The 132,384-nt window shown below is 36.5% G+C and overlaps 2 protein-coding genes and 1 long non-coding RNA gene across 7 annotated transcripts; 1 reads left to right on the top strand and 2 right to left on the bottom strand.

Moving 5' to 3' along the window:
- Window positions 1-12,380: 12,380 nt before the first annotated feature.
- On the bottom strand, window positions 12,381-25,021 carry LOC127847127 (uncharacterized). Its single transcript, XR_008033830.1, has 3 exons — window positions 24,884-25,021; window positions 13,236-13,290; window positions 12,381-12,564 (listed from the first exon to the last, which is right to left on the bottom strand). It is a non-coding gene; the product is annotated as an uncharacterized LOC127847127 (long non-coding RNA).
- Window positions 25,022-32,682: 7,661 nt separating this feature from the next.
- On the top strand, window positions 32,683-131,971 carry LOC127847116 (activin receptor type-1-like). Of its 5 annotated transcripts, XM_052378750.1 has the most exons (13): window positions 32,683-32,805; window positions 76,697-76,825; window positions 79,562-79,801; window positions 107,512-107,651; window positions 108,961-109,153; window positions 110,885-111,087; window positions 113,238-113,337; window positions 115,199-115,358; window positions 117,378-117,538; window positions 119,288-119,434; window positions 121,961-122,113; window positions 124,025-124,155; window positions 128,031-131,971. In XM_052378750.1, exons 1-13 carry the CDS (start codon window positions 32,703-32,705, stop codon window positions 128,223-128,225), a joined length of 2,055 nt encoding a protein of 684 aa, XP_052234710.1. In that variant the 5' UTR covers window positions 32,683-32,702; the 3' UTR covers window positions 128,226-131,971. The 5 variants fall into 5 exon arrangements, with proteins under 5 accessions (XP_052234710.1, XP_052234711.1, XP_052234713.1 ...); XM_052378751.1 differs by lacking the exons at window positions 32,683-32,805; window positions 76,697-76,825; window positions 79,562-79,801 and adding an exon at window positions 83,909-84,840; XM_052378753.1 differs by lacking the exons at window positions 32,683-32,805; window positions 76,697-76,825; window positions 79,562-79,801 and adding an exon at window positions 95,963-96,090.
- Window positions 99,795-100,862, bottom strand: LOC127847120 (uncharacterized). Its single transcript, XM_052378760.1, has 2 exons — window positions 100,465-100,862; window positions 99,795-100,339 (listed from the first exon to the last, which is right to left on the bottom strand). Exons 1-2 carry the CDS (start codon window positions 100,689-100,691, stop codon window positions 100,186-100,188), a joined length of 381 nt encoding a protein of 126 aa, XP_052234720.1. The 5' UTR covers window positions 100,692-100,862; the 3' UTR covers window positions 99,795-100,185.
- Window positions 131,972-132,384: the final 413 nt, after the last annotated feature.

Raw genomic sequence — 132,384 nt, 5'->3', positions numbered from 1 at the left:
AAATTATGTGACTAGAAAAGGTTACATTCCACTAGAACCGGCCGAAAAAAAGTTGCAAAAACAGTCGATTTTGATTTGTGTCAAGTTCTTTCTTGCATTGTAGCATGGACATATCTTTTTTATTTCATAAATCGATTCCGCTTAGAATGCCTTAAGAAAGGTATGGTTATGGGGGTCTCTATGTGCAAACGTTGCATTTATTTTCGCTCAAAGTTGTCCGCTTTTACATTGAATTATATAGGGAAACTATTTGGTGTATTATGACCATATGCGTTTTATACGTGATTACCTCCCATGAAAATAAGCGCAACGACTTTAAATTTCACGGAAAATTCGTCTTTAAAAACTTAAGGGTCGGCGGGGTTCTGCTAGGTAGGGTCGAGTTGCCCGAAACACAGAATCTTTTTGGGGGGGCCATAGACATTAGACTGATCCGCGCTCTGAGAAAAACTGCGTGTTGTAATTCATGTGCGGAATATTGTCGTCCCAGACTAGCCTGTGCACTTAAGGACGACACTTTATGCTTTCATGGTATATTTCGTTTAAAATGTATCTCTTTCTATAAGCATCAAGTTAAGGCGGAAAGTGGCGTTCCAGATGAGAAACTTTTATCTCGATAATTTGGGAAATATGTATATAACTATACATATAACTAACATATCGTCATACTTATGGCTGAACACATACAGTTTTAGCACACTAGCTCTTGCTACCAGAGGTACCGAGTTTGAATCTTTTATTCATTTTTTATTGTTATTGTAAATAGTAAAGACTATTCAAACGATAATATATTTGCTTGTTTAAATATTTAATGCCTTACAAATTCGAAAATATGTGAGCAAGTCCGTATCAAATCTGATGATATATGATTAATATCCGTTTTTTATATTATTTCAAATGCATAATAATCAATATTATATGTACTGCATACGTCAAAATACATTTTCATTTCGATCTTTTTGTATGTGAATTGTCCTGTTGTATTAGTATGTTTTATTATGTAAAGTATCTTAGGCCACAACTAATTGAAGATTTGTTCTACGGATTTTAGCTCCCCCAAAATGGAGCGAGCGAGCGCAATAAAAATAATCTATTTTTAATTATACTTTAAAAAAAAATCACAGGCGAGCAAAATGCGAAAAAAACATGTATTGTCCCATGTAAAGTGTTATATTTTGCCAAATAAATGCATGATATCTGATAAATATCAGTACAAGATCATATAACTAGTAGTAATCACTGTGTTTCAGCTCTTATCCAATGTTTGTAAAATAAAAAATCTCCAATAGCTTTTCTGCTTGCTCACACCGGGTAGTGTGACTACTTTAATTTTACATGGTACACTGTAGTTTTCATTATCCAAGTTATATTAGAAGCTCAGCTTTCTGTTAATGATGGTTAAATAACAAGAAACAATAACCATCAAGCATAAGCAGTGATTTTTCTTCGCGTTATATTTTACAGCCTGTGCTTTTTCGATTGGGGGAAAAAGTGCGATAAACCATGAGATTGGGAAATTTTTAACATTCTTTTTATGATTATAAATAACAGTATACAATTGTTAATAAGTGCATGTTAAACTGAGTCCTAATTTTTGTTATTATAAAGTGCTAGGGAATTAAACTGCTGTATGATAAACTCAATAAACCAATTTAGTTTATTTAAAAAGTTGGCTTTTTTAACTTTGGCCAGATTTTTTGAAAAAAAGTTACCTTTCCATCGTGAAACATCCTTGATTACTTTTTACACTTTTGACACAATATGTAAGAGGCTGTAATTTGGGCAAAAAACACTAACACGAAATATCTTGACATTCTATTAGTTCTAAATATCATAGATTATGGTATTAAACAATACTTGAACCATTACTTTTATTAGTTTAGCACTGTCAAAATAAAAAAAAGGAGTAGTTTAAGTTTTGTAAAGTAAAAAAAAACAACATAACCTCTTAAAGGCCGAGTCTCACTATGATGTCGGTGGAGCCCCGGTGCGTGATCCGGGATTTACCGGGATGAACCGGGCCTCTACCGGGATGAAACGGGGCTCCGCCGGGGACGACCGGGATAAACCGGGGACGACCGGGAACAACCGGGGCTACACCGGGAAGTTATTAAAATGTTTAATACCTCCGGGATGAACCGGAAGTCACCGGGAAGGACCGACAAAGACCGGCGTTGGCACCGGCAACAACCGGGACGGCACCGGGAACAACAGGGAGTCCCGGTGAATGCCGGCAGAATCCCGGTATAGTTACGGTACACCGGTAAACCGGCGCTCTGTCGGGACGCCATCGGCATTCACCGGGGCTCCGCCTGGGCATTACCGGCGACGACCGGGGTTAAACCGGGGCGTTGCCGTAGCTCTGCCGGGGTTTGATGCCTGCCGGTATAGCCCCGGTAAGTGCCGGTGGAGTTACGGTATACCGGGGCTCTGCCGGGACGCTGCCGGCTTTCACCGGGGTACCATCTGAACATTACCGGCGACAACCGGGGCTCTGCCGGGGCTTCAACGGGATAAACCGCAGCTAGTCCGGGGTTGACCGGGACTCTGCCGGGTTGTTGACCGGCTTATACCGGGGCGGCACCAGGAAATAGTGTGACTGCGTTAAAAAAATTCCACGAATCATCCCGGTTCTCGCCGGTCGACTGGCGTTGACTAATTGCCCCGGGGGAAAATTAACATTTCCATTTGTGTCTTTGGCCGACACGACTAGACAGTCAAGCGCCGCCATAAACCATAAACCAATCTAATGACCCCATCATTAAATGAATAGGTGAGCAGCAAAATTGTTGCTGCGGGCGCAAAAATCAAAATAATATTTTTGTTTATTGTCCACTACCGGTTTCACCGGAGGGGACATATGGTTTGCGCTCTGTGTGTGTGTGTGTGTCTGTCTGTCTGTCTGTCTGTGTGTCTGTCTGTGTGTGTGTGTCTGTCTGTGTGTCTGTCTGTCTGTCTGTCTGTCTGTCTGTCTGTCTGTCTGTCTGTCTGTCTGTCTGTCTGTCTGTCTGTCTGTCTGTCTGTCTGTCTGTCTCTCTGTGTGTGTGTGTGTGTGTCTGTCTGTCTGTCAGTCCGTCACACTTTTTTTGGATCCTGCGATAACTTGAAAAGTTCTTCACATTTTTTCATGAAACTTGACACATGGAGATATTGCAATATGATCATTATGCACATTATTTCATTTTGTTCTTACGTCAAAAATTATGGTTGCTAGGGCAACAAATATAAAAAAATATTCTGACGTTGGTGGAGCCGGTAGGGGACTTTTATTGCTTGGCAATAGTATTGTTTCGTTTTAAGATGTATAGGTGCGACAAATTCGACGAACATTTAATTAATTTGTTGTGGCCATATCGTAATTCATTATCTTCGCGTTTCACAAGCTTGGTGCGGTGGTAGCGCACTAGCAATGGGTACCAGAGGTATCGAGTTCGAATCTTGTATTCATCTTTTATTGATATTGTCAATAGTACACACTATTCAAATGATTTTCTATGCGCTCTCTTGAGTAACATATAAAGCATTCACACCCACTATTCTTCCTTAAACCTGACAAAGATTTAATAAAAATAAAGTTTCTTATTCCTTATTCCAGCTTAACATACTTTATATAGGGTTTTAAAGAAAAATAACGCATACAATTCTTAAATAAATCAAAACAAAATAACTCTAATACATTTACTGTATGTATAATGTTACATATTCATGATGTTTTTGTTGGGGTTTGTATAGGATTTCCTGTTCAAATCGAACCGGTATTTTCTATATCGAATACCATATGTAATGAAAATCTAGTGCTTAATTCAGTTTTAATATGGAATCAGCATCCGTTCGTAACTTTTAAGTTAGAAGAGCTGAATGAGGTATATAAAACATGTTCAATATCCAGCTATCATATAGTCTCGACCAAAGGTAAGGGTCAAATAAGATTTCGAGAACTGTATAAGAGAAATAAATAACAAATATTACATTTAACCATGCCAATAATACCTATTATAAAGTTGTGCTATAAGAAAATAACCCAAATATTAGTATCCGAAATCATGGCCTCTAAGTAAGGAATTTGTGTTAAGTTCCTTATTCGGAAAACTATATCTCGGACGATCTTTTTCGGATATTTCATTTTTAGATGTTGTGTGTGTTATTTAAGCTTTATTTTGTTCTGTTACGTTTCTACTGTATTTTATTTTTCGATTAACGTTTAAAACAAGTATAATGAATACGATACTTCGAAACTGGCGATCACTGTATGATTTCTGGAATTTTTTTAATTTAGCAGCATTCTGAGATTAACAGTAAAGACACAAGTAATGACGGTTTGTTTATGCTTCAAGCAGTATCAAAGAATGGTTGTTATGCTACATGGACACTTTAAATGAACATTCTATTGTCCGAACAATTTTTCCAACAATATTATGTGGTTCCAACCATCCATCAGTTTGCCTTGCAGAAATCAGTCACTATCACCTTTTTTAAAAGAATCACTCACTATGCAATCAGAAATTTTAAATGATCGTGATATATCTAATACAAATTAATATTTGTTGATTTATTTATGTATGAATACAAATGGAACAGTTATTAACATTAATGAATTGCAGCGAATGTAATTGTATTTATCTTAAAATTGTTAACTGTGTTAAAATACGCTTAGAGAAAATAGTAGTTGTCACCACTTACGAAAAATACAAGAAACTCAAAAGATATTCGGTAAAGATTACATTTTGGAGGATTCTTTACAGTGCAATCATTTAAAAGACCTTATCACTTGCGTATTCAACTGTTGCTTATCACCCTTTCCTCATTACCCTCAAAAGCTTTAAGTACTCTACTTTGTGTTACCTGCATTGGACGATGGTGTCCCACGTTGATAGTATGTTGCATCACATTTGTGCGACCCGAACGTTGGTATAGATCCTGCAGTGGTTTACACCATTTCCAGCACATTAGCAAAAGCTTGACAGCTATCATCCGGAAATGAGGTTTCCACATTATCCTGAGCTGTAAACGATCATTGTCTTCAACTTCATCTATGTACCCTAAGGTGGAACATTTTCTTATAACAATATCTTCTCACGATGAATAAATAATCCAATATGAAAGTGTGCATCAACTTCTTACACTATTTCTAGTTAAATATGTATTTCCCACTTAAAGTCCATCGTGTATGTCAGTGTTCAACATCTTATATTTCGTAAGCTGACCATATTTTGCATTTCGAACACTATTATCTACCTTTTCTCCTGGGAACAAAGCATTCAGTTAAGGTGGTAACATAATGTACTTACTTCAAGGGACTCAAACAGCCCGCAACGGAACATTTAATACCAAAGTCTCATATTTTCGGCCATTATGCTTTAGCCCATTTTTGTGAAGATTGTTATTAAAGTGGTGCAGAAAGTCTAAACCAATTAGACCGTTCACTTGGATGGATGCTATAAATATATCCCACTGAAAACTGTTTTTTTTTCTCCAATTTCAACGGTGATTGTCGATACCCCTTCCCGTTTTAATAGTCCATTGTCTGCTACTTCCAAGCAAAGTGAAGGATCTACAACACGTAATTCAGGTTTGAGGGGCTATCGGTTTCTATTAAATAAATCTGTTGACACTATTGTAGCACAGACACCTGTATCCATTTGCAAGAAATTTCACATATCTAAGTCTTTAAATGTATTGCAGATCCAAAATATATACCTTTACACTTCAAAATGTTTCGCGGATAGTTGGATATTGCACTAGACAGGACTAACACAGGGCCGTTTGCCCCAGTCCCATCTATTTCAAATACTTTTTCTAAATGGTTTTTGATGAGCACATGATTGAAATATGACCAACTTCGCCACATTTGTACCACACAATGTCCGATTTATTTAAACTTTATCTTGGTTTGCTGCCGCTTTTAGTTGCGACGCCAAATGATCAATTTTCTTACCTAGACTCGTTTTAATGTCACGCCAAAAGACCTGCAACCGACTCATTCTATACATAGATGAAGACGTCACTACGTTATTGTCACATCTATACTAAGGCGCATCACATTCCCTGGTTTGGGGAATTGTGCTTCCGCCAAAGTAGTTCTGCGTAAGAATGAAAATGTTAATAATGAAAGAAAAATCTTTTTTTTATTGTGTGTTTAAAACGGAATGTTAAAGAAATGTTATTAAATTATGTTTAAATGTGATTTTGAATCTCTATTAAGACTGATAGCGATTATCAGAAGCACGATTACCTGACCGACTTTCGCTTTCACTTTTCACTCGCAAAAGAAGTGCTACCCACAATTACTTTCGCGTTAGTACACAGTTCAGTAAGACCAGTGTGAACACAATGGCAACCGACCCCGAGTCACTTATTCTTGAAGCGAATAGTTAGGTTTGGTTTGGTTTGGGTGTTTCGGAATCACATATTTAATTCATTTATAACCTCCTCCTTGAGGCTGTTGTATGCATAAGTATTGTTTTGGCACCATCGCTATTTTTGTGGTCTTTCATCACAACGAAAAGGGCTGCCTTCAGATCCTACAATTCTTTAATAAAATGCCTTACATTGATGGTTACCTCATCAGCAGAAGGGTAACCATTTATCACAAACCTTACGTATTCAGCTAATTTTTCCTTTGGCTGATACTTTCTATTTTAGATCTCTTCCGAGTAAGATGAACTAATCATATGTTCACTGATCGAGTTTCCAAAGCACTCTTTAGCTTTGAATATGTTTCCAGTGTATCTGCTATTGTCTGGTTGAAAGCAAAATCTGCAGCTTCGCTTTGAATGCTGCTTTGTGGGCGGAAGTGACATTCTTGGTCATTCCATCCGCAAGAACCTGCAAGAGCCTTAAATGGGTTGACAAACCTCTCCCAGGAACTTTTACCATTAAACATCTGCCTAGGCATCGGTATATCTTGGTTCTTTTTAATAGCCATTTAATCGTCAGAACTTGAAATATATCTATATAGTTCATTTGCACGGGTTGCATGTACATTCCTTAATTCGGCTTTCGCATGCAACTGGGTAATTTGTTCATCATCTCTATTTGATAAAAAGTTTCTTTCCTACACTGCCTCTCGAACATATTTTTCTCTTCCTTTCTCACTAATAAAATGTTTGCGTCTTAGTTCACTGATTTGCTTTCGTTGATTTTTTTATTGCAAGAAGCGATTCTTCCTCTTCATCCACACCAACAACTGGATGACCCTTTTGGTTGTCAATGCCGAGTTACTTTTTCGGCATTATTTCAAAAGCAATACTATAACACGTTATTTAATTGTTCCTATGTTCTTTAAATCACTGTTTGTTCTAAAAAAACATTGATAATCAAAATTTAGTTTAATCAATCAGTCAAAAAAGTACTATTTATGTTCATAGACATCCTCGAAGTTTCACGCGGTAAAGTCCGTACATCTGTAAAAACAAAATCCTTTTTATTGGCATAGAAATCCAACCGCTGTACACCCGTGTAACCGTTTTCTCCGCCAGGTCATTTAGCGCATGACCCAAAACAACATGGCTTAGTTTTGGCAATTAACAGCGGTAAATTTGCAGCCAGAAGTCCACATTGAATTTGTGAACAAGGAATTTTGTACTTAAAAAATCATAACAAATATGACAATCTTTCCGATTAATTCCCTTATGTACATGCTGCACGTTTTTTTATACTTAAATAGTGTAAGTGACTGTGTCATTTCCACTTCAGGTTCTAGCGTTGCTGGCCGCCTTGTGCATTGTCGGATATGCCAGTCATACAATTGGTATGCTAACTGTCCTATGTGCGACTTATTTTACTTATCATCTAGTTTGTTTTCTATTTCAACGCTGTTATATCTCACCCTTTTATTTTCCTGTGAAACAGATTCACTAAATTGTGTTCATTTATTTTACCCTTGATGTGATTGTTCTTGTCATAAGTTTCATTTGCATTTCCCGCCGAGCATCCTTCTTGTCATTACTTCTCACTTAAAATTCTTATTCATTTTTCCCTATATTTGTCTGTTCACGTTGAGTTATATTTGGACTTCAAAAGCTGAATAAACTTGTAATTACAATTAAATTTTAATTCATAAAAAGAATGTTCTGAATGTAATGAACATAAAATGTAGAAATATGTACACCTACTTTTTTCTTTAATTACTTTCTTTAGTTAGCTTGTGAAATAAAAAGAAGTGGATTCAGCTAGATTCAATAATACTAGTTTTCAGTTGTTTTCCTGCATTATACATACATCATTGTACAGTGACCTTCTAAAATTTATACACGTATATACACTTATCTATTGCCCATTATCATTAACTACTAGATTATGTTTATATGCTATTTGCTGTGCGCCTTCTACTTAAATTACTTCGATGATATATGTGTTTACTATGCGGATGATGTTATAAAATTCATAACAAGCTAATAATAATAAATTGTATTAATACAGACAAGCGGAATGGATGGAACCCAAAACTACCGCCATTGAAGCCAAAATTACCACCACGTTCAATGCCAATAATGTGCCCACGTACCCATCGCAATCAAAGGATAATTTGGATAAGACCTGGTCAGATATGTAATGGTATTAGGGACTGTCCTTGCGGATGGGATGAACAGTTCTGTCAAAGGTGTAATGGTACGTCAGAAATTATTAAATAATATAAATTCCAACTTAGCTTAATTGGGTTATATGCCTCGTTTTCAAACATGTACGCAACAAATTGTTAGTAATAGATTTAAAATCAGTATATATAATAAGCGGCTTCTTTTGTACAAGAATGCAAAACACTGCGAGCATTTTTAGCATTAATAATTATTATGTGTCTATGCGTTTGTCATTAAGAAGTGAAAAGAATACCCGATAACATGATTTAATGTACGTGTGAAAATGTTGTTTTTCGTTTAAACATTTTACATGGATTTATTGACAAAAGCGGGTCTTGCTGATGTTACAATTGTATTTTTATGTGCTTCGCTTTGAGGGATCACAAAGTTATTCCATGTATGCCATGTTTTGCCAAAATACTGGCGAGAATAAGCCCCATGTAGTAATCTGTATCATGTACACCATTTCTCATAATATCGACCCTTCTGATTGGTTGCTTAGATTTGTTACTATGCGCATGTTCTTTTTATATAAATAATTTTTGATAAAAAACGAAACTCTTGTTTATGTTTCTTTTAAATTATTTTTAAATTTTGTTCACATATTAGCGGCTTACCAGTAATCAACATATGATAAACCTACTAATAAACCAAAAACAAACTGACACAATTATGTGCTATCATATTATCGGCCTGGAATAAATATGACCTACTTTCAAATGAAAACCAAACATCATGAGAAAGATTGTCGTAATAGTCAATTAGTAAACAAAATAAATTTAAACTTCTAAAAATGGGGAAAAAACATTTACTGCTGTCCAGTTCTTTTTGAGGAGTTTTCGTCAAAGGAACGATACAATAAGGATGGTCGATAATATGAAAAGAAGGGATAAGACGATTTAGAAGGCAGTACAACATGCTTATTCCTCATTGTGTTGTTGTTGTGTTTTGTGTTTATTTTCAATCGTACTTATGCAAGTAAAACAAAATTAACAAAGCTTGTGAGTATGACGTCATAGTGTGATTCTCGTTCTTAATGTAAATTTTTTTTACTGATTTTCGGTTATTCTGTTTGTTAGCAATAGCTTCAATTTCAACGCTAGATATGGTCTGGTAACATAGATTTAACCAGATTCAAAATCGGTAAAATGGATATTCAACATATGTTCATGTACCATGTTAGTGTTCGTGTGTCGTATGAATAGATATTGTTTCGGGAAAAAATAATGGTATAAATTGTGCCACAAAAAATAAAAACGAGCATTTTGTGTCTCGTATGTCGCGAGTGAAAATTTAACACCGTGATAAAAATCGTTCAGCGCTGTTACGATTGGTTGATTATACAAAATGAGTAATTTCTATTTATAGCTTTATGGTAATTCCAATTATGGCAGTGTGGTATCGGGTATCGAAGGAGACTTTCCGCAATCCGACCGTGTGTAATCATATGTGAACCCCATTGATCCTGCGCCCTGAATAATATGTGTCCCGTATTCCAAACGAGCAAGTTTACGCCGTCCGACGCGTAATTATGAAAACCTAGGTTCTCTGAGAAGCTAGGTTCTCAGAGAACCTAGGTTTTCAGAGAACCTAGGTTTTCAGAGAAGCTAGGTCCTCAGAGAACCTAGGTTTTCAGAGAACCTAGGTTCTCAGAGAACCTAGGTTTTCAAAGAACCTAGGTTCTCAAGAGAACCTGGGTTCTATGAGAACCTTGGTTCTCATAATGAGAACCTAGGTTCTCATGAGAACCTAGGTTTTCTGAAAACCTAGGTTCTCAGAGAACCTAGGTTCTCAGAGAACCTATGGTTCCCAAATGAAAACCACGGATATGGCAAGCAGTTCGACGCATAATCCCAAGAAACTAGGTTTTTCATGAGAACCTAGGTTCTCATGAAAACCTAGGTTTTCAAATGAGAACCTAGGTTCTCATGAGAACCTAGGTTTTCAAATGAGAACCTAGGTTTTCATGAAAACCTAGGTTCTCATTTGAAAACTTTGGTTCTTGACGCCATGTGCAATCTTCAAGCGAAAACCTAGGTTCTCATTCTGAGAACCTAGGTTCTCATTCTGAGAACTTAGGTTCTCATGAGAAACCTAGTTTCTTGGGATTATGCGTCGAACCGCTTGCCATACAGATACACGTGTTGGTGTTAGCATCAAACTTGGCGTCTTTGATGGCGAGACAATTTTGGCCTAGAAAAATTCAATGCCATAAATATATTTTGCCATGCAATTGCTGGCTAGACCGGTTTGAGTTGGTTTTTGGATTGCCGCTGAGAAAATTCTAGATGGAGGGCACCCTATAGATGGCAGACGCCAGTTCAAGTAACTCAATAAAAACCGCCCGAAATGTATTCTAATAAACCAGATCTGCGGTTTGTAATGTTTACAGCGGTCGGATTGCGGAAAGTCTCCTTCGATACCCGATACCACACTGCCATAATTGGAATTACCATAAAGCTATAAATAGAAATTACTCATTTTGTATAATCAACCAATCGTAACAGCGCTGAACGATTTTTATCACGGTGTTAAATTTTCACTCGCGACATACGAGACACAAAATGCTCGTTTTTATTTTTTGTGGCACAATTTATACCATTATTTTTTCCCGAAACAATATCTATTCATACGACACACGAACACTAACATGGTACATGAACATATGTTGAATATCCATTTTACCGATTTTGAATCTGGTTAAATCTATGTTACCAGACCATATCTAGCGTTGAAATTGAAGCTATTGCTAACAAACAGAATAACCGAAAATCAGTAAAAAAAATTTACATTAAGAACGAGAATCACACTATGACGTCATACTCACAAGCTTTGTTAATTTTGTTTTACTTGCATAAGTACGATTGAAAATAAACACAAAACACAACAACAACACAATGAGGAATAAGCATGTTGTACTGCCTTCTAAATCGTCTTATCCCTTATTTTCATATTATCGACCATCCTTATTGTATCGTTCCTTTGACGAAAACTCCTCAAAAAGAACTGGACAGCAGTAAATGTTTTTTCCCCATTTTTAGAAGTTTAAATTTATTTTGTTTACTAATTGACTATTACGACAATCTTTCTCATGATGTTTGGTTTTCATTTAAAAGTAGGTCATATTTATTCCAGGCCGATAATATGATAGCACATAATTGTGTCAGTTTGTTTTTGGTTTATTAGTAGGTTTATCATATGTTGATTACTGGTAAGCCGCTAATATGTGAACAAAATTTAAAAATAATTTAAAAGAAACATAAACAAGAGTTTCGTTTTTTATCAAAAATTATTTATATAAAAAGAACATGCGCATAGTAACAAATCAAGCAACCAATCAGAAGGGTCGATATTATGAGAAATGGTGTACATGATACAGATTACTACATGGGGCTTATTCTCGCCAGTATTTTGGCAAAACATGGCATACATGGAATAACTTTGTGATCCCTCAAAGCGAAGCACATAAAAATACAATTGTAACATCAGCAAGACCCGCTTTTGTCAATAAATCCATGTAAAATGTTTAAACGAAAAACAACATTTTCACACGTACATTAAATCATGTTATCGGGTATTCTTTTCACTTCTTAATGACAAACGCATAGACACATAATAATTATTAATGCTAAAAATGCTCGCAGTGTTTTGCATTCTTGTACAAAAGAAGCCGCTTATTATATATACTGATTTTAAATCTATTACTAACAATTTGTTGCGTACATGTTTGAAAACGAGGCATATAACCCAATTAAGCTAAGTTGGAATTTATATTATTTAATAATTTCTGACGTACCATTACACCTTTGACAGAACTGTTCATCCCATCCGCAAGGACAGTCCCTAATACCATTACATATCTGACCAGGTCTTATCCAAATTATCCTTTGATTGCGATGGGTACGTGGGCACATTATTGGCATTGAACGTGGTGGTAATTTTGGCTTCAATGGCGGTAGTTTTGGGTTCCATCCATTCCGCTTGTCTGTATTAATACAATTTATTATTATTAGCTTGTTATGAATTTTATAACATCATCCGCATAGTAAACACATATATCATCGAAGTAATTTAAGTAGAAGGCGCACAGCAAATAGCATATAAACATAATCTAGTAGTTAATGATAATGGGCAATAGATAAGTGTATATACGTGTATAAATTTTAAAAGGTCACTGTACAATGATGTATGTATAATGCAGGAAAACAACTGAAAACTAGTATTATTGAATCTAGCTGAATCCACTTCTTTTTATTTCACAAGCTAACTAAAGAAAGTAATTAAAGAAAAAAGTAGGTGTACATATTTCTACATTTCATGTTCATTACATTCAGAACATTCTTTTTATGAATTAAAATTTAATTGTAATTACAAGTTTATTCAGCTTTTGAAGTCCAAATATAACTCAACGTGAACAGACAAATATAGGGAAAAATGAATAAGAATTTTAAGTGAGAAGTAATGACAAGAAGGATGCTCGGCGGGAAATGCAAATGAAACTTATGACAAGAACAATCACATCAAGGGTAAAATAAATGAACACAATTTAGTGAATCTGTTTCACAGGAAAATAAAAGGGTGAGATATAACAGCGTTGAAATAGAAAACAAACTAGATGATAAGTAAAATAAGTCGCACATAGGACAGTTAGCATACCAATTGTATGACTGGCATATCCGACAATGCACAAGGCGGCCAGCAACGCTAGAACCTGAAGTGGAAATGACACAGTCACTTACACTATTTCAGTATAAAAAAACGTGCAGCATGTACATAAGGGAATTAATCGGAAAGATTGTCATATTTGTTATGATTTTTTAAGTACAAAATTCCTTGTTCACAAATTCAATGTGGACTTCTGGCTGCAAATTTACCGCTGTTAATTGCCAAAACTAAGCCATGTTGTTTTGGGTCATGCGCTAAATGACCTGGCGGAGAAAACGGTTACACGGGTGTACAGCGGTTGGATTTCTATGCCAATAAAAAGGATTTTGTTTTTACAGATGTACGGACTTTACCGCGTGAAACTTCGAGGATGTCTATGAACATAAATAGTACTTTTTTGACTGATTGATTAAACTAAATTTTGATTATCAATGTTTTTTTAGAACAAACAGTGATTTAAAGAACATAGGAACAATTAAATAACGTGTTATAGTATTGCTTTTGAAATAATGCCGAAAAAGTAACTCGGCATTGACAACCAAAAGGGTCATCCAGTTGTTGGTGTGGATGAAGAGGAAGAATCGCTTCTTGCAATAAAAAAATCAACGAAAGCAAATCAGTGAACTAAGACGCAAACATTTTATTAGTGAGAAAGGAAGAGAAAAATATGTTCGAGAGGCAGTGTAGGAAAGAAACTTTTTATCAAATAGAGATGATGAACAAATTACCCAGTTGCATGCGAAAGCCGAATTAAGGAATGTACATGCAACCCGTGCAAATGAACTATATAGATATATTTCAAGTTCTGACGATTAAATGGCTATTAAAAAGAACCAAGATATACCGATGCCTAGGCAGATGTTTAATGGTAAAAGTTCCTGGGAGAGGTTTGTCAACCCATTTAAGGCTCTTGCAGGTTCTTGCGGATGGAATGACCAAGAATGTCACTTCCGCCCACAAAGCAGCATTCAAAGCGAAGCTGCAGATTTTGCTTTCAACCAGACAATAGCAGATACACTGGAAACATATTCAAAGCTAAAGAGTGCTTTGGAAACTCGATCAGTGAACATATGATTAGTTCATCTTACTCGGAAGAGATCTAAAATAGAAAGTATCAGCCAAAGGAAAAATTAGCTGAATACGTAAGGTTTGTGATAAATGGTTACCCTTCTGCTGATGAGGTAACCATCAATGTAAGGCATTTTATTAAAGAATTGTAGGATCTGAAGGCAGCCCTTTTCGTTGTGATGAAAGACCACAAAAATAGCGATGGTGCCAAAACAATACTTATGCATACAACAGCCTCAAGGAGGAGGTTATAAATGAATTAAATATGTGATTCCGAAACACCCAAACCAAACCAAACCTAACTATTCGCTTCAAGAATAAGTGACTCGGGGTCGGTTGCCATTGTGTTCACACTGGTCTTACTGAACTGTGTACTAACGCGAAAGTAATTGTGGGTAGCACTTCTTTTGCGAGTGAAAAGTGAAAGCGAAAGTCGGTCAGGTAATCGTGCTTCTGATAATCGCTATCAGTCTTAATAGAGATTCAAAATCACATTTAAACATAATTTAATAACATTTCTTTAACATTCCGTTTTAAACACACAATAAAAAAAAGATTTTTCTTTCATTATTAACATTTTCATTCTTACGCAGAACTACTTTGGCGGAAGCACAATTCCCCAAACCAGGGAATGTGATGCGCCTTAGTATAGATGTGACAATAACGTAGTGACGTCTTCATCTATGTATAGAATGAGTCGGTTGCAGGTCTTTTGGCGTGACATTAAAACGAGTCTAGGTAAGAAAATTGATCATTTGGCGTCGCAACTAAAAGCGGCAGCAAACCAAGATAAAGTTTAAATAAATCGGACATTGTGTGGTACAAATGTGGCGAAGTTGGTCATATTTCAATCATGTGCTCATCAAAAACCATTTAGAAAAAGTATTTGAAATAGATGGGACTGGGGCAAACGGCCCTGTGTTAGTCCTGTCTAGTGCAATATCCAACTATCCGCGAAACATTTTGAAGTGTAAAGGTATATATTTTGGATCTGCAATACATTTAAAGACTTAGATATGTGAAATTTCTTGCAAATGGATACAGGTGTCTGTGCTACAATAGTGTCAACAGATTTATTTAATAGAAACCGATAGCCCCTCAAACCTGAATTACGTGTTGTAGATCCTTCACTTTGCTTGGAAGTAGCAGACAATGGACTATTAAAACGGGAAGGGGTATCGACAATCACCGTTGAAATTGGAGAAAAAAAAACAGTTTTCAGTGGGATATATTTATAGCATCCATCCAAGTGAACGGTCTAATTTGTTTAGACTTTCTGCACCACTTTAATAACAATCTTCACAAAAATGGGCTAAAGCATAATGGCCGAAAATATGAGACTTTGGTATTAAATGTTCCGTTGCGGGCTGTTTGAGTCCCTTGAAGTAAGTACATTATGTTACCACCTTAACTGAATGCTTTGTTCCCAGGAGAAAAGGTAGATAATAGTGTTCGAAATGCAAAATATGGTCAGCTTACGAAATATAAGATGTTGAACACTGACATACACGATGGACTTTAAGTGGGAAATACATATTTAACTAGAAATAGTGTAAGAAGTTGATGCACACTTTCATATTGGATTATTTATTCATCGTGAGAAGATATTGTTATAAGAAAATGTTCCACCTTAGGGTACATAGATGAAGTTGAAGACAATGATCGTTTACAGCTCAGGATAATGTGGAAACCTCATTTCCGGATGATAGCTGTCAAGCTTTTGCTAATGTGCTGGAAATGGTGTAAACCACTGCAGGATCTATACCAACGTTCGGGTCGCACAAATGTGATGCAACATACTATCAACGTGGGACACCATCGTCCAATGCAGGTAACACAAAGTAGAGTACTTAAAGCTTTTGAGGGTAATGAGGAAAGGGTGATAAGCAACAGTTGAATACGCAAGTGATAAGGTCTTTTAAATGATTGCACTGTAAAGAATCCTCCAAAATGTAATCTTTACCGAATATCTTTTGAGTTTCTTGTATTTTTCGTAAGTGGTGACAACTACTATTTTCTCTAAGCGTATTTTAACACAGTTAACAATTTTAAGATAAATACAATTACATTCGCTGCAATTCATTAATGTTAATAACTGTTCCATTTGTATTCATACATAAATAAATCAACAAATATTAATTTGTATTAGATATATCACGATCATTTAAAATTTCTGATTGCATAGTGAGTGATTCTTTTAAAAAAGGTGATAGTGACTGATTTCTGCAAGGCAAACTGATGGATGGTTGGAACCACATAATATTGTTGGAAAAATTGTTCGGACAATAGAATGTTCATTTAAAGTGTCCATGTAGCATAACAACCATTCTTTGATACTGCTTGAAGCATAAACAAACCGTCATTACTTGTGTCTTTACTGTTAATCTCAGAATGCTGCTAAATTAAAAAAATTCCAGAAATCATACAGTGATCGCCAGTTTCGAAGTATCGTATTCATTATACTTGTTTTAAACGTTAATCGAAAAATAAAATACAGTAGAAACGTAACAGAACAAAATAAAGCTTAAATAACACACACAACATCTAAAAATGAAATATCCGAAAAAGATCGTCCGAGATATAGTTTTCCGAATAAGGAACTTAACACAAATTCCTTACTTAGAGGCCATGATTTCGGATACTAATATTTGGGTTATTTTCTTATAGCACAACTTTATAATAGGTATTATTGGCATGGTTAAATGTAATATTTGTTATTTATTTCTCTTATACAGTTCTCGAAATCTTATTTGACCCTTACCTTTGGTCGAGACTATATGATAGCTGGATATTGAACATGTTTTATATACCTCATTCAGCTCTTCTAACTTAAAAGTTACGAACGGATGCTGATTCCATATTAAAACTGAATTAAGCACTAGATTTTCATTACATATGGTATTCGATATAGAAAATACCGGTTCGATTTGAACAGGAAATCCTATACAAACCCCAACAAAAACATCATGAATATGTAACATTATACATACAGTAAATGTATTAGAGTTATTTTGTTTTGATTTATTTAAGAATTGTATGCGTTATTTTTCTTTAAAACCCTATATAAAGTATGTTAAGCTGGAATAAGGAATAAGAAACTTTATTTTTATTAAATCTTTGTCAGGTTTAAGGAAGAATAGTGGGTGTGAATGCTTTAGATGTTACTCAAGAGAGCGCATAGAAAATCATTTGAATAGTGTGTACTATTGACAATATCAATAAAAGATGAATACAAGATTCGAACTCGATACCTCTGGTACCCATTGCTAGTGCGCTACCACCGCACCAAGCTTGTGAAACGCGAAGATAATGAATTACGATATGGCCACAACAAATTAATTAAATGTTCGTCGAATTTGTCGCACCTATACATCTTAAAACGAAACAATACTATTGCCAAGCAATAAAAGTCCCCTACCGGCTCCACCAACGTCAGAATATTTTTTTATATTTGTTGCCCTAGCAACCATAATTTTTGACGTAAGAACAAAATGAAATAATGTGCAAAATGATCATATTGCAATATCTCCATGTGTCAAGTTTCATGAAAAAATGTGAAGAACTTTTCAAGTTATCGCAGGATCCAAAAAAAGTGTGACGGACTGACAGACAGACAGACACACACACACACACACACAGAGAGACAGACAGACAGACAGACAGACAGACAGACAGACAGACAGACAGACAGACAGACAGACAGACAGACAGACAGACAGACAGACACACAGACAGACACACACACACAGACAGACACACAGACAGACAGACAGACAGACACACACACACACACAGAGCGCAAACCATATGTCCCCTCCGGTGAAACCGGTAGTGGACAATAAACAAAAATATTATTTTGATTTTGCGCCCGCAGCAACAATTTTGCTGCTCACCTATTCATTTAATGATGGGGTCATTAGATTGGTTTATGGTTTATGGCGGCGCTTGACTGTCTAGTCGTGTCGGCCAAAGACACAAATGGAAATGTTAATTTTCCCCCGGGGCAATTAGTCAACGCCAGTCGACCGGCGAGAACCGGGATGATTCGTGGAATTTTTTTAACGCAGTCACACTATTTCCTGGTGCCGCCCCGGTATAAGCCGGTCAACAACCCGGCAGAGTCCCGGTCAACCCCGGACTAGCTGCGGTTTATCCCGTTGAAGCCCCGGCAGAGCCCCGGTTGTCGCCGGTAATGTTCAGATGGTACCCCGGTGAAAGCCGGCAGCGTCCCGGCAGAGCCCCGGTATACCGTAACTCCACCGGCACTTACCGGGGCTATACCGGCAGGCATCAAACCCCGGCAGAGCTACGGCAACGCCCCGGTTTAACCCCGGTCGTCGCCGGTAATGCCCAGGCGGAGCCCCGGTGAATGCCGATGGCGTCCCGACAGAGCGCCGGTTTACCGGTGTACCGTAACTATACCGGGATTCTGCCGGCATTCACCGGGACTCCCTGTTGTTCCCGGTGCCGTCCCGGTTGTTGCCGGTGCCACGCCGGTCTTTGTCGGTCCTTCCCGGTGACTTCCGGTTCATCCCGGAGGTATTAAACATTTTAATAACTTCCCGGTGTAGCCCCGGTTGTTCCCGGTCGTCCCCGGTTTATCCCGGTCGTCCCCGGCGGAGCCCCGTTTCATCCCGGTAGAGGCCCGGTTCATCCCGGTAAATCCCGGATCACGCACCGGGGCTCCACCGACATCATAGTGAGACTCGGCCTTTAAGAGGTTATGTTGTTTTTTTTTACTTTACAAAACTTAAACTACTCCTTTTTTTTATTTTGACAGTGCTAAACTAATAAAAGTAATGGTTCAAGTATTGTTTAATACCATAATCTATGATATTTAGAACTAATAGAATGTCAAGATATTTCGTGTTAGTGTTTTTGCCCAAAATTACAGCCTCTTACATATTGTGTCAAAAGTGTAAAAAGTAATCAAGGATGTTTCACGATGGAAAAGGTAACTTTTTTTCAAAAAATCTGGCCAAAGTTAAAAAAGCCAACTTTTTAAATAAACTAAATTGGTTTATTGAGTTTATCATACAGCAGTTTAATTCCCTAGCACTTTATAATAACAAAAATTAGGACTCAGTTTAACATGCACTTATTAACAATTTGTATACTGTTATTTATAATCATAAAAAGAATGTTAAAAATTTCCCAATCTCATGGTTTATCGCACTTTTTCCCCCAATCGAAAAAGCACAGGCTGTAAAATATAACGCGAAGAAAAATCACTGCTTATGCTTGATGGTTATTGTTTCTTGTTATTTAACCATCATTAACAGAAAGCTGAGCTTCTAATATAACTTGGATAATGAAAACTACAGTGTACCATGTAAAATTAAAGTAGTCACACTACCCGGTGTGAGCAAGCAGAAAAGCTATTGGAGATTTTTTATTTTTACAAACATTGGATAAGAGCTGAAACACAGTGATTACTACTAGTTATATGATCTTGTACTGATATTTATCAGATATCATGCATTTATTTGGCAAAATATAACACTTTACATGGACAATACATGTTTTTTTTCGCATTTTGCTCGCCTGTGATTTTTTTTTAAAGTATAATTAAAAATAGATTATTTTTATTGCGCTCGCTCGCTCCATTTTTGGGGGAGCTAAAATCCGTAGAACAAATCTTCAATTAGTTGTGGCCTAAGATACTTTACATAATAAAACATACTAATACAACAGGACAATTCACATACAAAAAGATCGAAATGAAAATGTATTTTGACGTATGCAGTACATATAATATTGATTATTATGCATTTGAAATAATATAAAAACGGATATTAATCATATATCATCAGATTTGATACGGACTTGCTCACATATTTTCGAATTTGTAAGGCATTAAATATTTAAACAAGCAAATATATTATCGTTTGAATAGTCTTTACTATTTACAATAACAATAAAAAATGAATAAAAGATTCAAACTCGGTACCTCTGGTAGCAAGAGCTAGTGTGCTAAAACTGTATGTGTTCAGCCATAAGTATGAACGATATGTTAGTTATATGTATAGTTATATACATATTTCCCAAATTATCGAGATAAAAGTTTCTCATCTGGAACGCCACTTTCCGCCTTAACTTGATGCTTATAGAAAGAGATACATTTTAAACGAAATATACCATGAAAGCATAAAGTGTCGTCCTTAAGTGCACAGGCTAGTCTGGGACGACAATATTCCGCACATGAATTAAACACCGTTTTCTCAGAGCGCGGATCATGTCTAATGTCTAGGCCCCCCAAAAAGATTCTGTGTTTCGGGCAACTCGACCCTACCTAGCAGAACCCCGCCGACCCTTAAGTTTTTAAAGACGAATTTTCCGTGAAATTTAAAGTCGTTAGCGCTTTATTTTCATGGGAGGTAATCACGTATAAACGCATATGGTCATAATACACCAAATAGTTTCCCTATATAATTCAATGTAAAAGCGACAACTTTGAGCGAAAATAAATGCAACGTTTTGCACATAGAGACCCCCATAACCATACCTTTTCTTAAAGGCCATTCTAAGCGGAATCGATTTATGCAATAAAAAAGATATGTCATGTACAATGCAAGAAAGAACTTGACACAAATCAAAATCGACTGTTTTTGCAACTTTTTTTTTCGGCCGTTTCTTAGTGGAATGTAACCTTTTCTAGTGCAATGGTTTACTATAGTCTTCAAGTGTATCATATTTCAGGGATTCAGTAGTGAACACCTATTCATGCCCTACCATTATCTCCGCAAGATAACACCTGAATAATGGTAAAAAGTGTAAAACATGCCTTCCTGTCAACTATGATATTTTTTTAGAGAGTACAGCCCTACATGAAGCGTTCATTTAGTGTATTGTAACCTATAAGACAACGTTTACTGTTAACATCGCGGAAAATAAGCACTTCTCGATACTTATAAACCTATTTTCTATGTGCATGCCAATTTTCAGACCGATCTTTCACGTAGAAATGCTTGAAAATGCATTTTATTATAACGCCTGATAAGCCATGTGGCTTTCGCGTTCGGAGCTTTGATTTATAACGGGCGTTCAGGCGTAAAACGATTACCCTAAATAATTACAATCGGTCAAAATACTGGAATATTGTTACAAGCTTTGTAGAAAAAGAAGTAAACAACTATTAAAACGTGTTCATGAGCTCTTTCAGCACAAATTGTTGCGATTTGAGATGCTCAAGACGAGTTTTTGTACATTTTTTTTTCTTATTTTCCTCTGAAAACGTATTTTTTTCTTAAAAACTCACGATGCTCCTTAAATTCGTGAAACAAACGCATTTATTCCGTGAAATTTGCCAAAACGCATCATATCTCACTAAAAAATGATGATTTTCTGTAAATACAGCTTCTTTGTGACTAGGCCTGGTTTTGCGTTTAGGTCATAATACACCAAATAGTTTCCCTATATAATTCAATGTAAAAGCGACAACTTTGAGCGAAAATAAATGCAACATTTTGCACATAGAGACCCCCATAACCATACCTTTTCTTAAAGGCCATTCTAAGCGGAATCGATTTATGCAATAAAAAAGATATGTCATGTACAATGCAAGAAAGAACTTGACACAAATCAAAATCGACTGTTTTTGCAACTTTTTTTTCGGCCGTTTCTTAGTGGAATGTAACCTTTTCTAGTGCAATGGTTTACTATAGTCTTCAAGTGTATAGTGTATCATATTTCAGGGATTCAGTAGTGAACACCTATTCATGCCCTACCATTATCTCCGCAAGATAAAACCTGAATAATGGTAAAAAGTGTAAAACATGCCTTCCTGTCAACTATGATATTTTTTTAGAGAGTACAGCCCTACATGAAGCGTTCATTTAGTGTATTGTAACCATATGGCGTTTGGTAACATTGTCGAAAATGTCGGCAATTTTACGTGTTTTTCAACCAAAACTGCAAAAATTCTGCGAATGTATCGTGTTTTTGATGTAACAACTTTGTTCAATAAGTTACAAAGGCATCTCCGATGTCACGAGCAGACATTCTCAAAAGTGTCGGACGTGACCAACGTTTAAGACAGGGCCGATTGAAAATGCTGATCCGAATGTCCGTTCAATAATAAAAGAGCAACAATTTATTTATTTTAAAGAATTAAAATCTGAAAATAAAAGAGAGCTTAAAATAAATGTGAGCAGTTAAAATTGCGTCGTATTTTTGTTAACATTCATAAAATGTTCCTGCGCATGCGCAGCTAAAACTTAAGAGTAAATATGTCGATAGTTTATACACTCAAACGAATACACGAATACACGTTCTGCAACTCAGATTGTCGTAATTGGGGTATAAACAGTTAGTCACCCCATAAAATTGACGCATAAAAATGCATTTTTCTTGTGGCTAGTTTATTGACTTTTGTAATAAAATAATTAGTTGTCACATAATTTCGCGACCGATAAATTGTCAATGAAACTTTCGTAATACCGAGAATTGCTTTGCGCTTTTTAATCTTAGTCTGTTTAATTATGTTATCGATATCCAGCAGGTGTTCTGTTGTTAAAGGTACTTCATAGATTCCTTACTATTATAAATGTGATTTTTTTGTTAAAATAACTTTAATACATTGATTAGCTATCAGCAATGTGTTTTTTCTGAATGTTGGTGAGACGTCTGACCTTCAATTTTAGGGGGAAAATATCACAAGAGAAGAAAGCGCGGATTTTATCAAATGTTATTAAACTTAAAATTTTGGGGAATTTGCACTATTTAAAAGAAATTTGTTGTGGGGAACAGGCCTTTCCCATGGGGAAAGGGGCCTTGTAGTGTCCCTGCTAAAGAAGGAAAAACACCTGACCAGTATCTGACAACTTTTGTTTAAACAGCAATTTGCATCCAAGTATACAATAAACGAATTTTAAATTTCGAAATTGATTTGTTTTTAACCAGTTTATTTTTATATAAAATACTATAAGTGTGTTGTGATTTGTTGGAGGATGGAATGATGACAGCAGTTTTAAAACATAGGTTTGAAGACGGACACGATGGATTTTAATGCAGGGTGGGGTAATTCTGCAAATTATTGAAAATACGTGAATATTAAATGATTCAAATGTTATGGAACTTTTACACCCATTATTGTTGCTTCTTCCTGTGTTTGCGCGATGATTATCTGAAATATTAACTTTATGACGCTATATTTTTAAATCTTTTCTATAAAGATGGAATGTAGTTGACACTTGTTTGTAGTTTCATTTTATCGTTCGTCAAAAAGTTGTAACTCTGTTGCTCTGGTATCTTCAATACCATTGAGTTATTAAATTGTAATTAAATTGAATGCGTTTTAATTCCCTTTTATTATTGTTTGATTTGAGTTACAATGCTATGACGTTAAATTTTATTTACACTTAAATGTATTATGAATATTGTTGGGCCAAGTGTGAGGTTGAGCGCTCTATAACCGGTTTAAACCCCCAATGCTTTGCATTGACCGTTCCAAGGCGGTGACCTATGCTTTATTCATATTTTGTGTTTATGTTGGTTTGTATTGTGCTGTATTGTGCTGTTTGTTCTGTTTGGGCAATCGGCCACTTGCCTTAAATAAAGGACCAACTAATTGTTTTTAATGAAAATTCAATACTGCTCCAGCAGCTGGAGTTTCACTTCTTTATATTGTAATAGTCTTTATATGGGAAAATTCGTTGTAACTTATTTTTTAAACAAATTTGTATTTCTTATTATGAACATTGAAGTATTTGGAATGTTTTTTTTTTATAATCTGACACATGAAAAAATGCCCCAGAGAAAAAATGCAACGGCACTAAAAAGTAGCATTTGCAGTTTAATGTGCATCAATTCATACTTAATTTGAAGACCTAACTTCTATGTAATAACTTTACTATCTAAAAATATTAGTGTTTGATATCTACAAATTTCATGAAGGTGAGCATTTGAGTATTTTGATCCGACACAATTTTTGTGAATTCAATCTCCCATGGCAGTCCAAAAATATAATTGCAACCATCGAAGAGGAAGAGTTACAGTAAACTATGATCAGTATTAAATTAATGAAATATTGAGGTATTATAAATATATAAAATAACATGTACGCGGGCATATACGGCTTTCCATTTATATGCAGTATGCACATGTATATTTTTAAGTAAAATTTTAATATTTGTGACTACTTCAGAATTGTTTTTTATCGAATGGTATTTAATGTATAACATACATTGAAAAAAAATTCGAATGATGTAAAATGATTTTATTTTCAACAATTATTTACAGTTTACACCTAAGAATGAAACAAATGTTTAATACAATAAATGCTAGTACTTGACATTATTTTGAAATAAAGTAATATAAGTATCATAGGTTGTTATGGATGCAAAGAAGTAGGCAGAAGAACACCGTTGCAATACCTAGATTCTTGGGGTAAAAAACAAAACAAAAAACTCAATCCCTACCCTACCTAGCTTTTTTGAGACCGTTGCCCTAAACACAGAATCTTTTTTTTTGCCCTACTGAAAGTCATTAGCAAAACAACCCATAATTATAAAATGCATAGAGTAAAACTTATAAAATGCACACATACATTTCTCGTATCAAGCTCTACATACCCTTATTAACGCATCCATAGGTAAGCCTTGATCAGAAGCAACATACTCAACTAAAATCACTCTTATGGACAACCAAATTTATAGATGAAAAGCTCCCGGGAATTTAATTAGTCGATTGCAAGGTGTGGATGAGATCAGTTTCCGATAGTCGTAAATTGACTTGGTTTTTGTGATCGGTTTCCCTGTTTTATTTTAAAAATTGATGTATGTGACTAAATACTGAGAAGAAACTAAATTAGATTGGTTACCTCCATACTCTATATATTATAGTCAACGGAGTCAACGGTTATATTCAACGGGGAACCAGTTAAAAGCTAAATTTGTATTTTACATCTGCGCTGATGGCGACATGACCTACCATAATGTGTACTAGTGCATAAAAGGCAGTTGTGTATCCTGGTTATGGTAATGTGTTAAGCAATAGAATTTCTAGTTATGGCTACCATTAAACTTTAAATGTCGCTTTTTTATGATTTTTGACAGGCGCGACTTTATGTCAATACTACATAAACTGTACGCTGAAGTTTATTTTGCTATAGCATTTCTATTTCGACAAGACTATTGCCAAGCAATAAAAGTCCCATACCTACGCAGGATCCACCATTTTCAGCAATAATTGTAGTTTATTTGTTGCCATAGCAACCAGAATTCTTGACGTATGAACAAAATTAAATGATGTGCATAATATCCATATTGCCATCTGTCCATGTTTTAAGTTTCATGAAAAAATATGAAGAACCTTTAAAATTATAGCAGGATCCAGAAAAGTGTGACAGACAGACACGCAGAGTGCGAACCGGTAGGGGACTAATAAGCACGCCGCCCCATTGGTGCAAAAAGATGTCATGTGTCTTCTAATGTCAATGTCTCCTGGTACCTTTGTTGCACCAAGGGGCAAGTTCTTGGTAAAAAATTCGATGTGTAACGCATTCATTAACACGTATTAAAAGATTAAATCCTTAAATCTTAAGATATGGACACGAGCTGCAGGAAAAAACTGTTGTCTATGTGCTGACGTCAAGGACGTACTACACTAAATCGCGGCGCGGCAAATAACGTTACGTTACATTCACAACATTCTGGGGGCCGCCAAAAGTGACAATTATTAACAATCAGATGAGAATATGTATCATTACTTATGATATCATGAATCATTCGTGAAAATCTTAAGATTGCAGTAACACAAATTTGACCACAAGTATACACGTCAATTTGAAATGAATATCAAATGTTAATCACTCAGTTTCTAGATCACGATTTCTTAACTGTCTCTCGTATTTCAATTACATGTACACTCATCTGTCTATTTTAGTATTTCAACCACATTTTTTTTGTTTGGACAGTGAGGAAGACAACGACCGTTTGAAATTATGCCTGGTGGTACAGCTGGACAAGATTCTGGAAAGGCCAAGGCCAAAGCAGTGTCAAGGTCTACGCGCGCTGGACTACAGTTCCCGGTGGGTCGTTTACACAGGCATCTGAAGAACAGAATGACAAGCCATGGGCGTGTGGGTATGGAACGCCAATGCTTCCTTCTGATGGCACTGGTCTTTATGTTCTGTGCATTTGTAAGTTGTTTTGTGTAAACTACATTTTGTCCTGTAGAAACATCATTTTAATTGTTCTGTAAATTTTTAATTATGCTATGTGCGTTTGTAGTTTCATTTTGTTCCCACGATATTTTGTTAGGTGCATACATCATTTCGTTCTGTGCATTCGTCATTATGTTGTGTGCATTTACCAACCCGTTTTGTACTTACGACATTTTGTTAGGTGCATACATCATTACATTCTGTGCATTTGTCATTATGTTGTGTGCATTTACCAGCTCGTTCTGTATTAACGACATTTCATATAGTGCATACATCATTTCGTTTTGTGCATGTGTCATTATGTTGTGTGCATTTGTCATTATGCTGTGTGCATTTGTCATTATGTTGTGTGCATTTGTCATTATGTTGTGTGCATTTGTCAATATTTTGTGTGCATTTGTCATTATGTTGTGCGCATTTGTCATTATGTTGTGTGCATTTGTCATTATGTTGTGTGCATTTGTCATTTCGTTGTGTGCCAACGTCGTTATCATGTCCGGATACATTACACTGGGCAATAAAAGAGATAACACCGGTGCGAAAACAAATGCGGAAAATGTAACCGGGCTGTGCTCTCTAAATAAATATCATAGTTGACAGGAAGGCATGTTTTACACTTCAAACTATTGTTCGGGTTTTATCTTTCGGAGATACTGAATCCCTGCATTATGATAAACTTGAAGACTATAGGAGGTTTTTGTGTGACGTCACAAGAGGGGTTTTCTGTTACTAAAAATAGATTGGCCGTCAACTTCTTGATCGCGGCCATATTCATTGTATCAGAATAAAGGTCGTCGGAAGACTTAATACTTATAATTTCACAAAACAAAACTATAAATACCCGTATTCTTTTTTAAAATAAGAATTTAATAAATGATATTTCAAAAATAATAAATCATATAATAATTTGAATATTATTGTAAGTGGTGTGGATGCGATAGTGTTATTTTTCATCCGGGATTGAAATTCAGTGTAAGGGGTGCATTGAATCAGTTATAAAACAAAGCCCGAAAATAGCTCAATACATTTCAATCTTGAAATGTATTTTTAATTTTCTTTTACATTGAATGAATTTTCGTTTCGTTAACATTGAATGAAAATATCAATAAATTTAAGCATTCAAATTGAAAAAACACCTGCATATTTTGCAAATTGAACTGTCTTTGCATGTACTCGTATATTGAAAACTCGTCTGTAGTGATAATGAGCGATACAAATCTAGCATTTTATGATACCATTATTCTTCACATTTAATTTATTTAATGCAAGTATTTTATATCCCTATAATGACCAAACGCGATTGCTTGTTTTCATGATGATGTTTCGAACACTGCAGTAACGCACGATCTTTACACATCATGCCAGAGTTTACATTTGCAGGTTCCCGTTAAATAAGTTAATTGTGTAGCAGTAAATGTGTACAATATTTTAAATGTATAGTTATTAAACACTTTATTATTATGTTTAAACTGGCTAATATATATACTTAATAGTTCCTAGCTGTTAATCCATTTCGGACAAATGTCTTTTTTTAAATATGTTCAAATATTTTATTATAGAAACTGTTAAGTTTTTGACTTTATATGTCAATAGATGACATGGTGGTATCATAATTTGTGTTTAATGACCAGACACATGTGGTTTATGCAGAGACCCTATACAGAGTCATACAAGTATAGGTCCCTGGGTAAATGACACATTGTTTTCTTTGTAATTGCACGGAGTGTATATTAATAATCTAGAGTCCGTGGTAATTGTCTGGACAGTATCCAATCATATCGAGATAATCGGTTTGTGATAAAGAAAGGGGCAATTAAACAGTGGGTTAAAATGCTGAAACAAAAGGTGTCGAAATTGGTGTGAACAATTATATAAAAAACATTAACATTTCTCAAGAGGAGTTAGTTAATCTGTAACAAGGTATGTTTTTTACAGACAAATAGGTTCAAATCAGTTTCTATATGTTGATTACAATAAATCAATCAATTTGTTGTTTATTTTCGTCCTTATTTGTGTTCGTTCATTCGATTCAATTTAATCTGAAAGAATTTCAATTTCTGAGTATTTTTTGTTCTTCAAAAGGGTCGCGAATATGTTTGTAACCTTATCACGATGCGCTTCATCAAAGCAAACAATAGCAGAATGGCCGCAGTTTTGACGGCCAAAATTTGAGCTTGCGCAAACGTGACGTCATTATCGGAATCCCCAAAACCTCCTATAGTAACATTGTGTCACACCGGTCTTACTGATAATAACGTAGTGACGTCACCATCTATGTATAGAATGCCTATAGTAAAGCATTGCACTGACAAAGGCTATATTCCACTAAGAAACGGTCGAAAAAAAGTTGCAAAACAGTCGATTTTGATTCGTGTCAAGTTCTTTCTTGGTTTGAAACAGACATATGTTTTTATTGCATAAATCGATTCCGCTTAGAATGGCCTTTAAGAGGTATGGTTATGGAGGTCTCTATGTGCATAATGTTGCATTTATTTTCGCTTAAAGTTGTCGCTTTTACATTGAATTATATAGGGAAACTATTTAGTATATTAAGACCTGGAAGGCGCTCTCGCAGCTGTTGGTCTTAGAGCCATTTTACCGAGATTGATAAGCGAAAAGATTGATTTTAAGATAATGAAAAAATTGTCTGATCGTGAATTTAGTAGAATCGGAGTGGAGACGATCGTGGATCGCTTAAAGGGGCCGTCCAACAGATTGGTAAATTGATAAAATTAAAAAAAGATGTTTCAGATTCGCAAATTTTCGTTTTTGTTATGATATTTTTTAGGAAATAGTAATGCTGGCCATTTACCAGTCTCTTAAATATCCATTATATGCATCTTTTGACGATTTGAAAACCTGAAAACTATAAAGCGACATGCGTCGCGAAACGATTGAATAATTTGGAAAGTTCTGTTGTTGTAGTTATATTTTGGGAAACAACGAGGATTGCTTATACACATGCATAGGTGAAAATACATCCGCTCTAAGTATGAGCATGGATGGTCGAGAGGTCTAGGTGGGATACTTTTTACTCCAGGACTCCAGGGGTCAGTTGTTCGAGCCCTGTTTAAGGTTACTTTTTTCTTTTATAAAATTGTATGCTTGTTTTTTTAACTGGAGAATTTTGAGTCAAGTGTTTATATTTATCAATATACATGTACAGCATTTAATATCATGCTTCAATACATGCCAAAATCTGTTGGACGGCCCCATTAAGGTTGCGACAAATAGCAACTGATGGTAGTGATACAGTTCATACAAGCCACAGTGCACGCCGGAACCATCAGCAACATGTAATTGTAATCATCATAAATTATACGAAGACAATTTAAATTTGATCTTAAGATATTATAATTATTGAAAAAAACAACAACTTCTTCACACCGATTTTAAATTTGTTTCGTAAAATTTATCTTGATTACAACAACTTGTTGCTGATGGTCCTGGCGTGCTTCTGTGGCTTGTAGGAACCATATCACTACCATCAGGCGCTATTTTTCGCAACCATAAGCGATCCCCAATGGTCTACACTCCGATTCTACTAAATTCACGATCAGACATTTCTTTCATTATCTTGAAATCAATCTTTTCGCTTATAAATCTCGTCAAAATGGCTCTAAGACCAACAGCTGCGAGAGCGCCTTCCAACGTGGTTACATTTTCCGCATTTTTTTCTCACCGGTGTTATCTCTTTTATTGCGCAGTGTAATGTATCCGAACCTGAAAACGACGTTGGCACATAATGAAATGATGTATGCACAAAACATTATGTCGTTTGTACAGAACGAATTAGTAAATGCACATAACACAATGACAAATTCACAGAACGAACTGTCGTTAGTACAGAACAAGTTACTAAATGCACATAACATAATGACAAATGCACACAACATAATGACAAATGCACACAACATAATGACAAATGCACACAACACAATGACAAATGCACACAACATAATGACAAATGCACACAACATAATGGCAAATGCACACAACATAATGACAAATGCACACAACATAATTACAAATGCACACAACATAATGACAATTGCACACAACATATTAACAAATGCACACAACATAATGACAAATACACACAACATAATGACAAATGCACACAACATAATGACACATGCACACAATATAATGACAAATGCACACAACATAATGACAAATGCACACAACATAATGACTGACAAATGCACACAACATGAGGACAAATGCACACAACGAAATAATATATGCACTAAATGAAATGTCGTTAATACAGAACGAGTTAGTAAATGCAAACAACATAATGACAAATGCAAATTTCCTTATGTATTATTCGTTTATATATGACAAAATATTTCGTTGTCTTCCATTTTGGGCGAGTTGTCTTTCGATTGGGGCGAGTTTGTCAAAAAAATTGGGGGCGAGTTGAACAGATTTTGGGGCGAGTAGTCTTGGGCGAGTCCAACAAGTTCTCCTTTTTCCACTCGTGAATCCGACTTTGGAACAGCCTACCTGAAGAAGGTATGTCAGCCCCGTCCCGAGGTCTTCCAGACAAGCATGGGTGCGCTGCATGCATGAGTAACTCTGGAGCAAGTTGTTTTTAACCTGATTTTAACTGCACCGATGTTCCCTTCACTTATGTAAATATTCACAATTGTGCGACGATGCTCCATAGGAGCCCAGCACTTAATCCGGAAGAAGAAGAAGAAGAGGTTGGCTTTGGGGCAAGTTGTCTGGTAACACTTTTGACAAACATTTATATGTACTTACATATCTACGTCATTTGTCATTTACAACCCATCATGAAATGGTGTGCTTATTCCTAAGATGAATTAAAATTTCTTGCAACTTGTCGAAACGTTGCATTTAACATGATGACGTTTTTCGTCTATGTATAGATGTTTTTGTAGATGTTATGTTCGTAAAAAAAATCCCTTTTTTCGGCGTTAGCTGAATAAGCCAGCTTTTCACCCTGACTTGACCTTTGTAAGTGTCCTATAATACTCAAATAAAATTTCCCGCGGCTAGGTACGAATGAATACACTTCATTTATTCCATTGGCTGATTTGAGTATAACACCATAACATTGGAAACATATCCGCGTCTTTGTAACACTGTTTTACTGCATGAAACAATTTTATCTCTAATGAAAAGGCTCAATAGATAGAACAGTTTTACAATCAATTTTCGACATAAATACAGTTTGTGCGTTCACCTTTTATTTTCAGAGAATTACCAGCGCAAAAGCGTTTATACTAGTAGCTATGTTGTCATATTTAGTACTTACTTGCATTGCATTTCAACCCGCGAGGTTTCGGGTCAACTCCCGGCCATTTGTGAAAGTCAGAGTTTATATACAGTTCATCACCGGAGTTCGCAGAAGGGGTTGCGATCATTGTGGTACACCGGTCTTACTGACAATAACGTACTGACTGTAATGCAATGCATTGCATTCCAATCCGCAAGGTATCAAGGTCAGTTTGCGGTCAGTTGCAGAAATCTTTATATAAACGCCGTCTCGTAAACTTTGTGCACTTGAAGTCTGTTTTGATCAGAAAGATACTAAATAAAGATATTCGGCGATATTATTGTGGTATGTCAATCATCGATTTTTAATATGGTTTTAACATTTGCATGATAAGGACCAATTTTGATAAAAATAATTAGAAATATTTATCCATTTAGACTAGTTTATTACGCATGAGCACAATAATTCACTATACTATAATTATGCAATTAAATAAGATTCGAGTATTGCCGGCTGACCTATATGCAATCGTTTATTTTCATGTTTCTTGTGTTTTTCTATTCTGTAAATATAGATATCTGAGTAATAATATCACATAAAGCAAAATAAGCCACGAAATCTGGCGCAACACCCCGTAATTGATTTGCTTATGATGTAGCTAAGAACTGCGCAGAAAAAGGCATCCGCTACTTTTTATCTCATAAAGATAACTTTTGATCGTTCATAAACATCGACCACAATCAACGCCGTAAATCTTTTTAAAAGATATTTCTTGTTTAATTTCTCTTATAATTAATGATAATAATTAATAAACCAATTAACGTTTCTCCATGAAATTGTGTTAGGCTTGATATTAATGATATTTATAATACATTTATAATAATAGCTTATGATTATTTATAATTTATAAGTAAATGACATTTGAAATACAAATACAAGACCTATAGGTTAAACAGTAACGTGGTGAATCTCACAACTCTAGATGATAACGATATCGACTATTCGTGATTTAAAAACTGTCATGGCCGACAAAGAGAGTTTGTTTAGTTTTGTGCTGACTATTTCTTGTTTTTCCTACTTAAATGGTAAGAATTTCATTGTGTCACCTTTTAACTTTTTTTCGAATTTTAAATATCAGATGTGAATAAGATTTTTAACGACAATACATTAGTACATAAAAATCGCTTTAGTATTTTCTCGCAGACTTGATGGCACCACTTCAAATACTTCAGCCCTGTCGCGAAATAGGGACTTATAATAAAAATAACTGAGAAAATAGGCTGCCTTTTCCAGTTTGTTTCAGAGAGGAGAAGAAACTTATTTTATTTAAGTGTTAAATAAACAATAATAGGATTATAAGTGCTACCTAGTCCATATAAACGGACTCCCAGAACCTTGGATAATTTTTGCTATGGCGGCTCTGGGAGTCCATATGCACTCCCTCATACACATGGATGCATTTTAGCGCACGGAATCAGTGCGCGTCACTTAACAGAGTTACAGACGTCGTCCAAGACAAATTGAGGAAAATAATTAATAAACTTCATAACCATGTTAAATTTACCTGAATGGAAACTTACGGATGTTATCCTTTGCATGCATACAATTAAAACACGACGATGTTTCAATACACTTTTCTCGCTGACATTGTTATGTTTAAATTTGAAACAGTGTATTCTGAATCGAATACCACATCGTTATCGATTTTTTGGCTCCAACACATAACGCGATGTACAAAATATTGGTGTAATGCGACCTGACCTATATTGGGTCAATTTTCCAATATGGCGGATACAGCGTACAAAACAAAACCTTAGTCATTACAAATCAATTATTTCTTGCTTTAATGGTACCATTTGGATGAGTTTGTGGTTTAGATAGGTAAATTTTAATAAGCTCTTGCAGTTTCAGTGTTCATTAACCTTTGAATTGATGATAACATTATGCACCCATGGACAAGAGAGAGCCTAAGCTGAGAGTTGAATTATTGCAACTAAGGTGCTACCTAATTTACGGGCAGCTTTTTAAGTTTTTTTGATAACCATGTATTTTTTATAAATATATGGACATGATTGTGTTCAAAATAATATAATTGTTGCAATAATTCAGTAATGCATCTTAAAAAATCAATCTTAAAACGAGTTACATGTTCCTAGCTTTAAGATCTAGCATCTTATAATTTTTTTTCTAGCCACGGGAATTTAAAGCTGGTTCGGTGGCTGTGGTATAATGGATGGGGTGTCTGCTAACTGGCTTAGTCACTGGAAGGTCTCTGTATTGATCCCTTAAGTGGGAACATTCTTTAGATAACCCTAAAGACATACTATGGCGTACCATTTGGGTTGAAAGTCAAGAAGACCTACTAGGTAAAAAGAGAAATGTTCGTCAAAGTACAACAATGGTACGTCGACATACAAATATAAAATACACTTCAAAGTATATGTTTGTACCTCAAAGTACAATTTGTACTTCGACATACATGTTTGTACTTAGATGTACACATTTTCTGAACAGCCAATCAAAACACTTATCTATTGAGCCACTTTTCCTTCAGATTTATTTATAATAAATGTTTAAAATCTCTTTTTTAATTAAGGACAAAATGAATAAAAATATCAGAATGGCAAAAAAAAACACATAGAAGTTTGTAATATTTAATGCATTGAAATAAATTATATACTAATTTGAAGAAGATTCAATTCAGGGTTCAACCCAAAGGCACGTCCGACAGACATTGTCTAGTAAGATCGGTGGACGGGATAGTAAAACTGAGGGCTAGCTTGTCCGACTGGTCGTACATAAATTAAAAAAAAAATCTATACTGATTCATATAACTATAAATAACTGCTGTGAAAACCTTTACTTTTAATGTGTAAAATTACTCTTGTATCCGTTTTATAATATTTACATTAAAACAAAACTAGTATATTTAAATAAACGCGGAGCATTCACATGATTCATCGCTATTTTAAGACGCAAGGGGGAGCTTCCTGCAGAAATTGCTTGTTTCAATTGGTCAAGTTGTCATGAATATTAATGATTTTCTGCAGTGTCTAAACTGTAGAGCATGATTTTACGACTTCTATCGAAAATCGGTATCGTCAATGTAAACATTTTTGCGTAGCAGACAAGATAATGTAATTTAAAGAATGGCTTTGTTCAAGTTGGGATTTTTGTCCGCCAAATCAGTTAATAAAAAAGAATCCGACGCTTAACTTACACGAAACGTAAATGTGAAGAAACACGAAAACGTCAATTTTATCCTAGATGGAAAATCGAGTCAGTTCCCATGGCTTGAATTTGACGAAGAAAAGCAAAAAAAGGGTTATTTTATTGTTTTACTCTATGCATAAAAAATCTGGTGTTCACTGATTATTTACTGATAAATCCTGATTAAACAGTTACATGACACAATTGTGTTCATTTGCTATGTCATTTATGGTCTAGTAGACATCAGGTTCGGGCTAGTACATTTTAAGAGGAGCTGGTCCGACGGTCTTGCTGTAAAAACAGTTAATGTCGAACCCTGCAATTGTTAACTTTTTAAAATTAAAATTATTCAGCATATTGTGAGTATTTATTCATGCAGGGCGGAGTATCACGACCGTCCAGCGCAGTACTGTGAAGGAAATTCTCAACGGTAACCAAACAGTTACCAAACATTAACAGGATAAATAATGTATAATAACCTCCCCGTTGGTCGTATTTTGTAATAACCATAACTTGCATAAGTCAGAGGTTACTTCCGCCACGCCAGGTCAATAAATACGCACAATATCTATGAGTAAGTGGTCGATAGTCGCATAATTTGGTATACAGTACACTCCACGCGTTTTCCCCAATTTCCCTCCATACTCCGTGGGTTTCGACCGGGAGGGAGATTAAGAAAATCCCGCTATACGGGGCGTTTGCATGATTTTGGACGCTGCGGTTAACGATCGGCAAAACTGATAAGCCGATGCGGCGGCCCTCGGCGTTGGCAACGCGGGGGAAACTCCACGTTTTACGAGATAACGATCAATTTAATTTTGTTTGACTTCATGATTTTCAAGTAAAATTACATTTATTGCAAGTACATACATGTACATGTAGTATAATATTTACAATAAAAAAAAACAACCAAGATAGATCGATCCCGACGTGGTTGTAGAAGTAGTTGTTGTTGTATAGAAAACTTGTTGATTTACGACACAAAAACGTTTGCAACATTGTTTTTATTTTGATAATTTAATCCAAAGTTTACATGTTAGCAGGTGATTTTATACTGAACATGTATAAATGACCAAGGACCCTAAAAATCTCGCAAATCTGTGTGAATTGACAGTTTGACGTAATCAAAGAAAAGCCGCTTCCTGTCTTAAGGCATAACCTACTCAAGTAAACACGTTCAACGAATGCATAAGGAATGGTTTTAATTGTCGGAACAAAGTCAATTCTCTGCTCGCTAATGCATTGATTTTCTCTTTGTTTGTAGGTTATTCCATTGATTGCTAAAAGGTGGTAACTATTGAGTTGATAATTGCATTTAATATTCACAGTTGTATTCTTGTTGCGTCGACATTCTAAACAATGTTTACCAGTAATTATGGACCAAATCGGCAGAGTGACATTCACACATGTTAATCCCTTTTGTCAAAACACCGCAGACAGCAGTCTACACAATCAATAGGTCAGTAGACAAGCTTTGCGTGTTTTCATAACGTCAAACACTTAAAATCCAGTTCCGCCCAGATGTCTTCTTTAATCAGTTTACAGTACAATTAGTGTTAAAATAATTACTCTACTAAAATACCGTAACGATAAAGATTCGGCGTGTTCGATTTGAAATTATTTTATAGGAAATATCAACTTATTTGCGATATAATTTCGTTAATAAATACCAAAGAAACTTTTAACCGAAATCAACAAAATTCAATGTTCTCTGCGCTACAAAGTTTGTATAAAAAAAATCAATACATACACGCTTTGCAGGAGTATACATTGTACCTTGACCTTGTAAATTGCAGCATAATTTTCGCGCGCTTTTGTCGGGAAATATACATGATGACTGTATATTGGAAGCATTTGTAAACGTCATGTTAACAATTAAAAATCGTAGTGTGTTTCGGATTACTAATTATTATTCTCATTTGGAAATTTTACGGAACATTTATTCTTGTGTCATATGATTTAAATATTAATTTGTCAAATGTATTATATTAGACTAATTCATATTGTAGACGTACCTGTGAATTAAAAAACATAATTTTTATACGTATTAATTTTCTATACAATTATCTTTTTTATACATGTCCTACAGTATTTAAACAATTTATTATAACAATGTTTTTATTTTTTGGCATGCCCAGTAGCACACTGCTTACGCGGCGATCACTGATCAGAACGGAAAGTGTCTGCATTTACCGACTAGCCTAAAATAATACACGCCGCGGGAATTAGCGAACGCGGCGTAACGCCGAGCGTTTTATCAAGGTTACCTCGCTCTTCCAACGCCGCGTGAACACTCGCTAGCAGAAAAAAACCCGCGGAGGGAGCGCGTTTTTGGGGAACACGCGTGGAGTGTACTGTTAATAATAATAATAATACTGTTCAATGTCAAATATCTCTAAAAGCAACAGATGTAAGGTGTCTTTTGATTGGCTAACACTCAAGGGTTGGTGAAAATTGTACGTCGAAGTACATTTCTCGTTCTACCTAGTAGGTCTTGTAGACTTTCGACGTCATGGTACATCATACATGCACAGACACTACATGTAAGTACTGGTCCTACCCCGGAAACAGTTTGTTTCATCAAATGTCTCAATCAACTTGACAGCTTGCTAAAGCAGTTGCATTTAGCATACAGTACACTGATTTAACATCATCAAAATCATGTGATGTGTCAAATCAATTTTGATTGACAAATTTGACAGGTTTTTGTTTAATCCAATAAGTTTTAGACTGTCAAATAACACACTCTACGTATTGAAAGCCATACCAGGAGCTTTCGTCTGTATACCACTGACTTCATCAGAACAATGATTTCTACTGTTAGGAAACGTTAACACCGCTAATTGTCTTCTTATTTATTATCAATGTATAATAAGCTCATCAGGGGACAAAAATATTCATAAACTGCACTCGTCCTGCAGGACGAGTGCATTAAAATTTTCACTCGTCCTGCAAACACACGCACTCGTCCATCAAATATGTGTGAAATAAAGATTGCAAAGGGCTGATATGACTTATAAAATTTCCTAAAGTATATCACTGCTAAGCAGTGAAATAAGTTACTTTATTTATGAGGAACACAAAATAAAAAAAATTCTAATGCTCGCGTGCTTTCCGTTTCGGACGTTTGAACATCGCCCCCGCCCCCTTTTAAGAACGCTCGTATGGCAGACATTTTTCAAACGAAATTCAGACTGGTTTAAATCTGGTTTTAAACCGTACTTCGCGCTTAAATAATTCTTTAGAAGTCAATACTAACAGTGACTGCAGACTGCAGTCGCATGGTTCCCTGTCAACATGTACGGGCAAAGCTTACACCAAAAAGCCAATATTTACTCGGGACACAAGTCTCGCATAACAACACGCACCTGCTGTATAAAATTTACAATTACAATTTCCGGTTCATTCGCATTCTACTTTCTGAATAGATAAGCTTTTAGAAAATGATTTTATTAAATGAAAAATAGTCTTACTGGTCAGAAAATTAATTTTTAACATCAGCTTTTTTTCACTCGTCCTGTAGGACGAGAGCTTTAGGAAAATTCACTCGTCCTTTCAAGATTTCACTCGTCAATACGAGCGGACGAGTGGAATTTTTGTCCCCTGCTCATCTATTTTAAAAAAAAAAAAAATGAGCTATTGTCATCACCTTGGCGTCGGTGTCCGGTTAAGTTTTGCGTTTAGGTCCTTTTTTCTCAGAAAGTATAAATGCTATTGCATTCAAACTTGGTACACTTACTTACTATCATGAGGGGACTGGGCAGGCAAAGTTAGATAACTCTGGCGTGCATTTTGACAGAATTATGTGCCCTTTTTACTCTTAGAAAATTGACAATTTTGGTTAAGTTTTGTGTTTAGGTCCATTTTATTCCTTAAGTATCAAAGCTATTGCTTTCATACTTGCAACACTTACTAACTATCATAAGGGGACTGTGCAGGCAAAGTAATGTAACTCTGACTGGCATTTTGACAGAATTATGTGCCCTTTTTATACTTAGAAAATTGAAAATTTGGTTAAGTTTTGTGTTTAGGTCCACTTTATTCCTACAGTATCAAAGCTATTGCTTTCATACTTGCAACACTTATTAACTATCATAAGGGGACCGTGCAGGCAAAGTTATGTAACTCTGACTGGCATTTGGACGGAATTATGGGCCCTTTATACTTAGAAAATTGAAAATTTGGTTTAGATTTGTGTTTTGGTCCACTTTACCCCTAAAGTATCATAGATATTGATTTCAAACTTGGAACACTCACAAACTATCATAAGGGTACAGTAAAAGGACAAGTTGCATAACTCTGGTTGTCATTGTTACGGAATTATGGCCCTTTTTTTACTTAGTAACTTTGAATATATATGGTTAAATTGTGTGTTTCGATCCACTTTACTTCTTAAGTATCAAGGCTATTGCTTTCAAACCTTAAATACTTTAATGCTATCATGAGGTTACTGTACCTGGCAAGTTGAATTTTACCTTGACCTTTGAATGACCTTGACTCTCAAGGTCAAATTATTAAATTTTGCTAAAATTGCCATAACTTCTTTATTTATGATTAGATTTGATTGATACTTTGACAAAACTACTCTTACCTGACATACCACAATAGACTCCACCCAAACCATCCCCCGTGCCCTCCCCCCCCTCCTCCCCCTAATTTTTTTTTTTTTTTTTAAGATCATCTCACAAATGACCACCACACCCTCACACTATACCCCCCCCCCAATTTTTTTTTATACGGTTATGTTTGAAATACCGTCCAACCATCACACCCAAAAAATCCCCCCCCCCATCCCCCCACCCATCCCCACCCCCCCATCCATTTTTTTTCCTTTTTTTTTTTCGCTTTTTTGGAAGATAATGTAATAAATGTCCACAACCCCACACTATGCACCCCTCTTCACTCCACCCCTCCCTCCTTTGTGATTGAAAATGAGAGTCCCTTCACCTTTAAAAAGAAAATAGATGAGCGGTCTGCACCCGCAAGGCGGTGCTCTTGTAATGTGTAACGGCATAACAACAAACTTGTTTGGCAATTAAAATATTTAATAAAAACAGGTATCTGGCAGGTTTCTAATTTTCTTTCGCAAACTATTGTTGAATAGTTTAAATTTTGTCGTTACTAAAAAACTAGCCATTTTGTAGCAATTCTTAACTCACAGTCTAAACTGCATACACTTAACTCTATAGTTACAATATGAATGCAAATATTAGAATGCATCATGTTATATCATCCATATTTTTTTTTATTTAAACATTCAAATAACACATAACACAGTACATATATAAAAATGTATGTGGTATTGTGTGGAGATACAAAACACTTCACATATTTGCACATAAAATAATAGTTACAAAATAAGTAATGCTAAAACACTAGTCATTAACCTACAGTACACGAATATTTACGTATATGAAATTACAAAGTGGTGTTATTTTATTAGCTTTTACAAAATTAACAATGCTGGTTTTGTACTAGCCACAAAACACTTATCATGGATAAACAAGTAACAACCAATTTATTAATTACACAATATAAAGGAAATCATATTAATTGCATTATGCATTTACTAAACAAGCTATTTGCTACTGTTTAGAATTACACTATCTTACTAAAAATGATTACAACAGGTACTTAGTGTTTTTACTTATTGTGGTAAGTTTTGTATTACTAGTTTGACATTTATTGGCAGACACTTGTTGATATACAGCCTAAATTTGCATGGAAACTTTCATATTTTTTCAGCATAATTGCTTTCAAATTGTTAATTTAACAACCCTTTGACATTGATTGCACATCTGATCTTATTATACCATAGCTGATTTTTATGCCCCCTTCGAAAAAGAGGGGGTATATTGCTTTGCTCATGTCGGTCTGTCGGTCGGTCCGTCCACCAGGTGGTTGTCAGACGATAACTCAAGAACGCTTAGGCCTAGGATCATGAAACTTCATAGGTACATTGATCATGACTCACAGATGACCCCTATTGATTTTGAGGTCACTAGGTCAAAGGTCAAGGTCACTGGGACCCGAAATAGTAAATGGTTTCCGGATGATAATTCAAGAACGCTTATGTCTAGGATCATGAAACTTCATAGGTAGATTGATCATGACTAGCAGATGACCCCTATTGATTTTCAGGTCACTAGGTCAAAGGTCAAGGTCACGGTGACCCGAAATAGTAAAATGGTTTCCGGATGATAATTCAAGAACCCTTATGCCTAGGATCATGAAACTTAATAGGTAGATTGATAATGACTAGCAGATGGCCCCTATTGATTTTCAGGTCACTAGGTCAAAGGTCAAGGTCACAGTGACCCGAAATAGTAAAATGGTTTCCGGATAACTCAAGAACGCTTATGCCTAGGATCATGAAACTTGATAGGTACATTGATCATGACTGGCAGATGACCCCTATTGATTTTCAGGTCGCTAGGTCAAAGGTCAAGGTCACAGTGACCCGAAATAGTAAAATGGTTTCCTGATGATAACTCAGGAAAGCTTATGGCTAGGATCATGAAACTTCATAGGTACATTGATCATGACTGGCAGATGACCCCTATTGATTTTCAGGTCACTAGGTCAAAGGTCAAGGTCACAGTGACCCGAAATAGTAAAATGGTTTCCTGATGATAACTCAGGAAAGCTTATGGCTAGGATCATGAAACTTCATAGGTACATTGATCATGACTCGCAGATGACCCCTATTGATTTTCAGGTCACTAGGTCAAAGGTCAAGGTCACAGTGACAAAAAACATATTTACAAAATGGCTGTCACTACAACTTAGAGCCCATATGGGGGGCATGCATGTTTTACAAACAGCCCTTGTTGTTTATAGATAGACAGATATAGACTTTTCATAGTTCTATAAAAGTTCACACATGTTCCATCCAAGTAAACCAACAGAACCAATAAAGATCACCACAGATAATAACTGTGTGTATAGCTTGGAAACTTTGATAGTTCAGGAATCCCTCCTTTGTTGATTTCTGTAAACTAAAACTGTCAGTTTTGCTGGATAGAATTGGCTTGTGTGATGCCCAGCTCTTTCCTTGGCAGAACAGCTTCTAAAGACGGAAAACCAACAAATATCTTAAAATCTGATCAATAATGCAGACAATTTATAAATGTCTTGTTTTTTGTTGATTTCGAATCTGGAAGATTTTTTACGTAAAATTGTGGTACGAAAATCCAAAGGTATCGGATTTTGTGGTTTTAGACCTTAACTTATTATAGTGATATGCAACCTTTCGGGATATCGGTAAAGTACGAGCAGACAAGGTGTAAATACGTTAAAAATTAAAGCTAAAAGACTAACAAGTTAGATCGGAATATCTTTAAATTTTGTGAATAAATGTGTTTCTAATGGATAACAACGACAACTTACCAGAGTATTGCCCATGCATGATCACACGTACAACTTCTTTCTGAGAGTGAATGGAAAATGCGTCACGAATTCTGACAAATAAACAGTAGGGTGTCGTTATTGAAATACCGCAATAATACTGGAAGAATAGAGATGTCAACTATAATGTTTAAAGCAAATAATTTTTTAACAAGCGTTTGTGATTTGTCAAGATAATAATAACAATAAGATGTCAAAAAGATCAAAGCAAATAAATTCAACAGAAATCTGAGATTCGGCAATATATTTAAGACCGGTTATGTTCATGTAAATTGTGTTTGGTAAGGACTGCCACTATATGTAGTGAACCAGTGTTCGGCTTATACCCACTGAAGATGAGTATTCAGGGGAGATAATTGAGTAATGACTTAATTCTGGAACGGTTGGGAAGAAAAACAAATAATGCGAGAATATTTAGTGCGATTCGCTACACAATTATGATGTCACTGATATAATTCAAAGTGTTTTTTATTTGTTCAAGGTCATAAATAGTATTGCGAAAATATATGTCGCGTGGCAAATTTTTTTGAGACGCATCCATATGTGGTATTCTTATGTAATTTTATGTCTAAATTTCCATATGTATGAACGGTCAACGCCCGCTTCCCGGGCTTTTGCCCGTATCAAGCAAAGTAATATCAAATTGCCAATAGAGAATCACATGACAAAACACGTTAAATATTTCCATTAGAATTTTGTCCTTTTGGCTTTTATGTATTTATGACAAGATGTAAAAATAAATTCTATTATATCATTTTTTCTGTATAATTATTTAACCGCAGTACAATTCTGATTTTTGCAAAAATGACCAATGAAAGTATGACAATGAAAAAATATTATATGATCACAAAAACTATAAAATAAACAGTTTATAACGCAGTCATTTAACCATATTTCAGATTTAAAAAGGTTTCATTGAAAATAAATAAACATTTCCTATAAATTATAATAAAATGATGTACATAAAAGCACTCACTGTAGCCAATAAAGGATCACTGTTTACAGCATTATCTCCCCTGTCAGATCAACAGTTCACAAATTTGTAAAATTGTACATTTTTCCAAGGGACACACTATGCAACAATTGTTTTTGATTTGATTATACAGTACAGGCACCTAGTACTTAAACAAACGCCACTCGCCGCAGTGTTCATCTCACTCTGTTCATCTACCAATATGAACCCCGCAAATCACCGCGGACTCATAATATCTACCGCGGTTTTCACAGTGTTTGCTTAAAATAAAATAATTGAACAAAAACGTACTGTATTGATCCCTTTCATTTAAAAGTGATGATGAATAATGTATTTCACACCCAGTGTTTTCTGTCTTTTTAACCGCGTTCGCACCTATAGCTGTTTGATACCGCACCTGGAGGAGTGTTAATTGAGTGTTTGATTATTCAATTAACAGTTTGAAGCCATGGAGAACTCATAACTGATTGTAGTAATCGTATTATCCTGAGTCTCTGGATTCCCCGATACAACTGTCTCAATCGCATTCATGCAACTTTTCTCATCTTTATCCATTACTCGATAATCCCATATATGCCTGATTTCCATTTTTAAAATAAAATTATGGGTGGGTTATATAGACGATAACAGTCATAAACACAAACGTTTGAAAGTGTCAAATGAATTACGGCATATGACTATATTAAAAGATATGATGAAATAAGCTACCAATCAGGACCGTTGTATTGCATCATGCGTAAACCACCTGACACGGTTTGCCCGCGTCGTGTGCAGCTATTTTAGGTCACAAAGTCTACATTAAATAAAAGAATTTCTTTATCTTTAAAAAGCGCGAGAAAATTGGCGTGAGTGTATTTATTTGTAAATAAAAATTTCGTAGCCGGTACAACATTGAGATCATTTAATTTTCATGAAATGTTTCGTTGTAAATTTCAACTTAAGTACCGGGGTATCTCGCAAATTATTTGGCATTGACATTTCCTCTTAATAAAATATTATTTAATCAGGCTGTATCATTACCGTTACACTGTATCAGTTCCTTCATTATTGAAACAATTATTGTATTGTATACTGACTGCACACAACTTAGTGTCGTAAAATACTGCTGCAATAAGTAAATTCGGACAGTACTTAAAGTCGGACACAAGTAAATAAATGATTTAATACTCTCTTGATTTCTTTGAAACTCGGTATTTGTTGTTAAAAAGGGTAATTGCATTGATTAACACTATAAGAGTCAATAGTATTGATCATCTAAACGCTTTATTTACGTTTTTCGACATTTGTAACGTACTGTCCGAATTTAAGTACGCATACATGTGCACATACATGTAATATCTACATGTAGTATACATGTATGATTTTCTTTTGTACATTATATTTAAAACGCGTAAATGACTCTTGCAGTCAGGTGTTTACGGTGGCTGTGCAGCATCGCGGTGATCACGGGTGTTCCCGTTAACGACAGCGTGTAATTGCGACGATTTCGGGTGTTCGCTGAACACCGCTGTCAGAAGCGTGTCTGCCCCCTGCGAAATTTCACCTATCGGGAAAAGTGAACACCGCTGACAGGCGTTTTTGTTTAAGTAACACGGTGCCTGTACTGTACCTTTTCATGAAATACACGATAGTGACCCCCTATTGGTGTGACCCCCTATTGGCGAGTTGACTGTATTAAAAAGAAGCAAAAGTGTGACATTGGGGTATAGTATGCATTTATTTGTAACAGGTGAAGTTTCAATACCAAATCACATTCAAAATAACAAAGCAATTGTCATAAGAGAGCACCTTGTTATTTGTGGTGGACTCTCATTCAAAAATGAGGCTGACCTTTGGAATGAAACTTAGTGTAAGCAGTGTGGCAAAGTTTGTCTGTATTTATTTTGGAACATTACTTCACTGTCTGCCCTGTGTCATAACGCCTACACTATACATCACATTCACGCTTGTGTAAGGCGTCAAACACAAAAAACACTTACCCAACATCAAAGACATGATGCCAGCTGTCAATCAAAATCTTCTTTCTTGGTAACCATGTTGGTTAATCCACAGGTGGTTAGCGTGTGGCTATGATATTAATTAGTGAAAACATCATTTTGAATGATAAATAATCATATTATTACGAAAAATCAACTTTTCTGGAAAAAAAAACAATTTCACTATTAAATATATATATAACTAGAAATGGCGCGGCAGAGGCCGATGCGTATCCTCACGCCGCATGTTTGACCCAGGGGCGCCCCATGGTTGGTAATGGGTCCATGCATAGTTGAGATTGACGTAATTGTCATAAGAGAAGTTCAGTATCAATTAGAAGTGAATCGGTGTAGAAATGAAGAAGTTATAGTATAAGACAATTTTGGGTGGGCGTGGCCTATTATGGGCGGGGCGCCCCAGGGTTGGTAAAGGGGTCATACATAGTTGAGATTGACCGCATTGTCACAAGAGATGTTCAGCATCAATTTGAAGTAAATCGGTGTAGAAATGAAAAATTATAGTAAAAGGCAATTTTGGGTGGGCGTGGCCTATGTGGGCAGGGCGCCCCAGGGTTGGTAATGGAGCCATGCATAGTTGAGATTGACTGTATTGTCATAAAAGAGGTTCAGTATCAATTTGAAGCGAATCGGTGTAGAAATAAAGATATAATAGTAAAAGGCAATTTTGGGTGGGCGTGGCCTATGTGGGCGTGGCGCCCAAGGGTTGGTAATGGGGCCATGCATAGTTGAGATTAACTGTATCGTCATAAGAGAGGTTCAGTATCAATTTGGAGTGAATTGGTGTACAAATGAAGAAATTATAGTAAAAGGCAATTTTGGGTGGGCGTGGCCTATGTGGGTGTGGCCTATTATGGGCGGGGCGCGCCAGGGTTGGTAATGGGGCCATACATAGTTGAGATTGACCGTATTGTCATAAGAGAAGTTCAGTATCAATTAGAAGTGAATCGGTGTACCATGTAGAAATGAACAAATTATAGTAAAAGACAATTTTTGGTGGGTGTGGCCTATATTGGGCGGGACACCCCAGGGTTGGTAATGGGGCCTTACATAGTTGAGATTGACTGTATTGTCATAAGAGATGTTCAGTATCAAACTTGTCAACTGGTAGAGCCAAAAATTTCATTCACCAACATGACATGTATATTACAACAGTGATGAGTATGAAGTGATTTGGACGATGCATACATTGTCAGTGGTCCGTTAACATTTGTTTGTAAACACTATAGAGGCCACATTTATTGTCCGATCTTCATGAAACTTGGTCAGAAGCTCCGTCCAAATGAAATCTCGGTTGAGTTCGAAAGTGGGTCGTGCTGGGTCAAAAACTAGGTCACTAGGTCAAAAAATAAAGAAAAAACTTGTTAACACTGTAGAAGTCACATTTCATGCCCAATCTTCATGTAACTTTGTCAAAATGTTTGTCTTAATGATATGTTGGTTGAGTTCAAAAGTGGTTCCGGTTCATTGAAAAACATGGCCACCAGTAGGGGGGCAGTTTTCCTTATATGGCTATAGAGAAACCTTGTAAACACTCTGAAAGTCACAATTTATGCCCAATCATCATGAAAGTTGGTCAAAACATTGGTTTTATTGATTTCTTGGACGAGTTCGAAAATAGTCCAGATCGTCGAAAAAACATGGCCGCCAGTGGGCGGGGCATTTTTCTCTATTTGTATATCGTGAAAACATGGGAACACTCTAGAAGTCACAATTTTGGCCCAATTTTCATGAAATTTTGTCAGAACTTTTATTTCCTAGATACGTGGGTTAAGTTTGAAAATGGTTCCGGTCCGTTGAAAAACATGGTTGCCAGTGGGTCGGGTTAGTTTTCCTTATATTTATATAGTAAAAAGGCTTTAAAAAAAACAATCATGAATTAAGGTCATGTACACATTTTTTGCCCAATTTTCATGAAATTTGGTCAGAACACTTGTTTCCTTGATACGAGAGTTGAGTTGGAAAATGGTTCCGGTCAGTTGAATAACATGGCTGCCGGGGGGCAGTTTTCTTATATTTATATAGTAAAAAAAAAGCTTGTGAACACTCTAGAAGTCACATTTTTTGCCCAATCATCATGAAACTTGGTGAAAAGATTGGTTTTATATATATCTCAGATGAGTTTGCAAATGGTCCCGATGGGTCAATAAACATGGCTGCCAGGGGGTGGGGCAGTTTTCCTTATGTGACTATACAGAGAAACCTTGTGATCGAACACTATAGAAGTCACATATTTTGCCTAATCATCGTGAAACGTAGTCAATACATTGGTTTTATTGATTTCTTGGACAAGTTGAAAAAGGCTCAGATCAGTGAAACACAGTTTTGGTTTTAGGATTGGTCTTTGTCCACTGTCCGTCTGTCCACATTTGGTTTGTAAACACTCTAGCATTTACATTTCTCAAGTATTTTTTATCAAAGTTGCTGAAAGAACTCATTCAAGTTTGATGATGACCAAAATCACATAATTAATGTCAAAATTATTGCCCTTAGATTGTCCAAATGTTCATTATATTATACAAAATCCTTGAAAGCAAAGTTTGATGTTGGGTAAGGGGGTCAACTCAGAATATAGGTCACCATTTCAAATCTTACATGTACAAAACAAAAACTCTCCTTACACCAGAGTTTTGGTTTAATAATGATGAAACTTGACCAGGATGTTTGTCTGGTCAATATCTAGGTCTTGTTTGACATTAGGTAAAGATTGAATGAACCGACTCCTCTCAGGTGAGCGAACTTGGGCCATCTTTGCCCTCTTGTTCAATATTAAGCAACTTGATATTTGGCATGCATGTGCATCTCATGGAGCTGCACATTGTGAAAGGTGAAGGTGAAGGTCATCCTTCAAGGTCAAATGTCTAATATATGGCGTCTGTCCGTCCGTCCAAAAACTTTAACATTGGCCATAACTTTTTCACTATTGAAGATAGAAACTTGATATTTGTCATGCATGTGTATCTCATGGAGCTGAACATTTTGTGTGGTGAAAGGTGAAGGTCAAGGTCAAATGTCAAATATATGGCATCTGTCCGTCCGAAATCTTTAACATTGGCCATAACTTTTTCAATATTGAAGATAGCAACTTGATATTTGGCATGCATGTGTATCTCATGAAGCTTTACATTTTGAGTGGTGGAAGTTCAAGGTCAAGGTCATCCTTCAAGCTCAAAGGTCTACAAAAAAAAATTCAAAGCTGCGTTCTCATGAAGCTGCACATTTTGAGTGGTGGAAGTTCAAGGTCAAGGTCATCCTTCAAGGTCAAAGGTCAAAAAAATAATAATTTCAAAGCGGCATTCGCATGAAGCTGCACAATTTGAGTGGTGGAAGTGGTGAAAGATGGAGGTCAAGATCATCCTTCAAGGTCTAAGGTCATTTTTTTTTAATTATTTCAAAACGGCGCAATAGGGGGCATTGTGTTCCTGATGAACACATCTCTTGTTTTTTAAATTTTTTAACCAGTTTTTCAGAAGGAAAAAACTGGTTATTAGATTGGCAAATGTTGGCGGGCTGGTAGGCTGGCGGGCGGGCGGAACAAGCTTGTCCGGGCCATATCTTTGTCGTTCATTGTGAGATTTTAAAATCATTTGGCACATTTGTTCACCATCATTAGACGGCAGGGTCTTCCCCAGGCCATTTAAGCGCCCCTTGCCGGGGCGCTTGAATTTCGAAATCAGAGTCCCCGGGGCGCGTGAAATTTTCCGATCAGTGTATTCTTCAGTAAAAGAAAATGGAGATTGTCCAAAAAAATCAAGGTTTCCCCATCAGTGTATCAATATTCCCTGTTTTAAAAGAGCACTCGGTACCTACTTTCACAAGTTATCGCCTTAAACACCACATGGGGTAATGGATAATCCACTGATAAGAGAATAGCGTGACGCGCGTATCGATTATTCTAGCCACATTACATAGTCATTTAAATCCTGACAAGGATGTATCTGGTAACTTTCCAGTCGTCAAACTGTGAAGTTCATCGTCCAATCGGTTACGCGAATGCTTGTGAGGGCGGGGTTAACTATCGACCATTATTTTCGATTGACGTCGGGCATGAAGTAAGAGTTTATCGCAGCTTGATTAGCAAGTAGTGTAATATAAAACCGGTAAATAGTACAGTACAGAACAGTAAAGACGGTTTCGGGCATCATCATCACACCTTTTTACTGTAAACAAGTGTTACCTATGACTCATAATTAATACGAGAAATTAATTGCAAGTGGTAAACAATTAATTATTATAGCGGTTACAATTATGTGATAACAATTTATTTAATTCCAGTACATGTATATTTCATCATGTCCATTTATAGAACTGATTCACCTCGTTTTTCTGACATTTATTCGACACGTAATGCGCTTTAACAAATTTTGGTTGAATTAATTACGCACACGTGTAAATGTTTCGTCCGATAATCGATAGTTAGAAGACTGATGATGGCAACCGGCCGTGATCCTCGTGGACAACGTGAATGTCATGCATAATTCCGTCAAAACATTTATTCGACTCGTAAAACAAATTATCGTTGAATTTATAACGCAACGGTTAATATTTGTTGAAATCTCAAATGGGAATAATTAAATTTGTAATCTGAAACCCATTACCGTAAGTCGATGTTAATGCGTTTTTAATCCGAAACACACTTCCGAATGTAAATGTTACCGCAACGTTAAATATTTTTGCTTCAAATTAGCAGTGCAAATTTATTTTGTGTCGAATCTTTTTCTCAATTAAAAAGAGCGCGAAAATTATGCAGCATGTACAACGTCGCGTCTATTGTATACAAATGGCGTGTATTGAGCGTTTTAACAAGCACACAACTGGTCAGAGGATTGACGCATATTCAGAGGCAATATTTCATCAAATCTATAAATAGTCACTTAAAAAATGGCAAGGTTTGTGTTAAAGAAATAACTGAAAGCTTTTATCGTAAATATTTACCAGAAAGAGATTGATAAAAACGGAATAAACGGGATTATCGGGTAATAAATAGAAACTTGAAAAATAGTAAGTATACAGTAATAGAGTCGGGTTGAAACGGATGTATTGGGGAATCGTTCGAGTCGGGATTTTACTATCTGTGCGGAAAAGTTTTAAAACAATGAAACAATATAAAAAAATATATTTTTAAATGACTGGGGGATTTTTTTTAAGAGTCATAGCGCACCAAATGACGTCTTTTGACGCTGTTTTTCTTTGAGTTATAACGCACCACAGAACGTGAATTGACACATTAAATTAAAAAAAAATCAACGTCGGGAGGGGGCACCCCTCCCGAACCCACCCCCGGGGCGCCAGAACAAATTCCTGGGGAAGGCACTGGACGGTGTGTCACGCAAAAGAATTACGCCAATATATCCAATGTCAAGGTTACACTTTGAGTTCAAAGGTAAAAACTGGCCATAAATGAGCTTGTCCGGGCCATTACTATGTCATTTATTGTGAGATTTTAAAATCATTTGGCACATTTGTTCACCATCATTGGACGGTGTGTCAGACGAAAGAATTACGTCAATGTCAAACATTGAATTTTGCAAAACTTGAAACGCCATATTTAACTAGACAAATAATTAATACATATCAAGATTGTGGAGAGAAAAACATAATAAGAGCAATTACATGATGTTAAAGTATAGCATACATGTACATGTATTTGACAAGTCGCTTTTGACTTCCAAGAAATACAAATAGTTTTGACTTCGAAGAAATACAAATAGTTTATTGAATAATCACATTCTTTTTTTAAAGTTATCACATAAACAAGTTACGATCAAACATACCTAAAACAGACATTTCCTAGACATTTACTCGACATTTCCTCAAGATAGTTAAAATTTCTAATTAAAATGATCAGATCAAAAGACACATAAGAGATCATCCATCAACTTGTTCAAGCCTGAGGGTGAATCGAAAATTTAATACGCAATAGGAATTTTGCCAACATCCATGTACACAACTATAACCAGTCAGGTAATTTTTGGTGTAACTCAGTAACCACATGAAATATACAACATGGTTTTAACCTTGACAACACCAACACAGCAACACACCTTACATTTTCAACCACATAATTAAGTGCATGCTCACAAATTAATTTGAACATATTTTCTTATTCAAAACACCAATAAAGATTCTTCAATTTGTAGCTAAGGCTAAAATTTTCTAATTAAATGATTTTCGGATTTTTTTTCTAAAAGTGTCGGGTAGGGGGACGAAAAAAAAAAGATGGGTGACCAAATATGCACTCATTTTAAAAATGTTATGGTACATGTATGAAGTTCTTTTTAATAAGCAACAACACTGATTGTTTTTCAAACTTGTTGATTTACAAAATGATCGTAATCAGACTGTATGTCTTGATGTGCAGTTTTTAAATTAGTTTGATTTTTAAAAATATCTTAACTGGTTCAAAAGGTTTGCAATTTTTTCACTTGTCCATAATAAACTTTTTGGTGATTTCTTTTGCTGAGCATTTTGGTCACAGTACCTGTGCGTTTTGCGGACTTTGTGCATGGAACATTGCCCCCCAAAAAATGTCGCCACTTTATTGCGGTGTGAAAATCGCAGGTAATTCCAACTTTATTAATAAGGTTAATCATTTAAGGAACCTTACGACATTAATGAATAATGGCATTGACTATATTTTTATTACTTTGAGAAGTATGTTAATACATAAAAACATTTAGTACCTTCATAAGTCTTAATAAGCTTTATTTTTATATAAAATAAGGTTTTTTTCCACTTGATAAACCAGATAACCTACATGTACGTAATATAGTAACGTTGCCAATAATGTAACAGTATGCTGCATAAATGTTTCAGAATTATTTATTAAAACCTAGAATCACACAAATATACATCATGTGAAAGGAAAAATAAATCCAACATCAGAAAATAAAGCATCTCAATTCAAATTGTTAAACAATTACATTCGGTAATTTGGACATGATATACATCAACTTCTTTTTATTATCAAATTATACAAATTCTAAAACAACACCTATTGCAAAAAAGTTTTCTGTTAGCTGTGGTGGTCAATTTCCAGGTTTAATTATTATAAAATGAATATTTTTCACATCTATTTCTTGAAAGAAATGCCCAGGCTAATTGCCACCATCCATTCTTGTTGTCTGAAATAACACAAAACAAATTTTTACAAACTATATTCAACAAATCAACCCATAAATACCCGGGGTATCACTATCTTTATGTCCAAATTTTAACATATTTGAAATATAGTACATCAAGGGAAAGACCTACTTTTGATTTCAGAAATACAGTCAATCTTGTATTTAGAGACCACTAAAGGGAGTAACCAAAAGTGGTCTCCTAATAAAATGGTCTTTAAATAAAAAAAGGCCATTTGGAATGAATGCAGACCTTTGATTTTAAACCCAGATGTAGGATTATCACCTTTTGACACAGCGATTTCAGCTTTTGTAATCAAATGAATCTCAATATAAATAAAATGAATATAACAATTTTTTACTTAAATTAGTTTTATTTGTTCTCTCTAATTGAATGTATTTAGAATGTATGTATTGAATGTATGAATCTCAGGGGTTGAAGAATTTTCCAGAGCCACTCGCCCTACAGGGCGAGTAGGCCTGACAATCCACTCGCCCTTCACTTTAATCTACTCGCCCTGCATTAAAAAAATAGATATCTATATTTATAGTTATGATCAACCAGAACCTTCTAAACCTACTAAACATAGTGACACTAAACTGCAAACGAATTATCTACATTATCTGATGGATTATATTTGCTTTCCTTACGTTTTCTGCACCTCTTTCCTTTTTAGCTCACCTGAGCGATAGCTCGAGGTGAGCTATTGTGATCACTCAGCGTCCGTCCGTCCGTAAACAATTTGTAAACATCTTCTTCTACTAAACCATTGAGCCCATTTCAACTAAATTTCATGTGGAGCATCCCTAGGTCATGGGACAAAAGAATTGTTAAAAAAAATTTGATCACATAACCAAGATGGCCGCCATGACCATATATGGTAAAAACCTTAAAAAATCTTCTTGTCAGAAACCGCTCATCAGATTTTCAAAACATTTCACAGGGATGACCTTTGAGGGCTCCCCTGAAAAAGTTGTTCAAAGAAATTTGATTCGTCAAAAAACATGGCCGCAGGAGCTCGTTGAACTTTGCATGTTTATTCGTTTTTGCCTATTTTGTGAAAACTTTCAAAAATCTTCCACATATTTTGTCCGATCCTTTCCAAATTTGCACAGTGTCTTTATATCAATGAGGACACGAACCCTACAAAAAATGAGCATTATTGGTCCATGAAGTACAGAATTACCTCCCCTTGAATTGAGAAAATGGTGTTTATGCAATAAAGTCCAAATTTTTCATCCAATTCTTTCCAAACTTGTAAGGATTTAGCATGGTTCAAACAAGGGAAACAACTACGGTTTATGCATGTTCTTTTTATTAGCTCACCTGAGCGATAGCTTGAGGTGAGCTATTGTGATCACTCAGCATCCGGCGTCCGTCCGTCCGTCCGTCCGTAAACAATTTGTAAACATCTTCTTCTACTTAACCATTGAGCCAATTTCAACTAAATTTCATGTGGAGCATCTCTAGGTCATGGGACAAAAGAATTGTTAAAAAAAATTTGATCACATAACCAAGATGGCCGCCATGACCATATATGGTAAAAACCTTAAAAAATCTTCTTGTCAGAAACCGCTCATCAGATTTTCAAAAAATTTCACAGGGATGACCTTTGAGGGCTCCCCTGAAAAAGTTGTTCAAAGAAATTTGATTCGTCAAAAAACATGGCCGCAGGAGCTCGTTGAACTTTGCATGTTTATTCGTTTTTGCCTACTTTGTGAAAACTTTCAAAAATCTTCCACATTTTTTGTCCGATCCTTTCCAAATTTGCACAGTGTCTTTATATCAATGAGGACACGAACCCTACAAAAAATGAGCATTATTGGTCCATGAAGTACAGAATTACCTCCCCTTGAATTGAGAAAATGGTGTTTATGCAATAAAGTCCAAATTTTTCATCCAATTCTTTCCAAACTTGTAAGGATTTAGCATGGTTCAAACAAGGGAAACAACTACGGTTTATGCATGTTCTTTTTATTACAGATTTGCCTCCCTTTAATTCATTCAAAATCTCATTTTACAGCAGAGATTCCAAATCTGACCTGTAAATGAGCCCCATATTTACTGCTGGTGCTATGTTACCTTTTCCCATTTCATCATTCTTAAGTATTGGTCTTGTAATGCTGCTACTGCTACTGCTAGTATTACTACTACTACTACTACTACTACTACTACTACTACTACTACTACTACTACTTCTACTACTACTACTACTACTACTACTACTTCTACTACTACTACCACTACTACTACTACTACTACTACTACTACTACTACTACTACTACTACTACTACTACTACTAGTACTACTACTACTAGTACTACTACCACCACCACCACCACCACCACCACCACCACGTCTACTATTACTACTTCTACTACTACTGCCACTACTACTACTACTTTTACCACTACTACTACTACTACTACTACTACTACTACCACTACTACTACTACTACTACTACTACTACTACTACTACTTCTACTACTACTTCTACTACTACTACTACTACTACTTCTACTACTACTACTACTACTACTACTACTACTACTACTACTACAACTACTACAACTACTACTACTACTACTACTACTACTACTACTACTACTACTACTACTACTACTACTACTACTACTACTACTACTACACCACCACCACCACCACCACCACCATTCACAGTGACAAAAAACGTATTCACACAATGGCTGCTACTACAACTTATAGCCCATATAGGGGGGCATGCATGTTTTACAAACAGCCCTTGTTTCTATGGGATTTTAACCACAACTGTTCATGTTTATCTCCGACACATATTTTTAGGTCACCTGTCATGAAGTGACACAGTGAGCTTATGTGATCGTGTGATGTCCGGCGTCTGTTGTGCGTGCCTGCGTGTGTCCGTGCGTCCGTCCGTCAACAATTTGTTTGTGTAGACAGTAGAGGTCACAGTTTGCATCCAATCTTGATGAAATTTGGTCAAAATGTTTATCTTGATGAAATCCGGTTTGTGATTGTATTTGGGTCATCTGGGGTCAAAAACAAGGTCACTAGGTCAAATAATAGAACAACCTTCTGTAGACAATAGAGGTCACAGTTTTCATCCAATCTTTATGAAATTTGGTCAGAATGTTTATCTTGATGAAATCTGGGTTGGGATTTCTTCTTCTTCTTCTTCTTGGCGTTCGCTCTACACGATCACACCAGTTTCTTCAATAAATGATGTGGTCCGTCTCAGGTCATCCACGTCTCCATAAAGTTTCTGATGGAGGGTTGGGGCCACTTTGTAGCTCGCTCCTGGTCGTGACGTTTACATCTTTGGAGGATGTGTTCAGCTGTTTGGTCTTCTGTGCCACACGGACAGGTCGGTGACGGGGCCAGTCTGTATTTTTTATGCATGTGTGCATTGAGTCGGTTGTGCCCTGATCGGAGTCTGACCATTATCACTTGCTCTGCCCTGCTTAGGAGATGATATGCATCTGCCTCTTGTCTTGGCCGGGTAAGTGATTTAATGATGGTAACTTTCTCCTTGTAGCTTACTTGCACAGGTGGCTGATCTAACTGAGCACCTTGTTTTGCCAGTTGGTCAGCATCTTCATTTCCGGCCACTCCACAGTGTGCTGGGATCCACTGGAGGGTCACGTTTAGGTTGGTGCTGATTCTTTGTAAGGCATTTGCAAGCTGAGGAACCTTGTTGTTGGTCAGGGCTTCTAATACAGACATGGCATCTGTAAAGAAGACTATCGAGTTGACATCTTCGGTCGAGTCTTCAATCATTGACACTGCCTTCATGAGGGCTAAAGTCTCTGCTCTGTAGTTGCTACAGTGTGTTCCGGTTGCTGCATGATGTGTTTCTCGTTTTCCGGATGGGTACAGAATGACGATGCCAGCACCTCCATTTATGACTGCTCTAGTGGCAGAACCGTCTGTGTAGACATGAGTCCATGCCTCTCTTGGGTATTCGTCATCGATCATGGCAAGTGTGAGGCTCTTTCTGATATGCTCATCCTCTTGTTTACCTGGCTGTAGGTGAGGAACACTGGATCTTACTGCAACATTTAACAGGTCATTTTGTAATGGATCTATGATGTCTTCTTGACCAAGCGGAGTGGTGGGGATGGTCAGATCCGTTGCATAGGCCTTGTCCAGCTTCTTAGCTTCGTGTACAAAGCTGCTACGCTTGATCCGATTTTTGGTGTACCCTTTAACTCTGGCTGACATGGGGTGATCCGTTAGACATTTATACTTCTCTGTCTGAAGCAGGATTTTGACATCTCTTCTTTCTTGAAGTGGTTGTATTCCTGTTATCTTTTCCATGAAGGCAATTGGTGTGGACTTGGTTGCTCCTGTCATGATGCGCAGAGCTTGGTTCTGGATTTTATCCAGAGCCTGGCGATTGGATTTGGCTGTGGAAGACCATGTGGGGGAACTATACTCTAGTTGGGGTCTCACTGTGCCTTGATAGACTGTCTTGAGTATGTGCTCATTTGCCCCCCATGTAGTTCCCGCAAGCTTTCGCATCATTGCAAGTTTTCTTCGGGCCCTTCCTTCTGCTTTCATGAGGTGTGGCTTCCACGTTTGCCTCTTGTCAAAGGTGACTCCCAGGTACGTGGTCTAGTCTGCTTCAGTCATAGGAGTGTCTCCCATTCTCACCGTCCCTGCTTTCTGTTTTGATGACAATGTGAATAGTGTGGTGGATGATTTCTCTTTGTTGATCATTACACACCAGTCTTCAGCCCATGCGGTAAGTTTGTCTATTGCTTCTTGCATTCTGTATGTGGCTGTGGTGGCATGCTCTTCTTTGCACCATAACACAAGATCATCAGCATAAAGTGCCGCCTTCACTCCCCTTGGCAATTCAGACACAAGATCGTTGATGAAGAGTAAGAAGAGCGTCGGGGACAGGACTCCTCCTTGTGGGACACCGTGCCGTAGAAGGAACTTCTTACTGCTTCTTTGGTTCAAGTTTACTCTTGCCCTTCTGTTGAATAGATAGGACTTGATCCACTTCAGCATGTTTCCTCCAACTCCATTCCTCATCAGTTTGACTTGGAGTCCGTCAGTCCAGACTTTATCGAAGGCCCTTTGAAGGTCTATCCATGCTGTCAGGACAACCTTCTGTTCCTGGAAAGCATCTTCAATTTCTTGTGCCAGGTAGGTAGTCTGGTCCTCGGTGGAGCGGAATTGCCTGAATCCAGCTTGTTGTTTTGCAAGTAAGTCGTTCGTCTCCAGATACCATTTAAGGCGTGCATTTACAATTCTCTCCATCGTCTTCCCAACACAGCTAGTGAGGCTTATTGGACGGAAGCTTCCAGCCTGCTTCGGATCCTTGCCTTTCTTGTGGATAGGTATCATAATGGCCTCTTTCCAGACTTGGGGGAGTTGGCCTTGTGTCCAGCTGTGGTTGAAGATGTCTAGGAGTTTGTGCATTGCTGAACTGCCTAGATGGGTGATCATTTCATTGGTCACATTGTCTGGTCCTGGAGACTTCTTTAATTTCAGCTGCCTGACTGCTGTCTGTAGTTCGTGCAGGGTCAGGCTTTGGCTCATGCGGTCTGATGTCACATCATCTGTTTTCCTGTCCCTTTGTTCTCTTCTTACTTCTCTCTGTCTCTCTCTACTGACAGGAATGTCACTGACATCTTTGTAGTTGCTGGCAAAGACATTTGCCGCTTGTTTGCCTGTCAGCAGCTCTCCATTCTCTTCCAGAGTTACTGAGCCTCTCGCTTGGACTTCATCGTCATTCAGCTGTTTCGTTAACCTCCACAGCTTACGGCCATCTCGCTCCAGGTTGAGTGATGCTGTTTTGTTTCTCCAGCTCTTTCTCTGGGCTTCAAGTTTGTGCCGCAGGAATATTGCCTTGGCTCGCTGTAGTGAGAGGTTGCTTTCTTGTGAGGGGTTGCTTTCTGCTTCCACCCTGGCTTCTGTCAACTTAGTCTGGAGGTCTTCCAACTCCCTACTCCAGTATGGTTTGTAGTCTTTTCTGGCCCCACGTGGTATCGCCTTCTGTGCTGCGTTTAGTATGCATGCATTGAAGTCTTTCACAACTTTGTTTATATCTCTACCATCCACTCTGATATCACTGCAGAGGTCATCACTCAGACGTTTGTATAAGGTCCAGTCGGCCTTCTTGTAGTTCCATCTGGGGATGCTTGAGGATGAAGAGGTAGAATGGTTTATGATGAGGTGAACTGGACGATGGTCGCTTCCTCCTAGTTGTTCACAGACTTCTCTCTTGATATGCCCTTGGATATCTGCAGTGCAGAAAGCTAAGTCAGGGGTCGACGTTGTGTGCCATCTCCTAGAGTAGAAAGTTGCCAGATCTCCAGGCTGGTTGATAAGATTAAGCTTGTTTTCATCTTGCCAGTTCTCCACTTCCTCTCCGCGTCGGTCCATGTGGTCATATCCCCAGCTTTGTGAATGACTGTTGAAGTCGCCAACAACAATGAAGTTAGATTCTGCTGTTGGGATACTGTCTAGGGAAAGAGCTTTGTCATTTGGAGAGTAGAGATTCACAAGCTTCAGATTGAAATCGTTCTTCCTGAGACTCAGAACCTGGAATTCAGAGTCATCCATATGAGTTTTAGTCTGGACTACATTGATGTTGTTCCGGACTAATGTCAGGATGCCTCCTTTCTTTCTGCCTTCTCTGTCACATCGGAAACTCTGGTATCCTCTGACCTTGAAGGATTTCGCTGGCTGCAGATGAGTTTCCTGAATGCAGCAGACATTTATGTCCTGTTCATGAAGGATATGTTCTAGCTCTGTCTTTTTGTTAAAGACTCCTTCTGCGTTCCAATGCATCACCTTGAAAGGATGATGTTGGTCTTTTCTCCTCCTAGGCTTATTGTAGCCAGCTTTCTTTCCTCCTCTTCTCTTGGCTTGTTGTGGAATGAAGGAGGGACCCCCAGTAGCTGTGGGTGGACTCTGTCGAGGCTCAGAGCCCGGCACTGAATCTCCCTGGTGGGATCTCAGAGACTCAGCACCACATCGAGTAACACCGGTTGATTGTGTAGACATAGCGATGTACATGACGTCATGGTTTGTTAAGGGAGTGCCAATGGCCTAACGTCTCCGATTTCAACTCCCTAGGTTTTCTGTCGGGGTTACCTCAACCTTAGCCTTTGCCGATCCAACGACAAACCACAAGGCAGTGGTTTCCTACTTAACCCTGTAGGCGGGGAACCTTATATCCCTGGGAACACAGGGGCCATTTTACCCTTTGGCTGGGGGTCTGTTCATGGGCATCAGGGCATTTCCATACGCCGGTGGGCCTGGCATGCCGCATGTCTGGGGGCAGACCACCTCCGAGTCCCTGTAGTTCAGCCTGAGGCCGCGAGGTACTCAGTTGACGTGTGTCGCCACTAGGAGGCACTACATAGGACTTGTCTGTAGAGAGGCTATGTACTGGCCGTGAAGACTTACGCACTTCAGCTTCATTTTCGCACAGGGCTAGCCAGCGGTATAGGCTGAAAGTGAAGGTGACAAGCACGCAGGGCCCAACACTACACACAAGACGCATCAACAGACCATTTGACACACGGTTGGGATTTTATTTGGGTCATCTGGGGTCAAAAACTAGGTCACTAGGTCAAATAATAGAAAAACCTTGTGTAGACATTAGAGATCACAGTTTTCATCCAACCTTTATGAAATTTGGTCAGAATTCTTGATGAAATCTGGGTGGGATTGTATTTGGGTCATCTGGGGTAAAAATCTAGGTCAAATAAATAGAAAAACCTTGTGTTGACAACAGAGGTCACAGTTTTCATCCAATATTTTTGAACTGTGGTCAGAATGTTTATCTTGATGAAATCTGGATTGGGATTGTATTTGGGTCATCTAGAGTCAGGAACTAGGTCACTAGGTCAAATCATAGAAAAACATTGTGTAGACAATAGAGGTCATAGTTTTCATCTGATCTTAATGAGTCAGGTGAGCGATTCAGGGCCATCATGGCCCTCTTGTCTCAATTTTTTCCGCTTCTCGTTTTGACAACCTTTCTAATTTTTTCTGTTCCCTGTCGTGGCGATATTTTAAAATAGAACCCTTTTCCATTTTAATATTTCAGATGAACTTTTACTGAAATACACGCTTGATTGACAAATGGTAAATTTTGCCTAAGGCTTCTGATCACGAAATTCGGAATTATTCTGTTAATTAATTAAAAAAAAAATCTGTTTATTTTTAATTAAATATAAGAAGTATTAGAATTAACCAGTGATGTAATATTGTTTTATTGATATTTACATTAAGATTCACGGAATGACCAATATATTTAACAGTTTTATTCACTTTTAATCGATTAGCTATTAGAGCACTGACAACGACGAAAAGAGTGCAGCCGATTTCGAGAATTATTTTTACTGTGCCCGTGACGTCATTTTTTATTGTCAAAATGAAAGTGCAGTTTCTTTGTGTATTAACATATTTTTTGTTCGTTCATTTGACGAATGCATAATAATTGGGAAATTAGCAGACTTTGCTAACGAAAGTGTTGTACATAGTGTTCTTGAACAAACAATGATGGCGTAGCTTTTGGTAAATTCCAGCACATACCTACATGATGAAGGATGTTCACGTATTAATGTGGGTACCGTTATTAAAACTGGGTTTATTATGATGATTTATAACTCATTTGAACTTTTTCTAAAACCTGGCAAGCATTTTGTGTTTAAAAGCCACCTTTTAGCATCCGAAAAAAATCGAGATTTTTTTTTTGTTTCGTCAAAAATTGGAGTCGGCGAGTCCGAAAACTGTTTCATTAAAAATTTCTGGCCTAAAGATATAAACACACTCAAAACTGAACAGCGGTAACTCAAGGGAAAAGGCCAAAGTGACGGTTGCTGACAAGTTTCCGCTGTTCTTAAATCACTACTTTTTAGATGGTTGATCAGTTAGTAGTATTGCTATTTGCTAGGTCGTTACCCCACCGGGCAGTCTTTCGCACACATTGCAAAACAAAGGCAATATAAAAATATAAATATCACTAAGCATAATAACATACATTTGTAAGTAACTTCTTTATTAATACAAAATAATATCTTAAAAATTGATTTCATTTTAAACATGGTTCTAAACTAAATATATGACTTTATGAACGATAGAGTTTTTGTTTACTCATGCATCTCGTTCATTCAGTAAATCCAACATTTCTTATGACATTTATTACAGTGCTTTCCACAGGCCATTTAAAGGAACCTTGCCACTGCGCTTGAATTTCAAAGTCATAGTCAGCGGGGAGCTTCAAATTTACGGTCTAGTGTATTTTTCAGCACCTACTCTGTAGACCCTCTTAAGTTCAAAGCAATATCGACTTCGCCAAATTCCTGAGAGTTTCCCAAATAAAGTCCGCCTAAAAGCAGAGCTTCGGTGTATTGGAAAATCGATAATGGCCAATTAGAGCGCACCCTTAGTGCATGAGCGACAGCACTTGTAGGCAGTCAAAACTTGCAGTAAATCCATTAGGGCTGCAACGGGTACCCGAAATATCCGATGATATCGGATCCTACTTCAGATTCGCGGGTACGGATCCATCCCTGGAAATTTCGGTTCCAAGTATTTATTTTTATAGTTGTATGTAACCTAGCGCTGTTTTCACGAGTATTGTTTTTTATACAGACTGGTTCCATTTAAATGATAAAAGAAACGTATAATAGTCGATATTTATTGACGTGTGACAGTCAAATAGCAGATCATTCGAGATCCTTCGGCTTTTATTGTATTAAGAGTGTCATTTGCGACAATTCAAAATCATGGAGGAATTACAAATGCAATTCATAATGGCAATAAGTAAGTTTTCAATCCTTATTGTCTTTCTGAGTTGTATTAAAAACAACGGTAGTGGATCCAGTGTGTCTGGAATGTAATTCAGGTAAATTTTGCATAATTTCGCGACCTGTCCAATTGAGTTCCTGCATCATGTAAATTGTAATGTCTTGAAAGCATCATCTACCAAGTTTAAATGCTATCTTGTGATGCAAGGACCCTCACTGCCCAGTGAGAGAGTCTTCTTCACAGCAGGAGATCTCGCCAGTGCTCATTGGGCTTGCCTGGACCCGGACAATATTGAAATGCTAATTTTTGTGAACAAACAAACTATTAAGTGAATAATTGTTAAGGTTTCGTTTTATTAGCTCATCTATTTTTTGAAAAAAAATTATGAGCTATTGTCATCACCTTGGCGTCGGCGTTGGCGTTGGCGTTGGCGTTGGCGTTGGCGTTGGCGTCGGCGTCCGGTTAAGTTTTGCGTTTAGGTCCACTTTTCTCAGAAAGTATCAATGCTATTGCATTCAAACTTGGTACACTTACTTACTATCATGAGGGGACTAGGCAGGCAAAGTTAGATAACTCTGGCGTGCATTTTGACAGAATTATGTGCCCTTTTTGTACTTAAAAAATTGCAAATTTTGGTTAAGTTTTGCGTTTAGTTCCACTTTTCTCAGTAAGTATCAATGCTATTGCATTCAAACTTGGTACACTTACTTACTATCATGAGGGGACTGGGCAGGCAAAGTTAGATAACTCTGGCATGCATTTTGACAGAATTATGTGCCCTTTTTATACTTAGAAAATTGACAATTTTGGTTAAGTTTTGTGTTTAGGTCCATTTTATTCCTTAAGCATCAAAGCTATTGCTTTCATACTTGCAACACTTACTAACTATCATAAGGGGACTGTGCAGGCAAAGTAATGTAACTCTGACTGGCATTTTGACAGAATTATGTGCCCTTTTTATACTTAGAAAATTGAAAATTTGATTAAGTTTTGTGTTTAGGTCCACTTTATTCCTACAGTATCAAAGCTATTGCTTTCATACTTGCAAGATTTATGAACTATCATAAGGGGACGGTGCAGGCAAAGTTATGTAACTCTGACTGGCATTTGGACGGAATTATGGGCCCTTTATACTTAGAAAATTGAAAATTTGGTTAAGATTTATGTTTTGGTCACTTTACCCCTAAAGTATCATAGATATTGCTTTCATACTTGGAACACTCACAAACTATCATAAGGGTACAGTAAAAGGACAAGTTGCATAACTCTGGTTGTCATTGTTACGGAATTATGGCCCTTTTTTGACTTAGTAACTTTTAATATATGGTTAAATTTTGTGTTTCGATCCACTCGAAGTATCAAGGCTATTGCTTTCAAACTTCAAATACTTACATGCTATCATGAGGTTACTGTACCTGGCAACTTGAATTTTACTTTGACCTTTGAATGACCTTGACTCTCAAGGTCAAATTATTAAATTTTGCTAAAATTGCCATAACTTCTTTATTTATGATTAGATTTGATTGATACTTTGATGAAACTACTCTTACCTGACATACCACAATAGACTTCACCCAAACCATCCCCCGTGCCCTCCCCCCCCCTCCCCCCCCTCCCCCCCCCCCCTAATTTTTTTTTTTTTTTTTTTTTTTTATAAGATCATCTCACAAATGACCACCACACCCTCACACTATACCCCCACCCCACCCCCCCCCACCCCCCCCCCCAAATTTTTTTTTTGATTTTTTTTTTTTTTTTTTTTTTTTTTTTTTTTTAAGATCATCTCACAAATTATCACCACACCCTCACACTATACCCCCCCCCCCCGATTTTTTTTTTTTTTTTTTTTTTTTTTTCGCTTTTTTGGAAGATAATGTAATAAATGTCCACAACCCCACACTATACACCCCTCTTCACTCCACTCCTCCCTCCTTTGTGATTGAAAATGAGAGTCCCTTCACCTTTAAAAAGAAAATAGATGAGCGGTCTGCACCCGCAAGGCGGTGCTCTTGTTTTGACATTGCTTCAATGTTAAATGAGAACTTTGTTATGTTTGTTTTGTTAATAAATGTTAAATGTTTTTTAGTCAAATTATACTTCTAAAACCATTGATTTCTTTAATTTAGACAGAAACTTTCTCTTATATGAGGGATCCGGAAAAACTGTAAGAAAGCATATTTGGATTCGGATTCGTATCCGAACAAATTTTTTGGATTCGTTGCAGCCCTAAAATCTATGCAGCAGAGGAGTGACGTAATTGCCATAAGTGTTTGATTTTGTGACAGTTTGTTGGCTTTGTTTTCTACCAGGCCCTTGGTCACCAAGGTGAACATCTCAACGATGAAATCTCAGCAAGTTGCTTAGAAGATTATGGCAACCGGGTGGAATTCTTGTTGAAGTTGTGCATTTCATGCATAATATGGTCACACCATTTATTTGACTCAAAAAGCGTTTTAACAAATTATTGTTAAATTCATTGCACACAGCTATAAATGTTTTGTTGAATTCTTTAATGAGCATAATTTAATTTTAATCTGAAACACACTACCAAAATTTAAAGTTAATGCCACTTAAATAATAATGCTAGCTTTAAATAAACAGCGATTCATGTATAGTGTGTTTTTTTGTTTCAATAAAAAAATGCAAAAATTATGCTGACATGTACAACATCAATTGTTGGTTTATTTATTGTTGTTTAAAATTGGGAACAGCATATCAGGCGATTACAAGTGTTCAGTGGAAAAATACCTGTTGGGGTTGGACGTTATTTCCTCAAAATTTTCTTAAAATAGTCACACATGCTTAAATAATTTGATACTTAATAAAAATGGCTAAGGCTTGTGTTTATGAAATTCTTGAGCACTTTTATCCTCAATATTTACCAGAATATGCTTTTTAAAATGGAATATACAGGATTATCCAGTAATGAATAGTGACGGGAAAAACACCTGCACATGCTTTGTTGTTATGACTGCAGCAGATAATTGCTTCTAATTCACATTGTTATTTTTACTTGCACCTGTTTCAATTTGTGTTTTTTTCAACTCGAGTCGACTGACGCGTGACCGTTGTTGTTAGTTTAAAAATGTCTTTAGAAGTGAAATATTCTGGCTGTTATGGACAGTTGACTGTTCTCATGTGTAACAAAGAGTGATTTTCAGCGATGGAAATCCAAACTGACCATTGTCTGCAGTTGACCGTTGTTCTCAGTTGACCCCTAGGTCAGTTTTGACTGTACTATCCTGTCTATTAAAGGATACATATGATACATTTTTGTCCCCTACCGGTGAAACCGGAGGGGACTTACGGTTTGCGCTCTGTCAGTCCGTCACACTTTTCTGGCTCCTGCAATAACTTTAAAAGTTCTTAATATTTTTTTATGCTATATGGGGATTATGCACGTCATTTCATTTTGTTTCTACGCCACGCTTCTACGGTCACGCCACGGCCAGAAAGTTAGTAAGCGGGGCTGCATCGTGTGTTCATGTGGAGTATTGCCGAGGCCAGCGGCATCGATCCGCGCAACAACACCAAGTCTGTATTAACCTCACGTACTTTTGAGTGCAAAGATATACACCTGCATGTACATTTGTGTAGCGTCAAAACCTAGATTTCCGCAAATTACGCTACTTTCATAAGTATTATTTTGACGTTTTAATAATCGGATATGATTTTTATATGATGCTTTAAAGACTTTTTATATAAAAGCATGTCCTCAAATATATTCAACACGTTATGCACCTTAACAAATTATCGTTGAATTAATCACACGCAACTGTAAATGTTTCATTCGATTCTCAAATGAGCATTATTCAATTTGTAATCCGAAACATGCTTCCGAATTTTAATGCTAATGCCACATTGACATTTTAATTCTAGCGTCAAATAAACAGTGCTTTATCCTTTGTCTCAATAAAAAGCGCGCGAAAATTATGCAGACATGTAGATTATCGCATGGAAAGTATGGGAGTATTTTGTATTGTATAAAAACATGAACATCACGTCAGTTGAAAAAACCTGCCCCGATTGGATGTTTTTTTCATCACATCTTTAAATAGAAACAAATGCCAAAATTTATTTGACACTTAAGAAAAATGGCGAATGTTTGTATTTCTTGAAATTCATGAGAACGTTTATCGTAACTATTTACCAGAATTTGCTTTACAGCTGGAATGTAAGGGATTTACGGGTAATGAGTAGCGACGGGAAAAAAAGTAAGTGTGCAGTAATAGATATTTTAAATAAATCATAATTTTAAATATTATTATAATTGATCTTTTAAAATTTATTGACTAATAATTTTTTAAGATTTTTATTTTATGATGCGCATTGACTCGGGGCCATATCGCGGATAGCGACTTGCCTCGGCGGACAGATACGAAGCATCGCGGCGAAATGCGATGTGCCGCCACATACTGACACAGCTTCAACGGCCGACTCGGCATCGACTGGTTGCGCCTTGACTCTGCGGATCGCGAAATATGCTTGTTCCGCGTTGGCTGTACTGTACGTTAAGAATCTTGGTTGCTATGGCAACAAATAGTTAAAAAAAACAAATAATAATTTACAATGGTGAAGTTTCACCAGTTGTGGACCATATTGCTTGGCAATCTCTTGTGAAATTTTGTTTTCATTTGTTTCAATCTCTAAAGCAAGCTTTCGAAGGTTAACAAAGGTTAAAGAAGTCATGAAACGCCATTATTGCTAGTGAATATATAATATAATCATTAATTTGTCTTTGTATACAAAAGCCGTCTACAAATCTTTGAAAAGTGTGCACAATTTTTAATTATTGTGTAAATAACAAAACACTTAGTATGGTATTGATTAACCCTTTACTTCTTACATGTACATACACATTTAAACGTGTTTGTAGTCCCTTAGAAAGTTACATTAAATTAAATACCTTTCTTACCAACCCTTAGTTACTGATGAGCAGCAAACAGCATAAAACCTGAACAGAATACGAGTTTCTCGCAGACTGTTCTGGTTTTATACTAGTTGCAAATGCAATTTTCACTCTGCTTCTAAGTGGGAAAGGGTGAAAGAAATAGAGGCTCTGACAATCGCTTTAATTATTACTCTGAGTGACAGTTTGTCCTAGTAATAGACAATTTTTTGTTCAATATCATAAATGGGTCGTTTATCCTATAATAACGTCCATAAAACTTTACAAAAACAGTAAAAACACATCTGTAACACTTACACAATTCAGTGATTTCAGTTTTGCACTCTGTAGGTCGTTTACATTATCCTTAATCAATATTAACCGTTTGCATGCTGGGAAATTTGTTGTCTGCTAAAATGTCGTCTGCTGAATTTCTAAAATTAGCATATTCTTCGATTTTTTTTCATAGAATACTATCAGAATAGCAAACAGTTTGGATCCTGATGAGACGCCACGTTTTGTGGCGTCTCATCTTGATCCAAACTTTTTGCAAAGGCCTTCAAAATTCGGTTCAAGCACTGAAAGAGTTAACAACTGACAGACACAGGCGGCTTATATTCCATCGCGTGTATTTGACTCGCAGTATATTTTTATAAAAGATTTCGAACTTTTTTAAAAAATCATTCATTTTGACATTTTGTTGCCACTTATAAAAATGTGATGCCATTTGAGACAATGGCAGCAAAATCTGGTAATTGACGATAGATGTGTTTCAGAATTTCATAAACACAAACATGATTTGGAAGTAGAAGTGACTTTAATTTTGGAAATTCAAAAATCGTGTTACTATATCCAATATTGCGTTTCCATAATGGATTTGGTTCGCAAAAATTTTGCGTTGTTGAAACAGCTTTTGGTTTAACAGGGTCAATCTGGTTTGCAAATTTGTTTATTGCTATTTAGTTTGTGAAAAAAAATCCAAGCAATTAATTTTATTTTTATTGAAGGTTAAGTGGCAGCTGAGGAAATACAAACATATGATTTTCTAAACTTTATTTTTATACCAAAACCTTTTTTTCATGGGTGGATTCTTTAACCAAGAGATAAAAAAAAACACTATGGCCTTACTGTGTGTATGCTGCATTGTTTTCTAAGGTCACAAAATAACTATTGGCACCTGACAAAATATAAGTCTGTGTTGAACTAATCCCACAATAAAAACAAGTAGGATTTTGGATGATTAACTGATACACTGAACTCAACATTGGTTTCTTGAATATGTTAGCAATAATTTGCAAAACACTTAAACATCTGGCTGATTGGTTATGTCACCTAGGCGGACTAGTCTTATTCATTAAATTCTCGTAATTCTCCTTTTGTGATTCCACTTGATCAGTATTATGGGAACTTGTTCAAATGTTTTAAGTGGAATTGTTGGGCTAAAATTTACTTCATAAGCATGTGTAAAGTACCTGGAGGTTTTGTTTAAATCACGCTCCATAAGTTTGGTGACAACATTATTGTAATAAGCTTGCTTTATTCGCAAAACACACAATCAGTCTCTCTTTTTTTTTTACAGGGCCAAGGTTTTATTTTGGACTAATTACTAATTACCAGTGATTCTAAATACTCTAAGGATTTTAATATTTTGTTAAACTTTGCTGAAGCATGTACATAAATTTAGTTGTAATTTTTGAAACCTCAAAGACTAAGTCGATCAGCAAAAACAATTTAATTGTCCCAGTGTGTCGTTGAAAGCTCCTTAAGTAATATTTTAAACAAAAAGTAGCTTAAATAATATTGTATACTCTCTTAAAATAATGAAATATGGTATGGGAACACCAATGGCATGCATGTGGTTGGTTGGCCGGCAGCCTGGAAAATGGTTTGGCCCAGGAAAAAGGCATAATCAATATTTCCAAAATCAACTCATCATCAAACTTGGTGAAAAAGTTTTTGTGGCGTAATATTTTTGCCAAATTTGATAACTGAAAATATTGCATGAAGCTTCTCAGATTATGGTCCTTGAATTGATAACAATTTGCAAATAATTCTTGTCTGATCCATGTCAAGGTCACTGTTACTCTAGGTGGAAAAAATGGTTTTGACTCCATAATTTTTGTTTTGAACATGGTGTTAACTCTTTCAGTGCTGGAACCGAATTTTGAAGGCCTATGCAAACAGTTTGGATCCAGATGAGACGCCACAAAGCGTGGCGTCTCATCAGGATCCAAACTGTTTGCTATTCTGATAGTATTTTTTGAAAAAAATCAAAGAAAATGCTAATTTTAGAAATTCAGCAGAGGACATTTTAGCAGACGACAAATTTCCCAGCATGCAAAGGGTTAAATTGAACTTGTGTGTGTTGGTAGCTGACCTGCATACCTTACTTTGTTCGCATTTGTGGCCAGTCTGGATAAGGTCAAGGTCACTGTAAATGAAAATTGAATAACTGCTCCAACTTTAGTTTGGATGGTAGAATGGCACTTAAATTGTGTGCTTGCTAGTAGACCTAGCTTTGGATTGCATATGGGTCAGCCAGGTTAAGATCACTGGGCCAGTAAGGCCTAGCTTTGGATTGCTTATGGGTCAGCCAGGTTAAGATCACTGGGCCAGTCAGACCTAGCTTTGGATTGAATATGGGTCAGCCAGGTTAAGATCACTGGGCCAGTCAGGCCTAGCTTTGGATTGCATATGGGTCAGCCAGGTTAAGACCACTGGGCCAGTCAGGCCTAGCTTTGGATTGCATATGGGTCAGCCAGGTTAAGATCACTGGGCCAGTCAGACCTAGCTTTGGATTGCATATGGGTCAGTCAGGTTAAGATCACTGGGCCAGTCAGGCCTAGCTTTGGATTGCATATGGGTCAGCCAGGTTAAGATCACTGGGCCATTCAGACCTAGCTTTGGATTGCTTATGGGTCAGCCAGGTTAAGATCACTGGGCCAGTCAGACCTAGCTTTGGATTGAATATGGGTCAGCCAGGTTAAGATCACTGGGCCAATCAGGCCTAGCTTTGGATTGCGTTTGCGTATGGGTCAGCCAGGTTAAGATCACTGGGCCAATCAGGCCTAGCTTTGGATTGCGTTTGCGTATGGGTCAGCCAGGTTAAGATCACTGGGCCAGTAAGGTCTAGCTTTGGATTGCATATGGGTCAGCCAGGTTAAGATCACTGGGCCAGTCAGGCCTAGCTTTGGATTGCATATGGGTCAGCCAGGTTAAGATCACTGGGCCAGTCAGGCCTAGCTTTGGATTGCATATGGGTCAGCCAGGTTAAGATCACTGGGCCATTCAGGCCTAGCTTTGGATTGCATATGGGTCAGCCAGGTTAAGATCACTGGACCAGTCATACCTAGCTTTGGATTGCATATGGGTCAACCAGGTTAAGATCACTGGGCCAGTCAGACCTAGCTTTGGATTGCATATGGGTCAGCCAGGTTAAGATCACTGGGACAGTCAAGCCTAGCTTTGGATTGCATATGGGTCAGCCAGGTTAAGATCACTGGGTGAGTCAGGTCATTGTCACTGTTGATAAGAATGGAAAAATGTTCAATAAATTACGTTTGGATGGAGGTATTATGCTCAAATTGTGTGTGATTTTTAGAATTGTATTCCTGTTTTATAAACAATTTGCGTTAAAGTCACTTTTGCTTTTAATAGATCAACGGTTTACACTTAACTTTAGTTTTATGAGGGAATGGTGCTGAAATTATGTGCCTTGTTTGTTACAAAATTGGGACCTAGCATGCAAATGCATTTTGAAGCAGTCAGATCAAGCAGGGATATTTTTTTTCTTTAGCAAGGGCCTTATATAAGCCCCATCCCCCAAAAGAAAGGCCCCTTCTCCCGAGAGAATTTCTTTAAAATAAAGCAATTTTCCCCAAATTTTAAGCTTACTTTGGGAAATTTCTTTCCCTTTTTCAGTTTTGTCGATATTTTTTTCCTGAAAATGGAAGACCAGGTCCTTTCCTCTAATCAAGAAAAAAAGCCCTGGGTCAAGTCAAGGTCACTGGTCCTTAAAATAGAAATACTGTTCTGCTCTTAGAATTGGGTTTTGATGGAGATATTGTGCACACTGATGTACATGTTTGTAAATAATGATTTATAGTGTCACTTTTAAATTCAAGATCTATATATGTTGCTGGTACCTAATATATGGTATGAATCACAAAAAAACAGGATGGCTCTGCATCAAATCAATTTTACTGAAAATACAAAGACCTTGTCAACGTGTTTTAATATTGCTGTGTGTAAACATTTGATTAATGTTAATGTATCAATTTAATGGTAAGCATTTTAATAGAAGTTTATTTGTCAAAGCGTTGACTAAATCAACATCCATATTTTAGTTAAATTTTGACAGTTTGGTTTGTTTCACTGTATCAATACATGTGGGTCTGTGACAAAGCTCAAGTTGCTACTGTAATGCGAATTGGATCTCTTAAAAACTCAAAATCTGAATATTGTATTAAATGTAAATTTATTTGGACATCTGATGGGGCTAAAACACTAGGAATGAACTTTTACAATCAACACAAACTTAATGTTGAAAAGAACCTAATGCCGAAGATTAAAGAATTTGAAGCCTGCTTAAAACAGTGGCAACATCGAAAACTCACTTTAATGTGAAAGGTTACTGTTATAAAAACTTTTGCTTTACCAAAATTTAGTTCCATTTTCAGTTCTCCCAAATCCAACAAAGGAAGTATTAGATGGATTAACAACAGCTATGTTTAAATTTATTTGGGATGATAAGCCCGATAAAATTAAAAGAAAACGATTTACTCAACCTTATGAAAGTGGAGGCCTAAAGCTTACAGACATTCACTATTTTTTTAACGCCATAAAAGCGGGCTGGGTAAAAAGATTTTTCGATACAAATAATCATGGCAAATGGAAACTCCTGTTGCACGAAAAACTGAAAAACTTTGGAACAAGTCTTATATTTGAATGTAACTTAGATGAAGCTATAATAAAAAACGTAAGTAAAGAAAATGTATTCTTGAAAGATATGCTAACCGCATGGCAAGGCATCAAAAACCAATATAATAGTTCACAAAGAAGTATCCCTGTATGTCATCATGTGTTATGGAATAACAAAGATATAAAAATCAATAACAAATCCATCTTTCTAGTGAACTGGTATAATAAGGGTGTAAAAACAATTGGACAGTTATACAATTATCGAAGAAATACATATTATACATTTAATGAGATTCAATACTTATATAACATAAATACACAAGAATGTTTAAATTATTATTCACTATTATCCGCGATTCCAAACGAATATAAAACAATATTACATACACAAGGGATGAATACATTAACATTGCCAGAAAAAACTTTTCGTAATGTAATAGAGAATACCAAACAAACAAACAAAACACTTTATAGTATACAACAAAAATCACAAATTACAAATGACAACAGTACTGAAATGAAATGGAAAAAACAATTGAATCTAAACGAAAATACCGACTGGAGAATTATATATATAATTCCTTTTAAGTCAACAATTGATACATATCTGCGTAACTTCCAATATAAATTCTTATTTCGAATAATACCAACAAATAAATTTTTAACAAAATGCGGACTGAAAGAGTGTAGTTTGTGCGAGTTTTGCCAATCAGACATTGAAACAATTGACCACTTATTTTGGGAATGCGCTCACATTCAAGAATTATGGACAAAACTGCAGTACTTTCTAAAACAAGTGAATATTGAAGTAAAATTAAACAAAGAAATGGCCTTTTTTGGCATTATCGACAAAAACGTTTACAGCGATGTTTTGAATTTTATATTAATTTTAATAAAAACATTCATATTTAACATGAAAATTAAAAAATGCATCCCAAACTTCAATATTTTTAAGAATTATCTTAAGCTAAAAATACAGACAGAAACAGAAATTGCCCTCATTAAAAACAAACATGAAAAACATAATCAAAAATGGATCCACTTTATTAGATATTTTTCAACCAATACTACTTAGATAACTTCTTTGAAGACATATGTGCCCATAATCTTAACACTAGTATGTTTTATGTTTTTATTAAACGTCAACCTAACGTATAACTTTAACCCAAGCTAGAATTGAGAGCTTTTTTATTATGATTTGAACATGTTTGAAAATGTTATGTTTATATTTTTTTTCAAGAACCGTCTAAACACATTGTTTGTTGAGTGTGAATGCGTGTGTGTGCTTATGTGTATGTGTGTGTGTGTGTGTATGTCTGTGTGCGTGTTTTGTGTAACAATATATGTTGTTTGTGTAAAGACTTTTATGAATGTTTACACTGTAGCATATTTCTATATACTTATGTACAGCTCAAAATAATTTGAATGAATGTGACTTTTATTTTATAAAACCCATGTTTTTATATTTGCAAATGTTACTGGTGTCAATATAAATATCAAACATGGAAAAATAAATGAGAAAAAAAAAGTTGCTACTGTTGACTTAATTTGCAAATATATATACAACTCTGCAAATGCCCAGATGTGTCATTTATAAGGTTTCATTGGATATTGGCTCTCCACTAAGTTTGATCAAAACCCTGGGGTCAAAACTGACCACACATAGGGGGTAAAAAAGCTTACATAGACTTTTATAGAAAATAACTGTGTATGTAATTTTGTTTTATGGTTTTTTACCTACTCAAATTATGCTACTCTGTCAATACTGGCAAAGCACCAGGGTCCAATTATTGTTCATTGTTACAACCTGCTACATCAATCTGCACGCAGAGTTGTCGTTCCTTGCTCTCACATACAACTCTGCGAAATGCTTAGCCCTCCATTTTGTCTATAAAATAGGTAAAACCGAACAAACGCATTCAATGTATATTTGATTGGATATTTAAGATCGCATGCATTAAATTAAGAAATATGACTTTTAAATGTACGATAAATTGTGCAAAAACTTGCGAGTTTTAATGCAACTCTTTGGAACTAATTTATTGCCCATTTACGCAGATGGAATCATTCCACGCACTTCACAAATGTAAACAATTGAACATATTTTTTTTTTGAGTGACGTTAGGAATTGCTTCGACGTGTGTATGTATGTTGGTTTCTTATTAACATAAAAAAAACATATCAATTTTATAATAATGAATTAAGACAGATATAAGATATCATGGTATGAGATGGTTTTCTTTAATGCAGTGAATGCAATGTAACCGTCGTGCAAGAGATTGTTTAGTATTCTGTAACCTCAATGATGAACGCTTGGAATGATCATGACATAAATGAGACGCTTTCATAACAATAGTCCGTTCTGAGCCCAACACAGAGGTGAATGTAATGTTACCGTTGTGCAAGAGATTGCCTGCTACATATCACAACATGTGGCGTTTTGAGAAGGGGGTGTGTTAATATTGTGAAAAGCTTAAGTTACTGCGATTCTTTTATTTTCCCAATTTGAAAAAGTACCGGTACCAGCCCAATTAGGAAAAATGTGCTAGAAAAACCCTGATATTGGGAAAATTCGGGTTTTGAAGTCTTCATATTGGGAAATTGGTGTATTTGAATTTTTGCTCACAAATACTTTAAAATTGATAACTTGGTGTTGTCAAGTTGTCAATATTAATATTAACTTAGGTTTAAGCCATAGAGCTGAAACTAACTAAATGTTATTTATAAAAATAAAAATTAGGGGGGGGGGGGGGCTTCAATTAGGATTTTTTTTTACAGCAATAGGGAAATTGTTTGTTTTTTCTTAATTGGGAAAGTGCCTTTTTCCGGTACTTTATAAAGAATGAAAAAAATCTCTGAGTTAGCAGGTTTCTCAATAACTTTTGAGCCAACAGGCCAAAATGTGAAACCAACAAGCCTTCTAGGGGGGTCCAGGGGCATGCTCCCCCTTAAAATTTTTAAATTGAGTGCTTGATTTCCTGCATTTCGGACCATTTTTTTGGCTATTATCATGGTCAACCAGGCACTTAAATTTGAGCATTTTTTGTGCATTTTATGAATTTAGCTTTTTTAACTAACAAATTGTTGTTGTTGTAATTCTAATATGCTGTCGAATGTAGCTATCAACTCTTAGTGCTAACAAGATTTATGACATTTTAGTTAACGGGAATGTAATGTTAGACTGAACTGTGTGTCTAATGATACAAATGTCATTATTATGTCTCGAAAATTCAAATCAGTAAAAAAACGCGCGTTAAGGGAGATAATCCAGCGACGTCTTTGCTTAATAGCAAAAAAGTAGCAAAATTACCGAAAAGACACGCAAATTTCGAAAAGTCAATTGCCGATTTTCCGAATCTGAGCGATTTTCAACTGGCCAAAATCTGATTTCAAACAGCCGATTTGGCCGGCGGCCGGCTCTTATTGAGAACCCTTAGTTAGGACTGGGCCCAGAATGGATAGATTTATAACTTAATGCCTGGGGTTCCTTGCTTTTAATGCACACATTAAAAAAATCAAGGTCTTTTGATCGACCTTTATATTTTCACACTTTGAAAAGTGTTTCCATCCTGAAAGTTTAAACTAACTAAGACTATTACTCAAAGATTGAGAATTTCCTTAGCTAATTGGCCTTGTTAAGTGCTAAAATATGCCTTTAGTAAGGGTTTGTGTTCGATCAGCAAACAAAGGAAAGAAAGCTGGAAACACTTTATTGTGGTGATCAGCAAGGAAAAGTATTGTGGAACTGCCTTAAGTGTTTGAAAAAAGCAAACAAGAGTGAAACCAGAGCCTTTGTTTGTGAACAGACCAGATTCTTGTGCAAATACTTTATATTCGATATTTGTTTTCAAATGTATGTATGTAACCTGTGAGATCGTTAATTAAGGAGTTCTTTCATTTTTGGATCAGTTTTACTACAGTGGACCTTAGATATAAGCATCCGCCTGGGAGAACTGGGCTAAATGCATCTGAGTAAAGTGACATCCCGCCTGGGAGAACTGGGCTGAATGCATCTGAGTAAAGTGACATCCTGCCTGGGAGAACTGGGCTGAATACATCTGAGTAAAGTGACCTCCCGCCTGGGAGAACTGGGCTGAATGCATCTGAGTAAAGTGACATCCCGCCTGGGAGAACTGGGCTGCCTTGGAGAACTGGGCTGAATGCATCTGAGTAAAGTGACATCCCACCTGGGAGAACTGGGCTGAATACATCTGAGTAAAGTGACATCCCACCTGGGAGAACTGGGCTGAATGCATCTGAGTAAAGTGACATCCTGCCTGGGAGAACTGGGCTGAATACATCTGAGTAAAGTGACATCCCACCTGGGAGAACTGGGCTGAATACATCTGAGTAAAGTGACATCCCAGATAAGCCAGATTAGCCCTTTGCATGCTGGGTAATTTGTCATCTGCTAAAATGTCGTCTGCTGAATTTCTAAAATTAGCATTTTCTTTATTTTTTTCAAAGAATACTATCAGAATAGCAAACAGTTTGGATCCAGATGTGGCGTCTCATCTGGATCCAAACTGTTTGCAAAGGCCTTCAAAATTCGGTTCCAGCACTGAAAGAGTTAGGGCTACACTTTGCGCTTTTATGGAACTTTTTCATTTAAAGGAAGTCTCTTCTTACAGAATATCAAGTTTAGATGGATTGATCTCTGCCCTGTACTGTGCATCTGATTTCCAGGTGCCAGGACTGACTGTATTGGGGGGTTTCATTGCCCAACGGGATCGCGAGCCTGTCTGTCCTATGAGCAAACGTGTGATGGACTGAACCACTGTGAAAATGCTGCGGATGAGGATACAGCGTATTGTGGTGAGTGTGGGTTTTACCCTCTACCACTTAGATACGTATTTTACCAATTAGATACCTTTTTTGATGCATTTGTATTCCCTTAGACAGTTACATTCAATTGAAGATACCTTTCTTACTATACTCAAGTTTTAAAGGCTTCATTTTCCACCCTAAGATACTAATGCGCATCATAAAACCTGAACAGACTACGGGTCACTCGCAGACTGTTCTGGTTTTATGCTGTTTGCACATAGCCATTTTCACTTTTTATCTGAGTTAAAAAGGGTTAAGGGTTAAGGAAAGGGTTACCTGGCCTCATGCTGCCAGATGACAGCTCACAAATTTAAAGTGGCCATCCGCTAGTGGGCACATGCACATTTCCTGACATCTGGTTTATGATTGGAGTTCATCTAAGAAATTTATGAGGTGAACCCCCACAGAGTATGAGAGGAGGTACTGTATTGTAGAGCCTCTGTCGGGTGACAAGTTAATCTGCATACATGTACAATTGGGCTGTGCTCTGTGAAAAGGGGTTTAATGCATGTGCGCAACGTGTTATCCCGGATTAGCGTGTGCTGTCTGCACAGGCTAATCAGGGACAACTCTTTCCACTTTAAAATGTATTTTTTTAGCGTATTAAGGAAATCTCTTCTTAGCAAAAATTAGCTTAGGCGGAAAGTGTCCTCCCTGATTAACCGGTGTGGACTTTACAGGCTAATCTGGGATGACACTTTATGCACCCCCTTTTCACAGAGCAATTATATAAAAGTTTTTGGAACCAACTACCTCAACATGTCTCTGATTAAATTGAAACTTAGTTATGTGCCTTTGAACTAAGCCATTGTTAATGGCTGTAGCCTAAAATGTTCTTAGGTTGTGGATCAAACTACTTCCTCATAAATCAAGCAATTGCATCTAAACTCAAAATATGTCATCACCATACAGGGCTTTCCTTAGACCTAAAATCTCAAGAGTCCATAACTTTCGCACGTCTTTGAACGGAGCAAACATAAAGTAAAACAGGGTTTGGTGTACAATGTATTCAGCTTTGGAAATACATTCTGACATATTGTGAAAGTATTTCTCAAAATATGCTTTACAGTGTATTGTGGATATAGATGTTATTATTATCAGGGATCATATTTTTTTCGGTTTTGTCGGTCCTAGACCGATTGGGGTCATGAAAGACAGATTGAAAATCCCAAACAGTCGGTCCGATTCTGATTGCTATTAAAATTCCCATATCATGAAATCGATTACACAGTGTACATGTTTACACACCCTTATGACATTCTTATCTCGATTAGGTGTGATAAACCATTTGCTGCAGTCTCTAAACCGGTCAGGACCGGTTTATTGCACGTCAGACCAAGAATAAAAAACTTGTGATAGCAGATTAAAGACGCATCCGAAAAGACGCGTCTGAATGCACGCGCTGTAACTAAACAAAACATGCCGATACATTTTCCACCAGCGTAATAATCCGGTAATATTATTATGAATGAATGTCGCGGATCTGATCGACAGAACAGCCGAAAGTTATTTTTATCGGCGGAACTTCAAATAAAATAGTACACAAGAAAAATAATATACATTGAATAAATCTTTAGTAAAACCGTGTAAGAATCAAAATAAAACGTGTACTTTATACTTTTTTGTTGAATAACTCACGGCCGGAAAATTAGATGCGTGGTTTCAAATGCTTCGCTCTCGTGATCAAATCCCTACGCATCTAAACTATCGGACGTGGGTTATTTGACAACAAATTATTTCTTAATTATTTGGTTTGTTGTCAGTAGCCAACCTACGCACATACATTTGTTTGGTTTAGTGCATGTTTGTAAGATATTATCGAGTCGACAACAATTAAAAATATCGGTATAGACTTACACGGATTAATAATATTGACAACGATGAAAAAAGTCTGATAAAACAGCACACGAAACAACAATGAAATACCAAATGATAAAACCAGTTGAGAAAACTCGTTCCGTTTAAAAAAAATGCCTAAGGGAATTTTACTTGAACATGTATTATACCACCTTCATGAATGGCAAAATCAATGGTATATATTTTAACGTAATTTGTCATGATTTCGGAGACACATTTTCGGATACTTTTCCCCATTTATATCCGGACCGATTGATGTTGCGGGAAAATATGATCCCTGATTATTATATATTGGATATCATTAAAACTGACGCGGGCGAGTCCATTCTGTTTTTGTGGGTTTAATACATGTCTTTTCCGCAAACAGCTGATAACAAACGCTTTGATAACTAATGGAATGTTGATACACGCGTCATCCAACCAGCAGTGTTTTAATTGGTCATTTCTAGATTTCTCAATGGGCCAAACTCTGCCTACTGGGCGGACTTGTGCTTCAATGATTGGAAATGGGCGATAACGGTTAGCGTCTACCAAAAGAGATACTCCGCCCCAAGCCAATTATGGCTTAGTCTAAAAAACTTTTGATCTCGTTGACGCAAGTCCGTATATATGCCTCGGTCAAATGTGACGCATGACGTAATTTTCTCACGAGTCAAACAAGGGTCTTCCGTAATTTTCAAGCGTCAAAACCCGGAAGCTCGGATCAAAGGAAAGCCCTGCACCATGCAGTACACTTTATGCAGTATATACTAACTGAACCACACTTCCAGAATTACGTACCCTTGAACTCAGCTGACAAAGCAGTGCAAAGGTATTGGTCACGTTTTTTATGAAGGCTTTAAGCTCTAAGATATGCGCTGTTCACAGGTACACAAGTGTGTCCAAGCACCATGTTCGCCTGCTCGAACACGACGTGGCGTCAGTGCATCGATATGCAATACCGCTGTGACGAGGAAGTGGATTGCCTCGACGGGTCCGATGAGTGGTCAACGACGTGTGGGTGTGGGGTGTCCAGCTTCACTTGCCACAACGGAAAATGTTTGTCCAACGAGCTCTATTGCAACAGCATCGACGACTGCGGGGATGGCACAGATGAACTCATGTGTGGTAAGAATACAGTCTAAATTCAAACTTAGGACTAAGTTTTTTATGAGGAAAGGGAACATACTTTTTATGCCCTGTCTGTCTGTTTGTCTGTCCCAAAACTTTAACCTTGGCCATAACTTTTTCAATATTGAAGATAGCAATATGATATTTGGCATGCATGTGTATCTCATGGAGCTGCACATTTTGAGTGGAGAAAGGTCAAGGTCATCCTTCAAGGTCAACGGTCATTTTTTGTAAAATAGCTGCCGTGCGGCTTCAAAGCGACCCAGTGGGTGGCATTGTGTTTCACAAACACAGCTCTTGTTTTAACATACATTTTTATGCCCCCCTTCGAAGTAGAGGGGGTATATTGCTTTGCTCATGTCGGTCGGTCTGTCGGTCCGTCCACCAGGTGGTTGTCAGACGATAACTCAAGAACGCTAGGGCCTAGGATCATGAAACTTCATAGGTACATTGATCATGACTTGCAGATGACCCCTATTGATTTTGAGGTCACTAGGTTAAAGGTCAAGGTCACGGTGACCAGAAATAGTAAAATGGTTTTTGAATAATAACTTAAGAACGCATACGCCTAGGATCATGAAACTTCATGGATAGATTGATCATGACTTGCAGATGACCCCTATTGATTTTGAGGTCACTAGGTCAAAGGTCAAGGTCACGGTGACCCGAAATAGTAAAATGGTTTCCGGATGATAACTCAAGAACGCATACGCCTAGGATCATGAAACTTCATAGGTAGATTGATCATGACTCGCAGATGACCCCTATTGATTTTGAGGTCACTAGGTCAAAGGTCAAGGTCACGGTGACCCGAAATAGTTTAATGGTTTTCGGATGATAACTCAAGAACGCATACGCCTAGGATCATGAAACTTCATAGGTAGATTGATCATGACTTGCAGATGACCCCTATTGATTTTGAGGTCACAAGGTCAAAGGTCAAGGTCACGCTGACCTGAAATAGTAAAATGATTTTTGGATGATAACTCAAGAACGGTTTTGCCTAGGATCATGACACTTCATAGGTACATTGATCGTGACTAGCAGATGACCCCTATTGATTTTCAGGTCGCAAGGTCAAAGGTCAAGGTCACAGTGACAAAAATCGTATTCACACAATGGCTGCCACTACAGCCCTTGTTAAGTATTTGGGAAAAACAAATTTTATGATCAGCGCAATGAAAAAATCCTTAAGTTAAAATGAGATGTTTTAAGTGCTTAATTTATAGCAAAACTGGTTAAAGTGCATCTATTATGACCTGAAGCAAACAAGTTCTAGTACTACTAGAAGGAAACAAGCACCGTTTTTCACATTTGTAGTTGAAATCAACTTGCAAGGGTGTAAAATGCCCCTCACCCTCTTAAATTGTCGAATAGATTTTTTTCTCTGAGCAAATTGATATTTGAAATACTCACCGAAGTTGGGTGAATGTTTTTCAGGTCAGACCAGAGCTCCAGATAAGGGTCGTATTTTCGTAATTACGAATTATTTTCAAGTTCGTTACGTATTTATTTTAAAATCTTGTCGTACCATTAAGAATTACAAAATCAAGTTACGAATATTACTTTTACATCGGTTCGTATCGATTTTTTTTAGACCTTTCGCGTATTAAAGATCTTTGCCATGCTTATATAGAATGGTTATCGGGTTTGTTTAACAAAGCGCATTTTTCCAATAAAAGCGGCGTATACAGTCTATCTGTCAAAAAACAATGGCGGCGCCCAGAGAGCGTCCTAAAAAACTGCAAAGCGTCCAAAAACGCGCTTTTAACATATTGTACGCAAAGTGAGCCGAAGTTAAATGTTTAGAAAAACATTATAGAAAAGATCTTATACGATGTTGTATGTTCAGTTGCCGACACAGTCGGAAAAGCTAACAAAAACGCGACACGACGAGTCCAAACTTAAACACAAAAAAAAACATTGAACGAGTGGAATGGACAAGTCCCGTGGCTAATCGTTGAAAAGATTGAAGGGGCGACCCGTTTTAAATGTGAAATATGTAAAAATTCATCTAAGGCATGCAATCTAAACACAGTTTGGGCATATGAAGGTATTGGAAAAATTAAGTTGTATAATACTGAAAAGACACTGTTGAACTCGTATAAATAAAGTTGCTAGTATGTTTATATTATTTTTTTTGCATGAAAATAACCATTATTATTTATTTTTAGGTCATTTAGAAAAAATAAGAATTATTTTCCAAAACTTAGTAGTAACGTTAAAAATAAAATTTCAGAGTTAAGAATTCTTTTTGAAAATCTGGTAGTAATTTAAGAATTTCACAAAACCTTATCTGGAGCTCTGCAGCACCTTTATTTTGTAACAGATTCTTGTTTTGAAGTGAGGTGATTAATGGTCTTAAAGGGGCCTTTTCACAGTTTTTTGCATGTATTGAAGTTTGTCATTTAGTGCTTAATATTTATAAATGTAAACATTAGATCTTAAAAGCTCCAGTAAAAAACAAGAATAAAATAAAAGAAACAAAAATTGTTAACCGTCAACTGGGTTTGACCCGCTTATTCCTGGAGTAAAAGTCTATCACTAACACTACTCGGCCAACCGCACTCTTAACCTGAGTGATGTCTTTTATACTATAAATAAGAAATTTTCATAGTATTCACAAAATATAACAACAGAAACAAAACTCTTCAAATTATTCAATCATTTCGCGTCGCAACGCTTTATAATTTCAGGTTGTTAAATCCTCATAAGATGCATATAATGGCTTTTTTGAGCATGGTAAATGTTCAGTATTACTGTTACCTCACAAATATAACTACAACGAAAATTTGCGAATCTGAAACAATTTTTTTCAATTTTGTCAATTTACCAAAACTGGAAAAGGCCCCTTTAATTGGCGCTTTATACTATATAATGCATTGATCATACTGTTCATAACAGTCACTGATATATTTTGTGTGAATGTTGGGGAATTTTTTTTAATTTGATTTTCACTGAACATATCAGAAACAACTTGATATTATCAATTTATTTGGAGTCCAATCATGACTCAGAAATATAAACGTAGGCTTTAGACTTTAAAGTTAGTAAGAGGGTGGCCTAATTTTTTCCAGCTGATACCCTTTCTGGGTAACTGGCTTTTAAAAGATTGTTTAACCCCTTACTTTGAGAATATCTTGAAACACAAAGGGGGCTGCTGCAAAGGAGCAGCTCTAAAGCAGACAACTATGTCAGATGATTTTCCAAATCCAGACAATTTATCATATTTTATAACTTATAATAAAGTTGCTCTATTTTGTTGCATATGATAAAATAATAAAATAATTATTGAATCACACGTTATACTTGCTAAATGAGCAGATTAATTGCTGATTTTTTATGCCCCCGGTAGGGAAGTAATATTTTTATGCCCCCAAAGGAGGGCATATAGTGATCAGACTGTCCGTCTGTCTGTCTGTCTGCTCATAACTTATGTGTCGCTTCAGATAGCAATTTGATATTTGGCATGCATGTGTATATGGACAAGGCCTTTCCATATGCACACAAATTTTGACTCATGTGACCTTGAACTTAGGGTCCGCATTTAGGTTTCGAAATCTGCATTTAGGTTTCGAAAAAAACTCATAACTTCTATCAAGTGTTTATAGGGGGCATAAGTCATCCTATGGTTACAGCTCTTGTTTATTATATCCCTTAAAAATTTGTTACTTCCCTTGTAAAAATAATCTGTACTTGCCAAATGATAAAAAAATAAATCAATCAAAGCTGCGCAGTAGAGGGCATTGTGTTTCTGACAAACATCTCTTGTTTTATCCCAATATCATCATGCTGCAAAATAATATCGTTTGAAACAAACTCTCCAGGTTTCTCCCCATTTGACCCCCCCCCCCCCCCTCTGTTGTGAACTTCTTTGCACTAATGGCAGGCGGCCTCTATTATGAGGGTGACTGTAATCATAGAGGCATGGACAGCCCAACACCTTCAAACTTATATCCAAAATTTACTTTCAAGTGGATTAACTTTTTCTGCATGCATTAAAAATCCGCTAACAAAAGCCTTTATGTTTACTTAAAATGATATTTTTCCTACCGATTTTACATTAGTTTAAATCTCTTGCAATGACATGGTCACAGGTGGCGGGTAGTAAAAGTGGTTGAAAGAGATCATTGGGAAATGAAATAATCCTATGCATAGTCAGTGGGCTGGCTATAATCAGGCTTTTAGGGGACTTGGTTTAGGGTGGCTGGGTTTTATGCATGTCTCTATTGGACTGAGATACCGTGTAAAAAAAATACAGCGGTGAAAATATTCGGGTGCAAAAAAATCAGCACCGACGTAGCTTGTTTTGTATTGGAATAATAAGTATAAAAAGGTTGATATTTTGGTGGGGTATGGGTATGTGAAAAATACTCAAGTGGCTTCAAATCTGCTGATTGGATAGGAATATAGATAGATGTGAATATTGAATGGATTATATCTGCACTGTGGTTGGATTTGTGTGAACAAACATGGTTCTTCATTGATGTAAATCTGAAGTTGGGGAAATAAAAATATATTTCTAGTATTGAAGTAGTTTTAAAAAATGTGAAGAAGTTAGATACACACACAAGATCATAACAGTAAAAAGGAAGCCTGTTGGAAATAAAATCCGAATAAGAATTTTAATTACCTTAAATATACAAAATAATTAAAATTAAAAAAAGTGTTATTTGCACATTATGAACATGGGCAGAAATTATTGTGACATAAAAATTATGTACAAATTGTCACATAACCAACAGAACCATTTGACTTTTTTGTTTTAATACAATATTTAAATATATGTAGTACTCTGAACGTATTATTTCGAAATGTACCAAAATAAATATATGCATAACCATGAAGCATGTGGGATAAGACTATTGTGTTTCAAGACAATAATGAGTTAAAGTTCCAAAGGTTGTTGTGAAAAATTAACTGTATAGTTTATTTTCTCATGAAAGTGTGAATACAATTATCAAAGAGAAATTGAATCTTTGGAGTGAGTATGGGGAAACGAAAAATGCGCCTTTATATCAGCAGGCGCAAAAAAGGTAAAATTTGGTCATGTATAAGTGTATTAAATCTTTTAATTTCATATCAAAGTCATAAATTATATCGTTGTTTTTAGCCGGATTTTTTTCGAAAAAATCTCGGCTTATAGATTGATGTTGTCGGGCGGGCGGGCGGGCGGGCGGGCGGGCGGGGTGGCGGCGTGCTCGAAAATGTTAAAGTTCTTATTTCATGGTATAACTTTGGTATGCTTGGACCTAGAGTCTTCAAACTTGACATGAAGGTTGGCCAGGATTAACAGATGACCACTGGTCATTTCAAGGTCATTCATTTGAAGGTCAAGGTCACTGTGACCTTCAATATAAAAAATGTTAAAGTTCTTATAACTTTGGTATGCTTGGACCTAGAGTCTTGAAACTTGACATGAAGGTTGGCCATAACTAGTTAGTAACCACTGGTCATTTCAAGGTCATTCATTTGAAGGTCAAGGTCACTGTGACCTTGAATGTAAAAATGTTAAAGTTCTTATTTCATGGTATAACTTTGGTATGCTTGGACCTAGAGTCTTCAAACTTGACATGAAGGTTGGCCAGGATTAACAGATGACCACTGGTCATTTCAAGGTCATTCATTTGAAGGTGAAGGTCACTGTGACCTTCAATATAAAAATGTTAAAGTTGTTATAACTTTGGTATGCTTGGACCTAGAGTCTTGAAACTTGACATGAAGGTTGGCCAGAACTAGTAAGTAACCACTGGACATTTCAAGGTCATTCATTTGAAGGTCAAGGTCACTGTGACCTTGAATGTAAAAATGTTAAAGTTGTTATAACTTTGGTATGCTTGGACCTAGAGTCTTGAAACTTGACATGAAGGTTGGCCAGAACCAGTAAGTAACCACTGGACATTTCAAGGTCATTCATTTGAAGGTCAAGGTCACTGTGACCTTGAATGTAAAAATGTTAAAGTTCTTATTTCATGTTATAACTTTGGTATGCTTGTACCTAGAGTCTTCAAACTTGAAATAAAGATTGGCCAGTACTAGAAGATGACCACTGGTCATTTCAATGTCATTCATTTGAAGGTCAAGGTCACTGTGACCTTCAATGTTAAAATGTTAAAATTGTTATAACTTTGGTATGCTTGGACCTAGAATCTCAAACTTGACGTAAAGGTTTGCAAGCACACTTAGATGACCACTGGTCATTTCAAGGTCATTCATTTCAATGTCATTCATTTGAAGGTCAAGGTCACTGTGAACTTAAATGTTAAAATGTTAAAATTGTTGTAACTTTGGTATGCTTGGACCTAGAATCTCAAACTTTGCTCATGCCTTGAAAAGTACTTACATTTCATTTTGACCTTTGAACAATATTTCAGTAATTTAAGTATTGCATTGACAAAAACACGAAAGGTACTTTCCTGTCATTTAAATCAAAAATCCGGCTTCAATGCGGTCATCTCCGACCGCGGAACTCTTGTATATTTTTTTAATTGTGTTTACATTTTTTGGTAAAATATTTTAAAAATGTAATTATTGTTGAATTTGCTATACATGTTGTATATTATATTTTGTAAATTCTGCAATACTTAAAGAATTAAAAAAAAATACTGGTAATCTTGTAGTCAAAATAAAATGTTCAATCATAATTAGAAATGTATGACATTTTCCATACTGTACATTTCTTCATTTTTCCTAGCACCAATTTAATCTCAACTCACTGTGGGATTTTAACGCAGGTTGTCTAAGCATTAACCCATTTTTACCGAGTGGACTCTCCCATCCTTCTAAATTGGATTAATTTATTTCCAAAATTAGGGATGTCTAATATATTTATTTCTATATTTATAATATTTCTTACAGAAATTCCTTTAAGCAAACAGCGCAGACCCAGATGAGACGCTGCATCATGCGGCGTCTCATCTGTGTCTTCACTGTTTGCCAAGTCTTTTTTTCTAGATGCTAGGCATAAATGGGTTAATAGGACTGATAATATTTGAACAGTTCTATCATGGCATCATTATGAGAATACATCAATTATCTGTAAATAATTGTTTTTATGTCAGACAACATAAGAAAAAATCAAATGTATCATTATCAATATTTTCAAAATGAATACATTTTAACAGCACAGTAATTTGTACATAATAAATACTGAAATGATATGTAAACTGTTGAATATTTTTTGTTACAGCCCTGTCAGGAGCAATTCTATAAAACACATCAACTTAATCATGGCTAAGTTATTCATTGCAAAAAAAGCTTAAAATCATTTGTGTTATCTGAAATAAATTACTACTCATCTATCTTGTAAACTTATTTAAATTTAATTAAAATCACTGTGTCCTGCTGAATTGATTGAATTTTAAACAGTTACTGCTGTAACATGTAAACAAAAATTGAGGCCAAAATTAATTACATGTTTTTTTTCCCTTCCTGACTCATTCAAAACAGGTTGGATAGTTAGACATTATTTTTAAAATTTATTGAAAATGAGCTCCTGAATGCTTTAACAGTATGTACATTTACCACTTACTAGATTTAAAAACCGAAAAAAAAACACTATAAAATGTATCACATGACAGGGTTCTACACTAAGGCACGTTCGACAGACATTGTCTAGTAATATCGGTAGTCGGGCTAGTAAAGCTGAGGGCTAGCTTGTCAGACTGGTCGTACATAAAAAAAAATCTAAAAACTATAACTAACTGCTGTGAAAACCTTTTTTCTTAATGTGTTAAATTACTCTCATATCCGTTATTTACATCAGAACAAAACTGGCGCATATAAATAAATGCGGAGCATTCACATGATTCATCGTTATTTTTAGACGCGAAGGAGAGCTTCCCGCAGAAACTACTTGTTTCCATTGGTCAAGTTGTCATGAATAATAATGATTTTCTGCAGTGTCTTTAAACTTTACAGCATGTTTCTACTAATTCTTTCGAAAATCGGTATCGTCAATGTAAACATTTTGGCGTAGCAGTTGAGAGAATTCATGTTATTTAAAGAAAGGCTATGTTCACGTTTGTATTTTTGACCGACAAATCTGTAAATAAAGAAGAATCCAAAGGTAAAACTGACAGAAATGTAAATATGAAGAAAAACAAAAACGTCAATTTTATCCTAAATGGAAAATCAAGTTCCCATGGCTTGAATTTGACAAAGAAAAGCAAAAGATGTTTTGCATCCCTGGCAAAGCATACGAAAAGGTCAGTCGGTTTGAAGAAGGAACTGATTTTCGAATTAATGAATTAAAAGCCATAATGTGTCTACACAACATGAAAGACATAGGTAAAAATATGAAATTGATTATTTTTAGTTTTATTTTATTGTTTTACTATAATATGCATCAAAATAACTTTCTGGTGTTCACTGATTATTTACTGACAAAATCCTGATTAAACAGTTACATGACACAATTGTGTTTATTTGCTATGTCTTTTATGGTCTAGCAGACATCAGATTCGGGCTAGTTCACCTTAAGAGGGGCTGGTCCGATGGTCTTGCTGTGAAAACAGTTAATGTCGAACCCTGCATGACAATTCTGAATTTCAGAGTGAATAGTCAACGATACTTTTTGTGAATCGACCAGAAATCTGACGATAATAATTCTTGATGTTCTGTATATTTAGTAAATTTGACATCGCATGTTCCCCAAGTTGACACTTTTGCTAACTGGGATGATTTTGTTTTGTAACAGTCTCCATTACGAGGATGAATCTTTATTTTTCACTCATAGACCGCAGATATTAGACGTGTCACGATTTTTGAATTCACTATGATTTAAGGTGAAACTAAACTTTACTGCAATTTAATTGTTGAAGAGCAATTCTCCTTGCCTAATTATAAATCTAATATTTGTATTCATGTGAACAGCTTAATATATAAAGTATTTAAAAACAATGCATTTTTCCCTTAAAACTCATCCTAGACAGTGTTTTTCATTCCCCTGCTACATGTATGAAATTTATCTCCAAAAATTCAAAGAACAACAACATTATTTTCCAATTTGAGACCACATATTTATAAGGTGAAAACAGTCTTGCTAATATATTCCATATTGTGCAATCAATAAAAAGTTGGCAATATGTGACTTGACTTTGAATACTTGGTTTTTGAATACCGGTATTACCAACTTTGTTTGTTCAAATAGTTGCAGTGGAGGGAAAAAAAATTTGTAGACTTTTTCTATGGAATGTCCAAAGTATCTCTCAATGAAATTTAAAAATTGAATTGTAGCATGGAAGAAAAAAAATGTTCTCAGGTAAATTGCAGTGTCTTTTTTAAGACTCTTTTTATTAAAATTGTAGGCTCTTTGATAAGTTTCAAGGCTGATTAATATCAAACGAAATGTAACCAGTCGGAGGCGAGTATCACAGCCTCTGGTGGTAACAATCACAAGGGATTACTTAGACGCTGACGACGCTGATGTGTCGATAATGATAAAGGCACAATATGGATAAATGATTATATGGCTGATGTCAGAATAATTCTCCTGCAATTGGCTTCTTTGACATCAAAGTCATTAAAATGAGATCAGTCACATTTATTATTAAAAAGCATGCAAAATTTGGAATTGAGAAAATGTCAATGTGTTGTGTTTTGTTTTGTTGTTGTTGTTGTTTTGTGTGTTTTTCTCAAAGATGAGTCATTTTTTCTTTAAATTATGATTATGTTAACAAAACGCTATTTGTTTGCAATTAAGTGCAATTTATTTTGGTTGTGTATAGATTGTTTGATTCAGGTTCAAATATTGAACTGCTATTAATAGTTAAGCTGAAATGAGGATTCAATAAATTAACCTTGATTATTAAGTTTTATTTAGTTTTTTGGGGGTCCACTAGGCAAGCCATAACATAATATATTGTAGCATTGATGTGCATAAGTAAGGTAAAGTGTTAATGTGTCCTAATCCAATTGTTTAAGTCCAAGAATGAAATTTCAATCTTTTTGGGCTACATGTAAGATACACGTTTCATATTTTTGAAAAATATCATCAAAAGAATGTTTTTACAAAAAGTTATATTTGGAATTTTAAATAATTATTATGGCAATGACAAAGGAAATGTTAAAAGTAAAGAAAATATCGCTGTCCTGGGACACAAATTCAGATTTAAAAGGTTGCCTTGGTGTAGTGAATATGGTGTCCATCTTGCAACCTGGTTGTCACGAGATCGATCCCTACTGTGGGAGGGTTCTTTAGAACTCCCCCATAGACACCAAGTACTGGTTTTAGTCCCTGGAAATGGACTCGAGAGCGCTTCAAATAGGCCTTACACTTTCAATACACTCCAGCTATAATAAATAGGGTTAAATTAAATTCAGGACCTCCAGACTAGTAACTGTGACCAGTTGTTACTGTATCCAGTTGTTACTGTAGCCAGTTGTTACTGTAGCCAGTTGTTACTGTAGCCAGTGTTGTTACTGTATCCAGTTGATACTGTAGTTGTTACTGTATCCAGTTGTTACTGTATCCAGTTGTTACTGTAGTCAGTTGTTACTGTAGCCAGTTGTTACTGTATCCAGTTGTTACTGTATCTAGTTGTTACTGTATCCATTTGTTACTGTAGCCAGTTGTGACTGTAACCTGTTGTTACTGTATCCAGTTGTTATTGTATCCAGTTGTTACTGTTTACTGTATCCAGTTGTTACTGTATCCAGTTGTTACTGTAACCAGTTGTTTCTGTATCCTGTTGTTATAGTAACCAGTTGTATGTGTATCCAGTTGTTACTGTAGCAAGTTGTTACTGTAGCCAGTTGTTACTGTTACCAGTTGTTACTGTATCCAGTTGTTATAGTAACCAGTTGTTACTGTATTCTGTTGTTACTGTATCCAGTTGTTACTGTATCCAGTTGTTACTGTATCCAGTTGTTACTGTATCCAGTTGTTACTGTAGTCAGTTGTTACTGTAGCCAGTTGTTACTGTATCCAGTTGTTACTGTATCCATTTGTTACTGTAGCCAGTTGTGACTGTAACAAGTTGTTACTGTATCCAGTTGTTACTGTAACCAGTTGTTACTGTATTCAGCTGTTGCTGTATCCAGTTGTTACTGTATCCAGTTGTTACTGTAACCAGTTGTTACTGTATCCTGTTGTTATAGTAACCAGTTGTAAGTGTATCCAGTTGTTACTGTAGCCAGTTGTTATTGTAACCAGTTGTTACTGTATCCACTTGTTATAGTAACCAGTTGTTACTGTATTCAGTTGTTACTGTAACCAGTTGTTATTGTATCCAGTTGTTACTGTAACCAGTTGTTACTGTATTCAGTTGTTACTGTATCCAGTTGTTATTGTAACCAGTTGTTACTGTAGCCAGTTGTTACTGCCAGTTTGTTATAGTAACCAGTTGTTACTTTATCTAGTTGTTACTGTATCCAGTTGTTACTGTAACCAGTTGTTATAGTAACCAGTTGTTACTGTATTCAGTTGTTACTATATCCAGTTGTTACAGCAGTGCTCCAGCTAGGCCTAAATCGAAGGGCGCCGCGCCGCGCCCTCCCGAACCTCCGCCCTGCCCCCCCCGAACCTCCGCCCTGCCCCCCCCCCCCCCTCAAAAAAAAACAAAAAACAAAAAATTATTTTTTTTACATATGATAATTCCTAAATCTCTTATTACATTGTAATTAGTTTAATCCTCATTGTAGACATTATATTTAAATGGTTAAATAATAATGGAAATAATACAATTATTTATAACATATAAATGAACATGCAATAGAAAGCATTCCAGAAACACCCGCGCGCTCTAACGTGCCCTTTTCACAAAATACTGCGCGTCGAAAGTGCCCTTTTGGCAAAAAAGCCCCCCTGCCCTTTTTAAATCCTAGCTGGAGCACTGTTACAGTAACCAGTTGTTACTGTATTCAGTTGTTACTGTAACCAGTTGTTACTGTATCCAGTTGTTATAGTAACCAGTTGTTGCTGTATTCAGTTGTTACTGTAGCCAGTTGTTACTGTATCCAGTTGTTACTGCCAGTTTGTTATAGTAACCAGTTGTTACTGTATTCAGTTGTTACTGTATCCAGTTGTTAATGTATCCAGTTGTTACTGTAGCCAGTTGTTATAGTAACCAGTTGTTACTGTATTCAGTTATTACTGTATCAAGTTGTTACTGTATCCAGTTGTTATAGTAACCAGTTGTTACTGTATCCAGTTGTTACTGTAACCAGTTGTTATAGTAACCAGTTGTTACTGTATTCAGTTGTAACTGTATCCAGTTGTTACTGTATCCAGCTGTTATAGTAACCAGTTGTTACTGTATTCAGTTGTTACTGTAACCAGTTGTTACTGTATCCAGTTTTTATAGTAACCAGTTGTTACTGTATTCAGTTGTTACTGTATCCAGTTGTTACTGTATTCAGTTGTTACTGTATCCAGTTGTTACTGTATCCAGTTGTTATTGTATCCAGTTGTTACTGTAACCAGTTGTTATAGTAACCAGTTGTTACAGTAACCAGTATGCCAGTAATTGTTAACCCTTTACCAGTTAGATACACTTTTATGCATTTGTAGTCCCTTAGAAATAACAGTTAATTAAATAACATTCTTATTAGATTCTTATTTTAAAGGCTTCATTTACAACTCTTACATACGGATGAGTAGCAAACAGCATAAAACCTGAACAGACTGAGAGTTACTCGCAGGCTGTTATGGTATTTTGCTGTTTAAAAATAGACATTTTCACTTTGCTTCTGAGTTGGAAAGGGTTAAATGCTGTGTTGGTAATTCAAGTCTTTGCTTAGTAATAAATGAAAAGTGTCACAAACATGTTTTAATCATAAATAATTGAACATATATATTTAACAACTTTCTTTGTCAAGAGTGATATATTGATTGTTTGAATATAATGCATACAGTTTGTTTTGAAGGAATGTAATGCATATAATCTTTCTTTAGTCTATGACAATTTTTTATCCCCACGTTTTTCGGAGAAAAAGTGGGGATATTGTATTGATGTGCCTCTGTCTGTCTGTCCGTCCTGGCCACCTGCTCCTCCTACACTATTAGCACTAGAACCTTGAAACTTACATTCATGGTAGCTATGAGCATATTTGGGACGGTGACAGTGACGGAATTTTGATCTGACCCCTGGGTCAAAAGTTATGGGGGTTGGGGCGGGGCCGGGTCAGAGATTTTCACTTATTTTTATGCCCCCCGGTATGGTGCATTGGCCATAACTTTTGCAATATTGATGATAGCAACTTGATATTTGGCATGCATGTGTATCTCATGGAGCTGCACATTTTGAGTGGTTAAAGGTTAAGGTCAAGGTCATCCTTCAAGGTCAAAGGTCAAAAAAACAAATCCAAGGGAAGTGATAAGCTTTAAAGGGAGGTAAGTAAATAACCTTCCAAATGATATAAAAAAAATAAAAAAAATCAAAGTGGCGCATAAAGTTACACAGTAGTGGCGCAGAGATGTATTTAGTATTCAATTGTTTGTGTTAACTCATCTGTGAAATGGTTTAGCTCAATCTAATGTTTATACAAGGTATTATAAAATATTGGCGCAAAGGGACACCTGTATACGAGAGAAGAGATAGAATGAAGTCAATCATAAAAAGCATGAGAAACTCATGGAATATAGCCTCAAGAATCTATAAAAGAGCTGAAACTTTCAATTTGTGCAATTACAATTTTAGACTTATTAATGAAAATCTGTCAAGGTGTGTGGGAAAAATGTGAGAAACAATTTAAAGGGATCTTTTCACGCTTTGGTAAATTGACAAAATTGAAAAAAGTTGTTTCAGATTCGCAAATTTTCGTTTTAGCTATGATATTTGTGAGGAAACAGTAATACTGAACATTTACCATGGTCTAATATAGCCATTATATGCATCTTTTGACGATTTTAAAACCTAAAAATTATAAAGCGTTGCAACGCGAAACGATTGAATAATTTGGAGAGTTCTGTTTTTGTCGTTAAATTTTGTGAAACTACGAAGATTGCTTATATAAGCTAAAAAATACTTCAAGTATATGTACTCGGCGGAATAGCTCAGTAGGCTAAAGCGTTTTTACTTCAGGACTCTGGCAGGACTCCAGGGGTCACTGGTTCGAAACCTGGTCCGGGCAATGTTCTTTTCCTTTTTTTAATTTTATTCTTGATATTTTACTGGAGCTTTTACGATCCAATGTTTACATTTATCGAAATAAAGCATTTAATGAATAAGTTAAAAAATGCCAAAATCTGTGAAAAGGCCCCTTTAAAGCAAGATGGACTTTGAACAGGCACATCAAAGACAGACATGAAATTCAACATATTCATTGATGTGTACATGATTGCGATAGAAAATTTCTGAGACACTACTATTTAGTCAACCATTTAACCTCAAAACATAACTGTTCCAAAACAGAAGCAAGAAGATTGGCTGTAAGAGAGCATGCTCAGTCATCTCATAAGTCATTCCAATTAGGATGACATGTACATAATTGACTACAGTGAAGTTGATTCATTATTAGATTTGTTAGGAGAGCAGGATGAGGAGGAGAAATTAGGGTATAGATTTTCACTCATTTTTTAGGTTATTTTACATTAACTTCTTCATTTGTTCATTGAATACTGGAAATTTATACTGAACATCTCTTATGACAATACAGTCAATCTCAACTATGCATGGCCCCATTACCAACCCTGGGGCGCCCCTGTGTCAAACATGCGGCCTCTGCCGCGCCATTTCTAGTTTTAAATTTACATTTGTTCAAAAGTAAACAAGTCCCTTTTATGGTTGATTTGGAAGGAATATTTTGTGTTGTTGTTTACCCTTAGATTTCTAAGATGAAGTTCACTAGTTTAAGGCTAACATTTAAATTAAAAGAATTGTTATCTCATGCACTGAGCTTCAATCACGGGTGACCATTTTCACCTTTTGAAATTGAGTAACGATCACTTAAAAAATTGAATTAACAGCCTCTTCAGTGGAAGAAATAACTGTTAAGATAACTTTCAAATGTGGTGTCACCCTTTCTCATAGATGAATTACAAAGTCATCCATAGTTTGAAAACGTTCACAGTGATTGAAATTAATCGCCAAATAAGATGCTAGATTTAATTCGGCAATTGCGAAGCAGTGTCAATGGCTGCCCAGGACAATAGAATGTTCTCATCACAAGGCCTCACAGCTGAGTGGATTTCCCGGTGTCTGACAATAGAGGGAATAGTGTGCGGACCTTGTGTGAGCAAAGGTGGTGACAGGCGTACACAATAGGATGGGAATTAGGGGGTTGAAATTTGTGCTGGATCTCTGTTTTTGAGGGGTTACAATTGAACATTATTGGAGATGCCAATCTCCCCACCGGAAGCTAAGACTCTGCCAACATTCTCTGAATGCTCAACTTTTGTACTCAAATTATATGCTTTAATTAATTCATTGTGCCATGTCTGTTTGATTGGTTATACTGACTTGCTGAACAGTTTGACTTTGGGGGTGGGTTGGGTGCTCTTGACTAGGGGGTGGTTGGGGTGGGTGTTCCAGTCTGGGGGGAGGGGGGCATGCTCTTGTAAAGTGCTATTATCATACCTTTTTACTTGTAAAGATTTTTATTTTGTTGTTTAAAAAATTAATTTCTTTTTCTACTTGTAAACATTGTTATTAAAAAAAAAATCTCCTTCAACATTTCTATAAACCTTCACCGTCCCTAGACATTGCTATGAAATTGATATTCCAAACTGCATGTAGAATACCAGTGCAATCAAGTGTTTTAGCACATTTCGCCTTGTTGAAAGACGTTTCAAAGCCCTTTGTCGTTAACAAGCATCCAAAGACTCATGTGGTGTTCTTGTAAGAAATAAACCCTAAACATACAGAGTATAATTTTATTTATGTCATTTAATCGAAGTTGTTTCAAAGTAAAAGATTTATCAGAAAGTAAATGTTTATATAAGTATTGCAATCATTTGAAGTAACATTCTGTATACAAAAATAAAAAATGAATTATTTTTACTTGTGGAGAAGTGTTATCAGACAGTTGAGTGGAGCCATCTTTACTTGAGTAAATGTATTGAAATGGTGCAAGATAATCAGTCGTAAGTACACACTCAGTGCAGGCCTCACAGTCTGTTATTTATCTATGACTTAACAGGCTACAGGCAGATTAAATCATGTTGATTTTTGATTTTCAAAATTACCTCTTTTAACCTGTTTGTCACATTTACGGAACGTTTTTCGCGAGTTTTTTGTCAGGGAATAATAGGGCCAATGTTTGAAATGTTTGCGGCAAATGAGTGTAAACTGTGCTTGTGTGATTTTACTTGATAATTGTGGTGGATAGTTTGGACTGTTTTGAATGTATGTAATTTTTTTATTTTTTCATTTTTATTTATGCTCATGAATGATCATCTTTTCATAAAAGTTGTATTTGTTTTTACTAAAGAAAATTTGTATCTTACTTATGTCTGCTGTTGAAGGTCAGAGGCTTAATTATTTTATTTTTTAAACTGGAAGAGAAAACCTCCTGACCTTATCTTTTAAACATTTTCATTGTTTATGATAAAATGACAGAAATGTGTGAAACTAGTCCTGAGTGCTTCAGATTTGAAATTATCCTATCACCACGCAGGCTTGCTCAGTTGGTAGAGTGCTGGGCTACAAAATTGCAGAATTGCGTGTTTGATCCTAGGACTGGCCACATATTCTGTGTAGGTATTGATCATGAAATCCTATCGAGACCATTCTTAACCCTTCAACTGATTCATGAAGGGTAGTTGTCAGTTACTGGCATAAGTATGTACACATAATACTGACCTAAACCTTCCTCCCTCCCTTTCTTGGCCACATCACCTCAGTGGGCATTGGTAGGAGACAAGTGTCCCCGGTAACTCTACCTAAAATTCCGATTTAATTGGGGCAGGTGTGAACTGCCAGTTAATTATGTGCACCAGAAAGAGACTTAAGGTAAAATTACTGTTTTGTTACAAAATATGACCAAAAAAATACTGTTTAATTTAGCAAAATTTATAAATGTGTGACAAATATATGATAATGCTTATTAAATCTTTCAAGAGAATGAACTATGTGGCTTTTGGTAAGCCCTCTGACAAATATGTGATTATTAGCTGGGCTGTTTTCGGAGAAAACCCGAGGTATTGTCATAGCCAGCGTGTAGTGTTGTGTCGTCCGCCGTGCTAAAACCTTAACATTGGCTCTAAAATCAAAGTGCTTTCACCTACAACTTTGAAACTTCATATGTAGCTGCACCTTGATGAGTTCTACACACCACACCCATTTTTGGGTCACTAGGTCAAAGGTCAAGGTCACTGTGACCTCTAAAAAACAATAATTTCTTCTCACAAGCTTTCATTTATCCAAAACTGCACCCGCAGCCGAGAGTTGGCACCCGCTATGCGGTGCTCTTGGTTTTACTTCATCATACAAGAATCCCTACCTCTGAATAAAGAAGGGCATTTGTCAGCTACTGGCAAAGGTATTTGCACATAGTTCCAACAAGCCTGCCTGTCCAGGGTAATGGTCAACCCTTTCTCACTCAGAAACAAGGTGAACATGGCTATGCCCAAACAGCATAAAACCAGAACAGCCTGCGAGTAACTCGCAGTCTGTTCAGGTTTTATGCTGTTTGCTGCTCAACATTTTCTAAGGGTTGGAAGTGAAGCATATAAAACTTGAATATAGTAAGAAAGGTCTTTAATTATATTTAACTTTCTAAGGGACTACAAAAGCGTCAAAATGCATATGGGCAGTGCTCTTTAAAAAAAGGGGTTTAATGCTTGTGCATAAAGTGTCGTCCTAGATCAGCCTGTGCAGTCTGCAATGGCTCATCAGGTAAGACACTTTCAGCTTTTAGTTTTATGATCTTTTTTATTTCAAGAAATTCTCTTCTTAGCAAAAATCTAGTTTAGGTGGAAGGTGTTGTCCCTGATTAGCCGATGTTTACTGCGTATGCTTATCTGGGATGACACTTTACGCACATGCATTAAACCCCCTTTTCACAGAGCACGGCACATATCAAAGTGGTAAAGGGTAAACTTATGGCTGTGATAGGACTGAAAAAAAAATCAAACTTAGGCCAAAAAAAAATTAGGTCCGTTTCGGGTCGCCCGACCGTGTCTACTGAATTGGCGCCGACCCTCAACATTTTATTGGGGTCGCCAAATTTTTTTATTTTTTTTCATTTTCGTTCATATAAGATGTAATATCAAGCAAACAAAGCATATATATACATGTTTTTCTTATTAAAAGCTGTAGTAGCTTTCCATTTTAGTACCCCCCGCCCCCCCCCCCTTCAAAAAAATAAATAAAGTAATAAAATCCCTACCTATTGACCCTGTTTTTTTTTCCCAAGGAGACCAGAAAATGACCTATTTTTTATTTTGGCCTTAACAAACAAACATTAATAATTGTTGAAGGGAAATGCAAGCTTTGTGAAAACTATTCATTTGTACAGTGTCCAGACAAAATAATAAGGATAATAGTTCATCCATTTAAAATAGAAAACAAAAACTCTTCACTGAGTGTTTGTCATAATTTTATTTCACTTCATTGCTGTTTCCATGAGTTAACATCTATAACCACGCTTTTAACCTTAAGTTGCGTTTTTGGTCTCAATGGTACAATATGTATAGTCTATTTAAAAAATAAAAAGTTTTTTTTTCTGTTGAAAAAAACAAAAACAGGTGCACACCAGTTTTGTTGGCTGGTATAATATCAAAAAATATGAACTTTGAACAAAAGTTTGCCTATTGGCAACAATGTGGTAAATCTTTATACTTCAAAATAGGTGTTACAGCAATCTTTTGCATTGTTTTTACATTTGCACCAACCAATGCCACCAAATGCTGGAACATGGCATTTGTCAACATTTAGTGGCGTCACATGGAAGTGAGTCAAACTGAAATGGTAAGGTTGCTTTTACTTTCGATGTGCTATAAACTTAAAAAAAATAATATTTAATGAAGCAAGAGAAAGTTGCGTTAGTAGGTTTATTATCTGTTTTTGATTCCTTTCTAACATAGATGTAATAATTACAACAGCTTTTTTGTTTCATTTTCAACATTTAATGGACTATGTGAAAATCTTTGGAGCATTGGTGATGTGAACTATAGTTCCAGTAGGGTTGACTTGGACTTTCCATTTATTGGTTTTGTAATCAAAGGCAGCAAGAATACAAAGTTATTTTGTCATGGGAGAATTTTTGTTTTTTGTGTGATGGAGTAGAAGAGTTGGATGAAAAAGGTTGGTGGAACATTATTTGTAAATTGTTATATATATTATATATATATATATATATATATTTTTATGCCCCCGAAGGAGGGCATATAGTGATCGGACTGTCCGTCCGTCTGTCAGTCACACTTTTGCGTTTAGGTTTCGAAAAATGCTCATAACTTCTATGTCTCTGAGATAGCAATTTCATATTTGGCATGCATGTGTATATGGACAAGGCCTTTCCATATGCACACAAATTTTGACCCCTGTGACCTTGACCTTTAACTTGGGGTCCGCGTTTAGGTTTCGAAATCTGCGTTTTTGTCATAGCTTCTATCAAGCGTTTATAGGGGGCATAAGTCATCTTATGGTGACAGCTCTTGTTTTATATTATTTTGATTTTCAATATATTGAGGTGAAAAAATTTAGTAATCATGTCCAGACAAATAATCGACCCATTGATGCGAAAAGATACCATGTGGCATTGAATTTTAATGTCACATGGTACCAATGGGCCATAAAACAAATTATGTGCCTTTTTTTGTCTTACAGTAGGGTTTTTTTTACTAAGAAAGTGACGTCTATAGTCGGCGTCTTCCCCTACCAGAATTATTTCCCCTACAAATACAATTTCCCCTCCAAGAATATCATTTTTCACCAAAACATATGTATCTCGTTATGTGAAATCCTGCCTTAATGACAAAATTTTCAATTTTTACTTTTTATCATATTCTTACAGATTTTTTTCTCCTGGTTTCAAATCTGCAACTCTTTTGACGGTGATAGAACAAATACTATGAGGAATATAAATCTTTAATACCACACTAACGAAATAATTTCTTGAATACGACGTCGTTGACGTCGCCTATTTTGGGCGTAGATAACATTGTTTCGCAATTTAATATTTTCGTGTTTTCTGTTTAATAAAGCATTTCAACTGCTCATAAGTAACAATCGGTAACATTTAGATATATAACTATACCATTTAAATACAAAAATGTTAAGTTAATAAAAGTAAATGAATCTGTGAAGTGGTGAAACACAACAATATCCACTTCCACGATTATTTTTTTGAGACATTTATTTCTCAATGCTCCAAGTTGAGTATGTTGAAGTGTGTGCTAATCAAACATCACAATCTTCCTGATGCACTAACACATCATGATGCACACCGGACACGTAGGGGGAGACCATCTTCGTCAGGAAAGCGCGACGCTGCTCCTACAACCCTGCAGTTGTGAGCGTGCGTGGTATCTCCGTTGCGACAAAACCAGATTCTGATGTCAAAAGAATCTTCGTCTTTTCTGATTCATGTCGTTCCCTTGCGAAAACAAACCCGGGCCACCGTTGTTCAAATCTGAAGTACTGATATTTCCTGCAATTCAATTATAATTATGTTAAAAGTCAATATAATGTACTGATACTTCATTTGTGCCGCTTTTATCAGTATACGAAATATAAGACTCTATACAGCACGTATTTAGTGTAAACAATCAATACCGAATACCCGGCAATGCCCTAAACTTTGGCTGCAGGAAAGCCTGCCAATCCTCCCACTGCCACTGGGGGTATTGGACGGAGGCGTTGGAGTTGGATGAATCATTCATGACGTCCGACAGGTGTGCAAGCATACTGACATCGCAACGTCTAGACTGCTTTTTAATGGTGGCAAAGCCACTGTACACGTAGCAGCGAGCGTGCCCTGTAAAATAAGGAACTGGCTGCATTTTTTTGTCAACATTAACTAGTATGCGTATAGTTTCAGAATTTTAAGTTGTCGATCCTTCCTCAATCCCAATTTCCGTACAACAAAAATTAACTGCACAATAATTATTCACTAAGAGTCTGTGATGCGTACGGGGTGGAAACCGGCGTTCTACAAAAATGCTCAGAGTAGAGACTCTCGAGTTTCTAAACAAAATCAAATAATGATAACACATTTGTTTAATCATCGGCGAGCATTTAAGTGCATTAGTTGTTACCAGAATTCTTAATTTGATAGGTTTACATGAATAGAGTTAGGGATTTCAATGTGTCCAAATCAAGTGTTTATGGAAAACACATTTATTATTGTATTAATAAGGTACGCAAATCTAGATTGATTAAACAGAAGGAAATTAAACTATTTCTTATTGATTTATGCTGTTGACTGGACTATTTGAGCTTCCAATTTCTATTAATTGGCCGCGTGTTTTATCAATTTTCATACGTTACATCACATCATTCACATGGTTGATAATTCCATCTTAAAATATTCCTGATTATCTTCTACCTTAATTTGAATATAAAATATGTTATTGCGCGTTATTCTTCCCACACTTATAAACACTGACGTAACAAAAACAAATTAAGGAAAATTTCTAAGAAGCCGTGAACTGGATGACGCAATACAGTATGGGTTTCGGTAGCGTAGCTTATCGTTTTTACATAACGTCAAGTTAAATCGTTGTTGTAAATTGCATATGGAATGAGTTCTTCTGTTAAAATATACACACATGAAATATTGCTAAAGAGTAAAAATAACATGTATTGATAACAACATGCAATTTGTTTAAGCAATGTGTGTTTTAAAGCCGTACAGTTTGTTTTTATTTTTTTGTATCGCTACGCCCCCTGGCATACACTTTGCAGCGGTGAAAGAGAAAACAAAATGGCTGAACATAAGAGCAAGTTAACTAAACCATCATAAATTAAACAAGTCGTATCACTTTAAAACATAAAACATGCTTTTCTCAGTAACAGTTTTTTTTATAATACAACACCAAACTAGTATTTATTTTTTTTGAAAATTACAATTGAACCTTTTCGACAAGGTCAATGCTGTCTCAGACAAAGCATAGGGTTGTTATAAGTTATGTAAATTATAGTAAGGCAGATTTTTGCAGATTTTAGGGCGAAGTGATATCGCCGGTGCTTTTGATCCGCGCGATTAAAGGGAAGCCACGGCGATATAATTGCCCAAATCGCCCAGTTGCTTGATCCCTTTAACTCACAGTCTGTTTAGGTTTTATGCTGTTTGCTGCTCATCAGTATCTAAATATTGGAAATGAAACCTTAAAAACTTGAATCTAGTAAGAGAGGTCTTAAATTGAATATAACTTTCTAAGGGACAACAAATGCGTCAAAATACGCTTCTAAGTGGTTAAGGTTTAACAGAATAAAAAAAAAAAATAAAAAATAAATGGCTTTATGGAACAACTTTAAAAGCAGAAATTTTATTAATATTGGCGGAATATTCTGTTTCAAATCCTGCACTTAAACATAAACCAGACGTAGGATATAAAACATTTCATTTAAATGAATGGTGAACAAATTATCCCCAGCAGTTAGAAACGGGAGAAGAATTTTCAGTGATTCAGAAATGAAGCTGTCAACAAGTATCATTCTACATTTTTTGTACCACACTAATCACATGCTTATCGCCTTACAGCACAGATGGGTGGGGAAGTGGGCCCAATGAATTCACAAAATTACACATCCCGAGCCATTTCTAATTGAACATGGGCCACCACTGGGTCATAAATAAAAATCAAAGGCCGTCTTTTTACCCCTTTCTCCATGGGTACCTGGTTTGGAGAGGAACTTAATCCCTCGCGAGTATTTGTATTACATGTTTTAGGAAGTTGCTACTTAGCTTGAAATCTGTGCGCTTTTCTGTCGATCTATTGAAAGCTTTTGAAGGCGGTTCATTGAATCATGGTGTGAAAATCATTAAATTGCGAAACTGATTTGCATAAATTAGCATTCTTGTAATGCTATTTGTAATTACTAGCGGGTGCCTGTTTTCAAGGTAGCTGCATGTCAGATTGGTGGAGATCTGGGTACCAGTTTAACTTGTGTACTTTTTTGGGTCATAATTGTTTCCTTTTTTTTTGCGTAGTACTTTGTGAATTTTGGTGTTTGTTTTTACTCACAATGGTAGCTATGTAATTCCCAAACTTTTTGTGAATCACCTGCTCTTTAACTTCTGTGCAATCTCAGCCAGTTTTTCGCAGTGTTTGTAACATTTTAAGTGAAGTGAATATATGAACTGCCCTCTGTGAAAAGGGGGTTTAATGCATGTGCGTAAAATATAGTCCCAGATTAGCCTGTGCAGTCTGCACTGGGTAATCAAGTCTATTCTTAGCAAAAATTCAGTTTTGCTGGAAAGTATGGTCACTGATTAGCCTGTGCAGACTGCACATATGCATTAAACCCCTTTTTCCCAGAACGCAGCACATATGTAGTGTGTAAATTCAGTCTAGTCTGTCGTCAAACACCCAATACATAAGTGGACCCCCTTTATTACTCTGCCGTTAGACGTGTCTAAGGTTCTAGTGGGTTTTTTTTCACCTATAGGGGAATGGTGGCGGGGCCCGTCCAAAGGGGAAAAACACGTAGTTTTTTAGGAAAAGGGGAAAATTAAAAATTCACTCTTTTATATGTTATGATATTTATTATACGAATACACATGTATGAATGAATGTAATATTCACAGCTGAATGTCTCTGTCCTTTAAAAAAAATATATATCAATGATTTTGTCAATATTAAAAAAAACTACTTCTGGAGGGGATTTTTTCTACAAAATAGGGGAAAAATATATACTCTTTCTTGAGGGGAATGGAGCCGAATATCGGCCCCGAAATTGCCATAAAAAACACTGGGTTTAGTGTAAAACAGTAGTATCTGCTTCACATTTCTTTTGAGATACAAATGTTTCGCCCTCAACCTGTGATATTAATAATTAGCCAAAGGCTACAAATAAGCAATTTTGATTATAGGCCAAAAAAATTTATTAAAATGATTTTCGGATTTTTTTTCTAAAAGTGTCGGGTAGCAGGACGGAAAAAAAAAGAAGATGGGTGACCAAATATGCACTCATTTTAAAAATGTTATGATATGAAGTTCTTTTTACTTAGCAACCACAGTGATTTTTTTCAAACATGTTGATGTGCAAAATGATCATAATCAGACTGCAGTTTTTAAATTAGTTTAAATTTTAAAAATATCTTAACTAGTTCAAAAGTTATGCAATTTTTTCACTTGTCGATAATAAACTTTTTGTTGATTTTTTGATGGTTTTTTTTACAAGGAATCCATATGTTGCATTAAAAATACTTTATCTCAACAAACAACCAATAAGCTATTGAGGTTTAAAAAAAACATTTATAGTTTATTGTCCCGTAAAAATTAATACTGCAGACAAATACAAATTGCATAATAAAACGCTTTTCAGGGGTTTCACTGACCCCAAAAAAGTTGTCGCCACTTTATCACGGTGTGAAAACCACCCGTAATTCAAACTAAATCAATAAGGACAATCATTTAAGGAACCTTACTACATTAATGAATAATGGCATTTACTATATTTTTATTACTCTGAGAAGTATGTTAATACATAAATAACAATAAGTACCTTCATAAGTCTTAATATTAAAAGCTTTATTTTTATATAAATAACATTTTTTCCACTTGATAAACCAGATAACCAACATAATATAATAACGTTAACAATAATGTAACAGTATGCTGCATAAATGTTTCAGAATTATTTATTAAAACCTAGAATCACACAAATATATATCATCTGAAAGGAAAAATAAATCAAACATCAGAAAATAAAGCATCTCAATTCAAGTTGTTAAACAGTTTATATATTTGGTCATTTGGAAATGATATACATCAACTTCTGCTTATTATCAAATTTCACAAATTCTAAAACAACACCTTTTGTTAAAAGGTTTTCTGTTAGCTGTGGTGGTTTATTTCCAGGTTCAATTAAATGAATATTTTTTCACATCTATTTCTTGACAGAAAGGCCCAGGATAATTGCCACCATCCATTCTTGTTGTCTGAAATAACACAAAACATATTTGTACAAACTATGTACAACAAATCAACACATAAATGTCACTATCTTTATATATGTCCGAATTTTAACATATCCGAAATATAGTTCATCGAGTGAAGGACCTACTTTTGATTTCAGAAATAGTTGGTATCTTAATCAAAATATATCGTTCCCAGAATGATTTAATAATGGAACTGTTAAACACAAATGCCTGTTGAAACAAGTTAACATGTGTTTTTGTCATGATATTGATTAAAGAAATAGCGTCCCTATTAATTGTTATAATTATTGATCTTCGTGACAGTTTATCCCAAGATAACATAATTGATAGTTCAATGTCATAAAGGAGCTGTTAATCCGATAACAACCCCCATAAACTTGACTATTTTATTTAGACATTCATGGTTTGAAATTGTTTTAAAAACTGTTGATTTTGCGATTTTTGAACTTTTAGTATGAACCAGTTCGGAACAAAACCAAAGTTTCGTACCCATTGAAAATTACGAAAAAACACATAGTCTATTATATGCACAAATTCGTTACTACAACTACATTAAACAACACATACAATTTTATTCTCTAAAATATGACCGTATTTGTGCGTAAAATATTGAATGTTTAAAGTTGATAGGCGTAAATGGGTTTCGCATTGCGAGCACCTGTTCAATTAAAATTGTTCTTTTCTTATTGCTTTCATAATGATTTTTAGTCATTTTAATACTATAAATTTTATAAAATTGTAAAGAAATAATAAAATATTTACTTACCAATCGATTCCATTCAGGATTTCATTTGATGGTTGCATAATTATTGGGAAATTAGCAGACTTTGCTGATGAAAGCGTTGTAGCGTTCTTCAACTTCTTGCACAAACAATGATGGCGTAGCTATTGGTAAATTACAAGACATGTACACGATGAAGGAGGTTCACGTATTAATGTGGGTCATTAAAACTGGGTTTATTATGATGATTTATAACTCATTTGAACTTTTCTAAAATCCGGCAAGCGTTTCGTGTTTAAAAGACACCTTTTGGCACCGGAAAAAAAAAATTTTTTTTTTTTTGGTTTCGTCAAAAATTGGAGATGGCGGGTCCGAAAATCATTTCATTAAAGAATTCTGGCCTTAATGAGTTTTGGAACAATTAGTTTTCAATAAACCCAATAAAATATAACAAATTATAAGAATTATATGGTAATATGCTATATTATGTCTGAAGCAGTGATTTTTTTAGCTCGACTATTATATATGAAATATATATAGTGGAGCTATCCTACTCACCCCGGCGTCTGCGTGCAAACGTTAAAGTTTTCGTACCACCCAAAATATTTTCTTTGTCCCTTGACATATTGCTTTCATATTTTGCATACTTGTTTACCAACATCACCCCAACCTATAAACAAGAGCAGACAACTCTATCAAGCATTTTGTCATAATTATGGCCCCTTTTTCACTTAGAATATGCAGCAAATGTTAAAGTTTTTGTACTACCCCATTTATTTTAATTGTCCCTTGACATATTGCTTTTATATTTTGCATGCTTTTTTACCAACATCACCCCAATCTATAAACAAGAGCAGACAACTCTATCAAGCATTTTGTCATAATAATTGCCACTTTTATTCTTAGAATATGCATATTATTGATAAATCTATGTTAAAGTTTGCGTACTACCCCAAATATTTCCTATATCCTTTGACATATTGCTTTTATATGTTGCATACTTCTTTACAAACATGACCCCAACCTATAAACAAAAGCAGACCACTGCATCAAGCATTTTGACATAATTATGGCCCCTTTACACGTAAATAATTGAACATTTTGCTTAAATTGCCATAACTTCCTTATTTATGATCACATTTTATAATTACTTTGACAAAACAACACTTACCTGAATACCACAATGGATTCCACCCAAACAATACCCCACGCCCCTACTAGAATCCCTCCCCCCCCCAATCTCACCCCCCCCCCCCCATTTTTTTTTTTTGGTTAAACATCATCTTATAAATTACCCCACCCTACATTATACCCCCCTCTCACCCCCACCCCCCTACCCCCCCACCCCCCCAATTTTTTTTTTTAAACATCATCTAATAAATTACCCCACCCCACATTATACCCCCCTCTCACCCCCCAACCCCCCCCCCCCCCCTCCAAAAAAAAAATAAAAATTCTTTTTTCCTTTTTTTATATTTGAAAGATCGTCTAATAAATTATCGAATATGAACAATTTCCCCATGATGTCTTACGTTATACTGTCAAGCACTCGAATAGTCGAGTGCGCTGTCCTCTGACAGCTCTTGTTTCGTCCAATTGTGTAATGTACCGGTACCAGCCCAATTGGGAAAAATGTGCGTGGAAAACCTTGAAATTGGAAACATTTGCGTCGTGAAGTCTTCATATTGGGAAATGGGTGTTTGTTTGTTTTTTGCTCCCAAATACTTTAAAATTGATAACTAAGTGTTGTTAAGTTGTCAATATATCTTTACTTAAGATTCAAACCATAGAGTTGCATATTAAAAAATGTTGTTTTTTTAAACCTTGGGAATTTTTTTTAAAGCAATTGGGAATTTGTATTTGTTTCCTAATTGGGAAAGTGCCGTTTTCTGATACTTAATAAAGAAAGAAAAAATAGATGGCTGAAGAAAACTAAGCTTGTCAAAGCCTTGCTTTCCATTTTCGTTTCATCCGATTATCTATTTTGTTTTAGGGAGCAAGAATAGTGACAAAGGTGACCTTGATTTTGACCCCCAGAAAATGAACGGTACCCTGCAAGATGGAGAGATACTGTGCTCTTGTTCACCTGCGTCAAAGTGTGATCAGCGGGACTCCTGCCAAACCAAGCATGGGGTAATGTGTGAATTTTCCCATCCCTGAGATGAGCAGCAAACAGTATAAAACCTGAACAGCCTGCGAGTTACTTGCAGGGTGTTCTGGTTTTATGCTGTTTGCACCTAGCTGTTTATTGCTACAACAAGAATGTGGTAATGTGTGACATGGCTTTCACCACTTGTATACGCATATTGATGCATTTGTAGTAGTCCCTGAACAAATCAAATTAATATCAAAAACCTTCCTTTCTAGATTCATGTTTAAAGGCTGCATTTCCAACTCTACGATACGAGGAGTTTGTAGGCTGTTCTGGTTTAATGCCATTTGCCCATAGCAATTTTCACTTTTCATTTTCACTTCCCTTCTGAGTGTGAAGTGTTCACTTTTATATCTGGAAGTGTTAAATTTCTGTTCTGTGTGTTTTCAGTGTTACTTGTTCCTCTTTTGTGACTAGTCCATTCTCTCTGTTTCTGAGGTTACACATGCATTCTGCCTGCTTTTATTCAAACAATCCATTTTGTGTGTTTATTTCATTACATGTAAACACTAAGCGTAACTCCAGCTGTACTGGCAGGAGTGAAACCTTATTATATCATCAGAGCACAACTTGCTCTTGGTGAGCTATTGCGTGCGTTGTCAATTGCTACCTTGTGAACTTTATCGAGGCCACATTTATTTCCCAATTTTCATAAACTTTGGTCATGACATTTGTCCAAATGACACCTAGCCCAAATTTTAAACTGGGTCAGGTGGGGGCAAAAACTAAGGCACAAGGTCATATTTAAAAAAAATTGCTTCTGAACACTTTAGAAGCTGCATTTTAATTTTTGCAATCTTTAGGAAAAAGGTTTTCATGATATCTTGGCCGAGATCCAAGCTGGGATACATGGGGTCAAATTAAAGAAAAAGCAAAAGAGGTGAGACCGTTTTACTTATGTGGCTTAAGTTATGCCATTTGAACCCTCAAGAAGTCACAGTGTTTACCTACACATTATGAAACTTGCAGAAAACACTACAAAATTTATATATTGGGCTGAGAAAGAAAATTATTCTGGTTGGTTCAAAAACATGGTTACAGGTTACAGTATTGGGGCATCTTTCCTTAAAAGTCTTTGGTGGAACCATATGAACATTAACTTCTCAGAACAGTAAAGTTCCTTTAGATCTAAATTGAGCACTTGAGGGTGTGTTGGCCCTTTTTTTGACATTGAATGTTTGCAATATTATTGGATCAAAACCACACCTACGAGGGAACAAAATAAAAACAAAAATAATTTTATTGCAGATGAGAAGTTTCCATCCATAATTCGTTTATATGTGTTTCCAGTGCTTCAAGGCATTTAAGCTAGAACATGGCTACAAGCAAGTGACGCTGGGCTGTAATGCTGCACAGTTTCACCAGTTAGCCATGTGCAATACCGAGTACAAGTCGTACACAGCTGTGGCCTGCTGCAACAACTACACTCGATGTAACAGTGACCTCAACCCACAGCCTGTGCCACAAACTGTTGTGCCTGCACGTAAGTCTTCTAGCTCTTTCAGTGCGGGAACCGAATTTTGAAGGCCTTTGCAAACAGTTTGGATCCAGATGAGACGCCACAGAACGTGGCGTCTCATCTGGATCCAAACTGTTTGCTATTCTGATAGTATTCTTTGAAAAAAAATCGAAGAAAATGCTTATTTTAGAAATTCAACAGACAACATTTTAGCAGACGACATTTTCCCAGCATGCAAATGGCTAGGAACCCTTTACCGCTTAGATATGTATTTTCACGCATTTGAAGTCCCTTAGAAAGTTATATTTAATTGAAGTCCTTTCTTACTAGTTTCAAGTTTTTAAGGCTTTATCTCCAAACCTCAGATACTGATGAGCAGCTAGCAGCATGAAACCTGAATAGACTGCGAGTTACTCACAGGCTGTTTTGGTTTTATGCTGTTTGCACATAGCCATTTTCACTTTGCTTCTAAGTGGGAAAGGGCAAAGATGGCGTGTGTTTGTTTTTGTTGTATCAATAAGCTGAAGAGATTTATTTATTGCACACTTATTGAATTTGTATGCCCCCGGTAGGATGGCATATAGCATTTGAACTGTCTACCAGTCCGTCCGTCTGTCCGTCCGTCCGTACGAAAACTTTAACATTGGCCATAACTTTTGCAATATTGAAGATGGCAACTTGATATTTGGCATGCATGTGTATCTCATGGAGCTGCACATTTTAAGTGGTGAAAGGTCAAGGTCGTCCTTTAAGGTCAAAGGTAAAAAAAAACACCAATAGAAGTAACAAGCTTTAAAGGGAGATAATTTCTTTTTATCATTTGACAGGTACAGATCATTTTTACAAGGGAAGTTATATTATTTAAAGTGATATAAAAAAAATCAAAGCGGTGCGGTAGGGGGCATTGTGTTTCTGACACATCTCTTGTTATAAAAGAAAGGCGGCCAGGTAATTTTCCTAGAAAAGCTTGTTACCACTCTCTAGGTCACATTAATGACTTGATCTTGATTAAACTGGTAAGAATGTTTATTGTTGTCAATGTCTTTTGAAGTTTTGAGCAACCCGGCCCTGCTTTTTATCTTTATATATTTTAGTATTTGCAAATGTCCACTATATGTTTCACACGGCAAGCATTCACAATTTCTCAACCCATGTTTCACAGTGCCAAGCGTTCACAATTTCTCAACCTATGTTTCACAGTGCCAAGTCTTCACAATGTACACCCAATGTTTCACAGGCACTGTGCCAAGCTTTCACAATTTCTCAACCCATATTTCACAGTGCCAAGCATTCACAATTTCTCAACCCATGTTTCACTGTGCCAAGTGTTCCCCATTTCTCAACCCATGTTTCACCGTGCCAAGGGTTAACAATTTCTCAACCCAAGTTTCATAGTGCCAAGCAGTCACAATGTCTCAACCCATGTTTCACAGTGCCAAGCGTTCACAATTTCTCAACCCATGTTTCACAGTGTCAAGTGTTCACAATTTCTCAACCCATGTTTCACAGTGCCAAGCGTTCACAATTTCTCAACCCATGTTTCACAGTGACAAGCGTTCACAATTTCTCAACCCAAGTTTCATAGTGCCAAGCAGTCACAATGTCTCAACCCATGTTTCACAGTGCCAAGCATTCACAATTTAGCAACCCATTTTTCACAGTGCCAAGCGTTCACAATTTTGCTACCCATGTTTCGCAGTGCAGTGTGTTCACAATTTAGCAATCGATGTTTCACAAGTTTCCCATGTTTCACAGTGCCAAGCGTTCGCAGTGAGAGCCTCAAGCTGATCCTAGCAGTGTGCGTGCCAGTGATGGCGCTGTTCCTGCTGCTGTGGGCACTGTGGCTGGCCTGTCGCTACTACCACAAATGGAGGGCTGGGTCAGGCCTAACCAAGGACCAGTGCCTACTGAGGGATGGGGAGTTGAGGTCAGAGGCCATGGGAGATGGTTCACTCAGGGTAAGCTCCTACAAGTGGCCAAAGTCTTGCCTCTTGCATAAACAAGATCCTACAGTAAATAAAAAAATACACATAGTGCAGGTGAATCCCAATTATCCTTGTCAAAAGCAAAATCCAGTGATTGACAGTCAAGGTCATTGGAACATGCAAAGGGAAAAAGAATCTCTTTATGTCAACAATTTCGCATATTAGAGACTTTGTAGAAAGTTGAGGGGGGAGCATTTATGCACTTCCGCATAAAGGGCAGTGTCAGATAACGTAATTGAAGCCTTGTTCTGGATAAAACATGCTTAATGCCTGTGAGTAAAGTGTTGTCCCAGATTAACAGGTGCAATTCGCAGACAGGGACACCACTTTCCGCTTGTATGGATTGTCTTTTGTTATGCTCCCCCAAAAAAAATTTTGGGGGGAGCATATAGATGCCGCTTCGTCTGTCCGTGTGTCCGTCCGTCCGTGCACAATTTTTGTCCGGACTATTTCTCAGCAACTAATGACTGGGATTTAATTAAACTTTATGGGAAGCTTCACTACCAAGAGGAGATGTGCATATTATCAGGGGGTTCTGGTCGGATGATTTTTCACAGAGTTATGGCCCTTTGAAATTTTCCATTAACTGTACATATAGTGCAATTCTTGTCCGGGCTATTTCTCAGCAACTTATTACGGGAATTCAATGAAACTTTATGGGAAGCTTCACTACCAAGAGGAGATGTGCATATTATCAGCCGGTTCTGGTCGGTTGATTTTTCCCAGAGTTATGGCCCTTTGAAATTTTCCATTGTACATATAGTGCAATTCTCGTCCGGGCTATTTCTCAGCAACTTATCACGGGAATTCAATGAAACTTTATGGGAAGCTTCACTACCAAGAGGAGATGTGCATATTATCAGCCAGTTATGGTCGGATGATTTTTCACAGAGTTATGGCCCTTTGAAATTTTCCATTGTACATATAGTGCAATTCTTGTCCGAGCTATTTCTCAGCAATTTATTACGGGAATTCAATGAAACTTTATGGGAAGCTTCACTACTAACAGGAGATGTGCATATTATCAGCCGGTTATGGTCGGATGATTTTTCACAGAGTTATGGCCCTTTGAAATTTTCTATAAACTGTACATATAGTGCAATTCTTGTCCCGGCTATTTCTCCCCAACTACTGACTGGACTTCAATGAAGCTTTATGGGAAGCTAAACTACCTTGAGGAGATGCGCATGTTATTAGTGGGTTTCTGGTTAGATGAGTTATGGCCCTTTGAAATTTTTAAGTTGCTAAACCATCCATCATATTATTTTGTCCAAAGTTATGCCCCTCAAGACGTTTCTTTAATCTGAATATATAGTGCAATATCGTGACAAAAATTTTTTGGGGGGAGCATCACCCGTCTCCGACGGTTTCTTGTTTAACAGAAGTCTCTTCTAAACAAAATTTCAGTTTAGGCACAAAGTGTCATCCCTTGTTGGCTTGTGCAGGCTGCACAGACTTATCTGGGACAACACTTTACGCAGATTCATAAAGCCCAGTTTTACTAGAGCATGGCTCATATGTGTCTTGTTCTGAGAAAACTGGGCATAATACATGTGCGTAAAGTGTCGTCCCAGAATAGCCTGTGCAGTCCGCACAGGCTAATCAGGGACGACACTTTCCCCTTTTATGACATTTTTCATTTAAATGAAGTCTCTTCTTACCGAAAATCTTGTTAAGGCGGAAAGTGTCGTCCCTGATTAGCCTGTGCGGACTGCACAGGCTAATCTGGGACGACACTTTACGCACATGCATTAAGCCCAGTTTTCTCAGAACAAGACACATATAATAATGCTTTGAAACAAACACATTCGTAATTGTGTTGAATATAATGTTCCTGCTGAATTGTAACTATGATTTTTTCAACAGTAGCTGATAGATCAGTCATGCACCAGTGGGTTCGGGTTAGGTCTACTTGCGCGTTGAGTGTCGTCCAAGAAAGTGACCTCCCTTGTGGAGTCTGCATAGGCTAATCAGGATTGGCACTTTCTGCTTTTGTGGAATTTTTTGTTTAACAATTGTCTCCAGTGTAGCCAAAAAGTGTCATCCCTGATTAGCCACTCATACTGCTAAGGCATATACATTAAGCCCAGTTGTCCCAGAACTTTGCTGATTGTTTCTCACAGGAGCTGATAGATGAGTCATGCACCAGTGGGTCCGGGTCGGGACTGCCTGTGCTCGTTCAACAGACCGTGGCCAGACAGGTACAGCTGCTGGAGTGCATAGGTACGTAGGGGACGACTGAGGGATAAAGGCCAGGGCATAGGTTCAGTTATAGAAAATACAATTTTATTTACATAAATTATGATAGTGGGTTTTCTGTAATAGTAAAGTAAGCCCATTCTTAGTCAATTAAAATAGCCAATCAGTTTTTACTCTTAATGTTCTAACTTACATTATAACCTACATTTTAATTTGTTCGGAAAATATACATCGCTGTTGCCTGGGCCTAGTAAATTTCCAAATATGGTCATATTTATTATAGCATTTTACACAATACTTTTTAAAGTAACGTAAGCAATACATCACGTCCATGTTTTAAATAATAAAGCGTTTGGAGTCAAGGGAATTTAATTGGATCAAATGGAAAGTGATGTTCTTAATTTTAATGTAAATTGATGCAAACTTTCCCCCATAAGAAGCAAAGTGAAAATGGCTTTTGCAACCAGCATAAAACCAGAACAGCCTGCATGTAACTCTCAGTCTTTTTCGGGTCTTATGCTGTTTGCTGCTTATCAGTATCTTGGGGTTGGAAATGAAGCATTTAAAACTGGAATTTAGTAATAAAGGTATTTAATTAAATTTAACTTTCTAGGGGACTACAAATGCGTCAAAATATGTAACTAAGTGGTAAAATAAGTAACTAATTGGTAAAATAAGTAACTAATTGGTTAATAAGTAACTAATTGGTAAAATAAGTAACTAATTGGTAAATGGTTAAGGAGTATTATAAGTTCTGAGGAAATGGTAGGATGAAAGTTTGTGTTGGTAGCTTACATGCAGACCAAGCTTGCATTATTGTTTAAATTTATGTCTTCAAACCTGTTGAAAACCTGGTTTCTTGGCGTCTCCATGTTCCTCATTGATTTAATACTTGACTTTAGGCAATTTGCAGATGGTCTAGCGCAAAAAAAGGAATGAAACATACAAGATTAATGTCTTGAAAAATACATTTCTAAGTTCCAGGTTAAATTTATCTGGAAAATATAATTTCTTATCTTATCATTCAGTAGGTGAACTGTTAAACCTGTTGCATCTCTAATATTAATTTGTTTTGACTTTTTTTCTTGACTTGGCATTGGTCACTATGGTGTATTCAAATGTTAATACAACAGCAACATTTTTTTGACTGACACCTAGTGTTAGTGTCTGCCACAAAAGGACGCCATGGCGTAGTAAATATGGTGCCTGCCTAGGAGCCAGGAGGTCATGGGTTCCATCCCCACTGTGGGAGCGTTCTTTAAATCTTCTTAAAAGACACCAAGTACTGGTTCTACCCAGGAAGCAGACTCGAGATCTTCAGCTTTTGATACAATCAAGCTAAAATTAGTTTGTTTAAAAAAAATATATATATAAATTACATATATATATATATATATAATTAGTGTTTGACATGTCTTGTGAGTTTTTTGTTGTCAATACCAATGAAAGTGCGACCACGAGGTCACAGGTTCGATCTCCTTTCTGTAGATATCTCCACCAGGTACTGGTTCTGCCCAGGAAACGGACTCTAGAGTGTTATAATAAGCCTTGGGCTTTTGCTGCAATGGAGCGTAAATATATTGTCGTGTTCTAAGAAAACAGGGCATAATGCATGTGCATAAAGTTTCGTCCCAGATTAGCCTGTGCAGTCTGCACAGGCTAATCAGGGACGACACTTTCCGCTTTAATGACATATTTCGTTTAAATGAAGTCTCTTCTTAGCAAAAATCCAATTCAGGCGGAAAGTGTCATCCCTGATTAGCCTGTGCGGACTGCACAGGCTAATCTGGGACGACACTTTACGCACATGCAATATGCCCAGTTTTCTCAGAACGTGACTCATATAGCTATAAACTTATGACAGTGAGGCTTTCGTGATCTCTAGGCAAGGGTCACTATGGTGATGTTTGGAAGGGTAAATACCATGGAGAGATCGTGGCAGTGAAGGTGTTCATGACACACGACGAGGCGAGCTGGCGTAGAGAGACCGAGATCTACAACACCTGCCTGCTCAGGCATGACAACATACTGGGCTTCTATGCCAGGTAAGGTCTGCTACCCAGATCCTTATAGATATAAGTAAATGCGAGTAATCCCCCCTTCCTTTCCCCTTCTTTCACTGCCACAGACCTACAACACCTGCCTGTTCAGGCATGACAACATACCCGGCTTCTATGCCAGGTGAGTAGTTCCAACCTGTTTTCCCATGTGTCGGTGTGTTTTCAAATTTCACTAGTTTGTCCGCACCTGAGGCTGCATTATGTGAAGACCCTGAAAGTCTCTAAGCACTGCTACCTCATTAATTTCCTAGAATGTTGGGAAGAGTTTTGAATTAAAACTGCTTTATCTAGCTATTCAGGTTTTACAGAAAGGTATACAATTTTTGTGTGGCCTTGTGCTGTGGGTGGAAACTCAGAGCACCAAGAGGAAACCCTGCCTGCCAATTATGGTGACCACCAACCAAGTGCATATGGATCAGTAATGTGAAATCAACGTCATCGCGCATACTTTATAAGCCATAAATAAAACTATTTGGATGTTCAAAGGAATGAAACCATGAAGATATAAGCCAGAATAATTTAATAGCCAGACAATTGTATGGTCAGGAGTTGTTCATTTGCTGATAAACAATATTAATGTAAAGTTTATTTCCATGTTTAGATGAACTAAATAGGAAGTCGGGCAACTGAAATGATAGTTATATTTACATGCTATGCTAGTGCTAGTGATTGGGATTTCTTTTTATCGATAATTGGGTAGTTCAGATATGATGATTTTGTTCCTAAAATTCATACATGTTTATGTATAAATACAGACACCAATAGTAAGAGAATTTTTATTTCACACCCCTGTTTCGACTCAGGCTTGCAAATAACAGGGAGCCTGATTGCAAGCCACACAGAGTTATCGCTCAACTGTTAACAAGTCAACTGCATGTTCACTCCCCAGAGAATTCATTCTTACAATATTGTATTCTAGATAGAGTTGATGTATTTTAGAGTTGATAGAGTGCTATTCTAATAATGTTGTATTCTAGATAGAGTTGAAACAGTGTTATTCTAACAATGTTGTATTCTAGATAGAGTTGATAGAGTGCTATTCTAACAATGTTGTATTCTAGATAGGGTTGATAGAGTGCTATTCTAACAATGTTGTATTCTTGATAGAGTTGATAGAGTGCTAGACTAACAATGTTGTATTTTAGATAGAGTTGATAGAGTGCTAGACTAACAATGTTGTATTCTAGATACAGTTGATAGATTGCTATTCTAACAATGTTGTATTCTAGATAGAGTTGATAGAGTGCTATACTAACAATGTTGTATTCAAGATAGAGTTGATAGAGTGCTAGACTAACAATGTTGTATTTTAGATAGAGTTGATAGAGTGCTAGACTAACAATTTTGTATTCTAGATAGAGTTGATGGAGTGCTAGACTAACAATGTTGTATTCTAGATAGAGTTGATGGAGTGCTAGACTAACAATATTGTATTCTAGATAGAGTTGATGGAGTGCTAGACTAACAATGTTGTATTCTAGATAGAGTTGATGGAGTGCTAGACTAAAAATCTGAGAATCTCAAGTTCAGATTTCAGGCCCTATCACATAACTTGTGACGGCATTGGTCGCGCAAAAGTGTTTACGGTCATTTTTGTCTGTCCTCAGATTCATGCCATGCAAATGTCGGTAAATGGCATAAGTATTAGCATAAGTATTAGCATAAGTATTAGCATAAGTATTCACATAAGTATTAGCATAAGTATGTGCACAAAATAGGAACATGAGCCTTGTTCTGGGAAAACTGGGCTAAATTCATGTGTAAAAAGGGTTATTCCAGATAAGCCTGTGCAAACTGCACAGGCTTATCAGGGAAGGCACTTCGCCAAACTGGAACTTTGCATGAGACTTTCTTTAAAAGAAAGCGGAAATTTTTATCCTTCAATAGCCCGTGTGAACAGAATAGGCTGATCTTTGACGAAACTTCACTTGCATGCATTAGGCCCAGTTTTCACAGAAAGAGGCATATTTCAAAGTTATCACAGTTACCCCATCTCTGTTTCAGTGACATTACCTCACGTAACTCATGCAGCCAGATGTGGCTCATCATGCACTACCACCCAGACGGCTCCCTGTACGACCACCTCCAGTACAACGCCCTTGACCACGAGGCCATGCTGAGACTGCTCCATAGTGCCTGTGCTGGCCTGGTCCATCTGCATACAGGTAGATCACTTACAGGGATATTCATTTGGTTCCTTCGTCATTCCCCCCTCCCCCCCCCCCCCCCCCCCCCCCCCTCCCCCGTCATGAAAGTTTTGGCCTGGTCCATTTGCATACAGGAAAATCACATACTGGGACATTTATTTTTCTTCCTTTCTCCCCCACCCTTTCTTGCTCCATTAAAGTTGTGGCCTGGCCCGCCCTTCCTTCACCTACATGCTCCATTAAAGATGTGGCCATTTTGATTCCTTCCTCCTTCCCTTCCACCCTCCATGGGCTGGGCCATTTGCATACAGGTAGATCACATACAGGATAGTCATTTTGCTTTCGTAAACCCACCTCCATTGAGGCTCATTCTAAGAAAACCGGACAAAATGCATGTGCGTTAAGTGTCATCCAAGATAAGCCAGTGTAGTCCCTGCAGGCTATTCTGGGGTCCGTTTCATCAACGATCGTATGACAAAATTGGAATACGACACATTTTTCAAAGACGCATTTTTACTAAACATCAAATAATAATACTATTATTTTTCCGTATATCTATTCATTTCATTGTTTTCTCACATATGGTTTATATTTTGTATGCAAAGTTTTGGTTGACAGTATATGAGCTGCGTTCTGAGAAAACAGGATTTAATGCATGTGAGTAAAGTGACATCCCAGATTAGCCTGTGCTGTCTGCACAGGCTAATCAGGGACAACACTTTCCGCTTTTATGGTATTTTTAGTTTCAAGGAAGTCCCTCTTTACCGAAAATCAAGTTTAGGCGGAAAGTGTCGTCCCTGATTAGCTTGTGCGGACGCACATGCATTAAGCAAAATTTTCTCATAACAAGGCTCACATCTATTAGAGGTTTGATAAGGAATCAAAGGATTTGTGTCCCTTGGATTGTAAAAATTATGCCTTTTAGACATTTCCATGGTTCCAGTTGTTCATCCAAACTTAATACAAATGTTTGTGATAATAATATTTCTGCCAATTTCAATAACAAGTAAAATAATAATTTGAGTGATGGCCTTTTAATTCTCTCACTATCGCATTTTCAACCATGTCTCATATTTAAATAGTTTACAAGAGAACAAATAACCCTAGGATTTGCAGATTTAGCTCCCTAATAAAAAAATGGTTTGTTAACAGTGTCTGCTTTCTTTTGTTTATGGATTTATTGGGTCATTTTTGTCAAATAAGCCATTTAAATTTTGCCTGGTAAATACTGTATTTTAAAGTTGTCCTAACCCAATTAAAAAAAATTGCCCTTGGTCAACTTGTTTTTGCAATATGGGTCTTCATCCTAGTTGGTTGCAAGTAGCAAACAATTTTTTTTATCTTAACCCTTTCCCACTTAGAAGCAAAGTAAAAATGGCTATCTGCAAACAGCATCAAACCAGAACAGACTGCAAGTAACTTGCAGTCTGTTCAAATCGTATGCTGTTTGCTGCTCATCAGTATCTGAGGTTTGGAGATGAAGCCTTAAAAACTTGAATCTAGTAAGAAAGGTCTGACATTAAATATAACTTTCTAAGGGACTACAAATGCGTGAAAATACGTATATAAGTGGTAAAGGGTTAAGTTTTACCAACTGATGCACCCATTTGATGCTTGCACGATTAAATTGTGTGTATATAAAGCATCAAAGGAAAAATTGTTACGTCTTAAATGTAAAATAAACTAAATTAGGTTAGAAAACAATAAATGATGAACTATTTTTTTCTCACGCATTGTATACATAAAATTATGCTTCAACGATTGCAGAAATTCTCGGCAACAAGGGTAAGCCTGCCATTGCTCACCGAGACATAAAGTCGAAGAATATCCTGGTTAAACGTGATGGCACATCATGCATCGCTGACCTGGGATTGGCTGTCCTGCACAAATGTGAAAACAACTCCCTTAATCTAGGTCAGTATTCTATGGGTATTTGTAGTTTGTTATTTTCTTTGAAATGTTTATGCATTTTTAGCTCACCTGAGCACAATGTGCTCATGGTGAGCTTTTGTGATTGCCTTTTGTCCGTTGCCGTCGTGCGTTGTGCGGTGTTTGCCTTGTTAACACTCTAGAGGCCACATTTATTGTCCAATCTTCATGAACTTTGGTCAGATAATTGGTCTCAATGATATATTGGATGAGTTCGAAAATGTTAATATTTGCTTGAAAAACATGGCTTCCAAGGGGAAGGGCATTTTTCTTTGTATGGCTATATATGGCTATAGTTAAACCTTGTTAACACTCTAGAGGCCACATTTATTGTCCAATCTTCATGAATCGTGGTAAAAAGATTAAACCCAATAATATGTTGGATGAGTTTGAAAATGATGCCAGTTTGTTAAAAAACATGGCCGCCAGGGGGCGGGGCATTTTTCCTTATATGGCTATAGTAAAACCTTGTTAACACTCTAGAGGCCACATTTATTTTCCAATCGTCATGAAACTTGGTCTGAAGATTTGTCCCAATGATATCTTGGACATGTTCGAAAATGATTCCAGTTGCTTTAAAAACATGGCCGCCATGGGGCGGGGCATTATTTCTTATATGGCTATATATGGCTTTAGTAAAACCTTGTTAACACTCTAGAGGCCACATTTATCGTCCGATCTTCATGAAACTTGGTCAGAAGATTTGTCCCAATGATATCTTGGATGATTTTGAAAATTGTTCCGGTTGGTTAAAAAACATGGCCGCCAAGGGGGCGGGGCATTTTTCCTTACATAGCTTTAGTAAAACGTTGTTAACACTATAGAGGCCACATTTATTGTCCGATCATCATGAAACTTGGTCAAAAGATTTGTCATAATGATATCTTGGACATGTTTGAAAATGGTTCCGGTTGCTTAAAAAAAAACATGGCCATCACGGGGCGGGGCATTTTCCTTATATGGCTATATATGGCTTTTGTAAAACCTTGTTAACACTCTAGAGGCCACATTTATTGTTCAATCTTGATCCAACTTTGTCAGAAGATTCATCCAATATATATCTTGGCCGAGTTTGAAAATGGTTTGGGTTGTTTGAAAAACATGGCCACCAGGGGGCGGGGCATTTTTCCTTATATGGCTATAGTAAAACCTTGTTTACACTCAAGTTAAATATTCTCGAAGTTTAATGCAGTAATATTTATTTCGCAGAAAATTACTTAAGGGAGAAAAAACTGTTCATAGCTTGAACTGTTTGAATTCCAATCATGAATGCACACTTAATTACTCAAACTGATCACTTGTTTTGTCAAAGGTCTTGTTTCGAAAAATTATTATAGAGGTATCAACCCAACCTCCGCACAGAGATTTGACTGGAACCAGCATAGCTGGATCAAATCCCTGCCTTCATAACCAACCACATATTGATAGCCTAGCCAAGTGTTACAATAACTTTTCCGTTGTTTACTTTTTTTGTAATTTAGGTAATTATTTGTTTTATTATGAACCATATCTTATACACTTTTTTCAAAATATAAAATAGAATGAAACTACTTTTCATAATATAATACTTAAACAAACCAAAACGATCATACCAAATCTGGTAGGATTTTCTTGTGATGGCAGATTTTGTATGTGAGAGCAAGGAATGACAACTCTGGGTGGAGATTGGTATCAATTTAGCTTAAACTTAGTGAGAAGCTAGTTATCAGTGAAGGGTAGTGCAGTCAACAAGAGCCATAACCCTTGGTGGTTACATAGTTTTCAAGTTCAAATATATCAGTGTTCATCATTGATTTTCAGTTAAATCAGCAAAACAGATATTTGAAGATTTAATTTTTGAAAAAGATAAAAATGGGAAATAAAACTAATTTGTTAGAGCCTTGTTATGGGGAATTGGGGTTTAATTAATGTGTGTGAAGTGTCGTACCAGATACCGGTAAGCCTGTGCAGTCCAACAGGCTAATCAAGGATGACACTTTCTGTCTGAACTGCATTTTGGAAGGAAAGAGACTTCTGTTAAACAAAAATTCCATAAATCGGAAAATGTTGTCCCTGATAAGCTTGTACGGACTGCACAGGCTAATCTGATGCTACACTTTACGTGCTGGCATTTAGCTCCTTTTTGGCGCAGCTGATTAATATGATAACATTGCCTGGTTCCAAGAACAAGTTGGCATAAAAAGAGTAGCGATTAATACTAATGTATACATATGATACAATTTGCAGGCTTCAATAACAGGTTTAGAAGCGAAAGGAAAATGCCTATGTGCAAACAGCATAAAACCATAACAGCCTGCGAGTAACTCGCAGTCTGTTCAGGTTTTATGATGTATTCTGCTCATCAGTATCTGAGGGTTGGAAATGAAACCTTTAAAATTTGAATCTAGTAAGGAAGGTCTTTAATTAAATTTCATTTTCTTAGGGACTGCAAATGTTTGAAAATACGTATCTAAGGACTACAAATGTGTCAAAATACATATCTAAGTGGTTACTGGTTAACAATACTTCCAGGTGCCAACAACAAGGTGGGCACGAAGCGTTACATGGCCCCAGAGCTGCTGGATGAGACACTGAACCCCAAAGTGTTTGAGAGCTTCAAGTGTGTCGACATCTACGCATTCTCACTGGTCATGTGGGAGGCAGCGCGACGGTGTTACTCTCAAGGTTGGCAGCGGAAATGTGTTAACAATAATGATTTTATCATTCTGGGAAAATTGAGGCTTAAAGCTTGTGCGTTAAGTGTTGTCCCAGATTAATTATTCCCCCACAAAAGAAGTTTAGGGAGGTATATAAGAGTGAGCTTGTCGGTCGGTCGGTTGATCGGTCTGTCTGTCTGTATTAAGTGTCCGCTCTCTAATTCAAGTTGTTTTCATCCGATCTTCACCAAACTTGGTCAGATGATGTCTAGGTCAAGTTTGAATATGGGTCATGCTGGGTCAAAAACTAGGCCACGGGGTCACTTAGTGCGTTTTTTAACATTCAGCATGGTGTCCGCTCTCTAATTCAAGTACTTTTCATCCGATCTTCACTAAACTTGGTCAGAAGTTTTATCTAGATGATCTTAAGGCCAAGTTGAACATCAGCCATGCCAGATCAAAAACTAGGTCACGGGGTCACTTAGTACGTTTTACACATTCAGCATGGTGTCTGCTCTCTAATTCAAGTTGTTTTCATCCGATCTTCACTAAACTTGGTCAGATGTTGTATCAAAATTATGTCTAGGTGAAGATCGAACATGGGCTATGCCGGATCAAAAACTAGGTCACGGGGTCACTTAGTGCGTTTTTTAACATTCAGCATGGTGTCTGCTCTCTAATTCAAGTAGTTTTTATCCGATCTTAACTAAACTTGGTCAGAAGTTTTATCTAGATTATCTTAATACCAAGTTCAAATATGGGCCATGCCAGATAAAAAACTAGGTCACAGGGTCACTTAGTACGTTTTACACATTGAGCATGGTGTCCGCTCTCTAATTCAAGTAGTTTACATCGGATCTTCACCACACTTGGTAAGAAGTCGTATCTAGATGATGTGTAGGTCAAGTTCGAACATGGGCCATGCCGGGTCAAAAACTAGGTTACGGGGTCACTTAGTGCGTTTTAAACATTGAGCATGGTGTCTGGTGTTTTTTGTGAAGACAACATGCAAAATATTCAGTTCGTCATGTGGGGGTATTCGTCACGTCTGTGACAAAGCTCTAGTTTAAACTTCTATGTTTCATACGATATTCCAGCAAAAGTTCCAGATTTTTAATGATTTTTTTTGCTAGTCTGTTAATTACCTTTATTTATTAACACTTGTACCGTCAGACTAGCAGATTATATTTTGAATTGCCAAGACCTATTAATTGATAGTCCTGAATGGTCATACATAAGTTTAATTTCTAAATAAAGACAGAACGCTCTTGATTTTGTTGTTTTTATGCCCCTGAAGGAGGGCATATAGTGATCGGACTGTCCGTCCGTCTGTCCATCACACTTTGCGTTTAGGTTTCAAAAAATGCTCATAACTTCTATGTCGCTTCAGATAGCAATTTCATATTTGGCATGCATGTGTTTATGGACAAGGCCTTTCCATACACACACAAATTTTAACCCCTGTGACCTTGACCTTGAACTTTGGGTCGGCGTTTAGGTTTCAAAATCTGCATTTAGGTTTTGAAAAAAGCTCATAACTTCTATCAAGCGTTAATAGGGGGCATAAGTCATCCTATGGTGACAGCTCTTGTTGCTTCTATGAACATTATTATTATAGCCGTTATCTGTGAAAAGTGGGTTTAATGCATGTGCCTAAAGTGTCGTTCCAGATTAGTCTGTGCAGTCCGCACAGGCTAATAAGGGATGACACTTTTCGCCTAAAATGGATTTTCGCAAAGAAGAGACTTTCTTTAAAATAAAAATATCAGAAAAGCGGAAAGTGTTGTCCCTGATAAGCCCTAGTGGCTACATAGGTTAATCTGGGACAACACTTTACCAACATGCATTTAACCCCATTTTCACAGATCACGGCCCATTTGTATGAAAAACTGTCATAGTATTCTCTATATACGAACATCTTGCTTTATTTACACCCTAGGAATGGTTGAAGAATACAAAGTACCCTTTTGGGATGTGGTGCCATCCAACCCATCATTTGAGGACATGCGCAAGGTGGTGGTGGTAGAACATCAGAGACCTATTCTCCCTAACAGATGGGCCTCAGATTCTGTAAGTCATTACCTATTCCTCTATAAGATGGGCCTCAGATTCTGTAAGTCATTAACTATAAGATGGGCCTCAGATTCTGTAAGTCATTAACTACTCTCCTAAACAGATGGACCTCAGATTCTGTAAGTCAAGACCTATTCTCCCTAACAGATGGGCCTCAGATTCTGTAAGTCATGAACTATTATACGTAGCAGATGGGCCTCAGATTCTGTAAGTCATGAACTATTATACCTAGCAGATGGGCCTCAGATTCTGTAAGTCATGACCTATTCTTCCTAATAGATGGGCCTCAGATTATGTAACTCGTGACCTATTCTCCCTAACAGATGTGCCTCAGATTATGTTAGTCATGACCTATTCTCCCAAACAGATGGGCCTCAGATTATTAAGTCATGACTTATTCTCCCTAACAGATGGGCCTCACATTCTGTAACTCATGACCTATTCTCCCTAACAGATGGACCTCAGATTCTGTTAGTCATCCACTATTCCTCTAACAGATGGGCCTCAGATTCTGTAAGTCTTGACTATTCTCCCTAACTGATCGGCATCAGATTCTGTAAGTAATGACCTATTCCTCTATTAGATGGGCCTCAGATTCTGTAAGTCATGACTTATTCTCCCTAACAGATAGGCTTCACATTCTGTAACTCATGACCTATTCTCCCTAACAGATGGACCTCAGATTCTGTAAGTCATGACTTATTCTCCCTAACAAATGGGCCTCAGATTCTGTAAGTCATAACTTATTCTCCCTAACAGATGGGCCTCAGATTCTGTAAGTCATGACTTATTCCTCTAACAGATTGGCCTCAGATTCTGTGAATCATGAACTATTCTCCCTAACTGATGGGCCTCAGATTCTATAAGTCATGACCTATTCCTCTATTAGATGGGCCTCAGATTATGTAAGTCATGACTTATTCTCCATAACAAATGGGCCTTAGATTCTGTAGGTCATGACCTATTCCTCTATTAGAAGGGCCTAAGATTATGTAAGTCATGACCTATTCTTCCTAACAGACGGGCCTCAGATTCTGTAAGTCATGACTTATTCCTCTATAAGATGGGCCTCAGATTCTGTAAGTCATGAAATAATCTCCCTAACAGATGGGCCTCAGATACTGTAATTCATGACTTATTCTTCCTAACAAATGGGCCTCAGATTCTGTAAGTCATGATATATTCTCCCTAACAGATGGGCCTCAGATACTGTAACAGATGGGCCTCAGATACTGTAAGTCATGACCTATTCCTCTATTAGATGGGCCTCGGTTTCTGCAAGTCATGACTTATTCTCCCTAACAAATGGGCCTCAGATTCTGCAAGTTATGACCTATTCCTCTGTTAGAAGGGCCTACGTTTCTGTAAGTCATGACCTATTCTTCCTATCAGATGGGCCTCAGATTCTGTAAGTCATAACCTATTCCTCTGTTAGAAGGGCCTAAGATTCTTTTAGTCATGACATATTCTTCCTAACAGATAGGCCTCAGATTCTGTAAGTCATGACCTATTCTCCCAAACAGATGGGCAACAGATTCTATAAGTCATGACCTATTATCCTTAACAGATGGGCCTCAGATTATGTAAGTCATGACCTATTCTCCCAAACAGATGGACTTCAGATTCTATAAGTCATGACCTTTTCTCCCTAACAGATGGGCCTCATATTCTGTAAGTCATTGCCTATTCTCCCTAACAGATCAGCCTCAGATTCTGTAAGTCATGACCTATTCTCCAAAACAGATGGGTTTCAGATTCTGTAAGTCATGACCTATTCTCCCTAACAGATATCCCTCAGATTCTGTAAGTAATTAACTATTTTCCGGTACAGATGGGCCTCAGATTCTGTAAGTCATGAACTATGTTAGAAGAAGGCTCATTTAGGCCTTGTTCGGAGAAAAACTGGGCTTAATGCATTTGCCTGAAGTGTCATCCCAGGTCAGCCTGCACAATCTGTGCAGCCAGCTCATAAAATATGCACGAGAAGTTGTATTGTGTTCAAATGGGTATTATGAGAGTTTAAAAAAGAGATATATTACCTTAATTAACCATCTGTTCAGAATAAGTTAGGTATGATAATAATTTTACAGTGACAATTGAATTTCATATCATGTGTCTCTATCATACCTCTCCTGCTGCAACATTGTTTTTGTCCCCCACCACTAAAGTGGGGGACATATTGTTTTGCTCTGTCGCTTTGTTTGTTTGGTAAAACTTTAACATTTGCCAAAGCTTTTGCAATATTGAAGATAGCAACTTCATATTTGGCATGCATGTGTATCTCATGGAGCTGCACATTTTGAGTGGTGAAAGGTCAAGGTCATCCTTCACATTGGGGGTAAAATATATGGGTCAAAATCGCTCATTTAATGAACACTTTTGCAATATTGAAAATTGCGAAGTTTCATGTACGCTGCTCCCAAACTCTGGAACTCACTTCCATCAAACATTCGAGGTTCTTCAACACTGAATTCCTTCAAAAAGGCATTGAAAACTCACCTCTTCCTCCAATCCTATGCAATATAAGCAGTGGTTTATTCAGTTCATTGTATAAAATCTCATTCAGCACGAACTGGAAAAAAACCTTTTAAAGGAAGCATAATTATTCCTTTGGGGGGAAACTGGAAATAACCCTTTTAAAGGAAGCATAATTATTCCTTTGGGGGAAACTGGAAATAACCCTTTTAAAGGAAGCATAATTATTCCTTTGGGGGGAAACTGGAAATAACCCTTTTAAAGGAAGCATAATTATTCCTTTGGGGGAAACTGGAAATAACCCTTTTAAAGGAAGCATAATTATTCCTTTGTGGGGATACTGGAAATAACCCTTTTAAAGGAAGCATAATTATTCCTTTGGGGGGAAACTGGAAATAACCCTTTTAAAGGAAGTATAATTATTCCTTTGGGGGAAACTGGAAATAACCCTTTTAAAGGAAGCATAATTATTCTTTTGGGGGAAACTGGAAATAACCCTTTTAAAGGAAGCATAATTATTCTTTTGGGGGAAACTGGAAATAACCCTTTTAAAGGAAGCATAATTATTCCTTTGGGGGAAACTGGAAATAACCCTTTTAAAGGAAGCATAATTATTCCTTTGGGGGAAACTGGAAATAACCCTTTTAAAGGAAGCATAATTATTCCTTTGGGGGAAACTGGAAATAACCCTTTTAAAGGAAGCATAATTATTCCTTTGGGGGGAAACTGGAAATAACCCTTTTAAAGGAAGCATAATTATTCCTTTGGGGGAAACTGGAAATAACCCTTTTAAAGGAAGCATGATTATTCCTTTGGGGGGAAACTGGAAATAACCCTTTTAAAGGAAGAATAATTATTCCTTTGGGGGAAACTGGAAATAACCCTTTTAAAGGAAGCATAATTATTCCTTTGGGGGAAACTGGAAATAACCCTTTTAAAGGAAGCATAATTATTTCTTTGGGGGTTTGTGGACTCGTGGTAATGGTATCCTGACGTTACCCTTGTCTCTGTTCTGTTTTGTCACTGTTTTGTCTTGTTGATCTTTCTAATATATGGTAACTGTGCTTTTTTTTGTAGTACTTATAGTATTGGTATAATAGAGTAGTTTTAAAGTATAATTGAGTAGTTTTGATCGATTCTTTTGAAAGAGTGTTGCAAAATGTATGCGTATCTGCGATACGTTAAATGTTCTTATGTAAAGCGCCTTTGAACGTGCACTCTTACATGAAAAGGGCGCTATATAACATTGGTATAATAATAATAATAATATTTTGCATGCATGTGTATCTCATGGAGCTGCACATTTTGAGTGGTGAAAGGTCTAGGTCATCCTTCAAGCTCAAAGGTCAAATATATGGGAACATAGTGTTTCACAAACACATCTTGTTCTGTTTCAGATTTTGGCGCCCCTGTCTCGCGTAATACGAGAGTGCTGGAACCAGAAGCCAAAGGCGCGGTTAACGGTCCTCAGGTTGAAAAAGACTCTGCGGAAACTTTGGGAGGACGCTCAAGACGAGAAATTCATTGACAAGAGCTCGCTACGTGATAAGATCAACTCAGATCAAATCATTGAGAAAATAGTTGAGGTTTGATAAAGGATTTTTAAAGTATCAACTTGTTTTGAAGGAATTGATTGCGTAATTAGAAGTGATGTTTGAAAGTGTTTCATTTGAAATGATCAAGGCAAAGGAATCGATTCCGAAAAAATGGATTGTTGGTTAATAGTGTATATTCAAACAGATGAAATGTTGAAATTTATGAGTTTATCGATACGTGTTTGGTATTAGAAAGCATATCTTTTAAGTGATCAATTTTGTAATATTGATTCTAAACACAATTTTTTGGTTGAAAGGAGTGTCAATTTAATCAGATGAAATCTGATAGATTTATTGAGAAGTTTATGTTGTTTGACAACAATTGTTTATAGATCAACCTTCAAGAAATCAAATGAAGACAAATTGTTGTTGAAAGGGTGTACTTTAAATAGATGAAATCTGGTGAATTTGTAGAGAAAGTTTTGGTGTTACACTCAGCAAGAACGTGTGGGACTGATTTCAATGAGATAGGTTCAGATGAGGTCAGTTTATGTGTCTCAACACAAATGGACAAAAACGGATCAATTCATTGAGAAAATCGTTGCTGTGTGACAATATCATCATTGTTTTATAGAGTTTCTATATGTTGATTAAATGCATGGAACTGACAATTGACGTGAGGACAATTTGGAACAGTTCAGGGCTTGTAACAGATAATGGTTTCGGACAATGCATAATTGAGGACCAATGAACTGTACATTTATGATAGAGGTTTGTGTGAGTTGTGGTCAGTATACATGATTCCTCAGGAATATATGAGCCGCGCTCCCTGAAAGGGGGTTTAATGCATGTGCGTAGTGTTTGCACAGGCTATTCATGGACGACCCTTTCTGCTTTTATTGTATTTTCGTGACGAAAATCCAGTTTAGGCGGAAAGTGTCGTCTCTGATAAGCCTGTGCTCATAATCTGGGACAACACTTTACACACATGCATTTAAACACCATTTGTACAGATGGCGGCCCATATCAATTCAAGGTAAATTTGGGTGTGCATTTTTGGGTCATAGTTACTATGCAAAATCTATTATTTCTGTTCATAAATGGGAACAGTATAAAACATGTAAGCAATACTGTAGTTTACATTTTAATGTTTGCTGTTCAGTTCTATACATGACTGAAGACTTAAGGAATTTACTGCATGACACTTGACCATATACTGACCATTATCTGGCCAGTCTGTGACACTTGACCATTCTCTGGCCAGTCTGCGACACTTGACCATATACTGACCATTCTCTGGCCAGTCTGGGACACTTAAGCATATACTGACCATTCTATGGCCAGTCTGTGACACTTGACCATATACTGGCCATTCTCTGGCCAGTCTGTGACACTTGACCATATACTGACCATTCTTTGGCCAGTCTGGGGCACTTGACCATATACTGACCATTCTCTGGCCAGTCTGGGACACTTGACCATATACTGACCATTCTCTGGCCATTCTGTGACACTTGACCATATACTGACCATTCTATGGCTAGTCTGGGACACTTGACCATATACTGACTATTCTCTGGCCAGTCTGTGACACTTGACCATATACTGACCATTCTTTGGCTAGTCTGGATATCTTGTGAAAACTGAAATAATTATTTTTATTTGCAATCTTTGGAACTTTATATACTTATGTCATTAAGATAATCATTGGTTGTGTAAAATGAACTTTGACATTTATATTGTAAATATATCATAATCATTGGTTGTGTAAAATTAACTTTTACATTTATATTGTAAAGATATCAATCAGTTGTGTGTAAAATACATGTAAATAAAACAGTTGTACATATCTTGTTATATTTTAGTGTCATGGTGCATATTATTCTTGTCATTGTCAAATTAGATTGTGTTATTTCTTTTGTAATAAGTTTCTTTTTGAACAATATATTTAACCCTTTCCCACTCAAAAGGAAAGTGAAAATGACTATGTGCAAACAGCATAAAACCGGAACAGCCTGCGAGTGACTCGCAGTCTGTTCAGGTTCTATGCTGTTTGCTGCTCATCAGCATCTAAGGGTTGGAAATGAAGCCTTAAGAACTTAAATCTAGTAAGAAAGGTCTTTAATTAAATTTAACTTTCTTAGGCACAACAAATGCATTAAAATAAGTTTGATGGTGGTAGAGAGTTAAGATTTTAATTAACCTGTTTATGCCTAGCGTCTAGAAAAAAGGCCTTGGCAAACAGCGTAGACCCAGATGAGACGCCGCATGATGCGGCGTCTCATCTGTGTCTCCGCTGTTTGCTTAAAGTAATTTCTGTAAGAAATATTCTAAATATAAAAATAAGTATACTAGACATCCCTAATTTTGGAAATACATTGATCCAATTTAGAAGGAAGGGAGTGTCTACTAGGCATAAATGGGTTAACCCCCTGAGGATCTTTGACATTTAGGAGACTTTATATTTACCATCCGTCCTTTCTGTCTGTCCATGTGAATAACTGGGCCCTGTGATGTCTAAAACAAACAATGAATGTTGGTCATGCAGAAAAGTTTTGCTCTGTGATGGCTCATATGGTGTCGGTATAAAGGCTTGATGTTTATTTTCCCCTACCGGTTTCACCGGAGGGGACTTATGGTTTGCGCTCTGTGCGTCTGTCAGTCCGTCAGTCTGTCTGTCACACTTTTCTGGATCCTGCGATAACTTTAAAAGTTCGTAATATTTTTTCATGAAACTTGAAACATGGATAGATGGCAATATGGACATTATGCAGGTCATTTAATTGTGTTCCTTTTTCAATAATTCTGGTTGCTATGGCAACAAATATATATATATATATATAAATACTGACAATGGTGGAGTTTCACCGGTAGGGGACAATATTGCTTGGCAATAGTCTTGTTACATTTGGAATGCTCATTTTCGCTATTATCGCTTATGTATCATGTTATGACTAAGTCATGATTACATTCATTGTACGCATCATATTAGGGTCTGTGGTGTCTCATTGTTTTTAAACAGACCCATTATTTAGATTATTCTGCTTTCATTAACATTTCGGCATAGCGCCTTTATTACACTGTTTCCTTTAATTTGACATCTTTTGACAGCACGTTTTAAAAAAATAAAGTAAATGTTTATGAAAGTCAAAGGACGTTGCACATGATGACGTCATGAACAACATTATTTGGCTCCTAAAAAAACATTAAAATACGCCAAAAATGAATTAAATAAAAGATGTACCGGTAGTTAATAGAGTTTTTCAAAAGTTTTGATAAAGGTGCAATGCCCAAACATCAATGAAAGGAGTATAGTCAAAGGATGAATTATTATTTAATATCTCTTAGGATAATAACTCTGAAACCTATTCTTTTTAGCTCGGCTGTTTTCGGAGAAAACCCGAGGTATTGTCATAGCCAGCTCTTCATCCGCCGTCCGCATCATGCTAAAACCTTGACATTGGCTCTAAAATCAAAGTGCTTCTACCTACAACTTTGAAACTTCATATGTAGCTGCACCTTTATGAGTTCTACATGTCACACCCATTTTTGGGGTCACTAGGTCAAAGGTCAAGGTCACCCACAGCCGAGCGTTGGCACCTGCTATGCGGTGCTCTTGTTTAAGGCTCTTACCTTGGTGGCTGTGCCCATCTTGTATGTGTGATCTAGTGTTAAAAAAGCCACCATAAATATTATTTAATAATTGTAGATCTGATGGTTTAATGTGTAATTCTTTTTATTGTGTTATTTCTATAGTTGATTTGTATATATTTATGACGTGAATAAAGTGCAAGAAGTGGTAACTTAAGTTGCATATTTATTATGAGTTGCATATTTATTATGAAATGCTAGCAATTGGTGTTTAACAGAAACTTTGAAAGTACTTCACGGAGCAACCATATTGTATTTATTTGAAAAGTTCATAGTAAATAATTGAATGCTGCAATTATAATTAATCATAGGGGTTACTTACGTTATTAAAAAAAAAAGCAAATTAGTTTAATTGATTTCTCCAGTCAGATAGTTTGTGTCCAATAATAGGTGCTTATCCCTTGATGGTGTGTTAAAATCCTAACAAAGTAAGGCCTATTTAATAAAACTGTTTAACATTTGTCCTCAGTTTGTAAGACTGACCTTGACCTTAACGACACGAGTCCTACTTGTAATATAATTCCAGGTAATGGAGAACATTTGTGGTGTAGTGGATATGGTGCCC

Source organism: Dreissena polymorpha, chromosome 10, assembly GCF_020536995.1.
Source record: "Dreissena polymorpha isolate Duluth1 chromosome 10, UMN_Dpol_1.0, whole genome shotgun sequence".
NCBI lineage: Eukaryota > Metazoa > Mollusca > Bivalvia > Myida > Dreissenidae > Dreissena > Dreissena polymorpha.
The sequence above is the reverse complement of the archived record's forward strand: the minus strand, read 5'-3'. Positions and strand labels throughout refer to the sequence as shown.

What these genes read in the sequence shown, in the direction of transcription:
- LOC127847116 (XM_052378750.1), top strand. Translation starts at nt 32,703, where the DNA reads ATGATAACGATATCGACTATTCGTGATTTAAAAACTGTCATGGCCGAC. An exon ending in ATACTGGGCTTCTATGCCAG is followed by an intron (nt 115,359 to 117,377) that starts GTAAGGTCTGCT and finishes TCTCTGTTTCAG; the next exon opens with TGACATTACCTCACGTAACT. An exon ending in GCGACGGTGTTACTCTCAAG is followed by an intron (nt 122,114 to 124,024) that starts GTTGGCAGCGGA and finishes TTTACACCCTAG; the next exon opens with GAATGGTTGAAGAATACAAA.
- LOC127847120 (XM_052378760.1), bottom strand. Translation starts at nt 100,691, where the DNA reads ATGCAGCCAGTTCCTTATTTTACAGGGCACGCTCGCTGCTACGTGTAC. An exon ending in AGGGCATTGCCGGGTATTCG is followed by an intron (nt 100,340 to 100,464) that starts GTATTGATTGTT and finishes ATTGAATTGCAG; the next exon opens with GAAATATCAGTACTTCAGAT.